At 37.6% G+C, this 121,896-nt stretch overlaps 14 protein-coding genes and 2 pseudogenes across 15 annotated transcripts in view; 11 read left to right on the forward strand and 5 right to left on the reverse strand.

Moving 5' to 3' along the window:
* Positions 1-2,403, forward strand: part of LOC106360719 (subtilisin-like protease SBT1.7) — a 2,706-nt gene extending 303 nt beyond the window's left edge. Inside the window, exon 1 of the mRNA XM_013800369.3 lies at positions 1-2,403. This exon is cut by the window's left edge and continues 303 nt beyond it. Coding sequence (XP_013655823.1) covers positions 1-2,231 — 2,231 coding nt within the window. The 3' untranslated portion in view covers positions 2,232-2,403.
* A 1,704-nt stretch (positions 2,404-4,107) lies between these two features.
* LOC106358819 (subtilisin-like protease SBT1.7) lies at positions 4,108-6,621 on the forward strand. The gene has a single exon (XM_013798618.3). It carries the CDS (start codon positions 4,267-4,269, stop codon positions 6,511-6,513), a length of 2,247 nt encoding a protein of 748 aa, XP_013654072.2. The 5' UTR covers positions 4,108-4,266; the 3' UTR covers positions 6,514-6,621.
* Positions 6,622-44,005: 37,384 nt separating this feature from the next.
* Positions 44,006-46,464, forward strand: LOC106360721 (subtilisin-like protease SBT1.7). Its single transcript, XM_013800372.3, has one exon. It carries the CDS (start codon positions 44,038-44,040, stop codon positions 46,315-46,317), a length of 2,280 nt encoding a protein of 759 aa, XP_013655826.2. The 5' UTR covers positions 44,006-44,037; the 3' UTR covers positions 46,318-46,464.
* Positions 46,465-60,960: 14,496 nt separating this feature from the next.
* BNAC09G07330D lies at positions 60,961-62,400 on the forward strand. The gene has a single exon (XM_013799283.3). It carries the CDS (start codon positions 61,392-61,394, stop codon positions 62,244-62,246), a length of 855 nt encoding a protein of 284 aa, XP_013654737.1. The 5' UTR covers positions 60,961-61,391; the 3' UTR covers positions 62,247-62,400.
* Positions 62,401-62,895: 495 nt separating this feature from the next.
* LOC106360722 (U-box domain-containing protein 2) lies at positions 62,896-66,840 on the reverse strand. 2 transcript variants are annotated; one of them, XM_013800374.3, is made up of 6 exons: positions 66,636-66,840; positions 66,177-66,250; positions 65,813-66,097; positions 65,612-65,728; positions 63,221-64,984; positions 62,896-63,123 (listed from the first exon to the last, which is right to left on the reverse strand). In XM_013800374.3, the coding sequence occupies exons 2-6, from the start codon at positions 66,180-66,182 to the stop codon at positions 63,067-63,069; spliced, it is 2,229 nt and encodes a 742-aa protein (XP_013655828.1). In that variant the 5' UTR covers positions 66,183-66,250; positions 66,636-66,840; the 3' UTR covers positions 62,896-63,066. The 2 variants fall into 2 exon arrangements, with proteins under 2 accessions (XP_013655828.1, XP_013655827.1); XM_013800373.3 differs by having other exon boundaries at positions 66,640-66,810.
* Positions 66,841-67,564: 724 nt separating this feature from the next.
* Positions 67,565-71,433, reverse strand: LOC106360723 (WD40 repeat-containing protein HOS15). The gene is made up of 14 exons (XM_013800376.3): positions 71,208-71,433; positions 70,720-70,865; positions 70,117-70,627; positions 69,942-70,036; positions 69,762-69,808; positions 69,543-69,684; positions 69,345-69,408; positions 68,859-69,017; positions 68,656-68,777; positions 68,457-68,531; positions 68,320-68,373; positions 68,152-68,225; positions 67,979-68,053; positions 67,565-67,882 (listed from the first exon to the last, which is right to left on the reverse strand). Exons 1-14 carry the CDS (start codon positions 71,266-71,268, stop codon positions 67,663-67,665), a joined length of 1,845 nt encoding a protein of 614 aa, XP_013655830.1. The 5' UTR covers positions 71,269-71,433; the 3' UTR covers positions 67,565-67,662.
* Positions 71,434-73,047: 1,614 nt separating this feature from the next.
* On the forward strand, positions 73,048-75,060 carry LOC106359618 (microtubule-associated protein RP/EB family member 1C). The gene is made up of 6 exons (XM_013799284.3): positions 73,048-73,282; positions 73,470-73,625; positions 73,710-73,816; positions 74,081-74,330; positions 74,416-74,529; positions 74,609-75,060. Exons 1-6 carry the CDS (start codon positions 73,175-73,177, stop codon positions 74,870-74,872), a joined length of 999 nt encoding a protein of 332 aa, XP_013654738.1. The 5' UTR covers positions 73,048-73,174; the 3' UTR covers positions 74,873-75,060.
* A 721-nt stretch (positions 75,061-75,781) lies between these two features.
* LOC106360724 (F-box protein SKIP2) lies at positions 75,782-77,646 on the forward strand. Its single transcript, XM_013800377.3, has one exon. It carries the CDS (start codon positions 75,905-75,907, stop codon positions 77,477-77,479), a length of 1,575 nt encoding a protein of 524 aa, XP_013655831.1. The 5' UTR covers positions 75,782-75,904; the 3' UTR covers positions 77,480-77,646.
* Positions 77,647-82,005: 4,359 nt separating this feature from the next.
* LOC106360725 (tRNA-dihydrouridine(16/17) synthase [NAD(P)(+)]-like) lies at positions 82,006-83,745 on the forward strand. Its single transcript, XM_013800378.3, has 3 exons — positions 82,006-82,421; positions 82,498-82,604; positions 82,886-83,745. The coding sequence occupies exons 1-3, from the start codon at positions 82,095-82,097 to the stop codon at positions 83,613-83,615; spliced, it is 1,164 nt and encodes a 387-aa protein (XP_013655832.1). The 5' UTR covers positions 82,006-82,094; the 3' UTR covers positions 83,616-83,745.
* A 6,818-nt stretch (positions 83,746-90,563) lies between these two features.
* On the reverse strand, positions 90,564-91,804 carry LOC106359619 (protein IRX15-LIKE). Its single transcript, XM_013799285.3, has one exon. It carries the CDS (start codon positions 91,711-91,713, stop codon positions 90,787-90,789), a length of 927 nt encoding a protein of 308 aa, XP_013654739.1. The 5' UTR covers positions 91,714-91,804; the 3' UTR covers positions 90,564-90,786.
* A 7,309-nt stretch (positions 91,805-99,113) lies between these two features.
* LOC106358821 lies at positions 99,114-101,192 on the reverse strand. The gene is made up of 3 exons (XM_013798620.1): positions 100,555-101,192; positions 99,576-100,462; positions 99,114-99,532 (listed from the first exon to the last, which is right to left on the reverse strand). Exons 1-3 carry the CDS (start codon positions 101,190-101,192, stop codon positions 99,114-99,116), a joined length of 1,944 nt encoding a protein of 647 aa, XP_013654074.1.
* An 8,501-nt stretch (positions 101,193-109,693) lies between these two features.
* Positions 109,694-110,240, forward strand: LOC111209384 (uncharacterized protein At4g04775-like). Its single transcript, XM_022709241.1, has 3 exons — positions 109,694-109,733; positions 109,883-109,959; positions 110,043-110,240. Exons 1-3 carry the CDS (start codon positions 109,694-109,696, stop codon positions 110,238-110,240), a joined length of 315 nt encoding a protein of 104 aa, XP_022564962.1.
* Positions 110,241-110,490: 250 nt separating this feature from the next.
* Positions 110,491-113,777, reverse strand: LOC111209733. Its single transcript, XM_022709749.2, has 5 exons — positions 113,603-113,777; positions 112,359-113,345; positions 111,951-112,290; positions 110,806-111,865; positions 110,491-110,725 (listed from the first exon to the last, which is right to left on the reverse strand). The coding sequence occupies exons 1-4, from the start codon at positions 113,605-113,607 to the stop codon at positions 110,816-110,818; spliced, it is 2,382 nt and encodes a 793-aa protein (XP_022565470.2). The 5' UTR covers positions 113,608-113,777; the 3' UTR covers positions 110,491-110,725; positions 110,806-110,815.
* Positions 113,778-114,065: 288 nt separating this feature from the next.
* Positions 114,066-120,478, forward strand: LOC111209385 (annotated as a pseudogene).
* Positions 116,873-120,478, forward strand: LOC111209386 (annotated as a pseudogene).
* BNAC06G21340D lies at positions 117,034-120,478 on the forward strand. Its single transcript, XM_048767869.1, has one exon. It carries the CDS (start codon positions 119,875-119,877, stop codon positions 120,262-120,264), a length of 390 nt encoding a protein of 129 aa, XP_048623826.1. The 5' UTR covers positions 117,034-119,874; the 3' UTR covers positions 120,265-120,478.
* Positions 120,479-121,896: the final 1,418 nt, after the last annotated feature.

Here is a 121,896-nt window from a genome sequence, read left to right on the forward strand (position 1 = left end):
TTTTTCTGTATCTCGGTTCCTGCCACGTCTCCCATGGAGCTCAACAAGCTACTTACATTGTTCACATGGCGAAATCTCAGATGCCCTCGAGCTTCGACCACCACTCTCTCTGGTACGATTCCTCACTCCGGTCCGTCTCAGAATCTGCTGAAATGATCTACACGTACAACAATGCTATACATGGATTCGCCACTCGGCTTACTCCCGAAGAAGCCGACTCCCTCATGACCCAACCTGGTGTCATCTCGGTTCGACAAGAGCAGCGGTACGAGTTACACACCACTCGGACTCCACTATTCCTAGGTCTAGATGTACACAACGGAGGCCTATTCCCCGAAACCAGCACATCTAGCAACCTTGTCATTGGAGTTCTTGACACTGGTATTTGGCCAGAGAGCAAAAGCTTCTCCGACGAAGGATACGGTCCTATTCCGTCGACATGGAAAGGCGAATGCGAGGCTGGGACTAACTTCACCGCTTCGCTCTGTAACCGCAAACTAGTAGGAGCTAGATTCTTCGCTGGGGGTTACGAAGCAAGAGTGGGACCAGTCAACGAATCCATGGAATCAAGATCGCCTAGAGACGACGAAGGTCACGGAACACACACGGCGTCAACAGCAGCGGGATCAGTCGTGGAAGGAGCTAATCTTTTAGGGTTTGCTAATGGAACGGCTCGTGGGATTGCTTATCGCGCTCGAGTGGCTGTTTACAAAGTTTGTTGGCAACCTGGTTGCTTCAGCTCAGATATTTTAGCTGGAATGGATAAAGCCATCGAAGATAATGTCAACGTTCTGTCTATATCTCTCAGCGGTCCAAGGACAGATTATACAGACGATATTGCCGTTGGAGCATTCGCGGCCATGGAAAGAGGGATCTTTGTTTCTTGCTCAGCTGGCAATTTTGGTCCCAGCCCTTTCAGTGTAGCGAACATAGCTCCGTGGATTACTACGGTTGGTGCTGGTACTATTGATCGTGATTTTCCCGCCCTTGCGATTCTCGGCAATGGGAAGAACTACACTGGAGTTTCGTTATTTAAAGGAGATGCACTTCCAGCTAAAATGTTGCCATTTATTTACGCGGGGAATGCTAGTAACAATGCTACTTATGGAAATTTTTGTATCTCCGGAACACTAATTCCTGAGAAGGTAAAGGGGAAGATCGTAATGTGCGATACAGGAGGAAATCAAGCTAGGAAAGGGGAGGTGGTGAAAGCTGCTGGTGGACTCGGAATGATTCTAGCGAATTTGGCAGAGGAAGGAGAAGAAGTTCAGGCGGAGGCTCACTTTTTACCGGCGACCGCTGTGGGAGAGAAAGCCGGTGACATTATCCGCCGCTACGTCTTGACCGATCCGAATCCAACGGCTTCAGTTGTGATCCAAGGCACTGTCGTCCACGTCAAGCCCTCTCCTGTGCTTGCAGCATTTAGCTCGCGAGGACCTAATCCCATAACGCCAAACATTCTCAAACCGGACTTGATTGCTCCGGGAGTCAATATCCTCGCCGCGTGGACCGGAGCTCTGGGTCCCACCGGACTAGCTTCCGATACTCGCCGCGTGGAATTCAACATCATCTCAGGAACGTCCATGTCTTGCCCTCACGTGAGCGGTTTAGCGGCTCTTCTCAAGTCTGTGCATCCCGAATGGAGCCCGGCCGCGATTCGATCTGCTCTCATGACCACCGCTTACAATACCTACAAAGACGGCAAACGGATCCGGGACATCGCGACGGGGAAACCTTCTACGCCGTTCGAGCACGGTGCAGGACATGTATCGCCAACGATCGCCGTCAATCCAGGACTCATCTACGATCTAACGACGGTGGATTATTTAGATTTCCTCTGCGCATTGAAATACAATTCGTCGCTGATCAGAATCATATCGAGAGGCAATTACACTTGCAACCCAAGCAAAAATTACTCCGTCGCTGATCTAAACTATCCGTCGTTTGCCGTTAACGTCGACGGATCCGACACGTACAAGTACACACGCACTGTCACAAACGTTGGAGGAGCTGGGTCGTACTCGGTTAAAGTAACGTCGGAGACAACGGCAGTCAAAATTTCGGTTCAACCGGCGGTTTTGAATTTCAAGGAAGTAAACGAGAAGAAATCGTATTCAGTGACGTTTACCGTTGACTCGTCTAAGCCGTCTGGGTCTAACAGCTTTGGGAGCATTGAGTGGTCAGATGGGAAACACGTGGTGGCTAGTCCGGTGGCTATTAGCTGGACATAGTAGTCAATTACGACTACCTTGAGAAAGAAGAAAGTCACATATATTGTAATGTCGTTTTTCATAAGAGCTCTGTTTAGCGAAAACAGCATGCAGTCTGTTTTGTACGTAATTTTTATCACTAGACTTGAATATTTAATGAAAAGTAAAAAAGTATGGCTTTTGTTAAAAGCAATTTCACCTATTTACATGATTGTGAACCACTCTAAGTAGAAAACTATCACTAATCAATTACCTCCAGTGTTTCATAACAATGTGACTGCAATGAGTTTAAACATATTTTAATCTAATAACATAAATCACCAATAATAACAAGTTCATCAGTATGAGGTACTAAGGAGAGCAATCGAAATAACAAACTATTTTTTTTAATTGAAATAACAAAATGTTTGGCTTTTGTTAAAAGCGAGCAATTTCACCTATTTACATTACACAAATTTGCAGAGGAAAATCCAAAATAAAAGAAAAAGATAAAATTCATGAATACTGGCACTCGACTCAAATTTAATCAAGGTCCAATTACAACTTGATATAGAATTTTATTTTCAAAAATTTAATATAAAAATAAGGACGTGAACAAGAGTCAAAAACCCACCGTGGCATTATCTATCACTCAGGGACCAATACAATGGACCAACCTGCCAGCTTTTGATGTTGCTACAATTTTTATTTTTCCTGGTTTATAAAAATATAAACTAAAGTAAAAAGAAAATCTGAAAATGTATCACTGTGATGTTAGCTATTTTTATGTGATTTTAGTTAGTTTGATCTGATATTCATGTCGTACCATACAACCAAAGTCTCTAGTTGCCACTCACATTATTTGGATCCAACCCTCAAAGCCCCATAGAATATATATATATATATGGAAAGTAGTTCGTTACTTCGCTTTTGTCTTGTGATGAGCCTTAATGGACTTACAATATTCTTAAACCCTAAACCCTGATTTTAAAACACCAAAGCATTCATGTCAGCCTAGAGAATTTGCAGTAGAGATTCATACCAGAAAGCCGAGAGTAAGATGGCATCCCTTGGAGGAGGATCTTCCGGATTAACCGATGGATAGCTCACACTCATTTGCTTCTCTTATCATATAAAATTTCGGGGAAACAAATCAAGCGATGAGTATAGCTTATTGATCATTTTCCTTTCAAATACTCGTACACTTCAAATCTAATTCAAGTTCTTATAAGGTAAAACTTTTCTGGCTAGATTCCAGAAGGTAAACTTGTGTTCACACTTCACAGTCACCTATAAACCATCTTTATAGTCTCAAACAAATCACAGTCAGTATATCTAGTATAGTAATCATTAATCAGTGTAACTGGATAATTATTTCATGTCGAACATAGTAAACTTATGAGAACAAAAGTCTTTATCTTTTGTCCTTGGTGAACAGAAGTCTACAAACATTAAAATTTACGAAATAAATTGAGAGAGAAATCAAAATGTGTGTGTGGAAAACCACTGTAACATACAAACAAAATATACTCAAAATTTTGAATTTTGCATTAGTACACACCACCAAATAATCTTCTAGAGATATGAACTAAGAGGCTATATTCACTTTAGTGTTAAAAGTTTTTGAACGTCATTATGGTTTTCTCGATCCCCCATGATACTATCAAACCTATAAACCGTCTTTATAGTCTAAAACAAGTCACAGTAAATATGAGGATTAAAAACGTTAATACTAATCGGAAACACACAATCTCAAGATTATAATCTCGAGATAATACTAGAGTATAGTAATTAGTGTAATTGGATAAATATTATTTCAAGTTGAACATAGGTAAAAATTATGCGAACAAAAGTCTTTATTTTTTTGTCTTGGTGAGCAGAAGTCTACAGAGATTAGAATTTACGTAAAAACAAAATTAATCACTTTCGAAGCAGAATAGTGGACAGGAGTCTAGTTGCCCATTATCTCTTTTTTTTTTTTTTTAAAAACACACTTGTCCAGTATCTCCTCACTCTCTTTTTATACTCTATATAATCTCCCTCGCGTCTTTAACATTTTCCGCACAAATTATAAAACATGTCTTTTCTCTCCTCCACCGCTCTCTTCTTCTTTATCGTTCTTCTTAATCTGAGTTCTTTTCACGCCTCCGATGGAGCTCAACAAGCTACTTACATTGTTCACATGGCGAAATCTCAGATGCCCTCGAGCTTCGACCACCACTCTCTCTGGTACGATTCCTCACTCCGCTCAGTCTCAGAATCCGCTGAAATGATCTACACCTACAACAATGCGATACATGGATTCGCCACTCGGCTTACTCCCGGAGAAGCCGACTCACTCATGACCCAACCTGGTGTCATCTCGGTTCAACAAGAGCAGAAGTACGAGTTACACACCACTCGAACTCCATTATTCCTTGGTCTCGACGGACAAAACGCAGGACTATTCCCCGAAACCGGCGCCTCAAGCGACATAGTCATAGGAGTTCTGGACACCGGTATTTGGCCAGAGAGCAAAAGCTTCTCTGATGAAGGATACGGTCCAATTCCATCTACATGGAAAGGCGAATGCCAGGCTGGGACTAACTTCACCGCTTCGCTGTGTAACCGCAAACTAATCGGAGCTAGATTCTTCTCTGACGGTTACGAAAGAGATTATGGAAAAATCAACCAAGCCGACGAGTCGAAATCGCCGAGAGACGACTTCGGTCATGGAACACACACGGCGTCAACCGCGGCTGGAAACGTCGTGAAAGGAGCTAATTATTTAGGCTTTGCTAGTGGGACGGCTAGTGGGATGGCTCATCGCGTCCGAGTGTCTGTTTACAAAGTTTGTTGGAAAAGTGCTTGCGTGAGCTCAGATATTTTAGCTGGAATGGATAAAGCCATCGAAGATAATGTCCACATTATGTCATTATCTATCGGTGGTAAATCGACAAGTTATACAGGCGAAATTTCCATGGGTGCATTCTCGGCCATGGAAAGAGGGATCTTTGTTTCCTGCTCTGCTGGTAATGATGGTCCCAGCCCATCCAGCTTATCAAACGCAGCTCCCTGGATTACTACTGTTGGTGCTAGTAGTATTGACCGTGAGTTTCCCGGGGTTGTGATCCTCGGCAACGGAAAGAACTATACTGGAGTTTCGTTGTTCAATGGAAATGCTCTTCCTGCTAAATTGTTGCCGTTTGTTTATGGAAATTATTGTAGCCGCGGAACACTAAATCCTGAGAAGGTAAAGGGGAAGATCGTGATGTGCATCAAAGATGACAGTGTAAGGACTGAGAAAGGGGAGGTGGTGAAAGCTGCCGGTGGACTCGGAATGATTCTGGCAAATGCAGCAGGGAGCGGAGAAGAAGTTCTGGCGGATGCTCATGTGTTACCTGTGACCGCCGTGGGACAGAAAGCCGGTGACATTATCCGTCGCTACGTCTTGACCGATCCGAATCCCACCGCTTCCATTTTGATCAGAGGAACGGTCGTGAACGTCCGGCCATCTCCGATGGTTGCCGCGTTTAGCTCGCGGGGACCTAATACGATAACGCCAAACATTCTCAAACCGGATTTGATAGCTCCTGGAGTCAATATCCTCGCCGCATGGACCGGAGCTCTGGGTCCCAGTGGACTCGGAACCACTTCCGATACTCGTCGCGTGGAATTCAACATCAACTCGGGAACGTCCATGTCTTGCCCTCACGTGAGCGGTTTAGCGGCTCTCCTCAAGTCTGTGCATCCGGAATGGAGCCCCGCGGCAATTCGATCGGCTCTCATGACCACCGCTTACAATACCTACAAAGACGGCAAACCGATCCTCGACGTCGCGACGGGAAAACCTTCAACACCGTTCGAGCACGGTGCAGGACACGTGTCGCCCACGGCGGCCGTCAATCCAGGACTCATCTACGATCTAACGACGGAGGATTATATAGATTTCATCTGCGCATCGAATTATAATTCGTCGCTGATCACAATCATATCGAGAGGCAATTACGCTTGTCCAAGAAAAACGCACCCCGCAGCTGATCTAAACTATCCGTCGTTCGCCGTTAACGTCAAAGGATCCGGCACGTACAAGTACACCCGCACTGTCACAAACGTGGGAGGAGCTGGGTCATACTCGGTTAAAGTAACGTCGGAGACAACGGCAGTCAAGATTTCGGTTGAACCGGCGGTTTTGAATTTCAAAGAAGTGAACGAGAAGAAATCGTATTCGGTAACGTTTACCGTTATCTCATCTAAGGCGCCAATGTCTAACAGCTTCGGGAGCATTGAATGGTCAGATGGGAAACACGTGGTGGCCAGTCCCGTGGCGATTAGCTGGACATAGGTGGTCCATGAAGAAATATGGCGACTTGAGTAAGAAGAAAGCAACAGATATTGTAATTTCTCATGAGCCTTGGATATTTAATGAAAAGTAAAAAATTGGTAAGTACTATTTTAGCTGGCTAGTGTGTTATGAATATTCTTATTTACTAGGCTGTGGACATTGTAGATACTGACAATTATTAGATTAGTTTATGAGATATGAAATATACTAGGCACTTGATTCACGTTGCATGAATGTGAACCACTCAACGTAGGAAACTATCACTAATCAAATACATCTAGTGTATCATAACAATGTGATTACGATGAGTTAAAAAATATGAATCTAATAACATAGAGAAAAAGTAGAAACGACTCTAAGAGCTAATCATAACCAACTAGAGGTTTCATTTCAAGAACCAACAATAACAAGTTCATAAACATGAGGTAATAAAAGATATCAATCGAAATAAATACCTATCTTCAAACAAACTATAAAAATGTATGGCTTTTGTTAAAAGCAAACTCACCTCTTTCCAGTACACAAATTTGCAGAGAAAAATCCAAAAAAAAAAAGAAAAGGATAAAACAAATTCACGAATAGTAACTCAATTTTGATCAACGTCCAATTAAAACCCTGATATGTAATTTTATTTTCAGAAACCCATCGTGGCATTATCACTCAGAGACTAATACAATTGGACCAACCTGCCAGCTTCTGATGTTGCTATATTTTTATTTTTTTTCTGTTTTATAAAAATAAAAACTAATGTTAAAAGAGAGAATGTATCCCTGTATTGTTAACTATTGATATGATTTAGTTAGTCTGATCTGATGTGAAGACATGTTAATTCATACCATACAAACCAAAGTCTCAAATTGCCACCCACATTATTTGGATCCCAACCGTCAAAAGCATTGGTTAGTTGGTGTCTTCGACGAAACTCATTGAGATCTTTGCAAAGTAGTTCGTTTCTTTGCTTCTGTCTTGTGATGAGCCTTAAAGATATTAATAGACTCACAACTTACATAAACCCTAAACCTGATTTTAAAGTTGAGGAGGATCATGAACTTTAAAGATATTAATAGACTCATAACTTTGCTTCTGTTTTGTGATAAGTTACAGCAGCCGGACTAGGATCTTCCACCAATGAACCGATGCATGGCTCACACTAATTTGCTTCTCTTATCTAAAACAAATTTCGGGGAAATAAAGCGATGAGTAGAGCTTATTGATGATTTTCCCTTTAGAATCCTCTCACATTTCAAATATAATTTCAAATTGTTATAAGGTAAAACTTTTCTGGCTAGATTCCAACTAGTAGTTTCGTTCAAAGGGAGAAAATGAGATCAAACTAAATCGTCTAATATTCACTTTGTTTTAATGGTTTTTATCCAACCTATAAACCATTTTTATAGTCTCAAACAAGTCACAGTAAACATCAAAAAGAACACAGGTAAACTTATGTTCACAGTCACCTATAAACTATCTTTATAGTCTCAAACAAGTCACAGCCAATATATCCAGTATAGTAATCAGTGTGATATATTATTTGATGTTGAACATAGGTAAACTTCTCTGAACAAAAGTCTTTATATTTTGTCTTTGAACAGAAGTCTTCTAACATTAAAATTTACAAAAAGAACAAAAATAAATTTAGAGACAAATCAAAACGGAAAGCAAAACTGATCACTTTCAAAACAGAATAGTGGACAGAAGAGTCTAAGAGCACCTCCAGTGCATTACATAACATAAGTACACCACCAAATAATCTTCTAGTTAGAGATATGAATTAAAAGGCTATATTCACTTAGTCTTAGATTTTTATCAAAACATATAAACCATTTTTATAGAGACTCAACAAGTTGTCAGCATCATAGTTAAAATATGTTAATACTAAATAGAAACAGAGAATCTTAAAATAATAAAACAATAATAATCTCGAGCTAATACTGAAATATAATAGTCAGTGTAATTGAATATATATTATTTCATGTTGAACATAGGTCAACTTATGTGAACAAAAGTCTTTTAGGTTTTGTCCTCTTTGAAGATAAGTCTATAAACCTTAAAAATTTACGGAAAAAAAAAACAAAAAAAAAAATCAGAGAGAAATCAAAATGTGTGTGTGGAAAACCAACATAACATACAAACAAAATATACTTTAAAGGAAATTGGATTTTATACAACTACACCAAGTATAATCTTCTAGAGTTATATATTAAGGTTATATTCACTTAGTGTTAATGTTTTTTGAACATCATAAAGGTCTTCTGAATCCCTCATGGCATGATGATTTTATCAAAACTATAACCGATCTTTATCATCTCAAACGAGTCACAGTAAATATCAGAATTAAAGAGGTAATACTAAACAAAAACATAGAATCTCAAGAAAATAAACCAATAATAGTCTCGAGATAATACCATAGTATAGTAAAAAAAATTGATAATCCGGAGTATCCAAATCCGAAAGACTAACTGATTTTTTGGGGTCGATCCACCGGCCACAGACAAGCTCGTTTACTCTATATGAGAGTTACATATCCAAGCCGCCTAAATATATGCAGATGAATAAATTTAAATGGTAGGTTTTGGACTCGGGATGCTCAGCACGTTTTCGAACCTGTCGTATCACTCGATAATATATGTATGGTTAATTATAGTAATTAGTGTAAGTGGATATATTATTATTTCATGTTGAACATAGTTAATATCATGTGAACAAAAGTCTTTATTTTTTGTCTTGATGAACAAAGTCTACGAAGATTAAAATTTACCTAAAAACAAAAGTAAATTTTAGAGAAGTCGAAAAGAAAAACGAAAGAGATCACTTTAAAAGCAGAATAGTGAACAAGAGTGTTATAGTAATATCTCCTCACTCTCTTTCTCGACTCTATATAAACTCTCTCGCATCTTCACATTTTCCACACAACTTCACAAAACATGTCTTCTTCGTTTGTCTCATCCACTGCTTCTTTCTTCTTTATCGTTCTTCTTTATCACGGTTCCTTCCACGTCTCCGATGGAGCTCAACAAGCTACATTCATTGTTCACATGGCGAAATATCAGATGCCCTCAAGCTTCGACCACCACTCTCTCTCTGGTACGAGTCCTCTCTCAAATCCGTATCAGAATCTGCTGAAATGCTCTACACTTACAACAATGTAATTCACGGATTACTTCCGAAGAAGCTGACTCACTCATGACCACCGCTTACAATACCTACAAAGACGGACAACCGATCATTGACATCGGGACGGTAAAACCTTCAACGCCGATTGGGCACGGTGCAGGACACGTGTCACCGACGACGGCCATCAGTCCAGGACTCATCTACGATCTAACGACTAAGTATTATATAGATTTCCTCTGCGCATTGAATTATAATTCGTCGCAGATAATAAAAGTATCGAGAGGCAATTACACTTGCGATACAAGGAAAACTTACTCCGTTGCTTATCTAAACTATCCATCGTTTGCCGTTAACGTCGACGGGTCCGACACGTACAAGTACACACGCACGGTCACAGCAGTTAAGATTTCGGTTGAACCGCCGGATTTGATTTTCAAAGAAGTAAACGAGAAGAAATCGTATTCGGTAACGTTTACTGTTGACCCGTCGAAGCCGTCAGGGTCTAACAGCTTTGGCAGCATCGAGTGGTCGGATGGGAAACACGTGGTAGCCAGTCCAGTGGCAATTAGCTGGACATAGTAGTCAATTACGACTAACTTGAGAAAGAAGAAAGTTACAGATATAAAAAAAAAAAAAGAAAGTTACAGATATTTATATGCCGTTTTCCATAAGAACTCTGTTTAGCGAAAACGGCATGAAGTCGGTTTTCTAGGTAATATAACAAGAGACTTGAATATTTAATGAAAAGTAAAAAAATGGTAACGACTAGTTTAGCTGGCTAGTGTGTTATGACTTTTTTTATTTACTAGGCTATCGACATTGTAAGATACTGAAAAATAAAATGAACAATATCAAATAAAATAATAAAGCAAAGAAATATCATTAAAACGAATCAGCTTAATATATCTTATTAAATAAAGTTTACATATTCCACGTCACTCTGGAGAGGGGGAGTTTTCTTGCCACGTGTCGCCTCACCAAACAAACGATTTCTGTGTAATCCGGTCTTATTCGAACTGGGCTTTTATTAAATTTTATTATTAAGCTCAATATTATGTCAAGCTCACGTATCATTAGCTATCTTCTTCCTTTCAAGCTTGCGACTTCCCCGATGCAATTTCCAGAAACTTAAATCGATGTTCCTATCTCCGTATCGTCTCAGCCTTCCATTAATCCGTTCTTAACTCAGAGTTTTTGCGTGTTTGATCCACCCCTCTCACTGCAAAGTTTTGTTTTTGTTAGGGAAAAGGGATGAAGTCAGAGCGTGCTGCCAAATTGATGCTAGAGGCGCTGCTTATGCTGTTCCTGGCTCTCGCAAGACGGTGACTTGAGGTTCGGCTCCTTTGAAATCTGTGTGTTCTTTGGTCGTTTATATTTTTAGTGCGTTAAGGTGTTAGTTTCTGCTTCTTGAGTTAGTTTTAAGCAAAGTGTTGAGTATGGTACAACAATCAAGCATAAAAAATCGTCGTTTTTCAGTAAAATGAAAGTTAGATTCTTTGATGTGTGAATCTGTGGCTATGATGTATTAAAACATATTGGTTTGCAGGGAGATAATGTTACAATGAAATTAAGATCGTATGGATAGTTGGAACCTCATTTGCAGCTGAAGAATAAGCATGTCGGTTCAAGTTTCTTACACACAGCTCCTCATAGATGGAAACTTCGTCGACTCTGCTTCTGGTGAGTAATATTTTCATTCATAAACATCGGAATAACAAAGGAAAATTTTGAATTTTGAGATTCAAGTTCCATGAGCACTAATGTTTGGTTTTGGATTGGGAGTTTAAGTAAGACGTTCCCGACTCTTGATCGACGCACATGGAAAGTCATTGTGAACGTAGCTGAAGGCGACACTGAAGATATCAACCAGGCGGTGAAAGCTGCAAGGAAGGCCATTGATGCGGACCTTGGCCAAAGATGACCGTTGGAATTCATGGACCATAGTCACCTACAATGTGGTCACTGAAGCGTTCGGGAGAGAAGGAGCTTGAAAAAATGGAATATTTATTAAGGCTAATGCAATCAGAGAGAATAAAACAGAGATGCGTTCACCACTGTCATTTTATAAGGATTTATTAAATATAACTGATTTTGAAGGGTACTTCTCAAAACTTTATACTAATCTCAGATTAGTCTATAAGTGATTTATAAACTGTACAAATGATTTATTAACTTTTATAAAATATTTATAGATCTTTATAAATTGTTATGGACTCTTATAAAAACTTTATAGCTTCAAATAATGCATCGATAAGGTAGCCTTTATGTTCTTAACAACAAAAAATACATTATTTGTCTTCTACCATGATGCAATCATATCTCACTTTTTTTAAAAGGGCAACCGCCTCGACACAAATAGCAACTACAATATTAAATTTTCAAATTAATCAAAATGGCTAGTTATAAATGTCCATAAATAAATTACAACAATAGCGGTTTCAAATCAGCAATGGAACTATTATGCTCTCTTATTTGCGATCATATTTTCTATTTCTACTGCATTGATCAATGGCTTCGTACCGATAAAAGTTGTTCCATATATAAGAAAAGTCATCTATATTTCAGAATTATTACAATTTATAAAGGAGTTTCTTATGTTCCAATTTTTAGTTTTATTTACATACTGTTTTTTTAATTTTCGTTTTAATTTTCAAACAAAATATTTTCTCATTTCCTAATATGTTCCATTGTCAGAATAGGTTTCTTATCAAAAATCAAATAAGAAGAATATATATAAAAAAAAATTCATTATATACGTTTAAATAAAACATCAAATTTACTTTATGTTTAAATTTTAATTAAATTAACTATGTAACGACTATCAATTTTTTACTCTACTTTTATTGAATCGATTAGTCACAACCACTTATGCTATTACACTTTGAAATAAGCAATTTCAAAACAAATTAATACACTACGGTCGTTAACCACTGGACCAGAAAATATATAATTTTCTTTCAACAAATTTCTGTTTTCATATTTTTGAACATATTTTCTTTACTAAGACCATAAAATGAATTGTAAATTCATGTAAAAATAAAACACACGAACCCCGGCGCGCAGCGCCGGAATACCATTAATATATATATATATATATATATACCATCTATTTGGGAAGTCAACAAAAAATAATTAACAAAAATTGTCGTAGAAATAAAAAAATTAAGGGGAATTTGTCAAATATAACTCAAAACTTGATTTTAACCCCCAAAATATCACAAACTTGAATCAAATGCAAAAGTAACCCAAAAAGTTTGTGAAATTACAACCAGCCCCCTATGGTCAAAAAAAAAACCATAATTCACTTTTACGAATATAATCTCGTAAAGTCTTCTGAGATTTTGTAAGTCCTCTATGGTTCTGTAAGTTTTCTGGAAGTCTTTTCATATAGTAGACCTTAAAAATAAGGGAGAATTGCCAAGTGTGACTCAAAACTTGGAGTCAAACCCAAAACAATACCCCAACTTGGGTCAAACGCAAAAGTAACCTAAAAGGCTATTGAAATTACAACTATCCCCTTGTGACCAAACAAAAAAACGGAATTTTTTTTACGTTTCTACCCCTCGCAAGTCGTCTGTTTAGACGACTTGAAAATAAGTCGTCCAGACGACTTAACTGAAAGTCGTCTGGACAGTTAGTCTTAAACATAATTTAAAAATTTTGTAAAAAATATTTTGATAAGTGAAAAATGGGAATTATGTAATTAACATATGTCTTAGGAGGTATAAATTAAGATATAACAAATTTCAATTGTTTTCAGCATAGATGAGTGAAAGTAGTGAGTCATGATATTCTTTAGTTTATGTTTCATCAACATATGTTGTAGTATTGTATGTGTTCTTAGGGTTAGATTTTGGAAAGCATTAAAACCGTTTTTGAAAATTTTTAAAATTACTTATGCGTGTTCATTTCTGTGTATAGTAAACACTATTTAAGTATAATTTGATTTTATAACGTGGTTAGTTAGTTAATCTAGTCATTTTAGTTTAGGGGTTCATTTTAGGGTCTAGGACGACTTAATATTTTGTCGTCTGAAAACAGACGACTAAATATTAAGTCGTCTGTTGTACATTATCAGCCAGAATAAGTCGTCTAAACCGGACCAAACCTTAAAGTTTACCAATGTACTTTTAAAGCTAACCGGATTATTTACCCAATATATAAGGTGATTTTTTTTTTTGTTTCATTTTTCGCGAAATTCAGAAACCCTAACAGTTCTCTCTCAAAACCCTAACAGTTCTCTCTCAAAGGCGATTTCGAATTCCCACGATTTCCGAACAAACCATCGTTCTCAACGTCGGCTATCTATCTCACTTCATTCTCACCGTTGTCGCCGCAGCTTCTTCTAACCCTAGCGCCGCCGATTCCTCTAAACCCTAGCGCCGCCGCTTCCACTATTTCCGAACAAACCGTCGCCCTCGCCACCGTGGTCACCAACGTTCTCACCGCCGCTTCCTCTAAACACTAGCGCCGCCGCTTCTTCTAAACCCTAGCGCCGCCGCTTCTTCTCTGTAAACCTTAGCGCCGTTTCTCTGTAAACCCTAACGCCGCTAAGTCATCAATCTCGAGGAAAAGATGAACATAAAACGTTGTCTCTATCAATTTACTCATTCTCACCGTTTCACGTTTATTTTTTCAGATCTATAACCGCAATGACGAGTACTCCAACTCCTTCTGCGACTGGAAGACTTGTAAGTAATTTAAGTCGTCCGGCTTTGTCTTCCAACTGGACGACTTAGTAGATGACTTAAATATAAGTCGTCCATTTGGAAGACTTTCCAGACGACTTAATTATAAGTCGTCTACTAAGTCGTCTGGACTTATATTGTTGTCTTTGATTATTTTGCAGACAAAAAGGATGGATATTCCAGAACTCCCCCGTAGGTTATACACATCAGGGGAAGAGCCAGAAGCCCACAATAGCATTTCGTATCATACGGATAACAGCAAGTTGCATACTGCTCTTAGGAAAGCTCTTACTGATGACGAATTTGAAGAGCTCAAGGAGTCGAGTTTGGGAGTTTTCATCAAGTTCAAGGAGCAGGGATTTGGTTGGGCTTCAAGGCTGGTTCACTACATGCTCAGTTTCAAGCTGGACATTAAGAAGAAGTATGAGATGTGGTCTCTCGTTGGTCCAGAACCTTTGAGGTTTTCACTGTTAGAGTTTGAAAACCTCACTGGTCTAAACTGCGAGTACATCGAGGACCTTGAGACACCAAAATGTGACGTTACCCCAGAGATGGTTTCTTTCTGGGGGATGCTGGGAGTTCATCTGGAAGCTGGGCCAACTACTGATCAGATAATAGCAGCACTGAAGAGATGCGGGGATTGGTCCAGGGAAGATCGCAAGCGGCTCGCGTACCTCTCCATCTTCACTGGATTCATTGAAGGGAGAAAGTTTTCAACCGCTACACGATCTACTCTGGCAAGGCTAGTGATGGATTTAGAACGGTTTGAGAATTATCCATGGGGGAGAGTCGCGTTTAAGGTGCTGATGGACTCTTTGTGGAACAAAGAAATTGCTGGCTGTTACACCGTGGATGGGTTTATACAAGTTCTTCAAGTCTGGACGTACACAGCTATGCCGGAATTGGGTGCTAGTATTGGTGGTCCCAGAGCAGACAGTCCGTCTCCACCGATACTGGCTTACGAGGGCAGCAGAGGCCGCAGATCAATGAAAGCTGCTATCTTGAGTCAGGTATTTACTTCAATCCAAAAGACTGCGCAGACGACTGGAAGTCGTCTGGAAGGTCGTCCAGCTTGACGACTTATCGGACGACTTATAATAAGTCGTCTGGAAAGTCTTCCCAGCTGGACGACTTATCGGACGACTTAATTTAGTCGTCTGGAAAGTCTTCCATCTGGACGACTTATTAGACGACTTATAATAAGGCGTCTGGAAAGTCTTCCCAGCTGGACGACTTATCGGACGACTTAATTAAGTCGTCTGGAAAGTCTTCCATCTGGACGACTTATTAGACGACTTATTATAAGTCGTCTGGAAGGTCTTCCATCTGGACGACTTATTAGACGACTTATAATAAGGCGTCTGGAAAGTCTTCCCAGCTGGACGACTTATCGGACGACTTAATTAAGTCGTCTGGAAAGTCTTCCATCTGGACGACTTATTAGACGACTTATTATAAGTCGTCTGGAAGGTCTTCCAGCTGGACGACTTAGTAGACGACTTATAATTAAGTCGTCTATTTAGTATTTTTTTTCAAATATCTAACTCGATTCTTCTATTTACTGCAGACCCGCGTGATCAACTTTGTTGAGAAGGACATTAGTGAAATGTGGCCAAAATGGGACTCTGAGGTTGAGGACCTGCCCGCGGAGAACATCATTAAAGTCATGTATGAGCGGAGACCGTGGAAGTGGACCATGGATTGCTGGGAAGTCACTGGTACTAAGGTCAATACAAAACCTAAGGTTGTGACTCCATCGAAGAAGGCCAAAGAGATGGTTGTGTTGGAGGAGGAGGAGGAGGAGGAAGACAATCCAAGACCTCGGAAGAAAGCTCGTAAAGAGGCTCCTGAAGAGGCTAGAGAAGAGGCTAGAGAAGAGGCTAGAGGGGTGACCAGAGAGGAGTTGGAAATTATGTTCAAGGGCGTAGCTGAGGCTATGAAAAAAGGGTTTAATAAGTGCATGAGGGAGTTTAGGAAGTTGTCTGATAGATTGGAAGCTGTGGAGAAGAAGGTTGGTGTCACCAATCAGGCTACCCCTCCACCTCTAACCAATCAGGCTACCCCTCAAGATAAACAGCCTACCCCTCTTGCCAAAGAAACCGGGGGTAGAAACAAACAGGCTACCCCTCATGCCAATGAAACCGTGGTTAGTAACCAGCCTCCTCCTCATCAAACCAAACAGCAGCCTCCTCCTCCTCAAAAGAAACAGCAGCAGCCTCCTCCTCTTCAAAAGAAACAGCCTCCTCCTCAAAAGAAACAGCCTCCTCAAATCAAATATGTTAGTATCAAATCCAGGGTTAACTAGTTGTCCAGACGACTGTAAAAGTTGTCTGGACGACTAGTTGACCCTGGACGACTTAAACGTAAGTTGTCTGGACGACTAGTTGACCACGGAAGACTTAATTTTAAGTCGTCCAGGGTCAACTAGTCGTCCAGACAACTTTTATTTAAGTCGTCCAGGGTCAACTAGTCGTCCAGACAACTTTTATTTAAGTCGTCCAGGGTTAACTTGTGTGCAACTTTTATTGCAGAGATGGTTGCCGGAGGATACAGCAACCGAGGCGAACTCGGTAAATAAAGCAGATGGTGTCACCTCCAAAGAGATTGTTGCTGTCACTTCCACCGATCACCAACCGAGCCTCGCTTCCACAGATCAACAACCGAGCCTCGCTTCCACCGAGCCAAGCGATCCAGTTTCACAACCGAGCCTGGTTGTATTGGACAAGCGTGCAAAGAGTAAACGAGCGAAGAAACCTGCTCCTACTGTGAGATCTCCTTATATGGCAGAGAAAAAAAAAGATAAAGTGGCAGCCTATAATCCATTTCCGCCAGTAAACAAAGAAAAGTTGAAGGAACTCGCTGATTGGTTGAAAACTGATCCGTAAGTGATTGCTTTACCCATAATAGCTTGATTTAGTCGTCCAAAACTGATTGCTTTTTTGTTTGCAGTCATTATTTAACTAAGATCGAGGACAAACCACGTACATCACCAACAAGGTGGTACCACTTCCTCCGGACAGCCAGAGGATGGCTGGAAGACTGCGTAAGTCTTCTGCACACGATTTAAGTCGTCTACAAAGTCGTCCAAGTAGACTACTTTCCAGACGACTTAAAGATAAATCGTCTGGAAAGTCGTCTACTTGGACGACCACGTAGACGACTTAAATATAAGTCGTCTTCGTCTGGTAACTTCTAACTTGTTATATTTAATATGCAGCATATAGATGCTTGGATTAATGTGCTAAGGCAGAGGTATCAGGAGAACCCACAAGCTTTCAGGAGCGAGCGAATGTGCTTCCTGGATCACAACTTTTCTCAGTCTTGGAGAGAGCAGTATCAGCTCTTCAAAACATCGGAACCTGATCACAAAGGTTTAGGAAGAGTTCTACCTGGTGGGGCGTCGTATTTTTATGACGGATCAATACCTTCATTTTGCCAATCAAACAAGAAGTGGGGGGAGGACATTGATGATATCTATGCGCCAGTGAACTTGGACGACAAGCATTGGGTTGCTATTTGGATATCGATCCCTAAGAGGCACATAGTCGTCTGGGACAGCATACCTTCATCTAGTGTACCAGACGCATGGGATGCGATAATGGAGCCTTTTCTCCAGATGGTCCCTTATCTGCTTGTTGAGTGCGCAGCCACCGACGAAATGCGGGTCAAATACGGGTTGGAGCCATACACATATGAGAGACCGCTGAAAGGTGTACCCACGGCCAACAATGGTGATTGTGGCGTGTACACTGTAAAGTACATTGAATGTCATGCGCTCGGGGGCTCCTTTGACCCTAAAGACTTTGCTAGGTGCAACGCGAAGAAAATGAGGGATAATATGGCGGTGGATATATGGAAGGAGCTTGTTGATCAGCATCTGAAAGAAAATGTGGATGGTGATAAGTTCGTGGGCATGTATGATTAGATTTGTATTTGAACATGATTTTTTAACATGATTTTTGTATTTGAACATGATTTTTTAACATGATTTTTGTATTTGAACATGATTTTTTAACATGATTTTTGTATTTGAACATGATATAAGTTGTCTGGAAGAAATAAGTCGTCTGGAAGGTTTTCAACTGGACGACTTACAAATAAGTCGTCTGGAAGGTTTTCCAACTGGACGACTTACAAATAAGTCGTCTAGAAGGTTTGGACGACTTATTATAAGTCGTCTGGAAGGTTTTCCAACTGGACGACTTACAAATAAGTCGTCTAGAAGGTTTGGACGACTTATTATAAGTCGTCTGGAAGGTTTTCCAACTGGACGACTTACAAATAAGTCGTCTAGAAGGTTTGGACGACTTGAAGGGATAGTAGAAGGTAGTCTAAAAATAAAATACACTTGAAGGGATAGTAGAAGGTCGTCTAAAAATAAAATACACTGGACGACTTAGTAGAAGGTCGTCTAAAAATAAAATACACTAGACGACTTAGTAGAAGGTCGTCTAAAAATAAAATACACTGGACGACTAAAAATTTAGTCGTCTGGACGGGTAATCAAGACTGGACGACTTAAATTTAGGTCGTCTGGACAACTAGTCAACTGGTTGTGTACATTGTGGTTTCGTATGGCCAGTTTCCTTGCAGTTTGAGCATCTCCGTGCCCTGTGTTTCTTCCTGGGTTTGTGTCCTCTCATCCTAGATAGCTCCAACCAAGATTGCCATCTTGATTTCTTCGGTCTCCCCCGACCACGCTTTAGTTCTGGAGGAAAGCATTCTCGTTCCTCAATATGTTGTGACACGATAGGATATATATTCTCTGAGTATCCTGCATACAGATAATTCTTTGAGTACAGTGGACATACAAGTGTGGAGATATGCAAACCAGCATGTATTCCAGCAGCTATAGCATGAGAGCAAGGTATTTTCTCCACTCCATAGACACCACAATCACACTTTGCATGTTCCAAATCAACCACACAGTCCATTTTGCCACCTTTGACAAAGAAATGCCATCCATCAATTGGTTCGACCGTCATCGTACCCGCTATCTCTTCTCGAACAGCAAGCAAGTATTCAACACCCCCGCTATGTTCAGTTGTGAGACTCAAAGCATCTTGTCTCCTTTTCCAATACCATTTTCCTAACTTCTGCCTTATGAACTCCAGCAGGAACGTAATCGGAAATCCTCTTGCTCGCTTCAGTGCGGAATTAATAGATTCAGCAATGTTGCTTGTTTTTATGTTGAACCTGTTCCCCTTACAATAAACCCTTGACCATAGCCTGACGTCGGCTTTCTCCAAATACGTTGCAAGTTCCGGGTTTGCACTCCGTATCTCAGCCATGTACCGGTCAAAATCGTAAACCGTGTGAGCATAAGCAGCCCCTTTCACCAAGTACATGAGATGTTTCCCTTTAAACTTTTTGACAATGTTATCTTGAAGGTGATAATAACATATTCCTCGGGTTGCCCAAGGAAACACCTTATCACACGCACTTTTAATGGCCTTGTGCCGGTCGGAGACTATCACCAGAGGCTTGTCATGAGATATACAACTAGCCAATTTTGTGAAAAACCATTCCCAAGAAGGTATATCTTCCTCATCCACGATCCCAAAAGCCAATGGGAATATCTGAAAATTGCCATCTTGTGCGGCTGCAACTAACATAGTTCCTCCATACTTTCCACTTAGGTGAGTTCCATCCACCACAATGACCCTTCTCTGATACTTAAAACCTTTGATAGAAGCTCCAAAAGAGAGAAATAGATACTTAAATCTTTTCATAGAATCAAGTTCTATCGCCGTGATAGAATCAGGATTTGCAATGGAGATTTGCTCGAGATATGATGCCAGACGCGAATACCCTTCTTCTGCTGATCCTCTCACCAATCTTTGTGCATATAACAGTGCTCTGTATGAAGTGGTGTAATCAAGCGCCATGCCAAACATGTTCCTCATTGCATCAGTGATATGCTGCGGAGTTATCCCATCAATGATTCCAACACGATCAATGAAAAGACTACCTACATACTTCGGAGTACAGTGTCTCCGCTGAGCGATTCGGTCTCCCGCTGAGCATAAATGTTTTTCCACATACTTTGTTACCCAAAACGTGTTTGTCCCATGTTTGACACTCGCTCTGACCTTCCATCCACAATAGCTAACCGGACATGTTGCCACAACGAGAGTTTTCGTTGATTTGTATAATCTGAAAGAAAACTTACCCCTCACTGCTGCCAACCGCAGCTCTGAAAGCAGTGCACCCTTGCTAACAAAACTCTGGTTGACATAGATACTGGTACCATTCGATTTTCCTCCTTCAATAGCATTTGTCTTAGCATATGTCTTTTGGATTTCTTCAAAACAAATATTATCATCATCTTCCTCGTCCTCATCTGGAACCTTTCCATAAAGACTGTAATCCCCACCATTCTGATCCGTTTCACCAACAATAGAATTATCAGCATCCTCCTCCCCATTTTCCTCCTCCTCATTATCACCAACATCTTCAAAACATTCATCAGCTTCATCATCATCACCAACATCTTCTTCCCATTCACCAGCTTCATCATCATCACCAACATCTTCTTCCCATTCACCAGCTTCATCATTATCACCAACATCTTTTTCCCATTCACCAGCTTCATCAATATCCCTTTTCTCTGAAACCGTTTCGACCTTGCTGCGGCTTGATACACAAAGACATACTCTATGGGTTTTGAGTATCTCCAGCAAGTTTCGAACTTGTCTATCACTTGTAACATGAATGGGAAGACTGCCTGGAGCCATCATCATTTCTGCTGGTAATGAGTAGCTAATCTCCACACTCACTGTTCTCATGTCCAGGTTATAATCTTCTTGAGCCATTGCAACAAGTTCAGCATGTGTTGAATCTTCATTCAATAAAAACAATCTTGCTCCTTTGAGATCATCAACCACAAAATCCCAACGGAAATCTCTCAACAACCATTCTCCATACACTGCATGTAACTGAAAAATCATCTACAAATATTCAAAATAAAACACATTAGTAAACATAGAGAAAATGAAGAAGTTCAATAAACATTGCCGCAGACGACTTAGCATTAAGTCGTCTAAAGAGGTCACTTTTGCAATTGAAAATTAAAAGGGACGACTTAATTCTAAGTCGTCCGGCTTTGTTTGTTAAAAAAAAAACTTCAGACGACTTATATATAAGTCGTCTACGAGAAACGGGCTAGTTTTGCATTTGACCGAATCGTGTCAGATCTTTGACTATTTCTGGACGACTTATAATTCAGTCGTCTCTAGGAAAGTTAAAATTTCAATATTTTATGAAAACTTGACGACTTACGTGTAAGTCGTCCTAGGTTAGTTTTGTAATTGAAAAATAAAACTTGAAATTTAACTTTCTCCAGACGACTTAGATGAAAGTCGTCCAGCTAAACGACTTAATTTAAGGTCGTCCGGGATAAGCAAGGTTTGACCAGAAAATTGGGAAAAATTCTGGACGACTTCGCTTTCCCCGGACGACTTTAAATTAAGTCTTCTGGAGGGACGACTTTATATTAAGTCGTCTGGTTAAAGTTAAATTATGAAGTTTTATTTTTCAATTACAAAACTAACCTAGGACGACTTACACGTAAGTCGTCAAGTTTTCATAAAATATTGAAATTTTAACTTTCCCAGAGACGACTGAATTATAAGTCGTCCAGAAATAGTCAAAGATCTGACACGATTCGGTCAAATGCAAAACTAGCCCGTTTCTCGTAGACGACGTATATATAAGTCGTCTGGAGTGTTTTTTTTTAACAAACAAAGCTGGACGACTTAATTTAAGTCGTCCGTTTGACCAGAAGACTCATCAGTAAGTCTTCTACATACAGATGACTTACTAGTAAGTCTTCTACGCGAACAGATCTTGAAAAAAAATTCAAATTCGTACCTTAAACTAGGTGAGATGACTTCGTTTGCACACAGGGTCTTCTCCAACCACCCAGAACCTCAAACGAAAGCAACCGTAAGTCAAAACGAAAGAAATATGGCTCTGTCAACCATAGCCCATATTTTGAATCAAAAGCTTGAGTTTTTTGGATGAATATAGAGAGAAAGTGAAAGAAATGTTGTTTTTAGTTCATAACAATTGAAACAGAGAGAGTGTAAAGAGATTTACGTGCATTAAAGGGCAATAAAAGCTCCAAACAGTTCGTACAAGGTTGTTGCCACTATTCATTGCAGTGGCAATATTGTAAATACTTGAAGAAGATGAGGTTGAGACAGTAAAGAAGCCATTTTTGAAAAAAAAAAAAAAAATGTTAATGGCATTTTCGTAGATAAAATGCAGGTGTGGGGTTAAAATCTCAAAAAAAAAAGGAGTCAAAAGAAAAGGTTAGTTTTCTGTTTGACTCCAAGTTTTGAGTCACTTTTGCAAAAAGCCCTAAAAATAATTTATAAATTTTGTAAAAACTATTTTGTTAGAGAAAAAATTGAAATCATGTAACTATAAACATTTGTAAGTGATATAAACTAAAATATAATAAAATTGAATTGTTTTTAATATAGATGAGTGAAAATAGTGAGTCATGATATTCTTTGGTTTAAGGTTTGACAACATATGTTGTAGTATTGTATGTATTCTTAGAGTTAGATTTTGGAAACTTAATATTTTTTGGAAAAATTAAATTTTGACATATACATATTTAGTTTTTATATATTAAATATTTTTTAAATTTAATGAAATGTTTGTTTCTATTTAATTAGTTATTTGAGTTTAAGATTTATATTTAGTGTCTAGACGACTTCCACAAAGTCTTCTCTGAAAATCTTATAACTCCCGCTAAAAATATTTTACTTTCCCGCTAAAAATATTTTAGTTTCTAGAAGACTTAATTGAAATTCTTCTAGGAAGTTTTCTATTAGAAGACTTAAATCGAAAAAAATTAACCTTATTAGAATTTTTGTCTCCCTTTATAAAGAAAATTTACACATTCTCTATTTTCCTCTCAAAAGACTGCAACAAAAATGTTATGTTTCTTATTCTAAAACTTTCAAACCTCTCTCTAATCTCTTTGAACTTAAAAATACCAAACTTTATATCAATTTATAGTTATTTCATGTTTCTTATTGATTTATTTTGTTTTTGCAGATTTTTCATTTCATGGTTCTTATCTTCCACTCTTTTAAGGGTAGATCTATAAATCTTATTTTTCTTATTTGGTAACCTATTGTTGCTTAAAGATTTTACCTTTTGAAAACTCTTTTGGTTATTTTAAATTCGTACTTTATTTTTGAAGTTTTTCTATGTTTTGAACTTTTGGATATGCAGGTTTTTTCAGAGCTGAGACAGACATGGAAGACTTCCATGGAAGACTTCCAGGGAAGACTTCTCGGAAGTCTTCTACCATTTAATGCACTAGAAGATTTCCTGGAAGTCTTCTGGCGGAATCTTCTCCCATGTCTCCTCGTTCATTTCAGATATGAGTGTTTTGGTAAGTATATATGTCTAGATTTTTCTTCATTTGGTAACCTCTGGTTGCTTAAACCTTTTATATTTTTTACAATTTATCATTTTTTTTGTAAACACCAAACTTTATATCAATTTATCATTTTTTGTCTCATGTCATTCTCACTAATTCATCTTGTTTTGTAGATTTTTCATTACATGGTTCTCATCTTCCACTCCGTTAAAGGTAAATCTATAAATCATATTTTCTTATTTGGTAATCTCTTGTTGATTAAAGCTCTTTCTTTTTGAAAATTCTTTTGGTTGTTTCAAGCTTTTACCTTATTTTTGAAGTTTTTATATGTTTTGAAGACATTTGAATGGTTTTGGATATGCATGTTTTTTAGATCTAAGACATATTTCCTTAAAAAATCTTCCAAGTCTTCTCGGAAATCTTCTAACATTTAATGTACTAGACGACTTCCTGCAAGTCTTCTGGAAGTCTTCTGACAAAGTTTTCTCCCATATCAAGTGGAGTCTAAGCTTGTCTTTGTGGAGGAATGGGATATAATAGTTTTATTTATGGTATGTTTTGTAATTTGTATGTATACTCTTTTAGTTGTGAATTCTTTTGTAAATTTGAAAAAAATATTAACAATTTTTTTGGTAAATATGTTCATGTCTACAATATTATCTTGCCAAAAATACTTGCATTATTAAAGTTATTTATACAACTTCAATAGCAAAACACAATAATACAAAAAAATTAGTCAAATTTATTACAACTAATGGAGAAAACTTCTCAAGAAAACTTAGTCAAATTCACAAAAGATCAAACATTACATTAGTTCAAACATATAACAGTTTCACTAGAAGTCTTGTGGGAAGTCTTCGGGAAGATTTCTTCTCAGAAAAAATTTCGGAAGACTTAAATTTCAAGCAGAAAATTTAAATATAAGCGGGAAATTTAAGCGGAAAATTAAAATTTAAGCGGGAAACTCAAATTTTAAGTGAAAATTAAAATTTCAAATTTCATGAAAGTTAAAAAATATATCTTATGATCTAAGAAGACACATCAAACCATATGACTTGATATTCTTAAAGTTATTTAACACTTTTGAAAATTAAAAAATATATATATCTTAAAGTTGAAAATACAAGTTTTACAACAACTAATGTAGAAAACTTATGGGAAAGTCTTCTCTCATTAGGTAGAAACATTAAGAAGCATGACTGTTGTTAACTTCATAATTATCACCAATTAAGTTATGAATTTCATTCATGAGCCCAATACATTAATTAACAAGAAAATGTTAAAAAGTCTTTATAGTTTTAGAGAAAATAAAATTTTATTAAACGTTGACGTAGACGACTTCCACGGAAGTCGTCCGGAAGACTTACACGGAAATCTTCTGGTCAATGCGTAGGTTAGTTTTGCAATTGACTTTATGTGTCAGAAATTTGACTTTTCCTAGACGACTTACGGATAAACATGTTAGTTTTGCATTTGACCGTACTGTGTCAGAAATTTGATTTTTCCTAAACGGCTTACACGAAAGTCGTCCAAAAGAAAAGTAAAATTTAAATATTTATATTTTTCTAGACGACTTCCATGTAAACCGTTTCAGGTTACTTTTGCAATTGAAAAATAAAACTTAAATATTTTATTTTATCCGGACGACTTCCATCACAGAAGTCTTCTGACAAACGACTCACACATAAGTCTTCTGTAATAACCAAGGTTTGACTAAAATCTCGGAATAAAATCCTGGAAGACTTCCATGTAAGTCTTCCGACAGACGACTTACATAGAAGTCTTCTGTAATAACCAAGGTTTGACTAGAATATCGAAATAAAATCCTGTAAGACTTTCGTGTAAGTCGTCTACCGGAAGACTTATATGGAAATCATCTGGATAAAATTAAATATTTAAGTTTTAATTTTCAATTGAAAAAGTAACCTGAAACGACTTATTTGGAAGGTGTCTAGTAAAAGTTAAATATTTAATTTTTATTTTTCTGTTGGACGACTTCCGTGTAAGTTGTCTAGGAAAAGTCAAATTTCTGACACAATCCGGTCAAATCCAAAACTGACATGTTTATCCTAGACGATTTACCGGGAAGTCTTCTTTAATTTTTTTGAAAACAAAGAAAACCGGAAGACTTCCAGATAAGTCGTCTAGAAAAGATACACATAAAGTCAATTGTGAAACTAACATATGCATTGACCAGAGCAAAACTAACACATGCATTGACCAGAAGACTTCCGTGTAAGTCTTCTCGTCGGAGAAGACTTACACGTAAGTCTTCTGACAGACAGATCTGGAAAAAAAATTGATTTCATAACTTTAACCAGTGAGATAACTTGTTTAGCTTCTCCAACCACACAATACTTCACCACCAAAGCAACCTACTTGACCACGAATCATGAGCTTGAATGGTTCGAAGAACCTTAATAATTTTAGAATCAAAATCTTGGGTTTTATTAGATGAATATAGAGAGAAAGTGAAACAGATGTTTTTTTTAGTTCATAAGAAATAAGATAAAGGAGTAATCGATTTTTAGGTGCATTAAAAGCTTCAAATTGGTTGTTCATGGTGGTTGGTGTATTGATGGCAATGACAATATTGTAAATACTTGAAGAAGATGGAGATGAGAGAGTAAAACACTTATTTTCGAAAAGAAAAAAATAATAATAGCATTTTCGTAAATAATCCGAACTTTTGGAGTGAATAAGGCAAATGAAAGTTCCAAAAAAACGTGGATTAGTTTTGTGTTTGACTTCGAGTTTTGAGCCATATTTGCAAAAATTAAAATGAAAAATTTGGAGTAACTATTTATTAATATATAGAAATATAAAAGGTATAGTAAAAAGTTAAAATGTTAAAATTAAATTGATATCTATATTAACTCACTAAAAGTTTACATCAATAGATTTTTACAGAAAAAGTTCACAAGTTTATTTTTAGAATATAGTCTACATGTTATTGAGAATGTTCAAGTAAACTTGTAAAATATAAAAACAAATATGGAAAATTAATGTCATAATTTATTTATTTTTAAAATATCAATATTTTTCATAGAAGCAAAATATTTTCTTAAATGTGAAATATTCAGTCAACATAAAAATATTTAATGTATTAAAAATACAAAAAAAAATTATTAATATATATAAATTTAAAAGGTATAGTAAAAACTAAAAACAAATGTTAAATTAATTTGCTATCAATATTAATTTACAGGAAAATTAGCATCGATATATTTTAACAGAAAAAAAGTTCACAAGTTTATTTTACGATATAGACTATATGTTATTGAGAATGTTCACATAGACTTTAAAAATATCAACAAAATATGAAAATAACCATTATAATTTATTTCTTTTTAAAATATCGAGGGTTTTCAAAAATAAAAAAAATATTACTATGAAATAAAATGAACATAAACATCAAATATTGTAAACAAACAAAGAGAAAGTTATCAAAAATGAATTAACTTGATGTAGATTTTTATTCTGTAGAAGAGTAACATTAAAAGATATTAATAAAAACATAATATATCATATATACCAAAATAAAATAGATAACTAATCTATCAAAATTAACCTAATAAAAAAATTAAAAGAAAATTAAGATGAATTTTTGTATGGGAACTTTTCTTATTTCAAAATTTTTGGTATCAATTTAAGTAATAATCTAAATTTGGCATCGTACTGAGTTGTTAAATGCCAATGAGTCTGAGATGGTTGCAGTTAAAGAGAGGTTGCGGGAAAATGTGGAAGATGTCAGTTTCTGGAGAAGAAGCTCGGGTTTTAACGATAAGTTTTCTACCCAGGAGACTGGTTTTTAACTCGTACCTCTGATGCTCATATTGATTGGGTACAAGCTGTTTGGTTCTTGCAGATTACACCCAAGTATGCTTTTATTACATGGTTAGCCATGTTGGATAGGCTAAGTACTATGGACAGGGTTGCGAGATGGAATAGTGGTGTTGATGTTACTTGTGCTCTTTGTAAGAATGCTGCAGAGTCTCGTAGTCATCTGTTCTTCGAGTGCTCTTACTCTTCTCAGATATGGGAGCATCTTATGCTTGGCATCCTTAGGGGTTCGTATACAATTGACTGGAATGCAATTGTGGCTTTTCTTAAACAGTCTGATAGAGATAAGAAGAGATCCTTTTGTTTGAGATATGGCTTTTAAACCATCATCTATGTGATATGGCGTGAAAGGAATAAGATTAAGCACGGAGAAAGTCCATTGCCTATGAATGCAGTGAAGAAGCTTATTGATAAGAGAGTTAGGAACAAGTTAAGCCTACTGAGATCAAGAGGAGGTAAGGGTATGGAATCTGCCCTTCAATATTGGTTTAGCACAAGGACATGAGGTTTGGAGGTTTGGGAATACTTTGGAGGTTTGGGAGGGTTTGAAGTTATTGAGTTTAAAGATAGGATTTCCTTTGTTAAGGTCTACACTCTGATGTAAAAAAACTTTTTTGATGAATAAAATTTAACATTCATTCAAAAAAAAAAAATCTAAATCTATATATATAAAAAAATATTTTCCTCCCTCCTATTGCGCCACGTCATAAAGTCATTGATTGTGAGTGCGACACCTGTCTTCTTTGCCTAAAACTCATCGTTTCATTAACTTATGATGTGGGCTGCTGCGTTTCATAATTGTTTACGATTTAGTGGGCTTTTTGTTCACACCGTGATATAGCCCAAATACAGAGAGATAGCCACTATAATGAAAACATATGTAAAGACTGAAACTTTTGAAACGAGAAGGAAAAGAAGGAGTGTACCGTGAGTTTCTGGATGCTACTGACTTCGCCTTGGTTGGAGGCGATATCAACGGTGACGGTTCATTTCGCTGCCACCTCTGGTAACTCAATAACATTCAAGATTTTAAAATTATTGGCGATGGGTTTTGCAGAGTATGAAGAGGCAGAGGGAAGAGGATGATGAGCAACAACAGTGAAGAGGTTAAAAAAGAAAATTGAACCAATTAATAAAAATATTCCACAGTTTAAGCGGCGAGTAAATCAGATCGGTTTCTCAATTCCGCTATGACTCGATCAAGAGAGAAATATAGTTTTTTCCAAAGAAACATAGATATTATCAAAGCAAAGATTGCTCCGAACGAATCATAAGAAGATAAGGAAGCAATCAAAGGTTTTTATTTCATTTTTTAATTAGTTATTTGGAGTTAACATGAATGGAAGTGCCATACACGCGCAGAGACATGCGTGTTGGTGGGATATGAGATACATATTTTAAACTTAAAAGGGAAAAAGACAGGAAGCAATGCGTTCTATGCACATTGGGTCTTTTCTTTTGAGCCTTTTGTTTCAAATAAAAACGACAGGACATAACCGGATTTACTTCGGTTTAATTTAGATTCGATTCAACTTAAATGCATGCATGATTTTAAGCTACACAAGTTTTATTCAATAAATAAACCAACAGAAAATTTTATTGTAAGAAATTGGGTTAATTGGAATTCATAAGGCAGAAAACAATAAATAATTAAAAATAATTTTATAATTATCTAGCTACTTATATTTATATAATATTTATATATCAAAATAGCATAAATATACGATTATAATTAATATTTAAATAAAAAATCCGGGCGTAATTAACCCGGGCCGACCCTAGTTTATAATATATTTCAAAGTATCTAAAATAAACTAAAACGACTGATGATTTTAGTTCTTTTCTTTCTACCGATCCACTTCATTCTTTAGCTTTCAATGAGTTTACAAAACTTTTGTTGAAAAACCACAGATAAGAACAATATTGAGACACATATTGTTAAAAAGATAGTTTATCAATGAGTTTAAGCTGTTTTTTATCAATCAAAAGGAATTTATAAAGTTGTTTTTAATAGTCAACACTATTATATTATGTTTTGAGACAATCAAAACCTTCAAACAAATCAAATAGGGTATTATGAAGTAAACTTAAAGATGGGTGTACTCTATACTTTATTTTTTTAAATTACATCATTAACAATACAGCAAATTACATGTTAACTTCTTATAAACATATAATCCGAGTAACCAATAAAAAGTATAAAATGAATGCTTATGTCAATTTTAGTGAAGAAACCCGTACAATATATAAAATTAAAGATGGTCTCAGACGAGTTTGTCAAACAAATATATTTAGAGGATAATATTTATAAGATAGGTGAAAAATAATCAAAATAAACTTTCTAAATAAGTTTCTAAAATTACAGAAAGTAAATATAGACTCCACAAAAACATAAGAGAGTGATATAAAAATAGTCAATATACTAACAACAAAGTAAAAACAGTGAAATTTTACAAAATTCTATAAAAAGTTCAAAATTAAAATAATTATGCCATGTAAGAAAGGGCCCCTGTAAGAAATCTACTAAAACTTTACTCTAAATTACCAGATGAAAGCAATTGTCAGGATTCAAAAAGTCTTAAGAAGCTTCATGTATTATAAAAATATTTACAATAGTATTCTAGTTAAATAAAGCTATGTATTAAAACATTTATCTTAAATATTTATAATCTTTATCATAAATCTTTACAATATCTGTAAATCTTAATTTAAAATTAATTAAACAATAAAATTTCAACTAAAATATGTGCAAAAAAATATAAAAGATCACACATTTATTGTATAACTCTCATAAGTAAAAAAGTAAAATAAATAATATGCATATAAATTAATCGTTTATAAAATAAGTAAAAATTATAAAAAAAAATATTTGCAATAGTATAGTAGCGGTTTATATGCATTGAGTAATTTATACAGTATTTAAAAAATGGCAATTCTCTCAAATAGACTTTTTTAAGTTTTTATCACAAAAATAGCCCTCAAAAAATAAAATGACCAAAATAACCTTTTTATTTTGAAAATTTTAATATTTTTTTTATTTTTAAAAATTTGAATCTATCCCCAAAGCCCAACCCCTTAACTCTAAACCCTAAGTCTTAGATTAGTTAACTCTAAGGGTATAAATGCATATTTACCTTTCAATAAAATTTCTTTTGGTCATTTTCTTTCTTGGAAGTCTATTTTTGTGAAAATAAACTAAAAAGGGCTATCTAAGAGAATTTCTCTTTAAAAAATAAAATTTTATATAATAAATATAAAAATGATTATAAATAAAATTTTAGTTTTAAAAATACAGACAAATATATACTAAATAGTAATTATTTTCAAGAGTATAATTTTATAAACAAAATAAACGTAACTAGTAAATTATTATATTATATTTTAAATAAATTTTCCAAGAAATAAAATTTATATAAATAAAAATTTATAAATCAGTTCTAGTTGAAAACTTTTTTTAAAAAAATTTAAACAAAATTATTAATACAGATTCGTGCGTAGCGAACATAAAATATAGTTCACATAAAAAGATTATGTGATAGGAAATTATCGCTCAAGATTGGTCCCAAGCATAGGCTATTGAAACACTGGCTTATAATTTCCAAAATATTAGGAAAAATTTACATATATATAGATCTTTAAATTTGCAAAAAAAAAGATTATGTAATTTTTTTTTAAATTAACTACAACCTCTAAAATTTCAGGTATGCACTACTATGATAACATAAAAGAAAGTTAGAAACAACAATGAAATACGTCATTTCTTGCGGCCCTTTTACAAACAAAACAAAGCCATCCCGTAAGGCACGCATGAGCCACTTGCGGCCCTTTTTACACACAAACAAAACCATCCCACAAGGCACGCATGAGTCATTAGCAATGAACAATAGTGCCATCGTAAAAAAAAACAGTAGCAAAATCGATAAAATAGGAAAGTTCAAAATATAGTTGTACTTGTGATTTGCACCAGAAGTTTCAATGGTTTTTCTCATAGTGCCTTATGTAAAGAACAGTTTTTATAAGTAATACCTAGTACGTACTGTATATATATGTATTAAGCACAGCAAAGTTATCACCGGTTCTAAACTTTTTCTTCGGTTCTAATATTCTCCCTCTGAACGAAACTAATATCCAAACATGCAAAGAATCGGGAGGATTGGGAAGGTCAAAGAAAATAACACACGACCGGTAAATGTGGAAGAAACACGAGAATAGTGGTGGTTTTGGAGACGGAAGAAAGAGAAACGGTAAACCAAGTCATCTTGGTCTAGTGGTAAAAGGATTCCAGTTGGAGTTTTCGTTCTGGTTTCGAGTAGCATTAGCCACCTGTAGACACTCTAAGTGGCGAGAAAACTCGGATTTCTATGGACCTCGTAGGATTATTCTTTGGGCTTAAAAAGCCTTTGAAATCCCCACGATTATCAGAAGAAAAAAAAATAGTACAAGCAAAACCATAAAAAAAGGAAGAAGAGAGAGAAAGAGGAGAGTTCTCGTACGGTACGGTAGACGAAAGGCCGTACTGACGATGGAGGTTAAATCTCATCCTAAACGGGTTGAGAGAGTTTCACCTTTTGTTTTTACCGCAAACTCAGTGTACTCCTCAGTATAGTTAAACAGTGATAATATCTAGATAATAAAAGTATAGTGATCAGTTTAATCGGATGTATTATGTTGAAGCAAGTACATCGCATCAATTGGGTCATATCAAGTGTGTCACATAAAGTTTATGGATCTTACATCTGATTGTTGAGCTTAAGGCCGTGTATCTGATGAGCCCTAGAGTTTTAGGATGCGGAATAACTTTTATATATATCATGTATTCTTGTAATCCTAAAATAAATTGAATATTGCCTCCAAATAACAAAAAAAAATTATTTCTAGGCATAGCCAAATTGATGAACCACATTACATATATTGTTGTATCTTTGTTCATATATATTGTTGTGTCTTTGTTACATCATTTTATCATTTGTTTTAATGCAACATCACGACCAGTCTTATGTTTTAAGATTTGAGTTACAGTTATAAATAAAGTTTCTATCAAAAATACAAGTGAAAATAATAAAATCCTAAACACTCCACGTACAGATTTATGTTATATGTTATACTTTTTGTTTGTATATAAACTATTATTTATATTTCCAAAACCACCATAGCAATATCTTATTCTTATTTCTACAAATAAACAATATTATCAACTTCATCTAATTTTGTGTTAGTCAAATATTTTTATTTCCTTTCTTGTTCCTATTTTTGAATTATTAGTTTTAAAATTATTATTTTACATAATCTTATTAGTTGTAAATTCTTTTGGATTGGAAATATATAAATTATTTTGTTATTGATATCGGATAAATAATATCATCAGTAAGTATAGTTCTTAGAAGAATATATATTGCAACTTATTTTTGTTAAAAATTATTTTTATACATATTAAAAATAAGTTTTTATTATTTATTTATTTTTAAATAGTTTAATAGTTTTTGTTATTAATAATAATTCATTATTATATATTTATATTTATATTTATTTTATTAAAAACTACTCTGGAACTTATACATCAAAAATGTTACCAGTCATCAGTTTTACTAAAATAGTAACTCTTGTTTTTACTAAAAATTTACCATATAAAATTACAGTTTTTATCACATAATTTTTACTGCAAGTTATATCGAATTGTAATACATATTGCAACTCGACTTCAATATTATATATCAACAAACGGAGCCTTTGTTTCCATATATCTGTAACAACATACTATCTCATGTTGAGCATAGGTAGACTTATGTGAACAAAAGTCTTTAATGTTTGTCTCAGGTGAAGAGAAGTCTCAAAACCATAGTATTTACGGGAAAAAATCAAATGTGTGTGGGAAAACCAATGTAACTTGCAAACAAAATATACGTTAATAGAAATTTGGACTTTACATAAGTACAGCAAATAGTCTTTAGTTATGAATTAAAAGGCTATATTCACTATTTCACTTAGTTAATGGGTTTCGAACATCATTATGGTTTTCTTAACACCACATGGCATGAAGATTCTATGAGAATCTAAGAATGAAATGATTAAGATAGAACTTGAGTAGATTATGAGAGATTATGAAGAGTTTAGTGTAGAATCATGATTGAGAGAGTATGATAAGATAAAGAGAAACTCAGAACTGTATATTTATTATTAATGACAAGAGTTGCAATATATAGTGAGAGATCAGTAGGGTTTTCGAAATCATAAAGGATAGCTAAGCATGTGAAGTCAACAAGGTTAGGATAAGCTCTCTTTAACTCGGCCAATCAGCGTTCCCACATGCTTGGAGCATCTAGGATCTTGGACAAAGATGCTCTTGCCTTTCCAGCTGTGCCAGCCTGTAAAGCCGCGCCTCTCTTATCCTCCAACGGTCTGATTCATCAGCCAAAGCCCCTTCTCTTCCCATAAGTTACTCGGGTAACTCCTTGTAACCGCGGTCAAGGTTTCACTTGTCTGAATGTGTACGGACCGTACGGCCTTGTACGGTCAGGCCAATGTGAACCTCTCCCATCACACCAATGCTTAACATACTCTCTTCAGTCTTAACCCCTTTGTACTTCACACTTGTATACTCAACTCTTCTCAACACTCCCCCTCAAGCTTAGCTTTGTGAAGTCTAAGCTTGGACACTATGAGATCTTCCTCATTAAAAACCTCACCAAAGAAAACCCATTGGGACAAAACTTTGATGAGGGAAAAAGAGTAAAGACCTCATAGTAAGGGGCTCAGCTCCTTGGTGAAAGATCAACGAGTCCCAACCTGATGTAGATGGACTCCATTGTCTTCATTCTTGCCGCTTTTGTGAATACATCAGCCAGTTGATCTTCACTCCTTGTGTAGCATGGCAGAATCACTCCCAAGACTATCATCTGCCTCACCTTGTGACAATCCACTTCAATGTGCTTGGTTCTCTCATGGAAGACTGAGTTGGAGGCAATGTGGATTGCTGCTTGGTTATCACAATGCATTGTCATTGGCGCCACTTGCTCAATCTCAATGTGCTTCAAGATCCCCTTGATCCATACCAACTCATTAGTGAGCTTCAGCATTGCTCTATACTCTGCCTCCGCACTAGAACAAGAGACCACCTTCTGCTTCTTGCTCTTCCAAGTCACAAGGTTCCCTCCAATGAAGGTGCAGTAACCTGTTGTAGATCTTCTGTCTGCTCTATCTCCAGCCCAATCTGCATCACAGTAACCAACTACTTCTGTACTCCCATTGCATCCCATCCAGACTCCTTGGCTTGGTGATCCGTTGAGGTAGCTTAGAACTCTATCTACCATTCTCCAATGGTGATCCTTTGGAGCTTGCATGTGTTGACTCACCTGATTCACAGCAAAGCAGATATCAGGTCGTGTGATTGTTAGGTAGATTAGCTTACCCACTAGCTTCCTATAAAGCTTAGGGTCATGGAACAGCTTGCTGTCTTCAAGCTCCCCCTCTCTTGGTACTTTGTACCCATCTTCCATTGGCATCTTCGCGGTTTGTCCTCCGAGTTTACCTGCATCTTTCAAAAGATCAAGTGTATATTTTCTTTGGGACATGAATAATCCTTCCTTGGATCTACAAATCTCAATCCCAAGAAAGTATTTCATCTCTCCAAGATCTTTTATTTCAAACACAGATTTGAGATAGTCTTTGGTTTCTTGTATTCCAACCTTATCACTACCAGTAATGATAATGTCATCAACATAGACCAATAGACAGATGATACCTGAGGTTGTGTTTAGAGTAAACAAAGTATGGTCTAGTTCAGACTTCCTGAAGCCTTTTCCATTCAGTGTAGTACTCAGCTTGTGATACCAGGCTCTAGGTGATTGCTTCAATCCATAGATAGCCTTCTTCAACCTTAGGACATTCCCTGGCTTCACAAGACTCTCAAGACCCATAGGAGGCTGCATATACACTTCATCTTCAAGTTCCCCTTGTAGAAATGCATTCTTCACATCCATTTGCCACAATCCCCATTCAAGGTTGGTAGCAATTGATAAGATGATTCGGATGGTGTGAAGCTTAGCCACTGGAGCAAATGTGTCTATGTAGTCCTCTCCATATGTCTGTGTAAACCCTCTAGCCACAAGCCTGGTCTTCTTCCTATCAACTGTCCCATCTGGTCTATACTTGATTGTAAATATCCATTTACATGATACTGCTCTCTTCCCTTTAGGCAGCTCACTCTCATACCAAGTCCCATTCTTGATCATAGCATCAGACTCATCCGCAACTGAGTTCCTCCAGTCTTCATCCTTTATAGCCTCCTCATACGTTCTTGGTATGTAGCTCTCATCCAGACTTGTTATGAATGCACAATGATCCCTTGGAAACTCGGCAAAAGAGCACACTGCCTGACTTGGATGAGCTACTGCTTGTGCATTGTAGTAGACTCTGGTGTTTGCCCAGTTAGATGGATCTTTCCTTACTCTTGTACTCCTCCTCACAGGCGCAGGCACACTCTCCACAACTGGAGCACTAGTCATGTTCTCCACTTCTGGTTGCATTTCTTCTTCCTCTTCTTCAGGTACAAGTGGTGTACCTCCACTTTGATCCCTTACTTCACTTGACTCTTCATCATTGATCCCGCTTTGATCATGACTAGCTGAGTCTCTTCCTTCTTCATGTACCGCCTCAGACTTGTCTTCCCCCTCATGATCAATGTGGGATGTGTCTTCAGCTTCATTCCTAGTAGGCGTCTCTTGCGCCTTTGGATCCTGGGTTAGATTAATCCCAAGACCCTCTAAGATCATCCTAAGGCTTGTAGCCTTATCAGATGTTTGAGCTAGATCCTTCAGATCTTCCCAGCTCCTCTCTTCATAGTATCCGCTTGTTTCAATGAACTTGACATCTCTTGATACCAGAACTCTTCTTGATTCTGGATCAAAGCATTTATACCCCTTTTGAGTAGTTGAGTATCCCACAAACATTGCTTTAGTACTCCTCGGTTCCAACTTGTTTCTCATCTCCCCGGGGACAAGTACATAACACAAACACCCAAACACTTTAAGATGACTTAGAGATGGCTTGGTCTTGTTCAATACTTCAAACGGTGACTGATCTTCCAAGATTCTTGTAGGCACCCGGTTGATCAAATAGCACGCAGCTTGTACAGCATCACTCCAAAATCTCTTAGGTGCATTGGTTTGGAACATCATGGATCTAGCTACTTCCATTAGGTGTCTATTCTTTCTCTCCGCAACCCCATTCTGTTGTGGAGTATAAGGACAGCTTGTTTGATGTAGAATCCCATGTAGAGCCAGATGTTGCTTGAAGGCATGACTTGTGTATTCTCCACCATTATCTGATCTGAAAATCTTAAGCTTAGCATTGTACTGGTTAGTTACATAAGTCTGAAAATTCTTAAATGCTTCAAGAACTCTATCCTTAGTCTTTATAAGTGTTATCCAGGTGTATTTAGATTTTTCATCAATGAATGTTACAAAGTACTTATAGTTTTCTCTAGATAAGCAAGGAGCAGTCCATACATCAGAATGTACAAGGTCAAAACAATTCTCATAGATAGTACTTGATTTCTTAAAGACAGTCTTACAATGTTTTCCCAAAATACATGCCTCACAATCATTATTTTTAAACATGACACCTGGTAACATTAAGCTTAAGGCTCTAACATGTGGATGACCTAATCTAGCATGCCATAATGCATCATTATTGATACTTGAACTAGAACTAAACGAGCAAATTGAACTGGAAATAGGAGCTAAGTCTTCTAGCATATAGAGTTCTCCCTTTGTCACTCATTTGCCAATCATCTTACTTGTCTCAATATCCTGAAACTTCACATCATTAGGACTGAATATAACATTACAATGTAAATCAGTAGTGCATTTCTTAACAGATAACAAGTTTGATGTGAATTCAGGCATATAAAGAGCTCTAGACTCTTTATTAAACAGTTTTAGATTTCCTATTCCTGTTATTGCAATCCTATCACCATTAGCAATCATTACATGACCCTGAGCAGGTTCTATGTCTTTAATCAAGCTATTATCACTAATCATGTGATGGGAAGCACCTGAATCTACAATCAGTGATTTTATTACATTATGCGCAGCAAAGGTACTTGGTTGTCTCAGGTTATCTAATCTAGATGCACCACTTAACTTGAATTCAGGATCACTACTGAGATGAGCACAAGTCCTATCTAGGTATGATGCAGCAAGAGAGTAACAAGGGTTATTTCCAATACAGTTACCATTCTCCTTGAGAGCTTTGATGAGGGCGTCTATGTCTGATCTCCGGATCAACTCGCCTTCAGTGCTCCTCAAGGGTGTGTGCTGAGTAGTTAAGGCTCTCCCCTCACCCTCACGCATTGCTGAGCCAGCCCCGGATGAGCTAGCTTCTCCTCCTTCATTAGATAGGTGCGCCCTTGCCTCTCTATCCTTCATGAACTTAGCTGGCTTGAGATGAGGATGTAGGATCCAGCACTGGCTCCTTTTGTGACCTAGCTTCTTGCAATGATCACAGTTGCCCCCAAACTTCCTCTCCTCACTCTTGTATGCCGCTTTGTTTGCTTGAGCTCCATCCGCATGGTTAGCTAAGGTGAGCTCCCCCTTTCCTCCAAACAGCCCCACTGACCCTTCTTCTTTCTGTATCTGAGCGCACACATCTTCAAGTGATGGTAGCTTTGGAGACCTCAGTATGTGTTTGATCAGATCGTTAAAGATAGGGTTCAATGTCAGCAACAGCCCAAACACTTGATCTTGAGCCCTCCTCTCCATAAGAGTGTCATGATCAGTGGTGTTGGGTCTCAGCATTTCTAGTTCAGACCATAAGGCTCTGAACTTTCCCAAATGCTTTGTGAACTCAACCTCTTCTTGCGCAAGTGTGTTGATTGATCTCTTCAACTCAAACACCCGGCTCAGATTGGATGTGTTCCCATAGATCTTTTGAAGAGTATCCCACAGGTCTTTTGGCGTCTCACAGTAGATGTAGGCCTCCAAGATTGAAGCTTCAAGCGACCCATGAAGAACTGTCAACACCTTCAAGTCGTCTTGATCCCACTTCTTTTGGTCCGCTACCATCAGCTCTTGACCGCCTTCTCCCTCCGTAGCAACTGGCTTTGGAGTTCCATCTGAGATGTGACTCCACAAACCCTTGCTCCCAACTGCAGCTTTCACCAGGCGAGACCACAGCAAGTAGTTCCCACCTCCTTTCAACGTAACCGGAACCGTCAAAGTCTTGTTCTTGTCTTCCATGAGTGTGACCGTGAGTAGAGATGGTTTAGGAATGAAGATGGAGACTCTAGAGATTTAGAAACCAGGAAATGAGTAACCTGGCTCTGATACCATATGAGAATCTAAGAATGAAATAATTAAGATAGAACTTGAGTAGATTATGAGAGATTATGAAGAGTTTAGTGTAGAATCATGATTGAGAGAGTATGATAAGATAAAGAGAAACTCAGAACTGTATATTTATTATTAATGACAAGAGTTGCAATATATAGTGAGAGATCAGTAGGGTTTTCGAAATCATAAAGGAGAGCTAAGCATGTGAAGTCAACAAGGTTAGGATAAGCTCTCTTTAACTCGGCCAATCAGCGTTCCCACATGCTTGGAGCATCTAGGATCTTGGACAAAGATGCTCTTGCCTTTCCAGTTGTGCCAGCCTGTAAAGCCGCGCCTCTCTTATCCTCCAACGGTTTGATTCATCAGCCAAAGCCCCTTCTCTTCCTATAAGTTACTCGGGTAACTCCTTGTAACCGCGGTCAAAGTTTCACTTGTCTGAATGTGTACGGACCGTACGGCCTTGTACGGCCTTGTACGGTCAGGCCAATGTGAACCTCTCCCATCACACCAATGCTTAACATACTCTCTTCAGTCTTAACCCCTTTGTACTTCACACTTGTATACTCAACTCTTCTCAACGGATTCTATCAAACCTATAAACCATCTTTATAGTCTCAAACAAGTTATAGTAAATATTTTCGACCAAAAAAGTTATAGTGCATATGAAAATTAAAAGACGTTAGTATTAAATAGAAACAAAGAATCTCAAGATAATAAAACAATAATAATCTCGAGATAATACTAAACTATTAGTAATTAGTGTAACTGGACATAGGTAAACTTATGTGAAAAGAAAAAGAGTCTTTACTTTTTGTCTTTGGTGAACAGAAGTCTTCGAACATTAAAATTTACAGAAAAAAAAAACAATAAATTTAGAGACATATCAAAAAGGAAAAACAAAAGTGGTCACTTTCAAAGCAGAATAGTGGACACTTAACCGTGTTTAAGGGTTTTGATGGTTTTCAATATTTTATTCCCCTGGACATTATTATTTGCATGTGTCATTACCACATTTATTTCACAAAAACAATGACATAGTTTTAAAAAAAACTGTGACATTGCATTAAGCTGATTGTGACATGTAAAATTTCTTTATGAAATTATATTTGGCTAGAATTTTTAATAAGGTAATGACTATTAACTCTTATACCATTATTAAACATTTAAATTTTATGTAATTATATTTATTTTTGGCAAGACTTTTTAAATATTTAATAATTAATAATTTTTATATCATCATTAAAGAAAATATAAAATAAACTAAACATGACTACATATAACATTTACATTAATTTATAAATTAAGAAAATAATTTATAAATTAATTAAGAACATGATTTTCCACTAAAAGTATTTTAACTATAATAAAAAAAAATATTATTAAAATTTAGGTATTTAAATATAGACAAAATTAATTTGCATATGTGTCATCACCATATTCATTTTAAGAAAATGACATGGCTTTTGAAATTAAAATATTAATTATAACTGTGTATTAACAAATATATAACTAAAAAAACACTAATCAGTTTTTGTTGTTGATGATTAATGAGTAAAACGTTTATTAGCACTTATCGGTTGATTAGGTTAATTAACAAAAAACTTTATGGGCTTCATGTATTTAACTAAAACAAATAAAAATGTAACTTTATTAAATTTAATATATATAAATATAGACATATTTAATATTAGGAAATAAGATAAATATTTAAATTAAATAACCAATAAATATAATAAAATATAAATAAAAAAATTATTTTTAGTAAATGTAATTATAACTCTACTAAATTTAAATAAAATAAAATAGAAATAGGTAACCAAATTCGAATTTTTTAATAAAAAAAATCACATTTATGATTTTATCTTTTTCCAAATCGGTAAATTTAAAATATAAAAATAATAATATCAAAATGTAAAATAAGTCTTGAAAATATTGTAAAGTTACAGTAAAAGTACAGAAAATAAAAGAAATGCTTTTCTAAAATAAAATAAATACAATAAGATGCAAAGCTAAAATTAGAGAATAATACAACACAGAGATTAAAATTTGAAGAAGTTTTCTTCTGAATCATTTTGCATCTCATTATTCAACACCATTTATATTTGGCTATCATTTTTATGATATTTCAAATTATTTTTCGCAGTTTTGTTTGTTGTATAATATTGTCCATATTCCACATTAGATCTACATGTATTTTTGAAAAAATAAATTCTAATTTATTGATTCTCTCGAAAGAAATATTAAATGAAATTGCTAACTTTTAACAATTCTAAAATATATCTATACAATAAGGAAATTGTATTTTCAGTGAGGAATGACCAATAAACATATTGAATTGTAAACATATAATATTTTTTGGTCGCATCACTTCTATACCCATGACAATGAACACTATAGTGACTTCCATGGTAATTGTTTTCACAACAAAGTTGTTAAGATGAGTTCCTTACCACTTACTAGTTTCTAAACAATTAGATTAAGTTGCTCACCTTCTATCTCAGTTTCGAATGCAAGACTCACATGCTCACCGACGTGGCCTGGAACTCTGCCTCTCGTAAAGCAGGAGGTGGCTGGTACTGAATTGATCATGAGAATGTTGTTATCTTGCAGGGTGCCCGAGTCTTTGATCGTATTTCCTCCCCACTGATGGCGAAAGCCATAACCATCCGATCTCTTGAAGCTGGAATCACAGAAATCTGCATAAAATCAGATTGTCAAGTACTTATTGCTGCTATGTCTTCGAAACGTTTTCCGGCGGATCTCTACGGAATCTCCCGAGATATCGAGACTCTATCTCTTTGCTTCCTTTGTATTTCCTTTTGTTTTATCCCGAGGAACCTGAACTCTAGAGCCAATTCTTTGGCTAAGTCTGTATTAAACTCTTCTCCCACCAACTAGTTTGGTCAGGGTAGCATTTATAATATTTGGTGTTCAAAAAAAAAAATTAAGTTGCATGACATTGATCTCACTCAAATTACTCTAAAGAGTAAATTTACTCTCTCAAATAAGAGGTTTATTGCAGTATTTAGGGATCGAATCCACAAGGAGTTAGAGAACCTAATAAATCTAATGGGTTTTGTTAAGTTGGATGGTTTAATGATTAAAATGTAAATTTACAGTTTTGTTTGAGCAAGTAATTGCTCGATTGATTGGTTGAGGTTTTGGTGCTTAAAAGAAAATAGCTAGACTTAGGGTTTTTATTTTTCCTTGAAATTATAATCTTACGGATGCCTAATGGGTTGCATGCATGATAATGTAGAGCTCAACTACTAAGCAACAAGTCAATCAGCTCTCGCGTTTCTGGACTTTTCTATTAACTAGATCTAATGACCCAAACAAATGTGTTCGATCAATAGCAAGTGTCGATCGATTATCCTATAGGGATATCGATCGATACACCTTTCACTCCGTCGATCGATTATCCAATATGTATATCGATCGACGCGCTTCTAATTAGGATTTATGCGCAGGTTGAATGATGCTCACTAAGCTCACTAGATCAGCTCTCGCCTTACTCTTAGCAAGAAACTTAGCTCAATTAGAATGGTTTCAGGATGAGAATGAAGCTATCGCTTTTATCTAACAATCCTAGGGCAAATTCTAGGTAGTTAATCTAGAATCAGGCATTAATGACAATCCTAATGATTATTATCACAATTCAGCAATCTATAGTTGGGGTTAATCCCTCATAACCTATTTAAACCCTAAAATCTAACAATGGAACTAATCAGACATGGCCAAGCAATTCATAACAACAATTAGGTAAGAAAACTTCATTAGAATATTAAATAGATATTAATGGAGTTCCAATCACAAATATAATTTTGGATCTTTTCTCCAATATATCAAAATCCTAAAAACCTTTTGCTGATATAATAGTAAAACTAGAAACACAAGAAAAGCACACTTTGCCTCTAACATGGTGGTAAGGCTTATATAATTAGGTTAAAACTCGTCAGGGTAATCTTGTAAATTAGTGAATACTTGGGCTTCAAGTCGGCTGTGACCAAACGGGCTTTCTGCGCGCTTCGCTGTCGATCGATGTTCACATCGATCGATGTTCTGATGTGAACATCGATCGATATTTGTTCCTCGATATCGACCGATGGTCGAGCTCGACGGTCATCTCGGATGCTTACTCCAAATATCTCCAAAATCATCAATTATCTCCAAATCACTCCTCATCTTATAAATATAATAAATAGATTCTATAATATAATAATTAGTAGTAAAAACACCTATAAACCACGGTGAAAATGGGTCAAATTCGTGGTTTATCAGACATCGATTATGGACACATAGTCTATCCCGGAGATTTCAAGAGCTGATTGGAAAGGAAAAAATTTAACTCTCAATCCGCCTTAAAAAAAAAAAATCCTCCTCTCAACAAAAGAAAAGTACAAAAGATAGAGAAGCATCGAGAGACTGATCATGCTTTGATCAGATTAGGGCTTGAGTAATCTAGGACTTCTCCTTTAAGATTACCATTAACATCGCAAGGAGAGAACGGTTACTCCCGTACAAACTTATCTATGTATCTATTGTTTATAGCATTAAAACCTTATTTTTTTCTTATTCGATCAAAAAATGTTTTGATGCTATAAACAAAATAAAACAATTTAATAAAATGATGATAATAATAAAATTCAAGAAAAATAACTAACAAAAACAATTGTTAATTATGGTGTGATTAATATACAAATTTACTCAAGACTGTATACTATCTTTTATATATAACTGCATGTACTTGTAAAATTGTTAAATAAGCATAATTATGAAAATAATAGATAAAGAATAATTTGTAAAAGCAATGGATAAAAAGATTAAGTTAAAGTTAAAAATGTTGATAAATACATATAAAACATTGGTTAGCCTTTAAATATTAGTGAAGTATGAGTTAAGAAATTTTTTTTAACAAAAACAAAAAAACTTTTTAAAACCAACACCACAAAAATAAAACATTTAATAAATATGTATATTTTTAATTTTATATTAAATAAATGCTCAAAGCCAAGGTTTATTTTTCGATTTAGTAGGCACGGCACCTAGTAATAATTCGTTCGTACGAGTTCAATATCTCCTCACTCTCTATCTCGACTCTATATAAACTCTCTCGCATATTCACATATTCCACACAACTTCACAAAACATGTCTTCTTCGTTTCTCTCCTCCACTGCTTCCTTCCTTTTTGTTCTTCTCTACATTGGTTCCTTCCACGTCTCCGATGGAGCTCAACAAGGAACATACATCGTTCACATGGCGAAATCTCAGATGCCCTCGAGCTTCGACCACCACTCTCTCTGGTACGAGTCCTCTCTCAAGTCCATCTCAGAATCTGCTGAAATGCTCTACACTTACAACAATGCGATTCACGGATTTGCCACTCGGCTTACTCCCGAAGAAGCTGACTCGCTCAAGACTCAACCAGGTGTCATCTCCGTTCGACCAGAGCAGCGGTATGAGTTACACACCACTCGGACTCCACTATTCCTCGGCCTCGGCGTACACAACTCCGGCCTGTTCCCTGAAACCGGTCCAGGCAGCGACGTCGTCATCGGAGTTCTCGACACAGGTGTTTGGCCAGAGAGCAAAAGCTTCTCGGACGAAGGATATGGTCCTATTCCGTCTACCTGGAAAGGCGAATGCGAGGCTGGGACAAAATTTACCACTTCCCTCTGTAACCGCAAACTAATCGGAGCTAGATTCTTCGTTTGTGGTTATGAAGCAGAGTATGGACCAGTGGACGAATCTAAAGAGTCGAGATCGCCTAGAGACGACGACGGTCACGGAACACACACAGCTTCAACCGCGGCTGGATCCATCGTGGAAGGAGCTAATCTTTTGGGCTTCGCTAACGGGACGGCTCGTGGGATGGCTTATCGCGCTCGAGTGGCTGTTTACAAAGTTTGTTGGAAACCTCAATGCTTCAGCTCAGATGTTTTAGCTGGAATCGATAAAGCCATCGAAGATAATGTCAACGTTCTGTCGTTATCTCTTGGCAAAAGAAACAGAGATTATACTAACGATGTTGCCATGGGAGCATTCTCGGCCATGGAAAGAGGGATCTTTGTTTCCTGCTCTGCTGGTAATGATGGTCCCAGCCCATCCAGCTTATCGAATGTAGCTCCATGGATTACTACTGTTGGTGCTGGTACATTAGATCGTGATTTTCCGGCACTAGTGACTCTTGGCAACGGGAAGAGTTATATTGGAGCTTCCTTGTTTAAAAAAGATGCTCTTCCGCCTACACTGTTGCCGTTTGTTTACGCCGGGAGTGCTAGTAACAATGCTACTTATGGAAAATTTTGTCTCTCCGGAACACTAATTCCGGAGAAGGTATATGGGAAGATCGTGATGTGCGAGAAAGGAGAGAATGATAGAGCTGAGAAAGGAGAGGTGGTGAAAGCTGCTGGTGGACTCGGAATGATTCTGCCGAATAGGGCGAATAGGGGAGAAGAGCTTGCCGCAAAGGCCCATGTGTTACCGGCGACCACTGTGGGACAAAAAGCCGGTGACATTATCCGGCGCTACGTCAAGACGGATCCGAGTCCGACCGCTTCGATTGTGATCCAAGGAACGGTCGTCAAAGTCAAGCCCTCTCCTGTGCTTGCAGCTTTCAGCTCGCGAGGACCTAATCCCATAACGCCAAACATTCTCAAACCGGACTTGATCGCTCCTGGAGTCAATATCCTCGCCGCATGGACCGGAGCTCTAGGACCTTCCGGACTCGCTTCCGATACTAGCCGCGTGGAATTCAACATCATCTCAGGAACGTCCATGTCTTGCCCTCATGTGAGCGGTTTAGCGGCTCTTCTCAAATCAGTGCATCCAGATTGGAGCCCGGCGGCAATTCGATCAGCTCTCATGACGACCGCTTACAATACCTACAAAGACGGAAAACCATTGCTCGACATCTTAACGGTAAAACCTTCAACACCATTCGGGCACGGTGCAGGACACGTATCACCTGCGACGGCCATCAGTCCAGGACTCATCTACGATCTAACGACTAAGGATTATATAGATTTCCTCTGCGCATTGAATTACAATTCGTCGCAGATAGGATGCGTGACGAGAGGCAATTACGCTTGCGATCCAAGAAAAATGTACTCCGTCGCTGATCTAAACTATCCGTCCTTCTCAGTTAGCGTCCACGGGTCCGGAGGCACGTACAAGTACACACGCACGGTCACAAACGTGGGAGGAGCTGGTTCGTACACGGTTAAAGTAATCTCTGAGACAGCAGCAGTCAAGATTTCGGTTGAACCGGCGGTTTTGAATTTCAAAAAAGTGAATGAGAAGAAATCGTACTCGGTTACGTTTACCGTTGTCTCATCCATGGCGCCAAGGTCTAACAGCTTCGGGAGCATTGAATGGTCAGATGGGAAACACGTGGTGGCCAGTCCCGTGGCGATTAGCTGGACATAGTTGCCAATTATGACTATAAGTTCTAAAAAGAGTAAGAAGGAAGCTTTATTGTAATTTCGTTTTTCATAACGGTTCTGTTTAGCAAAAATAGCATTTTGTATGTATCATGAAACTTGAATATTTGATAAAAATAATAAGTTAAGACTACTTTAGTTGCAATATTGCATTAATGGTATTGGGCTTCTAAGTCTACAAATCCAAGCCCATTAATACAACATTTTTCAGCTCATATCTATGATTTTTCACTTTTGCAAGGTTTATATAATTACTAGGGTTTAGTCCGCCTTCCGCTCTACGGGCGGTGATCAAATAAATGAATAATATAAATATGACTTAAAATTTAGTAAACTTTTGAAAATTTTAAATTTAAAGTAGTGTTAAATTTATTTCTTTTTTTTATAAAGAATTTACAATCTATTTTATTATTCCAAACTACAGTTAAAAAAACGCATCATGTTTGAAAACTGGAGACGACATAAATAAAGACTCAAAGATGGGGTTAATGGTAGATGGGTCTGTTATTCTAATTCTTATGAAACTTAAAATATGTAATATTTCCCGGATAACAGATTTGACCCATTCAACGTAAAAATAATTAATAATTAATTAAGAGTTGCTAAATGGCATGATTTGCACATATGGAGAAATACAAATTAATTTTATAATAATAGATATATTTTATACTACTTTTAGTTATATAAGATAACTTTAAGGAATATTTATTGTATTAATTTGGTGATTATGTTAATCTAACGATTACAAACAGTATGATAAAAACTAAAATTTCCAGTCAATAAACTGAACCAAACCAAATATAACTCTTCAATCATATCTACTTCACATCTGCAATATAAATTATACATCTCTTAATTACATTTTATTTTTTAAAGAAAAAACTTATATACAAATATTATATATTAAAACAGAAGTCACAACTTTGATTCATGTATGATTTTTAAAAAAATGGACCTAATGGACATATTACTAGAAAGTCATGTTACATTTAATCTATAATCTTATCATTATTATAGGTCTAATTAACTCATTTTCTAGATTATAGAAACTAAATAATATGTCTATAACACAATATTGCTACATTATAGGAATTAAATTACTATCAATCCTTTCCAAGCAAAAAAAAGTGATATGAAAACTATGTTATCAATTTTTACTTTCATATCATGTACCATCGTATTTGAAAGAGACTGCAAGGAGCAAAAATATTTTTCGAGACTTCTACACCTAATCAGGTACATTTTTAAAACTAAACTGATTTCACATTGATTTGTCTTTTGTATATAGTTCATTTACAAAATATAATTAAATGTTTAATTAAATTCTTTATAAAATTTATACACGAAGCTTTAAGTTTAGTTTTTGTTAACTTTCTTATTTTGTGAAATGTTTGATTATCTTTGGAGATGATAATACTTTAATATTTTCCAAATTCTATTTCTATTTATTTATTCAATAATGAAATACTAATCCAACAAACAAAAAAATATATAAGAAGAAATAAACACATGTGAAAGTTTGAAACAATATATTTGATGGAGAACAAGTATACTCTAATATTATTATATTTGAACAACCTTAATATACTCGATAATATAAATCTATGAAGCTAAAAGTTTAATTTTTTAATAACTTGTGAAAGTTTGAAACAACCAATTCAATAAAAAATATATACGTTAAAATTATTATGTTTTAAAAAGTGATAGAAACACCTCATATACATTATAATATATACTAATTTAGAATTAAAAACAAAATATTTATATAAAAATAAATGAAAACAAACATATGTGCGGTTGCGCGGATCGAGATCTAGTATCATCTTTATAAAGGGAAAAAGTTTTTGACGATGTGGTTTTTACTCTTATGATATAGGCATATAGCTCAATTGTCATCTTTTTCTTTTAATAAAAGGCTTAGCTCAATTGTCTTTCAATCGCAAATTGTCTGCATTCATCAAATTGAATAATGGAATAAAAACCGTGTTTCTAATGTTGATCTCATTGTTTTTAACGTATGCCTAGAGTTATTTTGAACAATAGAATAGAAAAAAATGTTACTTTATTTTGTTAAAGGATACAGTTACTATATTATAGTTTGTGTAATTTTTTCAGCCTAGTAATATACAATAATCCAATTTCTTCACACATGTCGTACCATTAAAAACTGAAAAGGTAAAAAAGAAACTCAAATCTAATATAATTAGATATGTTTTATGAATGGAGCTATAAATGGAATTTTACTTCCCAGTGAGATCATTCTTCTGAAAGACAAAAGGTGTTTCGACCGAATCTATATTATTAAAAGAGAAGTAAAATGTTCTTACTTCATTAATTAAACTTCTTTTTTTTTCTTGTATTTTTCAGTTGCATTTATGAAATATCCTAAAACGAATAAAACTGCCTAATTTATTATTTGTCTTTTCAGTTACATTAATGAAATATGCTTAAATGAATTTAAACTTCCTATTTTATTGTTTGTCTTTTTCAGTTACCTTAATGAAATATCCTTAAATAAATTTGGACATAATGTCATTTAATCAACCAAAAAAACTCATGAGTTATCCTTACGTGCATAATTTTAATAATGGAGATTTTTAAAAACGTGCATCATTAAAATATTATCTAAAACATGCAGCACTAATATATAACATGCATCAATAAAACTAGAATTTGACTGACACAATTGTACGTATATTATTTTCAGTTGATTAAATTTAAAAATAATTATTTATTCAAAAATATTTAAGAATGGCTATATTTTTAAAAATTATATGGTATTATTTGCTCATAACTCATTTGTCATTTGATAAATTGTTAGAAAGAAAATTATAGCATAATATAACTCAGTTGTCATTTGCTAAATTTATGGTTTTTACTTATATTTTTTATTATTTAATTATAATATTTTAATTTTATATTTGAAAGATAAATGAATTTTCTTTCAAACAATATTTTTTTTAATGTATTTTTTAAAAAAATAATCAATTAAAATTGTTATTATCATTGAATATCATTATTTTTGCCATAATTTGAGTTTTCGTTTACATCAAAACTTATCATATTTTAGGATAATTTTAATTTAAAATGTAATTTTCATATTTTTCAAACAAATTCTAAAAATATTTTTTAAATATTTTGTTATAATTGTTAAAAAAATATTGAGTTGCATTTCAAATAAAAAAGTAAAGATATTAAAAATATTCTAATTAAAATATGTAAAATTTAATATAATTTTAAGGAAATGGTCAAAATAAAAAAAATTACACATAAAATAATCATGATTTTTGTTAACTGGGCGGATCATTATTTATATGATATCGCACACGAAAGAAAAATTTCTGTTTTTAAAATTATCTAATTAACTCTATACTCATTTTTTTATATTTTTTATATGATATCACACATTCGTAAAAAAATAGATAGTTTAAGATGCAAAATACATCATTTAATAAAATAAATAATTAAAAACTGAAAATTTATATCCGCGCAGGGTCTAGTAGTTGTTAAAGGCTAGGTGCATTGTCCTCTTTGTAAAATAATAGCCATATTTCTTGTTATAGTGTTTATTTTGGTCATCCAGATTATTATTCCCCAACCTGATTAGCCCCATAAGATTAGATTTTTTTTTTTTTTTTTTGAAAAAAGGGCTTTTAATATTAGATTTTCTTTCTTTGATGTTTCTCATTGCGGATGAATTTTACATTAAAAGGTTGAGCAATTTTTGTTTCCAATCAATATAGACATTACATTTTAATCTCAGATCTTGGTGTTTATAAAATAAATCATCAAACTAACTTTACATGAGGTAGTTTCTAATATGCTTTACCATGAATCTTCAACTAAAAACTGATATACAAAGTCAGAAACTAACAAATAGTCAACTGAAAAGGAAACACACAGTCTCAAATGCATACTACTGCCAAAACATCAATAAAAGCAGACTGCAGCAAAAACGTCAGAAGCAATAGAGTTTAAAGATAGATAGAATCGTTAGAACTCTAAAATTACTGACTGTAGAAAAGAAAAAAAATACAGAGCAAAGTGCAGAAGAAACGTCAGTCCTCTTCTTCTTTTAAGTCATTTCAAAAATGGCTCTAGGCTTTTCACAAAGATTTGCCTGCAACATTCACCGCAACATTCACAAATGTCAATCCAAATGCTCTGAGACCGAATAATTTTTGTTTTGAAACCAGGTTGCCTGATGAAGTGTTGTACATAATGTTATGGAACTAACCTGTCTTTTTGAGTAGATTCCTTTACAAAACAAATGGAGGATGGTGCCTTCAGCGAGGACTAAAGGTTATGACCCCACTATTTCTGGGAAAAATTGCATCCTCATGGCATTGCATTTAGACTTTGTACACCAGCTCCAGCTCTAGCTTTATGCTGCTGCAGAACGTGTTCAAAAGTGGAGACCATGTTTTCACCTAGTCAACAACCAAGAGATAAATAATGTGACAATACAGAAGAGGGATCACATAATAGGGATAACAAAAGACATTTACTTTTCTTTAGTGTGCAGTGCCTTCAGATTATGCGCAACCGTTGATAAAAAATAGCATAATGAAAAAAGTATGGCTGCAAACCGGAAGAAAATATCACACTGGTATCTTTGACACACTATATATATGATAATTGGATTCTCTTGGGTTAAAAGCGAAACCCTTTTCTCTTAGTTTCTGGAAACGATAATGGATTCAGATACCTGAAGGAAGAATTTTACTAATGGAGGTTAACACTAAATCTTTCGAGGTGATGCGTACAAAGGTTTTCATCGATCCCAGAAGACGTATGAGTTTGCTAGTTCACCTTTACTAAAGCTTTAAGTAAAGGCATAGAAGCAGAGTAAAGGCATAAAAATGTGTTTTTGTCCAACATCACATTATTTTTCAAAGTAAAAATGGGTTTTTGTCGTAGCGTTTGAAGAGACGAGGCCTGTCAGAAAGGGAAAAAAAAATAAAAATATCAGGAGTTGCTAAGTGGAATTGATTAATTTGGAAAAGATTTCAGGAAAACCAGAACCTCCGAGTTGAACTGTACATCACAAGAAGTTTCGATGCTATATTTACAGTTGAAGCTTCAACCGGTTACGGTGGGAGACGAAGAGGTGAATTGAATGCTCGAAGTGGGAGAAGTGGATTAACTACGGGCAACGCGGAGTAAAGAAATGAGGTATAGATGTTGCAGACGTTATGAAGATCGGATCGTCACAGAGTAAGGAACCTGATGCGCCTCAGTACATGGATCAGCACATGGAACCAAGCCAGGATGGAGAACAGGACGATCAGATCATTCCAACCGAGGTTCAGGCAGACGACCGTTCCAGACAGACACACCGAGCCGTGTACCGGATCGACCCGCACGCAGCCGGAAAAGAACTAAGGCTAGAACCATGTCCAGATGACCAAACCGACCGTACCGGAGCCCGTCTTTCCCGACCAACTCGCCAAGCCAAGACTGATGGTCGAGCAGGAACCCACTTGGGTCGAGTGGAAATCGAGACAGACCATAGTCTTTCCCTTTTGGTCCGTCTGATCCGAGCCGAGTGTCCCGATGAACGTACTGATGGATCAACCGGCCAGTATGATCAGTTCTTGAATTTTGATGATCAAAATTTCTCTAAGGCACGGATTCTACAACTGTCCAAGGACTTGGGTCGTGCTGGAACCAAGTTGGCGCATGAGCCTTACCCGGCTGACCGTCCGGAACGCGCCACGCCCGTTTTGCTCCTTACCGCGAAGGAACCACTTGGTTCAGACGAACCTGGACGTTAGCCGAAGAGTCATCTTTGACCAGATCTGGAATTTAAGAGTTTAATACATTGTCTTTCAAAATTCTAGTCAGATTCGATTTACTAAGTCTATCTTTAATACATTCATATGTCTCTTTCTATTCCTCAAGTAGTATAAATATGTAAACACTTCTATCAATAAAATCATTCCATTTTCTTTCAACTTCTTTTTGAGTCTTTACTCTTTGTTCTTTGTTTAGAACTTTTCTAGTTTTCTTGGTGTGGCTAGCTCCAAGCGAACGCCCTTGTCCGTTGGTCTTGTGAGTCATATCAAGCAACGGTTCAAGATTGCCTCTTTGTTGGACCGGTGAGTCACATCCGGCAACAATCTGGTTCGGGAATATCAAAGGCCACTCCGCAACCTTTGTGCGACCCCTCATTCCATCAGTTCTCCTCTTGGAGTTCATATCTTTTCTCAAAATCCGGTCGAGTGATCCTTCCCTATTTTTGGGCGTATCAAGTGGTATCAGAGCCACTCTTCCGGTATCTCTTTTCATTCCATCTTTCTCAACTACCATTTTCTTCATTTACAAAAAAAAAAAAAAAAAAATAAATCTTCTTCTATCTATCTTGAATCCGGGCCCCTCATTACCATCTATTTTTTTTAAAAAAAAAAAAAAAAAAAAAAGAAAGATCTACGATTTAAAAAAAAAAAAAAGTTTCAAGTTCGATTTGTGGATTGGTGGTGGAAGAGAAAGCCTGCTGGCTGAGGAGAAATCCAGCCTTTGAGGTGGTTAAAACGGATTCCAAAAGCTAAATCTCTTATCTTTCTCTCTTTACAAAAAAAAAAAAATTATTACCTTGTTTGCTTGAAGTTTGTCCCTTGGAATTCCTTGATTAGATCTCTTAGAACCTTGAGTATAAGACTTGTGAGTGATCAACAAAAATCTGAGAGAAACACGTGTGTGGGTGAGATCAAAACACTTGAGAGAGTGAGGTATTTTTATCTAAAGTTTTGTGTTTAAGAAGTTTCAGGAACCATGGGAAGTGAAGACGAAAGGAGCCGACCCGGAAACTCAGTGGCCGGTTTATCTAACTTGCAGATGCGAGCCTTGAATGATTCTTTTACTAACCTTATGAATGCAGGTCTTGAGCAGATCCATCTAAGGCTAGATGAGATCCAGAACAGTCAACAGCCGCGTCCTCGAACCAGAGCCAGAAGAGATCGCCCAAGGAGGCCAAACCGGTCTGATGATGAGATCCGAGAGGAGGACTCTCATGAGGACGAGGACCGATCCATAAACCGACCTAGGAGGGGTCACAGAAACCAGGAACCAGGTGATGTCAATCCTTTTGCTAGAAATGAACGTGCTAATGATAGCTTAAGTGGATTGAAACTAAAAATCCCACCTTTTGAGGGTAAAAATGATCCTGATGTTTTTCTTGAATGGGAAAGAAAAATTGAACATGTCTTTGATTGTCAAAACTTTTCTGAACTTAAGAAAGTTAGACTAGCTGTTACTGAATTTTCTGGCTATGCTATTAATTGGTATGATCAAGTTGTGACCCACAGGAGGAGAACAGGTGAGAGACCAATTGAGACATGGGATGAGTTTTCCATGCTGATGAGGAGACGATTTGTTCCTGCTCATTATCACCGAGATCTCCACCAGAAACTCCGATGCTTACTTCAAGGCACTAAGTCCGTGGAAGACTACCACCAGGAGATGGAAACTTTGATGATCAAGGCCGATGTAGACGAACCCGTGGACGCCACGATGGCTAGGTTCCTTTCTGGCCTTAACCGAGACATCCAAGATCGTATGGAACTACAAGAGTATGGAACTGTGGAGCAAATGTTGCACAAAGCCATCCTGATCGAACAACAGGTCAAAAGAAAGAGCTACTCAAAGCCGGCCTTTGCTCTTAAACCGTCCTTTACTCCTAAGCCAAGTTATCAAGACAAAGGTAAGGCTTCTGCCACAACAAATACAGCTTTAAAGACTGATGCTCCTGCTCGTGTTGACAAAGGAAAAGCTATTGAGAATCCTAGCCGTGCAAGAGACATCAGATGCTTCAAGTGTCAAGGCCTAGGACACTATGCCAACAAATGTCCGAACCAAAGAGTAATGATTCTCATGGAAAATGGAGAGGTTGAGTCCGAGGACGAGCAAGAGAACAAGGAGGATCTTGGTCCTATCTTTGATGAGGAAGAGGAGTCCTTTGACTACCCACATCATGGACCACTACTTGTTGCGAGGAAGGCTTGGAACGGTCCCATCTTCGATGAGACGGACGGTCATGCTAACGGCCACACGGACGACGACCTTGGCCCGGTCTTCGACATTGATTCTGAGCCGATCTTTGATAAGGAGGATTGCTTTGACTATCCAGCTCACGGACCACTACTGGTTACTAGACGTTCCTTGAGTGTTCAGCCCAAAACCAATGAAAAAGAACAAAGGGAGAATCTCTTTCATTCTCGTTGTTTAATCTCTGAAAAAGTTTGTTCTTTGATCATTGATGGTGGGAGTTGTACTAATGTTGCTAGTGATACTCTTGTCAGGAAGCTAGGGCTAGCTACTCGACCTCTTTCACGTCCTTTCAGGTTGGAATGGCTCAATGAAACCGGCGAACAGTATGTCAAGGAACAAGTCACGATCCCTCTTACCATTGGACGATATGAGGATGAAGTTGTTTGCAACGTTCTTCCTATGGACGCTTGTCACATCCTACTAGGTCGTCCATGGCAGTTTGATAAGAGAGCAGTGCATGATGGCTTCACAAACCGACACTCCTTTGACCACAAAGGAAAGAAGATCACGCTGGTGCCCTTGTCTCCATTAGAGGTTCACCAAGATCAGGTCCAACTCAAGAAGAACCGTGACCAGGAACCTAAGCCGGACAAGCCTGAGTCATCTCAACGAAACTCCAACTTCTTCATAAAACAAAGTCAGGTTAAGAGGTCTCTTTACTCCCAAAAGCCATTTCTTTTACTTGTGTATAAAGAATCTCTTATGGCTTCACTTTCTTCTGACCTTGCACCGGAGATTCCGAGTGAGTTGCTAGATATTTTGCAGGACTTTTCTGATGTTTTTCCAGATGAGAATCCTAAGGGATTGCCACCAGTTCGAGGCATAGAACATCAGATCGATTTTGTCCCGGGAGCCTCTCTACCGAACCGGCCAGCCTATCGAACCAACCCAGTTGAAACCAAAGAACTTCAGAAGCAGGTTGGTGATCTTCTGGAGAAAGGACACATCAGGGAGAGCCTCAGCCCTTGTGCCGTGCCTGTCCTCCTAGTGCCCAAAAAGGACGGATCTTGGCGCATGTGTGTGGACTGCCGTGCCATCAACAACATTACGGTAAAGTATAGGCATCCCATTCCTAGGCTTGATGACATGCTAGATGAGTTGCATGGTTCATCAGTTTTCTCTAAGATTGATTTAAAAAGTGGCTATCACCAAATTAGAATGAAAGAAGGTGATGAGTGGAAAACTGCATTTAAGACGAAACTAGGATTGTATGAGTGGCTTGTCATGCCATTTGGTCTTACTAATGCACCTAGCACTTTTATGCGTTTGATGAATCATATCTTGAGGTCTTTCATTGGTCATTTCGTGGTTGTTTACTTTGATGATATTCTCATCTACAGCAAGAGTCTTGATGATCATAAGATACACTTGAAATCTGTTCTTGATGTTCTACGGAAAGAAAAACTTTTTGCAAATCTTGAAAAATGCTCTTTTGGAACAGATCACGTGGTGTTCTTAGGCTTTGTTGTAGGTGCTGATGGACTCAGAGTGGACGAGGAAAAGATCAAAGCCATCCGAGATTGGCCGAGTCCAACGACCGTGGGCGAAGTAAGAAGTTTCCATGGCCTAGCCGGCTTCTACAGACGGTTCGTCCAGGATTTCAGTACCATAGCCGCTCCGCTTACTGAGGTAATCAAAAAGAACGTGGGGTTCAAGTGGGAACAAGCCCAAGAGGAGGCATTCCAGATTCTAAAAGGGAAGTTAACTCATGCTCCTTTGCTTACTCTCCCTGATTTCTCTAAGACTTTTGAGATCGAATGTGATGCTTCGGGTGTTGGTATTGGTGTTGTTCTCATGCAGGATAGGAAACCCATTGCTTACTTCAGTGAGAAACTTGGAGGAGCCACACTCAACTACCCCACTTATGACCAGGAGTTGTATGCTTTGGTGAGGGCTCTTCAGACATGGCAGCATTATCTTTGGCCAAAAGAGTTTGTGATCCACACTGATCATCAGTCCTTGAAACACCTTAAGGGCCAGCAGAAGCTGAACAAGAGACATGCCCGTTGGGTCGAGTTCATTGAGACCTTTCCTTATGTGATCAAATACAAACAAGGTAAGGACAATGTGGTGGCTGATGCCTTGTCCAGGAGGTATGTTCTTCTTTCAGCTCTTGAAACAAAGTTGCTTGGTTTTGAATTTATCAAAGATCTGTATGCAACTGATTCGGATTTCAAAGAAGTGTTCATAAAGTGTTCCAAAACGGCCTATGGAAAGTACTATCAAGCTTCTGGATTTTTATTCTTTGATAACCGTTTGTGTGTGCCCCAATGTTCTTTGAGGGAATTGTTTCTCAGGGAAGCTCATGGAGGAGGCCTTATGGGACACTTTGGAGTCAAGAAAACGCACAAGGTGGTGAATGAGCACTTCTATTGGCCGAGCTTGATGAAGGATGTGGAACGGATCTGTGGCCGATGTGTGGTTTGCAAGAAAGCCAAGTCTAAATCTAAAAACCAAGGTTTGTATTCTGCTCTTCCCATTCCTTCTCATCCTTGGGTAGACATATCTATGGACTTTGTGCTTGGATTGCCTAGGTCTAAATCTGGTCGAGACTCTATCTTTGTTGTGGTCGATAGATTCTCTAAAATGGCTCATTTCATACCTTGTCATAAGACTAATGATGCTGTGCAAGTTGCTGATCTATTCTTTAGGGAAATTGTTAGATTGCACGGAATGCCTAAGACTATTGTTTCTGATCGTGATGCTAAGTTCCTTAGTTATTTCTGGAAAACGTTATGGTCTAAACTAGGAACTAGATTGATGTTTTCCACCACTTGTCATCCTCAAACTGATGGACAAACTGAAGTTGTGAACCGAACCTTGTCTGCATTGCTTAGGTCATTGGTTAAGAAAAATCTTAGACTTTGGGAAGAATGTTTGCCTCATGTTGAATTCGCTTACAATCATTCATTGCATTCTTCTACTAAATTCTCTCCTTTTGAGGTTGTTTATGGTTTCAATCCCTTATCTCCACTTGATCTTTTGCCTTTGCCTTTAAGTGAAAGAGTTAGTACAGATGGCAAGAGGAAAGCTGATACAATCAAGAAGTTGCATGAGACAGTTCGTGCGAACATTGAAGCCAAGACCGAGGTGTACACAAGGAAGGCAAACAAGAAGAAAAAGAAGGTCATTTTTGAGGAGGGTGATCTTGTTTGGGTTCATCTTAGGAAGGAACGATTTCCGGAAGAAAGAAAGTCCAAACTCATGCCAAGGGTCGATGGTCCTTTCCAGATTCTTAAGAAAATCCATGACAATGCTTATCAGCTTGACTTGCAAGGTAAGTATGACATTTCCTCAAGCTTTAATGTTTCTGATTTATCTCCTTTTCTTGCAGATGATCCAGATTTGTGGACAAATCCTTTTCAAGAGGGAGGGAATGATGCGCCTCAGTACATGGATCAGCACATGGAACCAAGCCAGGATGGAGAACAGGACGATCAGATCATTCCAACCGAGGTTCAGGCAGACGACCGTTCCAGACAGACACACCGAGCCGTGTACCGGATCGACCCGCACGCAGCCGGAAAAGAACTAAGGCTAGAACCATGTCCAGATGACCAAACCGACCGTACCGGAGCCCGTCTTTCCCGACCAACTCGCCAAGCCAAGACTGATGGTCGAGCAGGAACCCACTTGGGTCGAGTGGAAATCGAGACAGACCATAGTCTTTCCCTTTTGGTCCGTCTGATCCGAGCCGAGTGTCCCGATGAACGTACTGATGGATCAACCGGCCAGTATGATCAGTTCTTGAATTTTGATGATCAAAATTTCTCTAAGGCACGGATTCTACAACTGTCCAAGGACTTGGGTCGTGCTGGAACCAAGTTGGCGCATGAGCCTTACCCGGCTGACCGTCCGGAACGCGCCACGCCCGTTTTGCTCCTTACCGCGAAGGAACCACTTGGTTCAGACGAACCTGGACGTTAGCCGAAGAGTCATCTTTGACCAGATCTGGAATTTAAGAGTTTAATACATTGTCTTTCAAAATTCTAGTCAGATTCGATTTACTAAGTCTATCTTTAATACATTCATATGTCTCTTTCTATTCCTCAAGTAGTATAAATATGTAAACACTTCTATCAATAAAATCATTCCATTTTCTTTCAACTTCTTTTTGAGTCTTTACTCTTTGTTCTTTGTTTAGAACTTTTCTAGTTTTCTTGGTGTGGCTAGCTCCAAGCGAACGCCCTTGTCCGTTGGTCTTGTGAGTCATATCAAGCAACGGTTCAAGATTGCCTCTTTGTTGGACCGGTGAGTCACATCCGGCAACAATCTGGTTCGGGAATATCAAAGGCCACTCCGCAACCTTTGTGCGACCCCTCATTCCATCAGTTCTCCTCTTGGAGTTCATATCTTTTCTCAAAATCCGGTCGAGTGATCCTTCCCTATTTTTGGGCGTATCAGAACCCTAATCCCATTTGGGTTTCTAAAGGATCTGTAAAGTTTGGGCTTAAATCACTAAAAGCCCAGTTGAAAGTAGAGAGTGGATTAACCGGTTAGAAAAACGATTGCCCAGTTCAAATTAGAGAATGGTTTACACGGATGAAATAAAAATCGAAAGTGTCTTACCAAGCCGACACGTGGCAACAAAGCCCCCCTCCTCCCAGAGTGACGCAGACAACCTAAAAAGTCAGATACTTCAACTTTATAGTTATAGATACTGCTCTCAGACTCTATCAATAGTATTGAAATTAACCTACAGACCACCGTCTTCAACTGAATCCCACCTAAAAATAAGAGATCAACGAAATATATATTCTACTATGAAAAAGAAGACGATCTTCACAGGTACTATACTCCATCTAAAGTATATATTTCACTCTATTAATAAATAACTACAAACAACATGAAAATACACTGCAAAACAAACAAACACTTATTAGATGGCTCATAAAAAAAAAGATCTATTTTCAACAAGTTATTTATAACAGATTCAGTATAACACCACAACGTAATGGGAGGAGATTTGGAGAAGACCACAATTCTGCATCAGGGCTTACAAAAACCATTGACAAACAGGTTCGAAACCGTATCTCAAGCATCAGTTATGGCCACAAGTTATCGCCACAACTCAGCTTATCAAGGAGCTATGGGAACTTGGTTCTCTTTCAGATGATTCTTTTCTCTAATGGAAAGCAAAGTTTAATTTTCTTTTGAGTTTCAGACAAACAGCCTTGTTGTAAACAGTATTTTTTGTTTGAATTAATTTAATATTTTTTAGAAAAAAAAAGTATAACACCACAACCAACCCTCCTCTACACAGACATTTACAAATGGTAAAACAACAACAGATCATTTACTAACAGTTTTTTTCTTTTAATAATCAGCAACAAACAAGGAAACGCAAGTTTCGACTGTTGGTGGTACCACCCCCACTTTTTTCTTCCTATAGTGCCTTGTGTCAAGAACAGCTTTTATAATTATACAGTTCGACCGAGACTTATCATATGATTTCGTAGATGACAAAAATTGTCTCAACAATGGGAAAGTTTCATTTTTCATGAACGTAATTAGTCTACATCCTTCTAGAAGTTTCATTTTTCATGAATGTAATTAGTCTACATCCTTCTAGAATAGGACATCAAAATATATGAAGTAGTTTTATTATGCTAAGAGTCATTTTCATATTGTATTTATAATTCGTAATTATAAATGTGGTCAAAGTCTGATGTTATTTCATATATGATTAAGAAACAATTGGAGACCACTATTACGCGTTTGAAAAGAAGAAATATAGACGTTAGATCATTCTAATTGAACTGGAGCTAGAAGTTAGGAGTTTATCTGATTAAAATAAGGAGGAAAAGGAAGCATAGTTTATTGACTTTAGTCTCTACACATATAGAAAGACATATAAAACGTTAATTAACAAAACAGCAAAAGAAATGATAAAAATCATCATGATAAATGTATATTCATGTGGAAGATAGATTGTGATGGTGCTGGGTAAAGCGTAGCTATCGCGTGCCAAGAATAGTGGCCTAGGTCCACTTCTCCACAGATCCAACCTTCTAAGCCATTCTTATTGTTTATTTTCATGGTTCTTGTTTTTCTTTTACATATCTATGCTTTCAATCCACCAGCAAAAAGTAAGTAGAGATAATAAAACCAAAGCCTGCCATAAGCTTTTATCATGTGTGTTCTTACTAAAAAAGGAAGTTCACGAAAACATTTTTATTATTGAGATGTTTACTTGCCAAAACAATATAAAGATTAAACAAATTTTAATTTATTTTGTTAAACCTAAACATTTTAATTTACAAAACGGACGGGTTTGAAATGGAAGCTTGGTTGACCATTAAAAGTAGACACATTAAAGCATTTTTTAAAGAAATTTTAAATTCATGCAAACAACCCTCAGAAAATAATAAAAATTTCTTTGAAGCAAATAAGTAATTATAGCCCATGCTCACCTAATGCAGTATGTAGATAAATGTCACGTACTGAATGAAAAAGAAAAGGAAACACCATGTCTAGTAGTAAACTAGGACTCATACTTCTCATGATCTTTGTTATTGTTTAAAAAAACTTTCGGTGAATATTTTTACCTTTTTTATGGCTTGTCTGGTTGCAAATGTTATGTGTATAATATTTTTTATGTTTCAGTATCATTCTAACATTTTTTTGTTACACAAAAAATGTTATTTTACAATTTCAATGTAAATTATACTTATTTTCAACTGAAAATTAATTGCAAACTGCATTGATTTTATAAATAATTTTATTTATCTCAAATATTATTTGGTCAGAAAAATGCCATTAATAACAATTTACATCTATTTTAGCAACGTGACTGTCAATTCATAAATGTAATTATGTATCAGAGATTATAGGTTAAGTGGCAAAAATATAATAAGAATAAAGGTCTAAATCATTTTGACTTCTTCAACTGAAACTTCTCTCGTCTTTCTTTAAATATTCAAATTTGTCGCCCACTCTTTTCGTTATGTTTATAATTCAAAACCTTGCCTCTCTCTCTGTCTCTTGTCGGAAAACTCAGAAGCTTCGAAAATGAGGACATGTACGAAAGAGGAGAGAGTCCTTTTGATCTCTCATCACAATCAAGATCAAGAAGACGAAGATGGAGAAGCGTTGTCTCTAAGTGATTTGCCGGTGAATTCATCTAACGAGAAAGTTGAGCTTCCGAAACAAACAAAGGCAGAGGAGGAGTTCGAATTCGAAACCGGGTCATCTTTTCGTCTCGGGTCGGATTCGTGTGAGCCAGCTCCGGAGATGAGTACCGCGGACGAATTATTCTCCGAAGGTCTAATCCTCCCGTTTCGTCACTCCGTCAGTTTAGACGCGGGCCTTCCCGGTTCGAACCGGTTAATTTGCAGATCCGAATCGGTCGATTTCCGAAGAACCGGAACCGGTTCTAACCGGAAAATCAGAAACAATTTCGTTGATTACAGTCAACCGAGTCCACAGCCACAGATCAGACGATCATCGAGCATGACGGCGAGAGTGAATTCAATCAGAAACCATAAATCATCTTCGATTTGGGATTTTCTCCGGCTAGGACTCGTCCGTACGCCGGAGATCGAACTTCGAACGGCGAAAGTATCAGTGAGTCGAAACAGTAGCTGCAGTAGCACAAGCACGAGCTCGAATTCGAAGAAAACAGAATCGAGATCGAGTAACCGGAGAAGAAGCTTTCTGTTCGGAGATTGTAGGTGCTCGGCGGCGACGGAGACGATCGTACCTGTGAAAGTCAGTGTCTCCGGCGAGACGGAGGAGAAACAGAGGAAGAAGATGGCGAAGAAAGAGGAGAAAGCGGCGGTTGCGCGGAAGAGAACGTTTGAGTGGTTAAAAGAGTTATCACAGGTAGGGTTTGTCGTTGATCATGGAAGACGAAGCTTGGCTTGATGATCCCTCAATCAAAGAAACTTCATGTTTCTCTGTTTCACTTCTTGTCTTTTCTTCTTAAATATTTTAATGTTTTTTCTCTGTTTAATCAATTTTTAGGTGATTAATTTTTGTATGTTAGTGTTGATTGCAAATTATACTTTAGTTTTCCAAATAATTTATGTTTTTCTTTAAAAAAAATCATTATATATAACTAACAGTAAACATGTTTTCCGCAATGTCATACTTTATCTATATTTTAGATCACATCTCTCTCTAAACACCTCAATAAGACACGAGAGAGGCATACATCATACATGTATATAATGGCATGAAAGCGAGACATCATTAGGAAACGAGAAAGATGTGAACGTCAGATATCATGATATAGATTCTTATAAGAAGGGTGCTTACTGCTTAGCATGATTAAACCAATCTTGTTTATATCTAAGACGTTAAATTTTCCCACCGTAAAATAGTATAATATAATGTTTTTTTTTTTTTTTTTGTAAACTAATATAATATAATGTTTTTTCACTATATAATATCATACTCACTTGTGAGTTGTGCATACTACATAGGATGCTTAAAATTTTACCCAAAACTCGCTGCAAAGTTGAAACTATCAAATGAACCGCCCCATGAATTTCAATGTCCAATACATGTTCAATTAAAAATATTTGCTTCAGTGAAATATTAATAAGAAAATTGTATACAATTCTTTAAGCGTAGATATTCACGTTATACACATACGTTTTCCATAAGAAACACTATTAAATACAATAACATATATACGTCTATGTATCGTACAATGTATAGGTTAGAAATAAAACCAAGATCATCAGCCTCTCCTCTGGCCTTGCTTTTGGGATTTGAAGTACTTCAGAAGGTTATGTGCCTGAAACAACAAAAGCATATAAACACTTATTACTTACTTTGATGAGACGTACCAAACAAGAAAGAGTAAAAAAAGTAAAAAAAAAAAAAAAAGAAACCTTCTCTTTGGCTCGAGCTGTTCCTGATTTAGTAAGAGCCACAAGAGGAGGAATAGCTCCTTCTCTAATAATACTGTTACAAAACCTCTGACTATGCATAGAAAGCTGCAAAAGCGCTGCAGTTGCATTCTCCTTCCCTCTCGCCGAACCCAACTCCACCACTTCAACCAAAACCGGTATACCTCCTTCCTCACCAATCGCAACCTTCCCTTCTTTAACCGTCGCGAGGTTCGCCAGCACGACCACGGCTTTCTCCACCATCCCAGCCGCTGGATCCATCAGCTCGACCAAGTACCTAACCGCGCCCGCTTCGATCACTTTCGCCTTGTTCTCGTGGTGTATCGAGAGGTTAAACAAAGCAGTAGCCGCGTCTTTCTTCCCTCTCAGGCTCCCGTTTCCCAAAAGCTCCACGAGCGGCTCTATCGCTCCCGCTTCACCTATCTTAGTCTTGTTCTCTTCTATCACAGATAAGCTGAAGAGCGTTGCCGCTGAGTTCTCTTTGGCTTCTAGGTTACCTGTTCTGAGGACGTGGATCAGCGGCTCTATAGCTCCGCTGTCTGCTATGACTGATTTGTTGTTGTCGTTGATTGATAAGTTTAGCAGGCAAGTCACCGCGTCGGCTTGGATCCTCTCGTCCGTGGAGTAAAGAAGGTTGACTAATGAGTCGATTGCGCCGCACCTGGCGATGACTATGCGGTTGTCTGTGCTGTTTCTCGACAGTATCCTGATCCTTGCTGTTGCCTCTCTTTGTGCTTCCAGAGAAGAGCTCTTGAGATCTTCGATCAGTTTCTTCACCTCGGATTCGATGCTTGAACTGCTTCCGGTTTCTCTTATGGTCGCTGGGATGATCCCTGGGTGATGAAAATGCCTGGCAGATGGAAGTCGCCGCACGGTTTCAACCCTTGCATTTGAGACTGATGTATCAGGAGGAGCACGAGGAGCAGGAGCTGGAGGAGTAGTGTTTCTTTCGGTTTTGGAATCCAGTTCAAAGACGATCCCTGGTGCGGAAACAGACCTGCTTAGGACCTGGCGCAGCTTCTCGCATTTGGTAGCATCTAAAGATTCGGTACGGCCATTTCCACCAATCTTCATAGGGGATGATGAGCCTCTCTCTGACTCATCCACCAAAGAAAGAGGCTGAGAGCCACACTCATCATCATCATCTGAAGCTGGTTCAAGAAGAAGAGGAAAAGGCTGACTTGACTGAACCAACTCCAAAGGATCAGGCAAATTGACATTGTTTGATTCACACCAGTTGGAAATGAAAGCCTTGACGATGAAGTTAGGTGTCAAACTTGTCTGAGTCAAAGGCTGTCTTGTCTTTGGACAAACCATGAGTCCCATATCAAACCATTTTTCGATGAAAGCCCGTTCGTATGTTTGACCAGATGTTACAATGACTGGATCAGTCATAAGCTCAAGGGATAGAGGGCAGCGGAAGTCTGGAGGTACAGGGACAGAACAACCTAACTGAGACTGCTTTATGTTGGTAAGGTGATCATGCATGTGTGTTATAAGAGAGATCAATCCTTCTATAAACTCAGCTTCAGTGTTATTCTCTGTAAGCTCTGCATTCTCCTTTAAACTTGCAAGCACTACACCTTCAATCAGAATCTCTTGGTTGGATCTTAGACCAACACTCTCAGCAATTTTGACTAGAACCTCTGAAGTAGGTCCATTACCTTCCTTTTGATCTATCAGAGCTAGATCAATAGTATATGAAACTTCATCTCTTCCTACTAACTTCACCAGTTCTATGCAGTCCTGCATGAGAACCAATGTCATAACATAGAAGAGCCTTAGCAATAACCAGGGGTGAGAAAAAAAAAAGAATCGAACCAACCAAACCCAAACCGAGCCAAACCTAACCAATGTATAGATCCTAACTATTCGGTTATAGTTTCTATCAACCCAAATTATTCGGTTTGGTTCGGTTTTAAACTGAACTGAAAAACCAAAGTGTAGTTAATTAGATTAACTAAATATATTAATAATAACAAGATTTAAAATAGCTAACTACTTAACCTAAATAACTAAACATAAGTTTATACATTTTATTTCAAATGAATACAACTAACAATAAAATAAAAACATGACTTTCCTACACAATCATCAAAACTGAAAAACATTAAAATATTAAAAAGCTAATGATTTAGTGAGTACATCATGATTTGTTTTATGTTTTATAAATTATATTTTCTTAAACGAACTAGAAAAAAAAATTAAACTAACCGACGACAAACCAAACTAAACTAATTTTGGTTGGTTTCGGTTAAAGTTTCCTTAGAACCAAGCAAACCAAACTGAACGCCGAACCGAACCAGAAATTAAACCAAAATCCCCTCCCCAGCAATAACTAGTTCCTTATAGAAACTAACATTGAGACTATACCTCAAACGATGGTGAAACAAGATCGGCAGGTAAGTGTTGTTCGCAGTGTTTGAGCAGCTGGAAGACTTCCAAACTGGATTCTCGCAACTTTGTTGCTAATGATTCAATTTGAAGAACCTGGTAATACACACGATAGGTAGCTAGCTAATAAGAGAAAAAGGAGTGTTAGATCAGAGAAGTGGTGGCTGATTCTTTACTTACATAAAAGATTCTGCTAAGAAGAGGTTCCCAGCTTTGAAACTGCTCTCTTAGTTCATCAACGTACTGGGATAACTCTTCAAACCCGTTGTTAAGCAGCTCGCTAGGAGAGGCATCAGAGCCAACAAGGTTCTCAAGAACAGGCTGAAGAAGCTTGGCTATGTCTTCTCCTCTGGTGTAGTATTTATGAGCCGGGTTGGAATATAAGGTGTCCATGGATGATATGCTTAGATATGATGAGATGTTATCTAAGAGAACTCTTAACCAAGACACCTCCATGTTTACCTCCTTTAGTTAACAAACAAAAAAATCACATGAACAGGAGAGTTTATAATTAGTTAATAAGCTTAGGCATTCAGAAACTTACCATCATGTAATGAAATAAAACTCCAAAATATTTGAAGCAGAATATAAGCAATCAATTAGTAGTAATCAAAGCCCCTGAAACAAGAACAGACCAAGTAAATAAAAAACTCCATGTTCTAGAAATAGTAAGAACTAAATCATAAGCTAACGTGAGGACCAAAGAGATTAAGAACTAAGATGCTTAGTCAACGCTGGAGTCAATTATAATAATAATAAAAAAACATATTGAAACTCGGAATCGAACATCAGTTTTGAGTTTCAGTTTACTTGGTTCAAATTTAAACAATTACCCATGAAATCAAACGAACGAGCTCTAGACAATCTACGAAACTACAGAGAAACAAATTCTAACCCGAGAAAAAGAAGAAGAAGAAGACAGAGATCATCTCGAACGAGAACGAAACTTAACAATTAAAGATTTTGAAAACGAAGAAGATGAATAGACAGTTGATGAAGATACCTACCAGAAATGGCAGTTTCAGCTTTCTCTATGGGAGAGGACGTAAATGAGAACCGTGGAAGCGCGGTAAGACCAGTTCCTTCTTTCTTCGTCAATAAGATTTATTTTCCTCTTGAAAATGTTTAATTATATTGTTAGTGGTCTTCGTAGTCATTACTTCAAACCAATTAACGAGTCTTGCGTCAAACCTTGTTAGGTGGTTTATGTCGATCATTTACGAGTACGATTTGCTATTTTCGTTTTCAAATTATTTGTTTTCTTTTTTTGGGTTGGTTAAAGCTGCTCCTCTTTCGGTCTTCTTTATCTTTGATTTTTTTTTTATTAGCTATTAACGAATCGTTACGTGCTCTAGTCGTTTAGCGCGAACATTGCATAATCAAGACCCTATTGAGTACTACTACTAGCTTTCTAAATTCTAATTAACTAATCGTCTGAATCAAAGAAATTGTGCACGACTTTTTTCACTAAACGACTAACAATAGTCATTATATCAATTAAATGCGAGCGCGTTTCCATTAGGCTGCTTCCATTACAAATTGACCAATTCTTCCCCCTCTTCACCTCGTAGAAAAACATATTTCAGCTGAAAAAATTGATACATCATTTCATTTGGGTCTGAGAATATGACGAAAAAACGCTCGAATAATATTCCATATTTATTAATTCATTAGAAAACGAGTCGAATAACAACAAAAATTCCAAGAAACATCTGAATTTTTTACAAAGGACCATTTCAGATTCTGAAAAAAAGAAAGAAACTCCCAACTATATTCTTCCAGAAGTATACTATAAACACTAGTATATTACAAATACAACATAACATTGTTACCAATACTACTACTGATGAAACCAACTCTCTATTGTTTGTTCCAGATAGCTAGATCAATAGTTTCTGTTCTCAAATAGCTCTATTGTAATAAAGCCAATAATTAAAATAATAAATATGTTTTAATAAATATGTGCAGAAACAAAGTAAAGGTTTGGACTGAGAGTGTTAGGAGGGACTACTACTACTACACTTTTAAAACTACATTCTGAAATCAAGAACACAGACTGAGTTATCAGCAAAGCAAGCTGCGAGTTTGTTACCCTCCTTATTCCAACACACTTCGAAAATTCCTCCTTCTCCTGTGTATGTCTTCACGACCTTGCCTTCTTTTAGTGACCAGATATGTATCGATTTGTCCACTGACCCACTCGCTATGTATTCCCCGTTTGGACTAAACGCCAATGAGTAAACCGCATCCCTTCAATTCATCAATTCGGATTTTGTTAGTACCAATGGGGTTAAAGTTAAACCACAAATCATCATCATAACATATCAAGGAGGGTTAAAGTTTTACCTGTGGCCGTTGAGACTACATATCATCTTGCCGAGTTCTGCATCCCATAGCTTTACTGTCGAGTCGAATGATGCACTGCTCCACTCAAAGAAACAACAAAGTGAGATTAATGAATCATATAATGTTACATACAATGCAACTGGTAGTCTATATTTTAAAGAACTTTATATCACCTCGCAAGAGTTAGCTGTTTGTTGGGATTGTTCGTTCCTGGTCCTGTAGGGCTCCATCTGATTGTATAAATTTCCTGAAAATAAAATAGAATAAAATATCCATCCTTAAACTCAATTAAAAACCAAACCAAACCATTATTCCAAAGATTTAATGGGAGTTATGTTTACCTTAGTATGGTCTCGGAGGTCATGAACAAAGTTGTGTTGTTTTATATTCCATATCTGAAGAAAAAGAGAGAAAAAACTGAGCACAAATGCCTTAAATAAGTCAACGTAAATTCACTTAAGAGGTTAATTTAGAAAACCTTAGCAGTACTATCATCTGAGCATGAGGCCAGTAAGGTACCGGTAGGATCCCATTTCACGCAATTAACCTCACCCTGCATTTATAGAAGCAACAGTATAGTTGGTGATGAGACAAATGTCAGATTGGTATAGGGCTTAAGACTGAAGAAACTAAACATAATGATAACATATGAGAGATGCTTGGACGAGGGACAAAACCTGATGACCAGCAAAGACTTTTACAGGCCGAGTTTCTCCAATCTTACACAAGTAGATAAATGTGTCGGTGGAACTCGTTGCAAAAGACACATTGTTGCGCCAATCAACGTCAAGTGTTGGGCCTATATCCACAATTTCATAAAATTGTTATATACATGAGAGAGCTTGATTCAAATTGATGGTTCACTAAAAAGAATTGTTACCGGTGTGAAATTCAAACTGCTGCTTCCATTCCTCAGCTTTTACATCCCAAACAACAGCAGTTCTATCCACGCTTCCGGTTAGAAGATAATCACCATTCTTGTTCCACTTTAGGGAAAAAATAGGCCCCTTGTGTTTGCTCAGAGTACTTATCAGGTCACCTGGAAAAAATGTAAAAAAAAAGAGTGATTTGTGAATTTAAAAGCTAAATCTCATAAACATACTAAAACGGTGAGTACGTTTTTTAGCCACCATGCAGAATGATAATGTTTTTTTTTACTAGCTGATAGCTTTCATGTTTCAATCGCGAAAATCGTGTAACTACCAAAGCCCGGACAACTAACCTCAGAAATTTGCAGCTCACGCTGAGAGGAAACATATAGATATTAATTTCGACATAAATGACTCAGCATCTTCATCAATTCATATTAAAACTAAAGTTTAATTCCCAGAAAAGAGAGATTCGAGTAATACAAGGAGTGACATACCGTTTGTAGTCCAAATTCTTGCTTGTCCATCACATGAACCAGTGGCAAGTAAAGTCCCTTCCCCCTGAAAATTTAGATAACATTTTTTAGCAGAAACTAAGGCACTAATCCAGAAGAATAAAGAACAGGCAAAAAGTAGCAGTATCCAAGAACAGGTAGATATTTCATAAGCAGTGAAAACGAAACAGCAGCGCTCACATTCCAGTCAAGAGTGGTCACATCCTTGCTCTTCTCGTTTGACTTTCCTTTTGCATGTTTCAGGATCAAAGCGCTGATGCTCCGACTAGATTTTAATGGTCCTTCCGGAATATTCCAGATACGTGCTGTCGTATCACCAGACCTGAAATTTTTGCAAAGGCACATTCAAATGGAATAACCAATTAATTATTAGCATGTGCATTAAACAGAACTACTTACCCTGACGCAAGCAATGAAGCCGACGGACTCCATGCACACGCACAAACCTAAACCAGCAATACAGACAGAATTTTAATCTCAATATAAGAAAAACAAGGATTAATGTAATAGATTCCAGTGAAGATTGGAAATCAACTATACAGCTTGTCCATTATAGAGATAAAATCAACGAAAAGGTACCTCAGATGTATGCCCTTCCAAAATCCTCACATCAGAACTAGGAATGTGAGATGGCATAGAAGCAGGAGTCATGGCGATATCCATAGGTTCTGCAGCTGTTCACATAAGAAAGCATTATTTAGAAAATAGATAAAATATTAGCAAAGTTTCAACAATTAAACATATGAAGACTGACCCGAAGAACGGGCATGGTCTTCATCCCCAGCATTAGCTTTGTCACTTTGGTCAATAACCATGTCCCTGTCACCATCTCCAACCTGCTTTTCTTGAGCCTTTTCCCTCTCCATCTTCTCTCTCTCCCTCTCCCTTTCCGTTTCTCGCTCCCTCTCTAGCTTCATTCTTTCCCTCTCCCTCTCGAACGTTTCTCGTTCCATCTTCTCCCTCTCGCGTTCCTTTTCTCGTTCCATCTTCTCTCTTTCCCTCTCCTTCTCGCGTTCCATCTTCTCCCTTTCCCTCTCCTTCTCTCGCTCCTTGAGTTTCTCATGCCTATCCTTCTCCTTGATTCGGCTGCGCTCTCCTTCAACCTCTCTATCGTTTTCTTTGGATTTGTCCTTTTCCTTCTCCTTCTCCTTATCCCTCTCTTTCCTCTTTCTCTCCCTCAGCATATCCTGCAACTCCTTCACGTCCTTTGAAATCAGATCCAAGGGTTGAAAGAATGAGAAATCCTCCTCAGTTTCCATTTCGCCCTGCCAGAAAAAAAACAACAAAGACCGCTGAGGTTACACATTGCTCAGACATGAAAACATCAAACAAACAAAAAAGCATTAAGAAACAATACATTGGTCAGATTAGCTTCCATCTCCATGTACTGGAGTCCTTTTTGAACAAACTTGACAAGAGCACCAGGTGGAACCATGTTCCCATCAATGTTTGATTTATTAATCCCTGCCTCGTATCCTAGAGTGAATGCAGCATGTGTAAACCCTGCAAAGAAGCAAGATTAGGATTAAACAAACCATCTTTAAAAAACAACTAATCAATCTACCATCAAACATAGCTTCTAGTGAAAAAAGTCTTCATGAACACAAAACTCAAGCTCGCGAGTAGCTGTACGAACTATAAGATCTAAAAATATCATGAACCAACGATCTTAAAAACATCAACTTTCCGTACAATTCGTCAAACCCTAACACGAATCCGTGAAAACCCTAAGACATCGACATTCGTAATTCCAGATCAATTCCGGAACCTAGACTGTAGCTAGCTGAACAGATACAAATTTCAATCAAATAAATAAGAACAAAGGAGAGATAAAGGATTCGTTACCTGATTCCTGAAGATAACGGAAAACCAGAAAATTCATCTCGACGGAGGTGAGTGAAGACATCTCCGAAACCCTAATTCTTCTCCCTTCAATTCAATTCACAGAGGATTTTTTTTTTGAACAAATCGAAGAAAGAGTTGGGAGCAACCCAGAAGAAGAGGGAGCTTGAAAATTTTCTCGAGATTTTAAGCTCTTCCTCATATGATGATAATATTTTTCGTCTCCGACAATATCTAAACCTTAAGGTATATGGCCCTAATGGGCCTCACATTATCCTGTAACTTTAACTTTTTGGGCCAAGCCCACTTAACATGTCATTATTAATCAATACTATTAAATTAGCGTCCAACTAATTATTTTATAACTGCATATAAATCATTATCATACTAAATACTTCAATCAATATATTTTTCATTACATTTCTTACTGCTTTTTAATACTATCATCGACCTTATTTCCACAAAAGGTGGAATCCACTTCTCTAGTAGAAGTTATTATATATGGCAACAGTTATGATTTGAAATAAAGATAAAATATATACATTAAGAAGTTGTTTAAATATGGCGACAGTTTAATGTTAATGAAAAGGCGAAGGTTAACTAAAGTTATTATATATGACAACAATTTGATTTTTTTACTATTAAGATTATCTACGTGTTATTTTATGAAACATACAAAATGATTATCAAATACAAAATATCGCAACAAATTTGGAATTTAAGTATATTTATGTATTTATTAGTAATAATTAAAAATAATTAACACAAATATGAGTACAAAAAAATACAAATATCATTACAAAAAAATATAAATATGAAAATTAAAATTTTAAAAGTAAAGTAAAACAAAAAATATACCCGCCCTTTCAAGGACGGGTCAGAAACTAGTTTATTATATTAAAATAGCAATATTGACCTATTGATATATGTGTGATCCAACTATTTTAATACAATTATTAAAACATTTTTTTAATCATTTAAGAGAAATATTATAAAAAGAAAAATATAAATATGACTAAAAATACAAATATAAAAATTAAATTTTTTTAAAAATGTAAAACAAAAAACATATCCTGGGCGGACCAAAATCTAGTGTATATTTATTATCACGGACACCAATCAGTGAGTGAGATACTACTTAACTTTTAATATACCGTCTCTTAATGTTTAACTAAAAAAGCTAATAATTGGCTCATAAAGAGCCGTCTTTTAGCGGAATATATTTAAGAGCCGATTCTTAACTTTTTTAGTTAAAAATTAATAGATAATTTCTTATATTCCGCTAAGAATCTCGCCCCCAAAAACCATCCATCAATCGTATTCTTTCCAACTTTTTAGAACCTTTACCAACTTCCAAAGGAGTTAATCAGACATTATTTCAAAGAATTGTAAAAAACAAAAATAATTATAATATTAATTTATTTATTTTTCCTGAGAAACTCAAGAGGTAGAAGAGCGTGCGTCCTGGTATGGGCCTAGCTCATCTTGTATTGGGATTGACTTTATTAGGGTCATTGATCCAGTGTTTTGATTGGGAGAGGGATGCAGACGTGGCAGTTGACATGTCAGAAGGAAGGAGTCTTACAATGCTTAAAGCGGTGCGTTTAGTCGCCAAATGCATGTCTTCTCCAATCTTAGACCAAGTTGCTTTTTAATCACAAGCGAAACTAGCCCATAATGTATGCATGAACCAATGATAGAAAAATTGTAATGTCTTTCGAGATAATTGTTATTTTCATCTAATAAAGGGTCCCTATTGGGCTATTGGGCCTTTCTATGTAGCTTCGTTATAAGACTCATTAAAAGAACCCGGATCCGAAATATTCTAGAGAGGTAACGACGATTCGGGTTTTGCAATTTGAATTTAAATCTCCGCTCTCTTTACTTCTCATTGTATCTTTTGTTTTCTTCTCTAAACGAGCCGTTAGAGAGAGAGAGAGAGGAACGAGTTGGATCTGAGTAAATCGGAGATGGCTGCGAACATAGGGATAATGGACTCTGCATATTTCGTAGGGAGAACGGAGATTCTCGCGTGGATCAACTCCACTCTTCATCTAAATCTCTCCAAAGTCGAAGAGGTTGAGTTAATTTTCTCTTCTCTTCTATAAACCTAGTTTTAGATTCGGATCTTACGTAGCAAGCACCGTGGACTTCGTCGAGTTTGTTATTGTTAGGGTTATTGTTCTGGAATTGAATTTGGATTTCGAATCCTTCTCTGTGTTGCTTTGCTGTTGTGGATCTGAATACGGATCTATTGATTAACAGGCTTGTTCAGGCGCGGTTCACTGTCAGCTCATGGATTCGGTTCACCCTGGTACTGTTCCGATGCACAAGGTTAATTTCGACGCCAAGAGTGAGTACGAGATGATTCAGAACTACAAGGTGCTTCAGGATGTGTTCAACAAGCTCAAGCTCACTAAGGTCCTCTTTAATCTCCTTTAATCAAGGGTTATAATAGAGCTTGCAATCAAACTGAATTGTCTGTTGAATGTTGGATGTGTGCAGCACATTGAAGTGAGCAAACTCGTTAAAGGTAGACCACTTGATAACTTGGAGTTCATGCAGTGGATGAAGAAGTACTGCGATTCTATTAATGGTGGCCAGCTTCACAAGTAAGTTCTCACGACTATCAGTGAGCCTTCTTAACCTTGATACCATGAAAGTTTCCGTAATCTGTTAAAACTTTGGCTTCATGATTCTGATTATTGTGTCTCACTGAATCCATTTCTTTGACAAAATCAAAAATCAACTATCTGAATCATGGTTAGATGAGTTCGCTTATTGTTTGTGCTGGCTCTCCTAAATAGATAAATCCACCAAGTTCATATACCCATTTCTGACGCTGCTGTCTTCTTGTATTTGATTTTTATCGCTAGCTACCACGCACTGGAGAGAAGGGAAGCCTGCAAAGGAGGAAAAGAAGCAACTAGGAGAGCTGCAGCTACACAACAATCCGGCAAGAGTTCTTCTTCTTCTTCAGCTGCACCTAGACCTTCCTCTTCGAATGGTACCCGTAAACACGAACCACTATCCTCGAACGCTGGGAATCACCACTCGTCAAGAGCTCCCTCGTCTAAACAAACTAAACCAGCGCCTGCTGCTGCGGCGGCTGCTTATGATGAAAAGGTAGTTGTCTCTCTCGACACACTCATTTCTTGAATTACACCGAAGTCTTTAAGAAGCTCACTAACTCGCTTTCCTTATCACACAGATTACAGAACTGAAACTCTACATAGACAGTTTGGAAAAAGAGAGAGACTTCTACTTCTCTAAACTACGAGATGTAGAGATTCTCTGTCAGAATCCAGACACAGAACACTTACCTGTATGCAAAAACCTTCTCAATCCCTCGTTCTAAAGAAGTTTCAGAATGTTCAATAATCATCACTCTTTTGTTAATGCAGCTTGTTGGTTCCATAAAAAGAATCCTCTACGCAGCAGATGGAGAAGACCTTGGAGCAGCAGCAGCAGCAGAGACACAGACCTTAAGCCCTATTGCTGAAGGATCAGAAGAGAGAAGGAACAGTGCAATAGAGTCGCAGAAGAGGAAGCTCATAGTGAATCAAGACGTGGATGCTGCAGCGATTACATCGCTCTCTCCAAGGCAACGCCTCTCTGATGCTTCTGATGTCAAATGCAGTGGTTCATCTCCTCTTTTGACCTGCTGAATCTCCTTCCTACTACTCTGTTTCGTATGAACTCTATGTTCGAAAATTCTATTTTACTTCATATAAGCCTATTATTACAATAAACCTATTATTACAATAAACCTATTATTACTATGTGCTTAAAAGAAAGCATCATTCATATGATGTTTTGTAATCGTTGTGGTATAATAATAATATGTTTTGACATATTTTATTGATTGTTAAGGTTTCCGAAGACTAAATAATCAATCTTTGGTAAAAATTACAAAGACAAAAGTAAAGAAACCAGAGTCTTTTCGTTAAGCTAATTAATCTTTGGAAAAAATTACAAAGACAAAAGTAAAGAACCAGAGCCTTTCGTTAACCACGGTTTAGCGTTAATAAATCTGCAATTGAGCTCTTATCAGACCTCTAGCATTTGTTTCCACTTTATACAAAATTAATAGTTTAAATTTCTGCCAATTTAGATTGAAAAAAACCATTAATGCGAAAAGACTACTTTGATGTACAGCATGCACTACACATGGCACATTATGCATCAATAGAAAAGTCTGAGAAATAAGGCATATGCATTATGCTCAGGTTCTTTCATCTGCGGCGTATAAAACTGGCTCAACGTATTTGACATTCTTTCAACGCACTTAAAAGCTACGAAAGAGAATCATGATTTTGTTCAACATTTCATTATTTTTTCAAAATAGAAAGACAATTATAAATAACTAATATTCAAAGCCTACAAAAGTCTACTGCCTAGAAAACATGAAGTTTGACCGTTGAACGCGAGAAGTCATTATTATTGCAAAGAAGAGCGTGAATAGAAGTCAGAAAAAGCAATAACAAAAAGTTCAAAAAAAAAAGTCGAAGTAATCAACGACCAGGATTAGCTCACATTTCTTTAAATCGAACGGTTGAGATCAACTAGAGTGAGATTTGGGCTGGAGCATGACGATTGCGATGATGACACGTGGTCCCTTATTTGACGCGATGGACCGTTACTTTATATAATCCCTCAAAAACCGAAGACCCAACCCAAAAAAAATTAAAAATAAAAAAATGGGACAAGCGACGTCGTCTACGGCGGAATCGACCGGCAGAGAGATAGATCTTAGGCTAACCTCTCCGGTGATTGTTGCCAGTAGAGAAGAATCGATGGATTCGGGAAACAGCCCCGCGGCAAGCGATCGTGATTATACTGAAGATCTACCGGGTGAATGTCTAGCTCACGTGTTCCAGTACCTCGGAGCTGGAGATCGCAAGCGATGCTCTCTCGTCTGCAAACGGTGGCTATTCGTCGACGGTCAGAATCGCCACCGGTTATCTCTCGACGCTAGAGACGAGATCTTCTCGTTCCTCCCGTCTATGTTCGACCGGTTCGATTCGGTTACGAAGCTCGCTCTCCGATGCGATCGGAAGTCTTTAAGCTTGAGCGACGAGGCTCTGGTGATGATCTCGGTCCGTTGCTCGAATCTGACTCGCGTGAAGCTCCGCGGCTGCCGCGAGATCACGGATCTGGGGATGGTGGAGTTCGCGAAGAACTGTGGGAATCTGAAGAAGCTTTCCGTTGGATCTTGTAACTTTGGAGCGAAAGGAGTTAACGCGATGCTTGAAAATTGCAAGCTTCTTGAGGAGTTGTCGGTGAAGAGACTCAGAGGGATTCACGAGGCTCCTGAGTTGGTTTGTTCGTCGTCTTCGCTTAGATCCGTCTGCTTGAAGGAGCTTGTTAATGGACAGGTGTTCGAACCGTTGGTTGCTAATACTAGAACATTGAAAACTTTGAAGATTATTCGTTGTCTTGGTGATTGGGATAAAGTTCTTAAAACGATAGGAGAAGGAGACAGCTCGTTGAGTGAGATTCATCTAGAGAGGCTGCAAGTTAGCGACTTTGGGCTTTCTGCGGTTTCTAAATGCTCAAAGGTGGAGACTTTGCATATAGTGAAGACGCCGGAGTGCTCTAACTATGGTTTGATTGATGTTGCGGAGAGATGTAAGCTGCTGAGGAAGCTTCACATTGATGGGTGGAGGACTAATAGGATCGGTGATGAAGGTCTGATGGCGGTTGCGAAACACTGCTTGAACTTACAGGAGCTTGTGCTGATTGGTGTTAACGCGACGCATATGAGTTTAGCCGCTATTGCTTCAAACTGTCAGAAGCTGGAAAGATTAGCGCTTTGCGGAAGTGGAACGATAGGGGATACAGAGATTGCCTGCATCGCTAAGAAATGCGGGGCGTTGAGGAAGTTCTGTATCAAAGGATGTCCTGTATCGGATCTAGGGATCGAGGCGCTAGCTGTTGGTTGTCCTAACCTGGTGAAGTTGAAGGTGAAGAAATGTAAAGTGGTGACTGGAGAGATTGGAGAATGGCTGCGTGAACGAAGGAGGACCCTTGTGGTGTGTATGGATGGTGATGGGAGTGAAGCAACGGTTGCGCCTGATGGTGAGGTTGAGACGGTTATGGGGGAGCCAAGAGTGGGTCAAGCTGGTGGTGCGGCGGAGGTTGGATCAGGTAATGGTGGAGGAAGTAGATTAGCGATGATTAGATCAAAGTTTGGGTTTCTTGGTGGAAGGAACTTGATAACTTGCACATTCAGGAGATGGTCTCATAATGATAATGGTACTAGTTATACTTGATATCTGGTAATGGTAACTGTCAAAAAGCTTTCTTTCTTCTTTTGTAATCCTCCCTTCATGATGTGTTTCAAACTGTGTGTAAGAAGAAGACTTGTCGATTAGAAAAGTCATTCCATGTAAGAACATTTATGTGTTTCTTTCTTTTATTAACTATTGATTTGTGGGCAGATTATGTGACCTTTGTATTTATAAGATTGCAACGAACAGATTAAAATGATCTACTATTTAAGAGATAAAATGGTAGTTACTTTCAGTTCTTCCCTCACAAGAATGGAGAGACCATACGTTTGTACACTGGTTATAATTAATATTTCTTAAGGAGTTTTTAGTGATCGTTTTGTATCTTTCTTCAACGAGTTGCTTGCGAGCGTAGAACAACAAACTTACCCAGGTGGGAATTTGCTATCAGCTCTGAAAGGAACTTTGACCAGAGACAATGGACTATCAACCTCTCCATTCTCATTCAACATGTTGATGCTCTGTTTAACCCATGTTGATCTCCATTCTCATTCAACAAGTTGATGCTCGGTTTAACCCATGTTGATTTACCATCCAGAGATTTCTATGTCGAAACTTAAATCCATGGCCACAATAAAAAGCAAAAACTAACTTTTGATGAATATATTATTTTTCTCTTCAGCTCTGCTTTTATGTCACTCGTTGCAGAGTTTCTTTTTTTGCACAGGAAGTACACAACAGTACTTTGATGTAAGAGCAAATTATGTAAGTTTCATATAGATTCTCTGTTTCCAAGTAAGCTATCAGATAAAAGGTATCAACCTTATTAGTCTCAGCCTTTTAAGATCGACATCCAAGTGAGCTTCGTACCTTCTATCCGGATAACTTACTTGGACTCAGAGGAATCAATTTCAAACCTACTGAACTTACTCCTTTATCCAGCAGGTGAAAAGAAAAGGCTGCGTGGTAATGAACTCCAAGGAATGGCCATTCTGATTTTGGTTGGTTCAGTGATGGATAGATGATGATAATAGAAATAATGGATAGAATGATGGATCGAATGAGTCACACAAGAGCTGCGGATGACTCTTGATTCACTCACTCTCTTGTCCCTGGATAACACCAAGACAACATGAAAGGCTGTCGATTGATTAGGATTTACACACCATCTCAATCAAGTTGTTCATAAGAACAAATGAAACACCCAAATTAGAAAGAATTGTTTTAAAATAAAAAGGTTGATTGATTTAAAATGAAAACAATAAAAGGTTTAAATAGAAATAACACAAGACTTGCATGTCTGTCTGTTCTCTCTTCCTGACTCATCTACTCTTGGCGAGCTCTTCTATCCTCCTCCGATGGCTGGCGGTGAGTCTCTAACCGCCGGCAACCACCCCTAAAACCGCTCTTCTCGATCCAATCTTCTCCCTGTAAAGCTGTTGGTTTCCTCACCTCCTCTTTGCTCTTTCTTCTCTAGTTCTCACCGGATTACGGCCGGATCCGGTGACCAAATCGACGTCTGGGTGTGTTTCCAGTGTCTCCGGAGAGAGGGCGAGGTCGTGATTTTATGTATGCTTGCAGGAGACGCCGTCGGCTTGGTAGATCTAGGGTTTGTCTCGCGCTGGATCTGGGTCAGATCCGCCACAGTGGTTTGTCGGAATGAAGCGGGTCGTTGCCTCTTCTCCTCCGACCTCCGCCTCCTCTGCTTTCCCATGTCTCCTCCGTCGGCTGCTAGTTTTAGAGCTTCTCCGTCTTGTTCTAATGGTCTGAGACGAAATGACGAGTCCGAGGAACTCGTTGGGGACCTCTCATTTATTTCAAGTAGCAACAGCCATGGCTTCCTTTGGTGGTGTGATTGGCTTCCCCTTCTTGCTTCCGACGTCGTCTGCTAGGGTTTGAGGACAACCCGATGTGGTGATTCATTTGCTTGTAGGTGGAGTTCTATATCGCCTTCTGGGTTGCCTGTTTTCAAAGAGAATTAAACCTCCTTCTATGCTTCATACCCTTATCTTCAAAGCTCCGACAGTCTGACTTAGTGTTCCTCGTGGTCTCTGATGCATTCTCTGTGTCGCGTGGGCGGTGAAAAGAGCTTGTTGTACCAGCCTACGCTTGACCGTAACGTGTGCTTCTATGTTAACAGCGGCGATTCAGGCCTGAACTTTTGTCTCCCAGTTGAGATAGCTAGGTTTGTTGGTCGAGGTCCTCCTCCAGCGGAGCTCTGGGGCGTAGCCAGGCGCCTCCGTCGATGCCTGCTTGGAGCCACTTCGGTGAGTTCTCGACTGAACTTCCCCCGGCTATTCCCTTATTTCCTCTGAGTTGTTCAGATGCAGCGAGAAGTGCTTTGTTTAGGGTGATTAAATTGTTGTTATACTTGATCTTACTCCCTATTGCTTTCAAGTTCTCTCTTGTGAGAAGTTTGAAATCAATCTCATGTATCTTAAGGGTTTTTTATTTTATTTTTTTGCGGTCTCTAGGATCAAATCAGCTTCTAAGCAGATTGTGGTCACAATTAAGTTTGTAACCAAACCTTCATTTTCATTAATGATATTTACTTTTTAGCAAAAAGAAAAAGATTTGCATGTCTGTCTTGGAAACAACAAGGCTTGCGTGACAGCTTTGGAAATAGATAAAAACATAGAGAAAAATCCTTAAATGAAGTAGGTGGTCAAAACTCTCTCTACGACTCAAGCGCCGCCTCAGTCGTTCTTTCAGATCTGAGGTCTTCTCTGGCAGGCGCTCCTCGCCGTGCTGTGAGAAGACCTCCCCGAACTCTTGTATCTAGTACTAGTTCCTGTGTAGTCTATTGAGCCTTGTTTGTGGTGGTTAGTGATGAAGTGTTACCCGTCGGCGATGGCGTTTTGGGGTTTGAGCAGTGGTTGGGTGATGGTTCGTTCTCGGTGAGGTCGGCTTCTCTGTCAGGGCGTGTTTTTTCCCGCCAGTGGGGATTAGAGAAGCTGTCTGTTGATTCGAGGGGTTTTGAGTCTGGTTCGGGTGTCGCGTCAAGTTGGTTGGTTGATCTTTGTCTCTGGCTCCTCGTAGTTTGTGGTTTAGTATTTAGCTGTTCAATTTCTTTTAGAATTGATGAGTGTGTTTGTGGCTGGTCTGTTCGGTTAATGCTCGTTTGAGATCTTTCAGTGTTGTTGCTCTGTTTCTTCTGGTCGTTCTATGCTTGGCTGAGACTGAAGGCTTTAAACCTTATTTATTTTCTGGTACGCGGTGGTCGTATTTAGCCGGTTCAGATGTGAGATCTTCATTTTCTTGGGTTTGGCCTGACTGTCTCTCAAGAAAGGCATCAAAAGTCTCTTGGCTCTCCCTTCCGGTCGCAGCACCTCATCCTCGTCTCTTGGAGGAATTGAAGATTTGTCACAAGTCGTGTGTATTATGAAGGAGAATTTGATTTCTTTTGGCGTCATGGAGCTGGTTTGGCTGTGCGACATTGTTAGAAGGAGCTTGTTTGAGGTCTTCGGTTAGGTTCGCTGGACTGTGGATCTTGGCTTGGCTCCCCTCTTGAGGATTTCAGTTTCTACTCTTGTGTCGTCTCTGGTATGGTCTCGTCGCCTTCCTGTGTGGTTAGTTAATGATTTCAGCGGTGTAGCTTTGGTATAGTGAAGTTGTGCGGTCCTTTGGTATGCAACCTACGGGTTTTCCGGATTACATGGTAAGGGTCCGAGGAGCTTTATGCTCAATTGCGGTTGGTCTTTGAGTAGTCGATTGCCAAACGTTTCTCTTCGTTGGCTGCTCGGGTTGAAGATGTGTCCTTTCTTTGGCTTCTGTTGATGAAGTGTTGGTAAGTCTTGTTTTGGTTTGTGGTTCTATGGTGGAACTGTGTTAGAAGATTGGCGTTCAACCCCAATAATTTAGGCCTGCATTGCTTTCTTGATTAGTCTTGCTTCCAATATCGATATTCTTCACCGCGCTTGAAGTTTAATGTGGTGCTCCAGCCTTCCTTGTTTATCATTTTTCTCCTTTTGTCTTTGTAAATTTCTGGAGTTTGGTAGTTTAAACCCTTGGCTCTGTGTAAGTTATCGTTTAAAATTAATATCAATCTACCAGATGACAAAAAAAAAAAAAAGGTGGTAGTTGAGACAATGGTGGTTACAGCTTCTTGTTCCAATTTTCGTCCAATTTCTTTGCAAGCAAAGAAACCTCTTGTTTTTAGCTCATAATGGACCTGAGACTTCATAAAACTGGACTGGCTTTGATGTTCCTTTTGGACCCACCCACCACCCCCCCCCCAAATCAAGCTAAGCACATCATTTTATGCAAAAAAAAAGTTAAAAACTCGCACAATACAACAAATTAGTTTGCTGTCTTTTTAATATAAGCCCATACCTTAAGTTAAATCCATAACGCCGGCCCCATACACTTAGAGAGAAACGGCACAACTCTAGAGAGATGGTCGCGAGATTTGGAGAGCAGAGAGAGTCGGCTACAACTTGCATATTTTGTAATTCGTTTATGTTTATGATTCGTAATATTTGCTATTATTGTATTTTCATTTATGTCTCTTGTAATCTCTATATAAATGGAACAATTATTCGTTAATAAATATACACAAGTTACAATTCTAAAGTTTGACAGCAACCTAATTAAAAATTTAAAGTGATTCGCTTGGACTCCTAATCTCTCAATTCTTTTCGGACCCTAAAATCGAACAATGACCCAGAACCCGGATCCAAACCCTGATCCGTCGCAGGTGCTCGACGATCTCCTCTCCTCGGAGCAGCAGCAGCAGCAGCCAGAAAGCTTGAGCTTTCCAGGTAGGGTATTGAGCATCGATACGAGGGTGGAGCAAGCTTGGGCACACTGGAAGAAACTAGGTAGACCCAAGTACATCGTTGCTCCAATGGTGGATAACTCGGAGCTTCCGTTCCGATTGCTCTGCCAGAAATACGGAGCTCAAGCTGCTTACACGCCGATGCTTCATTCCAGGGTCTTCACCGAGACTGAGAAGTATCGTAACCAAGAGTTCACCACTTGTAAGGTATAATAATCACTCTCTCTCAAGATTCAATTTTCTTTTAAAATTTATCAGTTTTTTAATTCGTTGTTGTGTGTAGGAGGACAGGCCGTTGTTTGTGCAGTTCTGTGCTAATGATCCTGATACGCTCTTGGAAGCTGCAAAGAGAGTCCAACCTTACTGCGATTATGTTGATATCAACTTAGGGTAACTACATTTCTCTATTCTTCAATAAAGATTCAATTTTTATTGCATTAGTGTCTTAGTTCTGATAATTAAGTTTATGTTCAATGATTTGGGTTTGGAGATTCTGGAAAAGATAAAAGAGTTAAGTGAGCGTTAGTAGTTTAGTTCAGTGATTTGGGTGCCACAATGTTCAATAAAGATGGGATTTTTATTAAGTTTTGTTAGTACTTTGATAATGAAGTGAATGTTCATTTGAGTAGTTTGAACTTTGGGCTACTGAGTAAGACCTTTTTTGATTTTAGGTGTCCTCAACGTATTGCGAAGCGAGGAAACTATGGTGCATTCCTTATGGATAACCTTCCTTTGGTGAAGTCACTCGTTGAGAAGTTAGCTCAGAACCTCACTGTACCTGTCTCCTGCAAGATCCGCATTTTCTCTAACCTTCAAGATACACTCAACTACGCCAAGATGCTAGAAGAAGCCGGTTGCTCATTACTAGCGGTTCACGGACGGACGAGAGATGAGAAAGACGGGAAGAAGTTTAGAGCTGATTGGGGAGCCATCAAGGAGGTGAAAGAAGCTCTGAGGATCCCTGTTTTAGCCAATGGGAACGTGAGATGCGTTGAAGATGTTGATGAGTGCATCAGAGAGACGGGTGTTGAAGGCGTTCTTTCTGCTGAGACGCTTCTTGAGAACCCTGCGGCCTTTGCTGGGTTTAGAACAGCTGCATGGGCTAAAGAAGAGGGATACGTGGATGGACGATTAGATCAGGGAGATTTGGTTGTTGAGTATTTGAAGTTATGTGAGAAGCATCCGGTTCCATGGAGGATGATTCGGTCTCACGTGCATAAGATGCTGGGAGACTGGTTTAGGGTGCATCCACAGGTTAGGGAGGAGTTTAATGCTCAGAACATATTGACGTTTGAGTTTCTATACGGTCTTGTGGATCAGCTTAAAGAGCTTGGTGGACGAGTTCCACTCTACAAGAAAAGGAAGATAGATACTCCACAAGAGTCTCCACAAAGGGTTTAGAGAGTTGCATTTATACGGCTTGATTTATTGAGTTTTATGTTATATGTGTCTAAAATATTTTTTGAAGTAAAACTGTCACTACTTAAAAAAAAACTTTTGATTAATATTTTTAAATGCAAGTTAATTTATATGGACTGTGATTTTAAGTTATAACTAGATTTTACTCGTATTTGTTTTCACATTTATATATATAGAATTCTTATTTTTATATCATTAGTGGCAAATATATGTACATCAACCATCTCTTCAAATATTTATATGACTTTGTAAACACAATAATGTTATAGTTTAGATGTTTGTCATTTAATTAATCATTTCAAACTATCACTTGTATTTGTAGATTCTTATTATATATTTAGTAGTACTTATTTGGATTTGCGTTTGATTATTAGATGATTTTGAAAGATCAATTAATTTGAAAAATCGTTTTGTATATAACTCATATATTATTTAAATATCTTATCAAAATTATAAGTAATAAAAAATAATGAATTTAGTAAATTGGCATTTTATGACAATTTTACAATATTCAAATACATTAATTTCAAATTATTAGTTATTTATATTATTAAAACATACGTCTAATTACCATTTAAATTAGGCATGGGATATTAAACCGAACCAAACCTTCTGAACCGAACCAAACTGTAATTTTGGTGAGAAGCTCGGTTCGATTCAAGAGGTTTATAAAAAAACATTTGGTTCTCGGTTCAGTAATTGGTTAGTTTCAGTAAAATTACCTGAATTTAACCAAATTTTTAACTGAAATATAATCGAAACTAAAAACTTCGGTTAGTTTCAGTAAAAATTTTAAAAACCAAACTACCTGAATATCAAGCCGAACCAAAAAAAATTCAGATTAATTTTGCGATATTTTGGTCGAATCGAACTATCCTAATTTCGAACTACCTGAACCCGCATGCCTAATTTAAATCAAACATATTATTTTATTGAATTGGGCTTTACATAAATATACAAAACATCTTACCTATTTAAAACATTATATAGATCATATAAATGGGCCAATATATTTAAAATTTATAACTCAAGTGAGTCAAACTCTAATCTTCCAATTATCTTAAGCCAAGACTAAAAATGTAACATAATAAGTGGCCGATTAATTGTAAGGTTAATTGACGACTTTACTCTCATGTTCATTTAAATGAGGTTCTATTTATAGGTGGTTGATTAATTGTAGGGGTTTATTCACAAAATATTCATTTCAATGATTGCAATCAAATTTTTTTGTTCACAGAATATTGCAAATCTTAAATCAATTCCTATGATTAAATAAAGAGATAAATTCTGGAATTCTTATGGAAAATCAAAATTGATTTCGTATTCTGGAGATTTTTTAAATTAAAAATATGACATTTAAAATCAGGTAAAAATATATATATATATATGACATTTAATTAGTTAATCATTATTTCGTATTCTGTTAAGATAGTGATCTCTCATTTAATTAGTTAATCAATATTTCTTTATGGAATATGCTTTTACCATGGTAAGAATTGGTTGAATATGTTAATAGTACCATATTTTAACTGTTTTTAATTTATCTGGTTTATTCATTTAATTGGATTGGTTTGGTTTTATTTTTTACAAAGTTTTCATTTTAGACATGCATATATACAATGTGTACACTATATATAGTAGGTAAGTTTCTTGAATATAAAATAGTCACGATATATACAGATCAAATAATTCGACGTTGTCATGTGTATTAGTCATAAAGTAAGCATGTAGTATGTGATATTGGGTATATGTATTGTCATATGTACCGATTATGGTTTTATATCTGAGCCTATTTGAATTTTATAAGTGTGGTTATGTAAGTATTAGTAAAGATGAATATAATCCGGTTGGATCTCATAAGAATATGTCAATTTGCTCTCAAAGTTAGAGTATGGTAATACATGTTTATAACGTTCAAAACTTGGTTTATATAAATATAATTTTTTTAACACAAAGAACATGATAAATTATCTTCATTATTAATCATGAACCAATTTCGTGAGAATTCATTTAAAGGTTAATAAATTATTTAAATACAGATTTGCTAGTTTAGGGAAAATAAATATTATTTAGATTAATATAATAAGATTCTCGTTAAAGGTTAAAAGTGAGACATAAATGAAATGTTTTTAATTAATGATTTTCTAAGGATAATCCATTTTTAAAAAATCACACATCAAATAAATCATGACTTCTATTTTAATAGATAATAAGACTTCCTGTGTTGTATGATTTATCATTTGTTAAGTTTATTAAAAGAATAATTTTTTAAAAAAAGTGTTTTAGTGGTTTTTAAGTGAAAAGTAAGTACATATGTTTTTTTTTGGATGAAATTTAATTGATCGAATTTTGGGAAAATTGCCAAGTGTGACTCAAAACTTGGAGTCAAACCCAAAACAATACCCAACTTGGGTCAAAGGCAAAAGTAACCTAAAAGGCTATTAAAATTACAACTATCCCCTTATGACCAAACAAAAAAACGGAATTTCTTTTACGTTTCTACCCCTCGCAAGTCGTCTGTTTAGACGACTTAACTGAAAGTCGTCTGGACAGTTAGTATTAAACATAATTTAAAAATTTTGTAAAAAATATTTTGATAAGTGAAAAATGGGAATTATGTAATTAACATATGTCTTAGGAGGTATAAATTAAGGTATAACAAATTTCAATTGTTTTCAGCATAGATGAGTGAAAGTAGTGAGTCATGATATTCTTTAGTTTATGTTTCATCAACATATGTTGTAGTATTGTATGTGTTCTTAGGGTTAGATTTTGGAAAGCATTAAAACCGTTTTTGAAAATTTTTAAAATTACTTATGCGTGTTCATTTCTGTGTATAGTAAACACTATTTAAGTATAATTTGATTTTATAACGTGGTTAGTTAGTTAATCTAGTCATTTTAGTTTAGGGGTTCATTTTAGGGTCTAGGACGACTTAATATTTTGTCGTCTGAAAACAGACGACTAAATATTAAGTCGTCTGTTATACATTATCAGCCAGAATAAGTCGTCTAAACCGGACCAAACCTTAAAGTTTACCAATGTACTTTTAAAGCTAACCGGATTATTTACCCAATATATAAGGTGATTTATTTTATTTTTTTTCATTTTTTGCGAAATTCAGAAACCCTAACAGTTCTCTCTCAAAGGCGATTTCGAATTCCCACGATTTCCGAACAAACCATCGTTCTCAACGTCGGCTATCTATCTCACTTCATTCTCACCGTTGTCGCCGCAGCTTCTTCTAACCCTTGCGCCGCCGATTCCTCTAAACCCTAGCGCCGCCGATTCCTCCAAACCCTAGCGCCGCCGCTTCCACTATTTCCGAACAAACCGTCGCCCTCGCCACCGTGGTCACCAACGTTCTCACCGCCGCTTCCTCTAAACACTAGCGCCGCCGCTTCTTCTAAACCCTAGCGCCGCCGCTTCTTCTCTGTAAACCTTAGCGCCGTTTCTCTGTAAACCCTAACGCCGGTAAGTCATCAATCTCGAGGAAAAGATGAACATAAAACGTTGTCTCTATCAATTTACTCATTCTCACCGTTTCACGTTTATTTTTTCAGATCTATAACCGCAATGACGAGTACTCCAACTCCTTCTGCGACTAATCAGGTCCGCTTTGTACTGGAAGACTTGTAAGTAATTTAAGTCGTCTGGAAAGTCTTCCAACTGGACGACTTAGTAGATGACTTAAATATAAGTCGTCCATTTGAAAGACTTTCCAGACGACTTAATTATAAGTCGTCTACTAAGTCGTCTGGACTTATATTGTTGTCTTTGATTATTTTGCAGACAAAAAGGATGGATATTCCAGAACTCCCCCGTAGGTTATACACATCAGGGGAAGAGCCAGAAGCCCACAATAGCATTTCGTATCATACGGATAACAGCAAGTTGCATACTGCTCTTAAGGTGAGAATTATCCATGGGGGAGAGTCGCGTTTAAGGTGCTGATGGACTCTTTGTGGAACAAAGAAATTACTGGCTGTTACACCGTGGATGGGTTTGTACAAGTTCTTCAGGTCTGGGCGTACACAGCTATGCCGGAATTGGGTGCTAGTATTGGTGGTCCCAGAGCAGACAGTCCGTCTCCACCGATACTGGCTTACGAGGGCAGCAGAGGCCGTAGATCAATGAAAGCTGCTATCTTGAGTCAGGTATTTACTTCAATCCAAAAGACTGTACAGACGACTTATAATAAGTCGTCTGGAATGTCGTCCAGCTGGACGACTTATCGGACGACTTAATTAAGTCGTCTGGAAAGTCTTCCCAGCTGGACGACTTATTGGACGACTTAATTAAGTCGTCTGGAAAGTCTTCCCAGCTGGACGACTTATCGGACGACTTAATTAAGTCGTCTGGAAAGTCTTCCAGCTGGACGACTTATTAGACGACTTATTATAAGTCGTCTGGAAGGTCTTCCATGCTCTTGGGGTCTCCTTTGACCCTAAAGACTTTGCTAGGTGCAACGCGAAGAAAATGAGGGATAATATGGCGGTGGATATATGGAAGGAGCTTGTTGATCAGCATTTGAAAGAAAATGTGGATGGTGATAAGTTCGTGGGCATGTATGATTAGATTTGTGTTTGTATTTGAACTTGTCTTTGTATTTGAACATGATTTTTTAACGAGCGAAGTATTTGTATTTCAACTTGTCTTTGTATAGATTTGTAAATATATAAGTTGTCTGGAAGAAATAAGTCGTCTGGAAGGTTTTCCAACTGGACGACTTACAAATAAGTCGTCTGGAAGGTTTGGACGACTTATTATAAGTCGTCTGGAAGGTTTTCCAACTGGACGACTTACAAATAAGTCGTCTAGAAGGTTTGGACGACTTATTATAAGTAGGTAGTCTAAAAATAAAATACACTTGAAGGGATAGTAGAAAGTCGTCTAAAAATAAAATACACTGGACGACTTAGTAGAAGGTCGTCTAAAAATAAAATACACTGGACGACTAAAAATTTAGTCGTCTGGACGGGTAATCAAGACTGGACGACTTAAATTTAGGTCGTCTGGACAACTAGTCAACTGGTTGTGTACATTCTGGTTTCGTATGGCCAGTTTCCTTGCAGGTTGAGCATCTATGTGCCCTGTGTTTCTTCCTGGGTTTGTGTCCTCTCATCCTAGATAGCTCCAACCAAGATTGCCATCTTGATTTCTTCGGTCTCCCCCGACCACGCTTTAGTTCTGGAGGAAAGCATTCTCGTTCCTCAATATGTTGTGACACGATAGGATATATACTCTATGGGTTTTGAGTATCTCCAGCAAGTTTCGAACTTGTCTATCACTTGTAACATGAATGGGAAGACTGCCTGGAGCCATCATCATTTATGCTGGTAATGAGTAGCTAATCTCCACACTCACTGTTCTCATGTCCAGGTTATAATCTTCTTGAGCCATTGCAACAAGTTCAACATGTGTTGAATCTTCATTCAATAAAAACAATCTTGCTCCTTTGAGATCATCAACCACAAAATCCCAACGGAAATCTCTCAACAACCATTCTCCATACACTGCATGTAACTGAAAAATCATCTGCAAATATTCAAAATAAAACACATTAGTAAACATAGAGAAAATGAAGAAGTTCAATAAACATTGCCGCAGACGACTTAGCATTAAGTCGTCCAGAAGACTTAAAGGTAAGTCGTCTAAAGAGGTCACTTTTGCAATTGAAAATTAAAAGGTACGACTTAATTCTAAGTCGTCCGGCTTTGTTTGTTAAAAAAAAAACTTCAGACGACTTATATATAAGTCGTCTACGAGAAACGGGCTAGTTTTTCATTTGACCGAATCGTGTCAGATCTTTGACTATTTCTGGACGACTTATAATTCAGTCGTCTCTGGGAAAGTTAAAATTTCAATATTTTATGAAAACTTGACGACTTACGTGTAAGTCGTCCTAGGTTAGTTTTGTAATTGAAAAATAAAACTTGAAATTTAACTTTCTCCAGACGACTTAGCTGAAAGTCGTCCTTCTAAACGACTTAATTTAAGGTCGTCCGGGATAAGCAAGGTTTGACCAGAAAATTGGAAAAAATTCTGGACGACTTTGCTTTCCCCGGACGACTTTAAATTAAGTCTTCTGTAGGGACGACTTTATATTAAGTCGTCTGGTTAAAGTTAAATTATGAAGTTTTATTTTTCAATTACAAAACTAACCTAGGACGACTTACACGTAAGTCGTCAAGTTTTCATAAAATATTGAAATTTTAACTTTCCCAGAGACGACTGAATTATAAGTCGTCCAGAAATAGTCAAAGATCTGACACGATTCGGTCAAATGCAAAACTAGCTCGTTTCTCGTAGACGACTTATATATAAGTCGTCTGGAGTGTTTCTTTTTAACAAACAAAGCTGGACGACTTAATTTAAGTCGTCCGTTTGACCAGAAGACTCATCAGTAAGTCTTCTACATACAGATGACTTACTAGTAAGTCTTCTAAGCGAACAGATCTTGAAAAAAAATTCAAATTCGTACCTTAAACTAGGTGAGATGACTTCGTTTGCACACAGGGTCTTCTCCAACCACCCAGAACCTCAAACGAAAGCAACCGTAAGTCAAAACGAAAGAAATATGGCTCTGTCAACCATAGCCCATATTTTGAATCAAAAGCTTGAGTTTTTTGGATGAATATAGAGAGAAAGTGAAAGAAATGTTGTTTTTAGTTCATAACAATTGAAACAGAGAGAGTGTAAAGAGATTTACGTGCATTAAAGGGCATTAAAAACTCCAAACAGTTCGTACAAGGTTGTTGCCACTATTCATTGCAGTGGCAATATTGTAAATATTTGAAGAAGATGAAGTTGAGACAGTAAAGCCATTTTCGAAAAAAAAAAAAAAAAATGTTAATAGCATTTTCGTAGATAAAATGCAGGTGTGAGGTTAAAATCTTAAAAAAAAAAAGAATCAAAAGAAAAGGTTAGTTTTCTGTTTGACTCCAAGTTTTGAGTCAATTTTGCAAAAAGCCCTTGAATTTTCACAGGTCAAAGATTTTGAAAATTACAGTAGGAGAAAAGATTTAAAGGTAGAAAGAAAAAGGTTTTTTTATTTTACACAAAGTCCTCCGTGATTGACGTGTGACGTGTGACGTGTCAATCACCACTGTCTGTTGCGTGTCTCTCTACGAGAATTAGCCCACAGTTTTACTCAAGAAAATGCAGAAACAGAGCGTTTCTTACGATCGCAACAGAACTGCGTGCTGTTTTTATCCATCCTCTCCAACACATAGTGCGCAAGCATATCATTAGATTCCACAAGATTCTCCCGGCAAAGAAACTCATCGCCGCAAAGTCTCTCCACATCTCTGTAATAATCGTGAACGAACACATGCGTCCTAAGATTCCCGCCGGATTTTTTACTCCGAGCAAGAACCGCCGCCGTGAAAATGGACGACATCCTTCCCGGCACATCTCCACCGTCGCCACGTGGCCCATCGACCAAGATCACATCCCAATCGACATCGTAGACGTGGTTAGGCAAATCGTTGAGACCGAGTTTGCAGTCGGAGAAGAGAAGATTCTGCACGGGACGACACTCGTTCCTAGCCGCCTCTTTAACCGCCGAGACGAGCTCGCGCGCCTCGCGAGCTTTGGTCGTGTACTGAACGTCGAAGACTTCGATCTCCGGGTGGATTTCTTCGAAGTAAGCGGCGTAGTAACGGTTCTCTTCGATGTACACGGTTCGGCCGTTGTGGTTCAGCGATTTCCAGAGGAGAGTTTCGTGTGTTAGGCCGAAGACGAGGAGGTTGCATGGCGGGGGGCAGCGGCGGAGGACGTCGGAGATCGATTTCATCTCTCCGTGTGACATGTGGTAGCTGTCGTTCGATCTCGATGCGTAGTGGAGCAGAGCGTTGATGGCGGTCGTTGGCAATTGAGAGATCGGAGCGGAGGAGATGACGGAGGAGACGTTTTTGGAAGGGATAATGGAGTCGGTGGTGTAGAGTAGAGTAAGGAGAGAAGCGATGGTGAAGATGGAGACAAAAGCGAGAAGGCATAGACGATTTGAGCTTGTTTGTTTTTGAATGTATGGATGAACAAGTATGAGCTTAGAGTTTGTGTTCCCTCCGCTTTTCATTTTCTTTCCTCTGTTTTTTTTTTTGGTTCTTTTAGTCAGAGACTCAGAGGAAGAAGACGAAGGGAGTGACTCTGTTTCAAAAGTGGGTTTAGTGAAGTAATAAAAATCAAATATATGTAAGTAGAACCTATCAGACACCGATGACGACGTCACAAGGTGTTCAAATATTATAATGTCTAGTTATATTCTAGAAGACTAACTGATGGCTCTGTAAATCTCGTAGTTAAATTTTCTCTTAACCTTTCCTTAAAACATATTGTCGTTATTGAGATTTCTGAAGGCGACATTTCTCTAATACAATCAAGAAAATAACATTTCTCTACACGGAGATCACCTAATTTGATTCCTAAACTATATTTTAATTTTTTTACTGAATGTGCGACAAGTTTCAACGAATGTAAATGAGGTTGTTGAAATCTGCGAAAACGAACATTGAGAGTAAAAAACGTTTTTGACTTGTGCATGGACACACGAATTTACAAAGACTATTGTTTGATCGGGAAACGGTATTAAAAGGTGAAACGTTTGGTTTCAGATGTGGGTTAAGCAAAGACGTCTTATAAATGGTCGGAAAAGCGTTTAGTCGGTTACAAAAAGAGGAAACATGCGACAAAAAGGAAACCGGAACTCGGAAAGCTCGCCAGAAAAGTACAATACGGCAAGAGAATAAAGGTAAAACCCTAGTCTAGCCGCCGATTATGTGTGAGTGATTTCGGATCCTCTTTACGTCGCACCCTTCTCGATGCGTAGTGGAGCAGAGCGTTGATGGCGGTCGTTAGCAGTTGAGAGCTCAGAGCAGAGGAGGTGGCGGAATTGACGACGGAGGAGACAGATGAGCTGGTTTTGGAAGAGATGGTGGAGTCGGTGGTGTAGAGTAGAGTGAGGAGAAAAGCGATAGTGAAGATGGAGACAAAAGCGAGAAGACATAGACGATTTGAGCTTGTTTGTTTTTGAATATATGGATGGACAAGTATGAGCTTCGTGTTTGTGTTCCGTCCGCTTTTCATTTATTTCCTCTGTTTTTTTTTGTTCTTTTTAGTCAGAGGAAGAAGACGAAGGGAATGACTGTTTTAAAAGTGGTTTTGTGAATTACTCCCTCAGTTTTTTTAATATAAGTTGTTTTGGAGAAATTTTTATGTTCTAAATTATATGACTTAATGTTATACGACTAATAATATTATATCTTCTATTTTATTATTGGTTGATTTGTGGTTAGATAAATAATTAATGATGTTTTTGTTTAGAAAATATAAAAAATTAAGGGAAAATTGCTAAAAGAGAACAGGAAAACATCATAGTTGTCCCTATAGTATAAATCCAATTTCAAGTTGTCCATATAGTATAATGTTTTCCATAATATCAAAAGTAACCTCTAATTAATTCCCTTAATTTATTAAACATAATTAATTGTATTTAAAAAAAATATGATAATGTTGGTTTAATAAAGTTACCGGGAAAAAAAAAATTAGAACAAAAAGTGTAGAAACATTTGATTTCCCTAACCCTAAGAACTTCTTCTTCTTGGTCTCTCCGCCTCTCTCTTCAACGGCGAAGAACATGGCGATTGTGTCTGCTTCGTTGTGTTCCCTCCGGTGAAATCAACGACGGAAACCACCGAAGCTTCTCTATCATCCTCTCCGTCTCTCCGCCTATCCGCTTCTCTCCACCTCTCTCCGCTTCTCGCGACCTCTCCTCTTCTCTCCGCCTCTCTCCGCGTCTATCCTCCTCTCACCGCCTCGTCGCTTCTCTCCATCCCTCTCCGCCTCTCCGCTTCTCGCGACCTCTCCTCTTCTCTCTGCCTCTCTCCGCGTCTCTCCTCCTCTCGCCGCCTCGTCGCTTCTCTCCACCTCTCTCCGCCTCTCCGCTTCTCGCGACCTCTCCTCTTCTCTCCGCCTCTCTCCGCATCTCTCCTCCTCTCGCCGCCTCGTCACTTCTCTCCACCTCTCTCCGCCTCTCCGCTTCTCGCGACCTCTCCTCTTCTCTCCGCCTCTCTCCGCGTCTCTCCTCCTCTCGCCGCCTCGTCGCTTTTCTCCACCTCTCTCCGCCTCTCCGCTTCTCGCGACCTCTCCGCTTCTCTCCGCCTCTCTCCGCGTCGCTTCTCCTCTCGCCGCCTCATCGATTCTCTCCGCCTCTATCCGCGTATCTCCTCCTCTTCCCGCCGCGTCGCTTCGTGACGGTTCTCTCTGCTTCTCTCATTCTCTGAAATCGCGTTAAGCTAAGGTATTACATCCGATCTTTCTTTATTTCATGTTCCTCGATTCGGTTATTATTTGATGTGTGTATGCGTTTTTGAATTGATTTCGTCTTAGTTTGATGATTTGATTGCGAGATGGAGATTGACTTGTCTTATTTGATTAATCGATCAAATGTGTTTTTAAATTTGATTAGACAATGGTGTTTTGCTTTTCATTATTATCTTGTGTTTGGCTCAGTTTCACTCTAACGTTTGTTTCGGACGTTTGTTGATATTGTTGTCTTTTGGTGTTAACAACCATGTTTTTTATTATCTTTTGTAGATATGGAGCTTGAGCTACCCAAACGATTGTATGCAGAGGGTTCAGAACCTCGGGTTAAGAAGATCAACAACAGTTGCCGCATGGAACTTATCAGAGATCTTAAGAAAGCTATGTGTACAGAGTACGATGATGTCAAGCGAGATCCTATTTTCACACATATCATGGCTATTGCCGAAAATGATCTCAAGTTCTCTGGGAAACTAGTGGATAGCTTCATATGTAGGCAGCTGATTACCTCAAAGCTGCATGAGAAGTGGTTTGTTTTTGCGAGGACGCCTCTCCGGTTTTCGCTTCAGGAGTACCATGCTGTGACAGGCCTCAAGATTACACGGGAAACTAACAGTGACATAGTGAAATGGAAAAACGACGGGGATTTTTGGAGTAACCTACTGCACACAGGTGGTAAGATCACCTTGCAGTCGATCAGAAAGGTTCATCTACAAGAAGTTCTCACTTGGACGCGGCTTGATAGGATGAGGTTGATCTACTTGTGTGTAATAGTGGGTGTGGTGATGGGGAGAGATGAGAAGGTGTCCATCCCTCATATGTACATCAAGTTGGTGATGGATTTTGACAAGGTTCGGAAGTTCCATTGCGGTCTTCACACGTATGATTTCCTGCTGAGTTCGATTGAGAAGGCTAGGAAGAAGTTGGGTAAGAAGGAGAGCTACATTTTCGAGGGTTTCTCCTATGCTCTCCAGATTTGGATTATGGAGGCAATTCCTAATTTTGGAAAAATATTAGGCAGAAGAGACTCAGACAGCTTCAAAGGTCCAAGGTGTGGCAAATGGAAAGAAGTTGCAAAAGTTTCTTATGAAGACATCATTGAGCTCGAGGACTCCTTAATTAAGAAGGTAACATTCTCTCTGTTTTTTTCTTTTATATGGTTGTTGTATATATTTTGCTTGGATTTTAATGTTTTAACTGTTTGCAGGATAACTTGTTCTCGGTCATATCAGTGACTGATAATGGTGATGTGTTTCTAGATGTTGACTATATAAGGAAGGGTGAGATGGAAGATGAACGAGTGGACCTTCTTGTGGAGAGGATCAGGAACAAGTATGATTGGAGCAGCACAGACTGGCCAGTTTTAGATCCTGAAGAAACTAAAATGGAGGAACTCGACTGCCATGATAGAGGGTCAGAAGCTGATAAGAGCGTGGATCATACGGATGTTGTAGCAGACGAGGAGACCTCTTCGGTTAAGGTTGCAGGAAAAGGCAAGAGAAAGTTTCTTGATGAAGGAGCATAGACAAGAAAGAAGAAGGTGATGTGTAAGTGATCAGCAGAAAAGTATCTGACTTTTGGTCCTGAAACTAAGAGTTTCATTGAGGGTCTTATCCGCACATCTGTCACTTCATTGGGAGATGTGCTCAGTATGCAAATGGCGAATATGGATAGGGTGTTTACAGAGAGGATGGGGAAGATGAAGATTGATGTTTTACAGCTCAGGGACGCAATCAGTTTGACTGGTGAAGGAAACTATCCTAGCAAGAAAGAAGCTGAAGAAGCTCCACTAAACAGCAAAGCCAAGCAAGCTCCACCTAAGAGCAAAGGCGCTCAAACTCCACCTAAGCGCAAAGGCGATCAACCTACTCCAACAAAAAAGATACTACCTAAGAGAAAGTGTAGAACTTGATGAACTTGGAACTACGATGCTTGAGTTAGGGTGCTGGAGCTAGGCTTTTGAAACTTCATATTGACTGTGTAATATTATGTAATATGGAATGTGAAACTTTGTGTAATACGTTTCTAAAGTATAATATGTTTGACTGTTTGTGTATGAAACTCTATGAATGTAATGCTTTGTTTGTGTTATGAATAAATGGCTTCTTCTTATATGCATTGTTTTAAATTTTAATGAATAGGATGGAAAAAAGTTTGCTACAGAAACTAATGATTTTGATTTCGGATTGAGTACACAAGACTTGCGGGACCTGTCCCAAGATACATTTGTTGAGGGTTTTGATCTGTCTCAAGTGAAAGTTGAGACCTCAAGTAAATCAAAACCGTTGAACATGGCTCCACTGCAGTGGAATGATGAGCAAATAGATCGAACCAAAGAAGACTCGCCAGATGCCGCGTTGGTGTTTTTCCGTGAAGAGGATTGGGAAAAAGTAGAATTTGGTCAACTTCCTCCACGTAAGTACTATATTCTCATTCATCTGTCATGTATTGATATATTTTAAATAAAATGTATAATTGTTTAATAATTTTATCATTGTATTTGGTTTTAGACGTCTACGGATTGGACCTGCCACTTTAGATTTTGAGATTGCTAATCGTCTTATGGATAAATCTGAGTGGGTTGATAGCTTGGTAAACCTTAGAGACTATTAGCTTCCATTTGTGTCTTTCAAATACATTCTGTGTGCTAAGATTTTCAAAATATGCAGGAGATTGACGCCGCAATGTACGTATTCTGGGAGAGAACATCTTTGAAACGATGGAGACCTCATCGTGTCGCCTTCATGACTGTCGTCTTCAGCAATATGATTAAAAAAGAGTATGGTCATTTAGAAGCTCAGGATAGAAAGAGCTACATGCTTTATAATTTGCTACTGCAGTACGGTAAAGGGGTCCTTCCACCACATGGCAGGACACATGAGATATGGAATATAGATGTGGATCGGCTGTATGTCCCTGTTCATGTCAGTGGGAATCATTGGATCGCCTTGTGCATCAGTTTAGTGACGAGGAGCATTGATGTGTTCGACTGCTCGGGTAGGAAAAGGTACAAGGAGGTGGATGGGTTCGCAAACCTTATTACGCGTATTGTCAAGGCAGTTCAGCCTATGAGACACCAGAAGGATTTCGCAGTCGGTGCATATACTGTTTCCTATGTCCCCGTTGGGAATCTGAATAAAAGTGCATGTGACTGTGGCGTCTATGCAGTGAAGTTCATTGAGTGCCATGCGCTTGGATTGGAGTTGTCGTTGTTGCATGATGGTAACATTATCGAAGCTCGCCACAGGATTCTATGGGATCTTTGGGAAGCAGCTAATGATCCGGAATTGATTGACAGGATGTCAAAGTATCAATCCCCAGAGTGTCTCTCTTCGACTGTAGAGGAGATTCTATGAGACTGCTTGGTTTCTAGTTCTAATGTAATGAACAAGATTGCTTATTCTGATGTAGAACTTCTAGCGTTTTATTATCATTTTTAGGAACAAGAATGCTTAGTCTATTGTACAACTTCTAGTGTTTTATTATGATTTTTAGGATCGACTCTTCTAATCTGATGTACATCTTGTGGTTTTATTATTAAGAGTTTTTAGCTGAAGAATGCTAGAATTTAACACTGTTTTAAATTAGAACCCTAACCAAAACCCTAAACATACCCTAAACAAAACCAAAACCCGGAACAAGACCACAATCAACCCTAACCTAAACCCTAAACATACCCTAAACGAAACCTAAACACGGAACAAGACTACAAGAACAGTTATCAAAATTGTTTTACTAGATCATCCCGTAGGAGCAAATAAATCGAATCAAATGTAATACACTTAACTTGGCTTCTTGTAAACCAGACTTTTGATCCAACTCAACAATCAAACCCGACCAGAACTAGATCCACAATATACCTAAAACCCGACATATTTAAGATCAACTCAGCAATGAAACCCGACTTTTCACAATTTTTCAGATCTTATTTTCCTTCAATCTCCTTTTTCTCTCTGAATCAGTTTCTCACACCCATGAATACTTCAAGGCGACATTCGTACGGGGTGCCATCTAGGTGCTGGTGCGGGAAAGGGGTTGTGATATTCTATTCGAGAACTGATGACAATCCTTACCGACGGTTCTATAGATGTGAAATAGGGGCACATGTTCATAGTCTGATTCGATTTTTGATTTGTTATGTTCTTTTTTTGTCTGATTCGATTTGTTATGTTCTTTTTTTTACTGATTCGATATTCAATTGTGTAGGACAAACATGCTGTTTTTTCATTCGATTTTGTTTCTCCTAACTTGATTTTCGTTTCTATGTAGCGAAAGAAGGAAAATCATTTATTTAAGTGGGTTGATGACGCCCTGCTTGATGAGATTCGAAGGGTAGAGGCTGAGCAAGGGAGAATTGTCGAAGAGATTGAAGATCTGAAAAGTAGTATCACACAGACAATAGAAGAAGAAGTTAGGAAGCAGAAAAATTCACTCGAATTAGGTTGCCTAGGAAGCATTCTATGGCTTTTTGGAAGATTAAGAAGCCAAGAATGAGTGAACTCAGTCTACTGGTTCTAAATATCTTCTTCTTAGTGTTTTCTTGTCGTCTTTACTAGTCTACTGGTTCTTAGTATTGGCTTCAATTTGTGTTTTGTTGTTACATTGTTTGTGTCGACTTAACAAGTCTAGTGGTTCTTTATATTTTGTGCTCAGTGTTCTGTTCTTACAATCCACCTTCCTTGTTGAAAAATCGGGCAGCAGCTATTGTCAAACAAACTCAAACTCAAATTCAAACTCAAACTCAAAAGCATAGCTGAACATAACATAACTAAACAAACAGAGAGATAGAGAAGTGATGAGAAAATAATGTCAATATATAACAATGAAACTGAGAAAATAATCATACGAGAATTATCCAAAGTATAACAATCAAAATAAAAACAAAGTTGATTGTTTTTAGAAGAAAAAACCATACGAGACAAGGCAATACTGCACTTTCAAACATCACAACTTGCATACTTGAACAGACCAACCTGTAACAGAAATATCCATACATGAAACACAATTAAATCGAGATTGAAAAACATATAAACGAACTTGCTATATAAGCTGACCCTTACCATATGTGACTGGCTATATTGGTATTTTACAAGTTGCTCTGTTGTGCCCACTAATACCACATCTACTACACTTGCGAGGCTGCCTCTTTTGTGATGTTTACGATGACCGAATTTTATCTTCAACAGTATCATATCTGCGTTTTCTATTCTTTCCAACTGATTTTCTTGACTCTGGTGGTAGCACATTGACCACGACAACATCTTCTGGCATGGACCAAGCATCCTCAGGAACAACAATAGGATTGATGCTTTCATGATAAGCTTCTCGCCAAGCTTCTGTAGTGTAAAATAAATCAGTCAACGTGTGTGGCTGTCTGCCAACATGAAAACCAGCTATAATTGCGTGCCGACAAGGTATCTTCATCAGGTTGTACTTCCCACATGAGCAAGTATTTCTATCCAAATCAACTAAGCAGTCGATTTTATCACCTCTAACAAGCAATTGATCATCGCTGACAGGGTAAACTACAAATCTTTTCCCTTTCTCGGTTCTCCTTTCAATCTTTTTCTCCACATCTATGGTAAGAGGATGATTATGCTTTGAAATCTTTTTTCTTACGGTTATAAAACCACCGAGTCAGCATCTCCCTGATACTGTCCAACAAGGGAATAATTGGATACTCTCTCGGCGAACGCAAAACAGAGTTGATGGATTCGGCAGGGTTTGTTGTCCTTATGTCATATCTATATCCAGAGAATTGACATCTTGCCCACTTTTGGATTTCAGCATCCCTTAGGTATTTTCCAATTGCCGGACTGATATTACACACATTAGCAAATATCTTTTCAAACTCAGCAACTCTATAAACCTTTGACGCCTTTGCAACCAACCCAACAAGTCCTTTCCCATGGTAATATGTTACCACATTATTCAACAAATGATGAATGCAAATACCATGTTTAGCTGTTGGATACACAGTCTCAAGCGCCTTAGCAATGGCCGCATGTCTGTCCGAAATGAAAGCCAAATGATGATCATCAGCAATGACAATATTTAGTTGTCTTATAAACCATTCCCAAGAATTTTCGTTCTCTGAGTCGACTACTCCGAATGCAAGAGGATACAAATTAGAATTTCCATCTACGGCAGTTGCAACCAATAGAACTCCTTTGTATTTGTTCTTCAGAAAAGTGCCATCAACAACAATAACCCTCCTTATGACTCTGTTAAATCCTCGTATCGATTGCCCAAATGCAATAAACAGGTACCGAAATCTCCCTTTGATGTCAATCTCATACGATGAATGTGTACCCGGATTAGCCTCTCTCAGCATGTGCAAGTATTTCGGTATTTTTCCATAACTTCTCTCTGGTATACCTCTAACAGCATTAACCGCATATTCACGAGCATCCCATGCTAAAGATTTTGTGATCTCATAGCCATGATCCATAAGCATAATCTGTATTATATCATTGCATTTCGGCCCTTCCTTAACCCCTTCATACCTATGCATAATCAGACTACCTATAGTTTGGCCGAAGCAGTCCTACCCGGATTGGTTTTGCTTGAAGGTGCGCATGTATGTTCACCGACATACTTTTTGATAATGAAATATGCATAATCCTTCAAACACTCTGCTCGAACACACCAATTGCATGCATTATCCTCACATCTAACATACCAAAGCTGTCTATCCGTTTTGATAACCTCGTAGTGAAAGTTATGCTTCATTGCACATATCTCGAAAGTCGCCTTCAGTAAAGTTTTGTTCTCAAACAATTGCCCCTTCTTAACAACATTGAGCACAGAAAACTTTGACATCTTATGTATGTCTTCTTTGGCCGAGATCATGGTATCAGCATGATAGGCATCCTCATCAACTTCGACTCTGCTAATCTTTTCTTTCTTTTTCTCGCACTGCCTCTCAACAAACACAGGAGCTGGTTCGTTCCCCCAATCAACCGAGTTTCCCTCCTTTTGAGCAGTACTTGAATTAGCTGGCGACTTGTTAAGATCAAAGTCTGGTTCATTCAGATTCTCAACTTTGGCTTTAGATGTTACACACAATCGAGTAGAAACACACTTTTGAACAAAACCAACAAAATTTTGAAGCTGTCGATCATTTGCAATGATCATAGGTGGACAAGTTGATGTATTGATCAACTCAGTAGGTAGATAACTCAACTCCAAATCGGGTAAGCTATCTTCTTCCATATCAAAATCCTCCAAAACCATTCTTTTAAAAACCTCTAAGGTAGAACTTGATTCCAATAACAATAGCCTAGCTCCTTTCTCATCAGCCGAAAAAACCCATCCCGTGGTTGCTCCAAACTTCCAAACACCACATGTTGTATAGATATGCATCATAGAACAAGAGTTTGTGAAAATCACAAGACAAACTATAGAGAAATCATAGGAAAATCATAGATTGGTGAAGAAGAACATTAAAAATCATTTTTTTTTATTTTTCACGAAGCAAATCAATGAAAACACGTTTTAGGAAGTTAGAATATTTTTAGAATATTTTTAAAAGGGCAACTTCCTTAATTTTCGAAAATACAGTTTTTTTATCCGTAGAAGGTACTTTCTACACTGTGTAGAACATAACAAAATTCCAGAATGTAATTTCTACACTAAGTGAACGTTCGCGTATGTTTTAGATTTTGCATTCCGGATAACTTAGAATACTCAATAAAAGTAGAAACATTTTTCTGAATAAAAGTAGCGATCATTACAAATAGTAGAATTTGTATTCCCCATATTTAGAATTATAGTAAAAAGTAGTTTGTACGTTCTAAAACAAGTAGATGGATGTTTTCATTCTAGAATTCACTTTCTACTCACCCGTTTTGTGTAGAAACAGAATTCTACTTTTAGTAGAACGTAATTTAAAAACATGATTTATTATGTTTTTCAACCCAAAAAATATGTGTTTGTGTAAATGGGTGTTTTATTAATTGTTTATATTTTTAATAATTTTTTTGATTCTTATAACTATTTATTTCATTAATTTTAACATATGGAAAGGATAAAAAGAGAAAAAATAAAAAAAGTGGATTTATACCATAGGGACAACTATGCTGTTTTCTTGTTCTCTTTTGGCAATTTTCTCAAAAATTAATGATTTGTTTAATCTAAATACACAATTTTAAAATGACTTATATTAAAAAACGGAGCGAGTAATAAAAATCAAATATTCGTAAGTAGAACCTATCAGACACCGACGACGACGTCACAATGTGGTCAAATATTATAATGTCTAGTTATATTCTAGAAGACTAATTGATGGCTCTGAAATCTCAGTTAATTTCTCTTAACCTTTCCCAAAAACATTTTTTCGTTTGTGAGATTTCTGAAGGCGTCATTTTTCTAATACAATCAAGAAAATAACATTTATCTAACATGGAGAGATCACCTGATTTCCAAATCACGATTCCTAAACTATATTTTAAATCTTCTTACTGAATGTGCGACAAGTTTCAACGAATGTAAATGAGGCTGTTGAAATCTGCGAAAACGAACATTGAGTAAAAAAGCGTTTTTGACTTCTGCATGGACACACAAATTTACAAAGACGATGATACACTAAAATATGCAACTAAATAAACAATGTATGTTAATCACGACCAAATCTTAGACTATAATGCGATTTGTGGGTTGTTGGGGAAGAATACCAATTACTAAACTATACTACTAAAACAAAAAAAACCAAACGTTAATCCATGGTTGTTTTGATATAATAATACGAAAAATGTAAATGATTAAGGAGGTGGTTGTACCGTACATGCATGGAGCTGGTGAGAGGAAGAAGAAGAAGATTGAGAAGAGAGGTGTCGGCGTTTTGGTTACTGCAAAGTGACACCATAACTAATTACAGCCCACAAGTCTTTGTCCCTTCTTCATCTCTTTCTTTTCTGTCTTACGGAACTAATGCATTTAATTATTTAAATACTATAATCGTGTTAACGTACAATTATCAGAATACGTTTAAACTATATTATGTTCTGCAAAAACCTTGGTAAGCGCTTTCATCGATTATTAATTCCCGGTGGGACTATGACAAACCAGCTTTATCATATTTTTATAACCCCTACGAACCAATGTTGAGAAAAACAATATTCACGTGGAGCTCAATTATTCTCAGGCGACTTTGCTTTTGCCCCCCAAGGGATCCTTTACTGAAAATCTAATTAATATTATATGGCCCATATAACAAGGTCTTTATAGGATACCTATAGGAGTTTGCGGAAGCGGACGGTGCGATTTCAAGCGTTATTAAGTATTTTGCATGATTGGTTCAATATTTGAAAATTGTTACGTTTACGGGTCATTTTTGACTGGTTTATCCACAAATGCAAAAATTAATTAATAAAAATTTAATTAATAGACAAAAAATTAATTATAAAATTGATAATTTTAAAGCCCAATAATAAAATAATAAATATTAAAACTATATATATATAAACCATATTATTATAATAAATATAGAAATTAAATTTACTATGATATTATCTCAATTTTAAAAAAATATTTAAAATTATTAAAAGTTATTATAAAAAATTTATATATATTTAAACCATATTATTATAATATAAATATAAATTATATTTATAAAATCATAGTATTAAAATATATATATATATTAGCATTTATATTATAAGAAAATATTTTAAAATATTTATTTTTATATTTATATAATTTTATAAAAATAAAATTTACTTTTCCGCAAACGCAAACACTAGCTAAAACCAAATTTTGATTTTGAGAGGTTTGGAATGGTGTAAAGCAGTTCTAAAAATAAAACAAATTAAGAATGTATAAAGCAACACCAAAGGATCAGAGAACCAAAAGCAATCATTTATAAGACTTCTCAAATAACTGTCAAGTCGTGTTCGTTTCTTAGCCGCAAGACGCAGCGGAAGCGACCAAAAATTAAACGGGAATCACGGCAACACACAACACTGATGACCGCAGCGGCAATTAACAACATGCAACACCGATGACGCAGCAGCAGTATACGGGACACTGAAATTTTTAGCGGCACAGACATCTCTTTTTTTTGTGACTTTGGAAATCTGTTGGTTACTTTAGCTTCAGATTCTATTATTTTGATCATCTTCACTGTGCTTTTCCTTGCATCTCCCACTGCGTCTAGCGGTAAACGAACACGGCTGGTATCCATCATTTCTTCTTCTTCTTTTGTTAAAGGATCTTTTAGAACATTTCTCTTGTTTTAACTTTTAAGAGTGACGAAGTGACAAAAAAAAAAAACTTTTAAGAGTGACTTTAATAAATTTTATTGTTTTCTTAAATGCAAAGAGAAATACATAAAATGTTTAATATGAGGTATGATCATTGAATTTTTTATGAAAATGCTAATACTAATAATTTTTTTAAAAAATAATATATGAAATATAAACATTGTATAGTGACATTGTCTAATATGAGTATATGACACTTAAACAATACTATTATACAATTATTATACGATACATATACTATCAAATATAATATATTTAATAATTTTGTTATATAAATCAAATTGAAAGGTTGACAAAAAAAAAATCAAATTGAAAGACAAATAAAAAAATCCGTGTCAGTCAAATTCAAGTTTATCTTAATTATCCCTAACTCTAAACACACGAGTGAAATGCCTCGCACATGCACAAACTTGTCTCTCAGCAGCTTTGTACCTTCTTGGTGAACATGCGTGCTGTTTCCATGTAAGAAAAACGTCACGATGTTTGGCTGTATATACCAAAAGGAAAATGACGTATAAAGAAACTTGCACAAAAACCCAAATACTGTATAGTGTATGCTTTTGCCGAAACCTCGGCATCTTCTTTCTGAAACCCTAGACCGACTTTATCGCGGACTCTTAGCTGAGTTTTTAAGAGAAATTAGCCATTTAATTAATTCAAAACAAAATAAAAAGCCCATTACCGATCCTTAATGAAAGTGTTTTGGGAGCGTTTTTAAAGTTGGTTTTAACATCGGCTTGGAAAGCGTAGAATTTTATTTTTCTTTTCTTTTTTCTCTCATTTGTGTCAGTTTCTTGTTTTCTCTGACCCAAAGGAGACGTTCGAAACGGCGATCGAAGCCGCGATAGACGATGACTCTCCTCACGGCGTCTCCTCCAGCGGCTGTGGTCTTTTCCGTCAGAAGACCGATCGACGACGACTGTCTCTGTCCTCATCGTCTTCTCCGTCAGAGACCGATCGAAACCCACCACGGACGACTACTCTCTCCATCGGCATCATCTTCTCCGTCAGAAACCGATCGAAACCCATCACCGAAGGCTACACTCTTTGTGTGGTGAATGCATCGCTGGTGAAGACCCGTATCATTAAGATAATCCCCATCCATCGTCCAATCAATATTAGATACATCTCTGCTTCTGCTTAATTAAGCTCCATTCAATCTTATCTGTATGATTTGAGAGGGTAGATCTATTAGGTTTTCTTGGAATATAGCGATCACGGTGGTGTTTTGGTGTTTGATCGAAATCGATTACATGTTTATTAGGTTTTGTCTGATTGTTTAGTTAAAAAGTCATGAGGATACACTGACATTAATCTTCACACTAGTGTTCTGTTATGATCTGTGAAGGCGTATGAACTAGGATGTTGTTGAAAGATTAATTACGGTTTGTGTTGATTGCTTAATAGCATTCGTTAAAACATCATTTGTCGAAATGTAGTATCTGTTGTAATATAACTTGTAAGATTCATTACAGTTCGTGTTGATTGAAAGATTAATTATAGTTTGTGTTGATTACAGTTTGTGTTGTTAATTATGGCAGGGACTTTTGTCATTCTATGGACTCTTGTTGTCTCAGAGGCTTTGACCTCTCAACTGAAGCTCCTCCTCCTGTAACTTCAAGAAGCAACCACTACACAAGACTCTCAGTGAGGTTAGTGCAGCTCCTCATTCGCTTACTTTTTACTAATTGATTTCGTCTGGCTAGTAGTTAGGTTAATTAAATGCTTGTTAGAGTTAGGACTGTGTGGTAGTAATTGCTTAGATGAATGCTGCTCTTAGTGTTCCATTAGGACTGTGTGGTAGTGATAAATAAGTTAGATAGATGTCTACTCATCTCAACTCAACTAAACTCAAAGAGTAATGGCAATTAAAAGACATGTATCCAACTTGATCTTCTTCTTCTCTTTTCCTCTATAAAAAGTTGCTTTCTCTCTTTCTTTTTCATCTTTTAACACGGTCTTCTTCTTCTCTTTTATTCTTTATGAAACACATTTCTTCTACCTTCTCTATTCTCTGACATTTCAGTCCCGCAATTTTGTTGACCTTTTAAACAGTTAACAAGATTCATTCCTTCCTGAACAGTCACCAACCTCCATTCCTTCCTGTCCTTATGCGAGTTTTTCGCATGGTGGTGAGCTCCGATCATCACAGCTCCATGTGTTCAGTACTCAATGTACTGAACCTTCAAGCTTCTGTGAAGACTCACCTACAGAGCGGAGGGAAAGAAATAAGTGGACAGTCACAGATGATCTAGTGCTCATTAGCGCATGGCTAAACACTAGCAAGGACCATGTGGTTGGAATCAAGCAAAAAGCGAGTGCTTTCTGGCAACGGATTGCAGCGTACTTCGCAGCAAGTCCAAAGGTGGCAAGAGGTGAAACACGAGCAACCATTCAGTGTAAGCAAAGGTGGCATAAGATCAACGATCTTGTATCCAAGTTTTGTGGAGCCTATGCGGCTGCAACAAGACAGAGAACAAGTGGTCAGATCGAGGTTGATACTGTAAAACTGGCACACGAAATATTCTACAAGGATCAGAAGATTAAATTTAATCTTCACCATGCTTGGGAGGAGCTGAGGAATGATCAGAAATGGTGTGAAGTTGCTAGTAGCAAGCGCGATGTAAGTGGTAAGAAGAAAAAGTGTGATGATGGAGCACAATCAGAAAGCTCTCAAGCAACTTCCAACCTCGGTGATGAACCAACCAACCGACCTCCTGGCGTTAAGGCAGCCAAAAGAGCCTCTGGTAAGAGAAGCATCGCAGATAGCCAGTCGGCCTCTGAGTATCAGACCATGTGGTCTATTAAAGAGAGAGACTTGGCAGCGAAGGGGAGACTTTCGAAGATGGGTTTGCTTGACAGGCTCATTGGCAAGAAAGAACCTCTAACTGAAAATGAAGAAGCACTAAAGAATAAGATAATTTCAGAGATGTTGGGTTAATTCTGTTTGTGGTCTGTTTCTGGTCTTTGGTCTAACTCTCTTCGGTTTTATGATCTGTTTGTGGTCTGTTTCTGGTCTATTTGTGGTCTGTTTGTAGTCTGTTTCTGGTCTATCTGTCTTTGGTGTATATGAAATATTGTGTTGATGTTAATGTCAAATATTGTTTCAATGTTAATGTGAAATATTATTTCAATGTTCGAAATATCTTTCTTTGGACTTGATTGATGCATTTACATTTATATGATTGCATGACCATTTGGTTATTCACGACAAAGGTTTCACGTCTTCAGGAGATGGTGTCATTACACAAGAGAAGTCACGAGTTGTGTATGTGTACTCAAGTGAAGTTGCGATGTTTGTCTGTTAGTGTCACAAGTTGTTTGTAGTTTAGTGTCACAAGCTGTCTGTAAAAATGCTTATTATTAAACGCTTCAAGTTGCTTCTTATAACACGTTTGAGGGAGAGGGAGTAGATGATGACAAATTTGATCAATATTTTGATCAAACTTTCGAAATTTTTTCCATTGATCCAGAAGAAGAAAGAAAAAAAAGGAAAAAACGAGTTCATATCATGCGGAATCGTGAAGAAGACGATGTACGTTTACGGAATGATTATTTCAGTGAAACTCCAACATACCCTGAAAATCTATTCCGACACTGATTTAGAATGAACAAACCATTGTTCATGCATATTGTTGATCGACTCTCCAATGAAGTTGAATTCTTTCGACAAAAGAAAGATGCTCCCGAACGGCTTAGTCTCTCTCCACTACAGAAGTGTACAACAGCCATTCGTGTCTTGGCCTATGGTACTGCAGCTGATGCTGATGACGAATACCTCCGACTCGGTGCAACGACAGCTCGGTTATGTGTGGAACATTTTGTGGAAGGAATAATATATTTATTCGGCGATAAGTACCTCAGAAGACCAACACCGGCTGATCTTCAACGTCTACTTTATATTGGTGAGCAACGTGGCTTTCCTGGGATGATAGGGAGCATCGATTGTATGCATTGGGATTGGAAGAATTGTCCCACCGCTTGGAGAGGTCAATATTCTCGTGGTTCGGGAAAACCCACAATCGTTTTAGAGGCGGTTGCTTCGTATGATCTATGGATATGGCATGCGTTTTTTGGACCTCCAGGTACCTTAAATGATATCAATGTTCTTGATCGCTCACCTGTTTTTTAAGACATAATAAAAGGTCAAGCTCCGCAAGTCACTTACTCTGTCAAAGGAAGAGAATATCATTTGGCTTACTATCTTACCAACGGAATTTATCCAAAATGGGCAACTTTTATCCAATCTATTCCAGTACCACAGGGTCTGAAAGTGGCTTTATTTGCTAAGCATCAAGAAGCTGTCCGAAAAGATGTCGAGCGTGCTTTTGGAGTCTTGCAAGCTCGATTTGCCATTGTTAAAAATCCATCACTTTTTTTGGATAAAGCCAAAATTGGGAAGATTATGCGAGCATGTATAATACTCCATAATATGATAGTAGAAGATGAACGAGATGGATACACTCATTTTGATGTTTCAGAGTTCCAACAAAGAGAAGACACCGGAACTTCACATGTCGATCTCACGTATTCTACATATATCCCTTCAAATATCGCCAATATGATGGGTATTCGAATTAGAATTCGTGATAGACAAATGCATCAACAGCTTAAAGCTGATTTGGTTGAACAGATATGGCATAAATTTGGACGTGATGGGTACAACTACTAAGCTCGGATGTTTTTTCCAAATTATTCTCGATTATTGTACTAGTATTTATTTTTATGTTTTTTAAAAAAAATCTATTTTTGAAATGTTATCTTTTAATATGTTTAAATTAATAAATAAATTTTATCTTTAAAAAATTTTTTTTTTTTTTTAAGAACCCCTAATTAAGAAACTCCCATTGGACCGCTCCAAATGGGAGTTTCTTAACTATGGTTCTTAACCCTACTTAAGTACATTTAAAATATTAAATAATCATTAAGAAACACACTTAAGGATCAAGGGATAAACATGCTCTTAGAACATGATTAATGAGAGTTTCTAGGTGGAGTTCTTAGCGGAATATAAGAATCGTCTCTTAACTTTTAATAAAAAAAAAAGCTAAGAACCACCTTTTAAATATCTTAAAAAATAAAAGCCATCAAAGCTGAGAGAAAGGGAATAATGATGGGAAATCGGCTAATTCAGGCATCAACAGAGCGATGCGGTCCCGATCAGTACATTAACATGTCAGATGTGCGAAAACATACATCAACACATCATTTATTCAAATTTCATACATCAACACGCAAACAATAGTCTTATCATACACTTATCGTGTTTCCGTTAGTTTATCATTTACGGTGGCTTGTGTGGGGTTAACGGGTGATTACGTGGTTTTAAAGGATAATTACGTGGATATATTACAGAAACATTAATAGAAAACGACGTCGTTTTGACGTTTTCAGAAACAAAAACATCATCTTCCTCATTGAATCCTAAATCGCGACAGAAAGAAAAGAATAGAAGTCTGAGAGAGAGAATCACAAATGTTGAGCTCATCGAACCCTACGTCCTCCTATGGTACAGGTAACAGTCACGATTTAGTCTCCAATGAATTTTTAGGTGTATTTCAAGGTTGTTTAATTAAGTTCGGATTGAGCAGCCATGAGCACAAACTGGAGCCGCAAAAGAAAGAGAAAGAGGGTTTCCTAGATTTTGTAAGAAATGTGGAGCAGGCTTTGTGATCTATACTTCAAAAACCACCAAGAACCCAGTAAGGCTTTTCCATTGTTGTCCTAATGGTAGTGAAGAGGTAAAAAAATTATTGTCTATGTTCCATGGTTGTCTGATTTGAGTATGTTTTATTTAGCTAAAGTGAATGATTTTCTTGTGTAGGATAAAAATCATATGTTTAAATGGACAGATGAAGCTTTTGTAGAAGAAATTGAGGATATGAAGAGCTTGTTTGATGAAAAGTTCGGCCATTTCGAGCTTCAAAATCAGAGATGCGAAGATCTAATAAGAAGCTATGACAAAAAGATTGAAGATTTGACTGATGCTTTAACTGGATTTGGGAATGAAATAAAGAGATGAAAGAGTTGGTTCATGGGTATGAGAAAGATGTGAAGACCTTGAAAAAAATGGCAATTTGTGGAGTTGGAATGATGATTGGGTATTACTATTTTGCTATGTAGTTATGTGGAAGACTGGAATGAATGTGCTTGTCGGATTATTTGGTTTTTGCTAGTTTCGGATTGTTGGATTTTCCAAGTGTTAACGAATTGTATTATGAATTTGTCTTGTAGTATGATATTCGAATTGTTGGTTTTTAAGATTATCTACTGTCTTGAATCATAAAATAGTCAAAACATAAGAAGTTTTGAAACACAAGATTGTCATAACATAATAAGTTTTAGATTAGATATAACAACATCTTAAGTCACACATAAAGAAGCCGATAAAAGTCTAAAACAGCCAAAACCAACATTTTCTTTACTAAGCTGCTTCCTAATACACTTAAATCACCAAAAACTATTATCAAACTTTAGGCTGCCTTGTTCTTGAAAATACATGAGAACCTGAAAAAGAATCAAAAAGAGGGTTGTTACAAGCTTCTCACATTTTTGATGATGAGTGAAATGTGATTAGAAGAACAAACCTGAAGTTAGTCATGTTTGCATTGGCTGACTTGGTCCTGGAGCTTCACCTTGGTCAAATGACATTGACTCACTTTGTGATCGGTGTTTCTTCTTCCTCGGATAAACCTTCCTCGACTTGTTAGGGACTCCATCATACTTACAATGCAGTGCATTATGCTCAGCCATACCACATCGATAACAATGAATCACCTTCAAGTGCCTAGATACTTTTTTTCCTTTAGTAGGAGACTCGTAAATTCCCTTCTTCCTTTTCTGTGGATTCTTCTTTCTACCTTTGTCATTGTCTCTAGGTGGCGGGTCAAGTTTAGGACCAGTAGCTTCCTTCCAGAATTTCATTCCTTCAACAGGAGAGATAGAGTTGCTATACTGCTTTTTCCAAGTAGTAGTCAAGTAACAATCGGCCACATAATCCTCTGCTTTCAATTTTTTATCCACAAAGACCTTCAGTGCATGCCGACACGGAATCCCTGTGACATCCCACATTCTGCAAGTACAGGTTATGTTCTCGATATTGACTGAGTAAGATACTGATTTTTCAGACACTTCAGAAACACCATTTGGGCCAGGAGTGCGTTTCTTATACCATTTACTGCGTTCTTCATCCTCAGCAGCTATTGTGTTTGCCACTTTTAAACTGTATTTAGCCTTATACTTGGTGAGCTTGTTCTTCCTCAACTCAATCCTAACCATGGCTTGGCGTCGCATGGTTTCTAGCATCTCTACCAGTGGGAGAGACCGAGCTTTCTCCAGACCACTATTGTAAGATTCAGAGAAGTTATTGAGTGCATCTTCACAGCTAGAAGTAGTCTTGAAGAAGGCACGACAACAAGTAGTAGGATACCTCGTCATCAAATCATCATATACTTGAGTGTCAAATGCCTTAACCTTCTTCAATGCCACCTTATAATCACCTTCATTAAAACTGTTTGAAACTCCCCAAAACAGTTTCTTAAGCCGAAGTTTATTTGAGTGTATCTTCTTTTGGTTCCCATATACGTGTCTAGCACACATACGGTGCTCCACCGTAGGAAGTTCCTCTTCTACGGCCTTTATGAGTCCCTGAAAATATGTAAATAGCTTTATTTTGTCAGCAGTAACCATGAAACAAAGTAATTAAACAGACGGTAATGAAACATGTAAATACCTTCTGCTTGTCTGAAATCCGTGTAAAACCATCACCATCTTCAAGGTTCAAGTCGGTTTTCAATAGTTGAATGAACCATTTCCAGTTGTCAGCGCTCTCAACGTCGACAACTCCCCACGCAACAGGATAAATTTGGTTGTTCGCATCTCTTCCTACTGCTGCAAGCAGTTGTCCAGCTGATGATGACTTCAAAAAACAACCATCGATCCCAAAAATAGGGCGACAGTGAGCTCGCCATATTGTCCTAAGTGCTTCGAAGCAGACATAAAATTTATCAAAGATTTCAACTCCATCCTCTCTAGTTGTCGTGACCAGATCAACTGTAGAACCCGGATTCGATCTGTGATGATCAAATGTTAGTTCACATAATACTCTTAATAAACAAAACAAGTCACCAAGAAAACTTACATAAGAATTTGCTCTTTGTAGTCATTCATCCTTGCAAATTGTTGATCAAACTCATCGTTTATCATATCTAGTGCTTTCTTCCTCGCCTTCCGAGCAATATCATGAGTGACTGTTAATCTGTAGCGGTCTTGAATGATGTTTTGGATGACCCTCGCCGGCAACGTCATATCATTTCTAACCCCGTTTATCAGTAGCTCAGCAATAACTTGGTCAGTTAGTAATCTGCAACACCCGTCAGGAGTACAAGAGTGCTCTTCTTGATATGTTTTCACCATATACTTCTGCACCGATTTCTCGAGCGAACAATATATTCTCCAGCCACAAGGAATATCACCCACTACAGCACATCTTGCCTCACTAATTTCATTTCCCCATCTCGTATATTTGACATTCCATCCTCCTAACAACGCATATTCCAACACAGCTTCCTTGAACTCGTTAATACTCTCAAAAACTTGCATGATCTTCAACTCTCCACTTCCTCTTCTCCATCTCTCATACTCACCACCGATATTTTCTTCCTCATCATCCGAGTTTGGAGGAGTATCTCTAAGAGCTTCATTATCCTCTGCCTCATCAACAAACTCAGCAACAATTGCTTCCACACGTTCTCGACCATTTTTTTCTTGATTTGACTCTGCCTCATTCTCACAGCCTCTGTTTGCATCCTCCTCATCCTCACTGTGAGCATTTTCGTGCTCCATATACAACTCAATAAGCTTATTCCATGGTGCAGCCCTACACAAGTTCTGAAAATTTGTGTCTCCATCACATAAGACCTTCAGATCACTCATGTCTTCGTATGGCAGCTTGTACCAAATCTGTTGCTTGTACATATATACTATTTCAGCTGAAATAATGCCACTAAACAGACTGTGAGGCACAGATTGTAGATAATGGCTTCTCCCTCCTACATAGCAAATTGCTCCTTCTTTTTGTTCAAACCTCCCCTCATAGTTTACAATGAAAGTGGCGTCGATATCACCACTGAAACATTACAAAACAACATATGTTTGACATAAGAACACAAAACAACTTCATTGACACATATAATCGAACACCTTATGTGCATTATATGTTTTCACAGCTTATTACAATTAATCTCGACTACTCTTGTTCCCAACACACTCTAATAGTGTGAATTTAACATTCTTAACATGAATTTCTCAATTCGTGATTCGCAATTCCTCATTTATATGAGTTTCAGACACATTCCAATGTTGGTGATTTAGAAAGAGAGGTATCTCATCTTGGAGATCTCAAGCTGATGTCACTCTGGTTTTTCCTCTGATTATTTATTTGGCTTTCGATTTCTTGTGATTATATCTTCTGATTTTTCACCAAATTCTCTTATGCTCTATCATGAACCTCTGTCGCCTCTGTCGAAAGGGAAATAGAAAATTTTTGTTTTGTTTTATTGGGAATTAGAAAACGACGTTGTCTCATTAAAGATTTATTTTTATTATTTTCTAAAATTAATATAGTGACAATATATTATAGAAAAGCCACGTAATTAATTCAAAACGAACAGTTTAGTTCCCATGTCACGGCTGAATAACGGAAAATGGGTGTATGATAAGACTATTGTTTGCGTGTTGATGTATGAAATTTGAATAAATGATGTGTTGATGTATGTTTTCGCACAGCTAACGTGCTAATGTGGGACCGCAGCTCTGGCATGTTAATGTACTGATCGGACCGCAGCGCTCTGTTGACGATGGTCTTATATCTTTTGTCTCTTTTTCTCACCTTCTCCGTCAACGGCCAGCTTATCCCGGGGACCACAAGCTCTACTTCTATCTCTACTCGTCGGAAGCTCCTATCTCGCCTCCCTCGTATCTCCTCCATAAAATGCAGTAGTAGCCGTGATACAGAAGCCCCTCCAAAGGACCTCCTCCTTAAGAACCTAGCAAAATCTCTCGGCGTAGCCTCTGTCTCCTCAGCTGCGTCCTTCTTCCTATTCCCAATCTCGAATCTTCCGTCGTTAGCGGCGGAGACGGAGATGACGGTGGTTTTTGGGGAAAAATTGTTATCACCGATGAGGAACAGTCACCGGACTGGGATTCTCACGGCTTACCGGCGAACATCGTAGTTCAATTAAACAAGCTCAGTGGGTTCAAGAAGTACAAAGGTCTCCGACATTGTCTTCTTCGAGAGCCGGCCAGGTGGAGTCTACACCAAAGCTCAATTGCAGAAGGAGCTCGAAACCCTAGCTACTTGCGGAATGTTCGAGAAAGTCGACTTGGAGGGGAACCCTAGGAGTCACCATCTCCTTCGCGGAGAGCACGTGGCAGTCCGCAGATAGGTTCAGGTGTTTCAAACGTGGGTCTAATGGTTCAGTCAAAGCCAATCGAGATGGATGCAGACATGACGGATAAAGAGAAGCTTGAGTATTGCAGGAGCGGAGGATGGATAGGGCGATACCATGTTTGTTGCCTGCGCCTGTGTATGGTTGAGGGATCAAGGGAAAATCAGTGCGACGTTGTTGCAGAAGATTAGGGACCGTGTTCAGAAATGGTACCAGGATCAAGGGTAAGCAGAGGTATATCTGTCTCAACTCTCAGGTGTAAAACTTTGTTTCAGTGTTAACTTGTCCTTTTGGGTTGAACAAAGCTTCCATTTTTGAGACATGTTATGATTGATATCATTTGTTATGTTAGTGTTGCTGATAGTAGTATCAATGTTTTTGTTGACAGCTTCGCCAAGGCTATGTTTTCAACATTGAAGCTGGGAGACTAAGCTCTGAGTAATATCAACTCACTAGGGTTGTTCTCCAACATTGAGGTGAATCCACGCCAAGATGAGAAAAAAAACGAAGGGGGCATTATTGTTCCTGGACCTGGAGGACCTCCCACTCTGGTATGAATCCTTCCTTACTGGAATAATTACGACTTTGATTGGTTTTAATAAAAATTGTAATTGATTTTGCTTTGCTGTTGTTTATATATGCATCATCAGGCTTCATTCCAGCCAGGTGGGGTCTGTTACTTTTTCGAACATCGAAATATCCAGGGTCTTAACAGGTCTCTCATGGGTTCAGTCACCACTAGCAACTTCTTGAATCCTCAGGTACATTTTGGCAAGCTTACATATTTGATTAATATCTAGCTTAGCTTGTTTTCTTGACACCATATCATCTATATCACTGCTTTTGTGTGCCTGCAGGATGATCTTTCGTTTAAACTCTGATTATGTACATCCATATCTGGACGGTGTTTACAATCCTCGTAACCGTACATTCAAAACGAGGTGCTTCATAGCCCTGTCTTCACTGGAGGACCAGGTGTTGAGGAAGTGCCACCAATTTGGGTTGATCGAGCTGGAGTGAAAGCTAACATAACTGAACCAACGAACACATCACATCAAACATATAGTATTTTTTTATGCAGAACTTCACACGTCAGAGCAAGTTTACATATATATATATATATATATGGGCTTGTGATGGAGGAGATAACAACTCGAGATGAAAGCAGTCGCATCGCTGCAAATGGTCAGAGACTACTACCTAGTGGAGGAATCAGTGCTGATGGACCTCCGACAACTCTCAGTGGTACCGGTATTGACCGGATGGCCTTTCTACATGCTAACAACACCAAGTTTGTCAACGGGGCTGTTGTTGGAGAGAGGAACGTGTTTCAGGTGGATCAAAGATTGGGTATTGGAAGCAAATTCCCCTTCTTCAACCGTCGTCACCAATTGACATTGACAAGATTCATTCAGCTGCAGCAGGTGGAAGAAGGCGCTGGGAAGCCACCGCCACCGGTTCTAGTCCTTCATGGACATTATGGTGGTTGTGTTGGCGATCTTCCAAGCTACGAAGCCTTTTGTTCTTGGAGGTCCATACTCTGTCCGTGGCTACAACATGGGGGAGCTAGGTGCGGCCAGAAACATCCTCGAGGTAAAACAGGAAACACTCGACAAAGCATAAGTCTGATTTTTTTTTGTTTCATGGATTGCAGCTTGGTGCTGAGATTAGAGTACCTGTGAAGAACACGCATGTGTGTATGCATTTGCTGAGCATTGGAACGATTTGGGAAGCTCCAAGGACGTGAAAGGGAACCCAACCGCAGTGTATAGGAGAATGGGACAAGGTTCATCATACGGTGTAGGAGTGAAGTTAGGTTTGGTAAGAGCTGAGTATGCTTTAGATCACAACAATGGAACTGGTGCTCTGTTTTTCCGGGTTTGGAGAGAGGTATTAAGGTTAGTGAGAAGTAAGTTCGTGTAACTCCACTTTAGGCTTTGCCATTTTTATCTTCAAGGATTTGTTCTTTCTTTTTTATTTTTTTGGTTCCCTTTCAAATAATTGTTTAATGTTAAGTGTTTTGATTGTGTTGTTGAGTTATGCTGAGAATTTTCTTCATCCTTATAACTCCATTGTTTAAAGTTTTAAGTGCAAGTGAGGGACTATGTTGAGCTTCTTAATACTTGGTGGTATTAATTTTTGAGAAGAAAATTTTATAACTTGATTATAAGTTTAATCCGCGCTTTACCTTTCTAGTAGTTGACAAATGAGAATCTATAATATTGGTACTATATCATGTCGGCTTGGTGCGTTATCTTATAAAAATTACCAGCAGGAGATAGTGGGGTCATAGAATATTAGGAGGCAATAAAATTTGACATCCACAAAAGTCGGCTTCATAGCTAGTAAGGTTGACACAAAGGAAACAAAACATATCTTATTTTGAGATCTTTCAATTCGATCACGGGATTCGTTGTCAGAAAGATGGGTGACTATCTCATCAAAGAAGCGTCGATGCTGATGACAGTCAGAGATGAGGTTGAAGAGCTGAAGACGGAGTTGACTTGCATCCACTGTTATCTCAGGGATGTCGAAGCACGAGAAAGAGAAGATGAGGTCTCAAAAGAGTGGAGTTTTAGATATAGCTTATGATGTAGAAGATGTTTTGGACACTTATTTTCTAAAATTCAAAGAAAGATCACAGAGGAAAGGTTTGATGAGACTGGCCAACAAAAAAGGATGCGTACAATATAGGTGACGATATCAGATCCCTCAAGAGAAGACTTGTCGATATCACTCGCAAGCGTCAGACTTACGGCGTAGGAAGATTCAAAGAGGTAACAAGTTCGAGGGTGAGGCAGCTTCGACGTGCTCGACCTGTTGATCACGAAGAGCTAGTAGTTGGTTTTGAAGATGATGTTAAGTTTCTTTTGGCAAAGCTTCTTGATGATGAGGGTGAGCGATATATCATCTCGATATTTGGCATGGGAGGTCTCGGGAAGACTGCTCTTGCTAGGAAGCTCTACAACTTGGGGGATGTAAAGAGAAGATTTGAGTATCGCGCCTGGACCTATGTTTCTCAAGATTATAATACACGAGATATGCTTTTAAGAATCATAAGATCTCTAGGAGTTGCTTCTGGTGAAGAGCTTGAAAGGATCAAGATGTTTACAGAGGAGGAGGAGCTAGAAGCTTACCTTCATGATCTTCTAGACGGAAGAAGGTACTTGGTGGTGGTAGATGATATATGGAAGCAGGACGCGTGGGAGAGCCTAAAGCGAGCCTTACCGTGCAATCATGGAGAAAGTAGAGTCATCATCACTACACGCATCAAAGCTGTGGCTGAAGGCGTGGATGGGAGAGTCTATGTTCATAAGTTAAGGTTTTTGACGTTTGAAGAAAGCTGGAAACTGTTTGACCAGAAAGCATTCATGAATTTTCAATGGGTTCAAAAATGCGATGGGTTACCTCTTGCTATAGTCGTTCTTGCTGGGCTATTGTCTAAGAAGAGGCCAAATGAGTGGCATGAGGTGTGTGCCAGTGCTGGCGATTCCTAAAGGATAACTCTATTCATATATCCACTGTATTCGATTTAAGTTTCAACGAGCTGCATTATGAGTTGAAACTCTGCTTTCTTTATCTTAGCGTCTTCCCTGAGGACTATGAGATTGATGTGGAGAAATTAATACACTTACTTGTAGCAGAAGGGTTTATACAAGAGGATGGAGAAATGATGATGGAAGATGTGGCTCGGCATTACATAGAAGAGCTGATAGACATAAGCTTAGTGGAAGCAGTGAGGAGAGAAAGAGGGAAAGTGGTGTTTTGTAGAATCCATGATCTTCTTAGAGACGTGGCTATCAAGAAAGCAAAAGAGATCAACTTTGTAAGTCTTGTTTATAACGAGCATCATTCTTCAACTACTTGCAGAAGAGAAGTGGTACACCATCTTATGGACAACAACTACTTGTGTGACAGACGTGTGAACAAACGGATGCGGTCCTTCTTGTTCTTCGGAGAGCAGAAGGGAATGCTGGGAAGTTATGTTAAGACCACAAACTTGAAACTGAAGCTACTTAGAGTGCTTAAATCTCAGAGGGCTTCTGTTTGATTGTGAAGGATACATCCCCTTTATGAGTTTACCAGATGTGATATGCGAGTCAATACACTTGAGGTATCTTGGTGTAGCTGATACTGGTCTTAGACATTTACCATCTCCCATCTCCAACTTAGAGTTTCTACAAACACTAGATGCATCAGGCAACCGGTTTGAGGGAATGACTGATCTACGTAAGCTCACATCACTAAGGCACCTCATGGGAAGATTCATTGGAGAATTACTAATAGGAGATGCGGTTAACCTTCAGACTTTAAGGTCTATCTCCTCCTATAGCTGGAGTAAGATACAATGTAAGTCACTCAAAAACCTTCGAGACTTGGAGATATATGATTCCGGGTATGTAGAGCTGACAAGAGTTCGTTTAAACTTGAGTTCCTTCTCTAATCTAACAAATCTCCGTGCCTTAACTCTGAGAGTACCGACCTTCAGAATATCATCAGAGGCAGTTGTGTTCCACATGGATGTGTTCTTTCCCAGTCTTGAGTCTTTGACATTTTCCGGAACAAATCTCGAGGAAGACCCAATGCCTGCTTTGCAGAAACTGCCCAGACTGGAAGATCTAGTCCTGGAAGATTGTGATTGCTCGGAAGTAAAGATGAGCTTCAGTGCACAAGGTTTTGCTCGGCTGAGGAAGCTTGCATTGTTCAGGGTAAGATTAGATTCATTGTGGATAGAAGAAGAAGCCATGCCTAGTTTGATGCATCTGAATCTGGTCAACAGATTAGGACCAAGAACGAAGATGATGATTCCAGATCGATTCTTGGCACTTGTTAGAGGGTACTAGATTATAAGCTTATGATTCAATATCTAACTTTTAGGCCCTGCTATACATAATTTCAAGAATATGATGAGCTTTTGGAAAAAGAAAAAAATTACTGCCACGCACACACATGTCAACACAAGAATATCATGGTTTTTTTAATTTAAAAAAAGAAAAATGTAATTACAATAGCTTTTCTGAAGAAAAATTGCACTGTAACCATCAATATTAGTCCTTATTCAATTTGTCAACAGGTGGGGGCACAATTCGCCAAACCAACAGGACAAAAACTTAGGAAAACAAGGGGAGACAGCGTCTAGTTTTGAACACTAAAACAAGTGGCTAAAACTCTGATCCTCTGGTTCTCTCTGTTATATAAACAGAACTCATGGAAGCTCATCTTCTTTCATCAACAACTTTCACAAATCAATTCTCCTTTTCACAAACAAAAAACAAAGCAAGAGTTTCTCTTATTTCTCCATTTAAAAAAAAAAAAGAAAGAGAAAAGATGAGTTCAAGAAGCAAAGCATGGTTAGTGGCAGCAACCATCGGAGCCGTGGAGGCCTCGAAAGACCAATTGGGACTATGCCGGTGGAATTACATGATCCGATCTGTGAATCAACGTATCCGAAACAACGTGAGATCCGCTGCTCAGGCGAATATGTTCTCTTCTTCATCCACCATCCCGCTTGCCTCCTGTAAGGATGGTGACAAGGCAAAGCAAGCTGAGGAGTCTCTCAGGACCGTCATGTACTTGAGCTGTTGGGGTCCTAATTGATGAAGACAAATTGATCGAGATCCGACAGGTTGTATCTATGTGGCGGAGCTGTGAAATCAAAATCCCTAAATAGCTGTGAAATCTTTCGGGATGCAATCAAATAACGGATTCGAATTGTATAAGGCAAAATGATACTTGTACAGAATTCAGGGATGAATATAAGAGTTTATGTAAATCCTGCATGTTACTGGAAAATATAGAGCTTTCTATGATCCATTCGTTGATATCGAGCTTGACAATATGCTCTTCCTAAATTGAATTTCTAATAGGTTTCCCGTCAAGCCAAGCTTTACATTCGGTAATAACTTGCTCGGGAAGTTAAAAGACATATGTCACACAAGATAAATTACAGTAACATTAGCATCAATGGTTTTTTTAATTCTAGGTCATTGGTTTACATAAGGAGTTAAACATCTGAAGTATATTACCAAGGAGTTCGTACCCTAAATCTTTTGACAAAAGAAAATAATAAAGGAACAGTTAGTGCGTTCATTTTATTATTGGGGTTTTATTCAATGGTATTTATGAGAATTATTGCCTTTGTTTTGTTGTCTTACTCCAAGTTCTTAATTGCATCCTCACATCTACTAATCTTGGTCATCGTCGCAACGACTTGTTCAACAAACAAACAAAATGTTATCGCAAGGACTAACACGTATTCTAGGCAATCGTGATTTGTTGGCCAATGCCTGTACCTTTTTTTGGGCCAAATGCTTGTATTTTTAAACATTTTGGTGGCCAATGGTTTCCCTGATTTATCGGTTATATGTGAAAACGAAATGGGCCATTGGGCCAATCATCTAATAAGCCTTTGAGGCATGATGATTAATGAATGGAAGTAGAGAAAGTCCCACATCGGGGAGAACTGGAACAAATGAAGAGTATATATATGTACTCACTCTAACTCTTGTTCAAATGGCGCACATGAGAGGATAGGCTCGCCCCCCACACGCGCGCCGCCGTCCGTCTGGCTTGGTTCAGCTCGGCTCGGATCTTGCTGGAGGGCCTCTGGTCCAATAATTCTTTTTTTTTAGACCAAGTTAAGCTTAACGTTTTGCCATTCCATTTCTAAAACACAGCATGACATTTGTGTATAAACGACATGTAGTTCGTATAAAAATGACACGAAGTTTATCTGTTCGAATGGATCAGAACGAGTCAACAAGAGAGAAACTTCCAGAGAAAGCTGCTCAACGTTCCACTCCGAGATCTTTGAGAGATTTTCGGAAAATAGTCACAACAGTTTCGAAAACCCGCTCCTCGTCTCCTCTTTAAATACGGACTCTCCTCCTCTTCATTTTTCACTTTTTTCGTATCAAAAACCAACGGCAAAAAATCTCTTAGTGTAAGTCATAAGTGTTTCGTAGAATTTATAGTTCGATAGGGCGTTCACGAGTGAAGTGTGAATCGTCTGCCATGGTTGTATCCTGGGACTCGATATTCGTACAGTCTCGTCTCACTAACGGAGCGAATATTTAGAGTTAAGGAAATAGATCATATCTAGACTCCATGTATCTTTGCGAATACAATTTCTTATTGTTCTTGTATTCGTTTTTTACATTCGTCTATTTCCTTAACATCGCTTTTATTTTATCGTTTATGTCAGTCCGGTTTACCGACTTTTACAATGGT

This window comes from Brassica napus, chromosome C9 (assembly GCF_020379485.1).
Source record: "Brassica napus cultivar Da-Ae chromosome C9, Da-Ae, whole genome shotgun sequence".
In the NCBI taxonomy this organism is placed as follows: Eukaryota; Viridiplantae; Streptophyta; class Magnoliopsida; order Brassicales; family Brassicaceae; genus Brassica; species Brassica napus.

Coding starts and splice junctions, on each gene's coding strand:
- LOC106358819 (XM_013798618.3), top strand. CDS start 4,267: ATGTCTTTTCTCTCCTCCACCGCTCTCTTCTTCTTTATCGTTCTTCTT.
- LOC106360721 (XM_013800372.3), top strand. CDS start 44,038: ATGTCTTCTTCGTTTCTCTCCTCCACTGCTTCCTTCCTTTTTGTTCTT.
- BNAC09G07330D (XM_013799283.3), top strand. CDS start 61,392: ATGAGGACATGTACGAAAGAGGAGAGAGTCCTTTTGATCTCTCATCAC.
- LOC106360722 (XM_013800374.3), bottom strand. Junction 65,729..65,812: donor TTCTTAGCAGAATCTTTTAT/GTAAGTAAAGAA, acceptor GTGTATTACCAG/GTTCTTCAAATTGAATCATT. Junction 64,985..65,611: donor TTGTTTCACCATCGTTTGAG/GTATAGTCTCAA, acceptor GTTCTCATGCAG/GACTGCATAGAACTGGTGAA.
- LOC106360723 (XM_013800376.3), bottom strand. CDS start 71,268: ATGTCTTCACTCACCTCCGTCGAGATGAATTTTCTGGTTTTCCGTTAT. Junction 69,685..69,761: donor GCTTCATTGCTTGCGTCAGG/GTAAGTAGTTCT, acceptor CAAAAATTTCAG/GTCTGGTGATACGACAGCAC. Junction 68,532..68,655: donor AAGTCTTTGCTGGTCATCAG/GTTTTGTCCCTC, acceptor CTATAAATGCAG/GGTGAGGTTAATTGCGTGAA.
- LOC106359618 (XM_013799284.3), top strand. CDS start 73,175: ATGGCTGCGAACATAGGGATAATGGACTCTGCATATTTCGTAGGGAGA. Junction 74,331..74,415: donor CGGCTGCTTATGATGAAAAG/GTAGTTGTCTCT, acceptor CTTATCACACAG/ATTACAGAACTGAAACTCTA. Junction 74,530..74,608: donor CAGACACAGAACACTTACCT/GTATGCAAAAAC, acceptor TTGTTAATGCAG/CTTGTTGGTTCCATAAAAAG.
- LOC106360724 (XM_013800377.3), top strand. CDS start 75,905: ATGGGACAAGCGACGTCGTCTACGGCGGAATCGACCGGCAGAGAGATA.
- LOC106360725 (XM_013800378.3), top strand. CDS start 82,095: ATGACCCAGAACCCGGATCCAAACCCTGATCCGTCGCAGGTGCTCGAC. Junction 82,422..82,497: donor AAGAGTTCACCACTTGTAAG/GTATAATAATCA, acceptor TGTTGTGTGTAG/GAGGACAGGCCGTTGTTTGT. Junction 82,605..82,885: donor TATGTTGATATCAACTTAGG/GTAACTACATTT, acceptor TTTTGATTTTAG/GTGTCCTCAACGTATTGCGA.
- LOC106359619 (XM_013799285.3), bottom strand. CDS start 91,713: ATGAAAAGCGGAGGGAACACAAACTCTAAGCTCATACTTGTTCATCCA.
- LOC106358821 (XM_013798620.1), bottom strand. CDS start 101,192: ATGGTTTTGGAGGATTTTGATATGGAAGAAGATAGCTTACCCGATTTG. Junction 100,463..100,554: donor GCATATTTCATTATCAAAAA/GTATGTCGGTGA, acceptor GATTATGCATAG/GTATGAAGGGGTTAAGGAAG. Junction 99,533..99,575: donor GACTCGGTGGTTTTATAACC/GTAAGAAAAAAG, acceptor CTCTTACCATAG/ATGTGGAGAAAAAGATTGAA.
- LOC111209384 (XM_022709241.1), top strand. CDS start 109,694: ATGTTGAGCTCATCGAACCCTACGTCCTCCTATGGTACAG. Junction 109,734..109,882: donor TACGTCCTCCTATGGTACAG/GTAACAGTCACG, acceptor AATGTGGAGCAG/GCTTTGTGATCTATACTTCA. Junction 109,960..110,042: donor GTCCTAATGGTAGTGAAGAG/GTAAAAAAATTA, acceptor TTTCTTGTGTAG/GATAAAAATCATATGTTTAA.
- LOC111209733 (XM_022709749.2), bottom strand. Junction 112,291..112,358: donor TACAAAGAGCAAATTCTTAT/GTAAGTTTTCTT, acceptor TGATCATCACAG/ATCGAATCCGGGTTCTACAG. Junction 111,866..111,950: donor GGATTTCAGACAAGCAGAAG/GTATTTACATGT, acceptor ACATATTTTCAG/GGACTCATAAAGGCCGTAGA.
- BNAC06G21340D (XM_048767869.1), top strand. CDS start 119,875: ATGGAAGCTCATCTTCTTTCATCAACAACTTTCACAAATCAATTCTCC.